The sequence below is a fragment of the Ahaetulla prasina genome, chromosome 7 (genome assembly GCF_028640845.1).
Source record: "Ahaetulla prasina isolate Xishuangbanna chromosome 7, ASM2864084v1, whole genome shotgun sequence".
In the NCBI taxonomy this organism is placed as follows: Eukaryota; Metazoa; Chordata; class Lepidosauria; order Squamata; family Colubridae; genus Ahaetulla; species Ahaetulla prasina.
Genome location: NC_080545.1, coordinates 102,078,046 through 102,182,081, shown reverse-complemented (window position 1 = coordinate 102,182,081; position 104,036 = coordinate 102,078,046). Strand labels below are relative to the sequence as shown.

Genomic DNA, 104,036 nt, shown 5'->3' with positions numbered 1-104,036 from the left:
CCGGGCAGACCCGATTAATTGTATATGATGGTACATTAAATATGTTAATGGATATGTTATTGGACAAGAATATCAAAATAAAACTTTTTTGAACAAAAAAAAAAGAGTTGTAAACCTAATCTTGCGTAGCTTCTTCTCCAGAAACTACACTACTTACCAGAGCTTATAAAACATTTGCTAGACCAATTCTTGAATACAGCTCGCCTGTCTGGAACCCATACCACATTTCAGACATCAATACAATTGAGCATGTCCAGAAACATTTTACAAGAAAAGTTCTCCACTCCTCTGAATACAGCAAAATACCTTATGCCACCAGACTTGAAATCCTAGGTTTAGAAAACTTAGAACTCCGCCGCCTTCGACATGACCTGAGCTTAACTCATAGAATCATCTATTGCAATGTCCTTCCTGTTAAAGACTACTTCAGCTTCAATCACAACAATACAAGAGCAAACAATAGATTTAAACTTAATGTTAACCGCTTCAATCTTGATTGCAGAAAACATGACTTCTGTAACAGAGTTGTTAATGCTTGGAACTCACTACCTGACTCTGTGGTCTCTTCTCAAAATCCCCAAAGCTTTAACCAAAAACTGTCTGCTATTGACCTCACCCCATTCCTAAGACGTCCATAAGGGACGTGCATAAGAGCACAAACATGCCTACCGTTCCTGTCCTATTGTTTTCTTTCATTATATCCAATTAATATAGTTATTACATGCTTATGCTTATATATATATGCTTATATATAGTTACTTTCATGCTTATGCTTATATATACTGTTGTGACAAAATAAATAAATAAATAAATAAATAAATAGGTAGGATTTCCCAATGTCCCAACCTCAGCTGAAATGAGGGGTCTCTGGTGCTCTCGGAGCTGGGTGGTTCTCTTGCAGATGTTTTATTCCCCAAATTAGCACTGATGAGGTTGAGTAATAAAACATCTGTAAGAAAACTCCCAAGCCCAGAGACTCTCTCAGCTATCTGTGGGTGGGCACATCCCATGCAGAGTCTTATCTTCATTATTTTTATTAGCTTATTAAAAGAAGAAATAAAAAACTAAAAGTAAACAGTCAAGGAGACTAGAAGTCAGAATAAATAAAGAAATGACTGGTGCAATAAAATAAAATAAAAAGATACACAAAGAACAATGACTCCCAATTCCCTTTATAGCAGATACAGATAAAACTCAACTCTGCTCTACAATTGCAATGTAAACTCCCATTTGCCTTTATAACTTATAAATATTATACTACGTCATGGTTTCTGTTTCCTGAAAAAGCTTCAAATGGAGCTTTTAATTGGTATTAAATTTGGCCTGTCTCTTTTTTTCTAACCAGAGCTGGAAGTTTTGCCTCTCAGTCAGCTCCCCCATACTTAACAAGTAACAACCACACTTGCATTGTGGGTATTGTCGCATTCTTCCAATAATGAGCTTATAGAAGTCTGGTTGCCTTGCAATTTCCCCAAAGTTTTGCCCATCAACCATAACAAAAAATGTTTATGAAAAAATGGGCAGATGGGAGGAAAGTCATTTTATGCCAGGAAGGAAAGAAGGAAGGAAAGGAAAGGAAGGAAGGAAGGAAACAAAGGAAAGAAGGAAGAGTTTTGCTTCCAAAGACCAACTCTTAAATAACCTACATGGTCAAAAGATCAAAAAGCAAACTTGAACTGCGGTGTTAAAAATTCCTACAAGTTTGTACTCCCCCCCCCCTTGATCTCAGAATAGAAACACACCTTGGGGCCAGGTGAAGACTTTGGTCAGGAGAATGCCTCAGGTGATCCCCCCCCTTTTCATGCCCAAAGAAGAGAACGATTGATTAAGTTGATGGCATCTCCCCGTGGAAGAACTCAAGAAGCCCAGGAGACCTGAGGGCTGTCAGTGTGACAAGAAAGTTAACAACTCCCTTTGCACCTTCTTTAATCCTTCCAGAAAAACAACCTGGTTGGCAAAGGCATCTCCCCAGATGCTAATTCCACCCCATTAACAGCCTCCCCTGGAGGCCCTTTCAAGGTTCAAATAAAGCCTCAGATGAAGGAGCAGAGCTGGAAAACTTCCTGATCCAACTTTGCCAATTAAGTGTTGACACTAACTAGCTCATTAGTAAGATGTATTCCCTGAAGATGACACCAGTTCCATTCAGCTACGAGAACTCAAATCTCCTTGTTTATTAGCAATGTAAGAACTTAAGAGTTGTTAACGCTTGGAACCCACTACCTGACTCCATAGTCTCTACTCAAAACCCCAAAATCTTCAACCAAAAACTGTCTACTATTGACCTCACCCCATTCCTAAGAGGACTATAAGGGGCGTGCATAAGAGCACAAAAGTGCCTCCTGTTCCCGTCCTATTGTTCCCTCCATCATATCAAATTAACATAGTTGTTGCATACTTTTACTTATATATACTTTTTTTCCTCTCATGATGGTTTATTGTTCATGTTGATGATTGTATATACTGTTGTGACAAAATGAAATAATAATAATAAAAAACTTAAGGAAACCCAACTGCAAAGAGCAGGGATGAGCAACTATGGCCCTTTTCTGTCCTGTTGACTTCAATTCCCAGCATTCCTCCTAAGCCATTCAATTCCAGCCTGGCTACGGAATTCTGGGAGTTGAAGTCCACAGGTTATAAAGAGGCCACCCCTGGTTTAGAGGTTGGAGCAGGTAAAACATGGAGGGTAGTTGTACCCTGGAAGTCACTCCCCTTTGTAGGAAGATAGCACCCACCTCTCTCCTAGGAAAATTAGATGTTTTAGGTAATATTAAAAGGGAAGAATATTTTCCCTAAAAGGGAGGCAGAAACTCAGCCCCCCCCTTTTTGTCAATAGGCCATGAAGGCCTGGGCAAGTCTATTCTACCTAACAAATATCTACCTCCTTCAGGCAAAGCCATAGTAGGAATTGGCCAAAGCCCTTTCATTACATCATCACCCAGCAAGGCTTTACCAAGCTTGGGACTCAAAAAGACAACCTACAAAGTTACCCCTGCATGGCCCCATGGGAGCCTGACAACCAATCAGAATACAAGCTCAAATTCAAAACCCCAGAGAGGGCATAAAACCCCCAGGCACTCTCAGCATCTCTTCCCTTTTTTTCTCTTCACCCAAGATCTTCAAGGCGTGTGATCCTGTCCACCATTAAAACCATCTTTCCAAGTAGCCACCGTGTTTCCAGTGTCTTTTCCCCACTTGGAACTCAACCCAGAAGGACATTTCTTCCAACACCTTCAACCCGTAGTTAACATCCACCACGTTTTTGAAGGTCTTAGCTTTATCTTCCACGTGGAGGTAATGTCTCCACCATCAGGGCCAGAGGTGGGTTTCAGCAGGTTCTGACCAGTTCTGGAGAAACAGTAGCGGAAATTTTGAGTAGTTCAGAGAACTGGTAGTAAAAATTCTGACTGGCCCTGCCCCCATCTATTCCCTGCCTCCCAATTCCCAGCTGATTGGGAGGAAATGGGGATTTTGCAGTATCCTTCCCTTGGAGTGGGGTGGGAATGGAGATTTTACAGTATCCTTCCCCTGCCATGCCCACTAAGCCACACCCACCAAGCCACACCCACAGAATGGTGGTAAAATTTTTTGAAACCCACCACTGGTCAGAGGTAAGTATGTGTGTGGGAGGGAGAATTATTTATTTAAGAGGTATGGCTGCTCATCACGAAACACAACTTTGAGTAACTCACAACAACAATGAAAAAGAGAGTAAAACCCAAAACCTGGTTCTTTAACCAACAATCTAACCAAGAAAGTTAGAGATAAATACTATATGAAAATTCCAACATGGTTATCAACAATGGAGGCTTTAATACATCCAACTACTTTTAATCTTAGAAATATTGTTAGGTAATTAACAGAATTGAAGCAGAAACAAGATTTGGAAGAACAGGGGATTGAGTTAGATTGGTATATGTATATGCAAATATAAGCAAGATATCAGAAAGTTGTTAAACTCTTATGTTTTTTATTTAGAAAAGACTGAGCTGGATAGGATTCTCACAGGAACGGAGGACAAATTAATAAAAAAAATATAATTTTATGTTGGGGGTTGAGTTAGAAGAGGAACAAGTGAAGGAAACTATGATACCTTGGGCTAAAAATTTTGGATATTCAATAGACCTAGACAAATGACAACAGCTATGGAAGAGGAATTATAAATTAACAATGTCCACTGCATATAAAGAAAATCAATATAAAATGTTTTATAGATGGCATATGCTACCTGAGAAACTGGCGAAAATGTTTAAAGACAAATCAGCTAAATGTTGGAAATGTCATCAGTTACCAGGATCTTCTTATCATATGTGGTGGACATGTCCAGAAGCCAAAAAATACTGGGAGAAAATAAAGGGTTGGTTAGAAGAAATAACCCAACAATATACTGATTTAAAACCGGAGTTGTTTTTACTGGGGATCCTACCAGAGAAAATTAGTAAAGAAAATATTTATCTGATTATACATGTAATTACAGCAGCAAGAATAGTTTTTGTGCAAAATTGGAAAGCAGAGAAAATACCTCTGGAAGGAGAAATGATTAGAAAAAATTTAGATTGTGCAGAAATGAATAGATTAACTTTGATGATTAAAGAAAGAGAGGATTCAGAATACTTTAAGATATGGGAAAATTTTTACCATTGGTTAGGAGAAAGGTACAGATAAGTAATGGATAATTATGTAAGAAAATGATAATAATGTACTTGTGGAAAAATGGTAATAGTTCGAATTGAAGTGAAGAAAGAAGAAACAACAAAATAATGGAGCCAGGAAGAAAACATCAAGATGTCACACGGAAGGAATTGTTGATGCTTTAAATGTATGTTTGTCTATAAAATAAAAAAACTTTAAAAAAAGAACAATGAAAAACAGAGTAAAACCCAAAACCTGGTTCCTTAACCAACAATCTTCAAGGCATGAAGCCATAAAAGCCATTTTATATATTAGGCTGTTGGGTTGAGCTCTGAGCTTGGCCATTTGGTTGCAAATGTTTTGTCACCATTCAAGGAGACAACCTCAGTACGTTTGAGTTGAATATCTGGAGACCCCCAGATCTGGTGTGTCCAGAATATTGCCACGCAAAAAATATGAGACTCCTGGGAAGATGTTTGTGTGAGGCTCATATTTTAAATCAAAGAATTGCTAAACTTCCCAATGGACAGGGGAAATTTATTTAGCAGTCTTGAATGTAGTGTTAGAAGAAAATTCTGGTCTGAACTGAGCCAGGATCACGTAAGAATTACATTGGACATGCTACTCGAAGAGTTAAAAAAGTTTATTCAAGAGTGTAGAAGCAGCATTTGTGATAACTACAATTTGAGAGACAGAGACTGGTAATATTTATAGGATAGGTAGTGCTTTATAACAATAATAATAATAGCACTTAGACATTCACAAGTGCTAAGTCTAAATAGCACGTAGACATTCACTGCACCCCCTCTAAGCAGTTTACAGAGTCACCATATTGCCCCCAACAATCTGGGTCCTCATTTTACCATCTAATGATCAAAAGGAGGGTCGAAGACAGACAGTATAGGAATAAATGTACAGTAATTGTGATTTAAAATTCCACAATTATTAAAATTCTTCGCATAGTATCATCTATGGAGATACTCAAGAATCTAAGTCATGGTTGACCCAAAGGTAATTTTTCAAAAGGCAACTGAACTTTCTTGGGTGTTTTCTTTGAAAACATTTCTCATCCAAGCTTCTCCTTCTCCTCTTCCTCTTCTTCCACCTCCACCTCTTCTTCCTCTTCTTCTCTGGAAGTGGGTCCCTTGGTAATCTCTCAAGTTTTGAGTGGAGGACAAAAGCAACTGCTGTTTCTTAGCAGCTGACATTTCAAACTGCCTACCATTGACCTCACCCCATTCCTAAGAGGTCCTTAAGGGGCCTGCATAAGAGCACCAGCGTGCCTACCGTTCCTGTCCTATTGTTTCCTTTCATTATATCCAATTAATATAGTTATTACATACTTATGCTCATATAAATGCTTATATATTATATAGCTATTTTCATGCTTATGCTTATACATACTGTTGTGACAAAATAAATAAATAAATAAAAAATAAAATGTCCTTTGCTTTGGCTTCAGGAACCCCCATGTATATTTTTAACTGTTAAGAACATGACCTCTGATAACCCTGATAGCAATGTTCACCCCTTGTACTATGCAAAAAGATATCCTCCTATCAACCCTAAATCTCTCTAAAAGTCACGTCTCCTTAGAGTTGACCTGCATGGAGAGTGGAAGAGGATTCAATTGACAGGGAATGTGAACTGGAACCTTTCCCCAGTCAAGTTCAGGCCCCGTGCTAGAACTAAATATTTCTTGGTAGATAACAGAATAAAAGAATTGGAAGAGACCTTGGAGGTCTTCTAGTCCAACCCTCTGCTCAAGAAGGAGACCCAGTGGTGGGATTCAACCAGTTCTCACCACTTCGGGAGAACCGGTTGTTAACTTTCTGAGCAGTTTGGTGAACTGGTTGTTGGAAGAAATCATTAGGGCAGAGAACTGGTTGTTAAATGACTTGAATCCCACCACTGAGGAGACCTTATACCATGCCAGACAAATGGTTGTCTAATCTCTTCTTAAAATCTCCAGTGATGGAGTACCCATAACTTCTGGAGGGAAGCCATTCCATTGATTGATTGTCCTCACTGTCAAGAAATTTCTCTGTAGCTCTAGGTTGGTTGTCTCCTTGATTAGTGTCCATCCATTGCTTCTTCTGCCTTCAGGTGCTTTGGAGAATAGACTGGCCCCCTCTTCTCTGTGACAGCCCCTCAAATACTGGAAGACTTCTATCATGTCACACCGGTCCTTCTTTTTACTAAACTAGACACACCCAAATCCTGCAAGTCTTCTTTGTATGCTTTAGCCTCCAGCCCACTAATCCTCTTGGTTGCTCTTCTCTGCACTCTTTCTAGATTCTCCACATCTTTTTTTTTTACATCGTGGCAATTAAAACTGGATGCAATATTCCAAGTGTGGCCTTACGAAGGTCTTATAAAGTGGTACTCAAGAAGATCCTGATGCCAGGTCAGGCCAAAAATTTCTGCACCCCACTTATGCTCACCATGGTCAACCAGAGGTCTTAATGGGATGAAGCGGAATGCCAATGCACGCACACATGCAAACACAGAGAAAGATGCACACTCATAAAACAACATAAAGAAATAAAAACATTGTAAAAGGCACATCCTGGTTGGATTTACTATCTTAGAGACTATTAATTCTGAGATGATTATATGGTTTTATTGTTTTATGACATGCTGTTCTTGGTCGTTTGGCCCCAAACCAGGATATTATAAAATAGAATAGAATTCTTTATTAGCCAAGTGTGATCGGACACACAATGAATTTGTCTCCGGTGCATAAGCTCACAGTGTACATATAAAGAGCAAGTAATAGGTCATAGGTCATAATCGTAGCTATCCTGAGAGGTCATATCAAGGTCATATTATGAGGAGTCATATCAAAGGAGGAAATTCTAGGATAAATTCAGTCCAAAACACAACCCATTTGCAATTTTCTTTTTTTAAAAAATTTCATTCCAAAGTTAAAATACAAACTTCAACAGAAAAAAAGAAACAAAAACAAAACAAAACCAGACAAGATTAAAAAAAAATATGCATGAGAAATAAATAATAATTAAAACCTGAACATACATATAAATTGTCTCCCTTAGTTAAATACTGATAAATACATTTGAACAATAATAATTACCCTTCCTTGGAAAAGAGGCCTACAGTTAATAAATTTATACAGCCCTCTTTGGCCAGCAAATTTGACCTATCCTCTATTTACTCTTAAAAAAAACCACAAATAAAACCAACCACAAAATTAAACTTTAAAGCTCCCTGTTTACAATCTGTTCTTGTAATTTACACACACAGTCCACAACGGCTTCTAATCTACCATAAACCAATCATTGTCCCAGATCTGTCCAGGATCAAACATCTTTGATGGATTCTTAATAATAATAAAAGAAATAAATAAGAGGCTGGAGATTTCCCGAGAAAACAGCTGAGTGATAGGTTTCTCTGTCCTTTGCAGGAAGTGGGCGACACCTGCTTTCCAGAAATTTCCACCCTGTTTTGGATCCCCTTATCTTGCCGGGCAGGGTGTGAGCCTGTGAGCTCAGGTATATAAGCTGGAACACAGACCTTGGTGATCTAGAGGATTTCTCCTTCAGATTGGATCCCTCTTTGAAGGTGAGACTGATAGATTACAGAAAGAAGAGTAACATGATGTAACTTGAGAGTGAGAGAGATTATAACATATTTGTACTTATAATTGCTGTGATGAATATCAGAAGCTACTTCTTCCTATCTTTTTTCTTTTCTATTTTTCTTTAGTCTTTCCCCTCCTTTTTGATCTCTTCTTTTTTCTTCCTTACTTTATATTCATTTATATTGGTTTCAGAAGCAACATTTTGAGAATTACAGGCTGTGGTTCCTGGCAGACGGGGGTCTCTACCAATTGCTCAGGGTAGTACTGGGGAGGGGAGGGGGCTGCAATCCAGAGATGAACAGGCGGGTTTCACGGCTGAGACGAGTGCTTGGTTCTTCCTTCTGGGGAGGGGCACATGAAAAGGGGGTGTCCTGGAGGACATTCAAGGTTCTTCTCAACTTCTGTTTCCCTCCTCAGGTCTGGAGATGCTTCTCATCACTTGCTTCATCTTTGGCCTTTTGGGCAGCCTTACCTGGGCAGGTAAGTTGTTGCCAGCACTCCAAAGTTGATATATCCCACCTCCATCCTGTTTCCCCCTGGGTCACCATATATCAGGTCCTCGTCTTATTTTCATGTCTTCTTCTTAATGGGGGAGCCTCTATTTCTAGCTAGGGTCTATTTAGACCAACCCAGAAAGGCCTGGAGTTCCAGAAGGCTCCCCCAGGGTGAGGCTGGCGTCTGTCCACTAAAGAGGACCTGGGCATTTTACATCCCCTGGGTCACATCTGGCCCTTTGGCTCTCTCGGTCTGGTCCATGTGAGGTCAGTCGGAAATCAGAAATCAAATGCAAATAAGTGTACGTCATGCACACAATACAATGCACTGCTTTTATCTTCAGTTTGTGTATGTGTGTGACTGCCTACCTCCAGACCTTCATAGCCCTGTTGGTTTGACCCACAAGAGTCCCAGTTTCTTAATGTGGCCCCATCAATTGTGTTGTAAATGTTGTACCTTGATGAACGTATCTTTTCTTTTATGTACACTGAGAGCATATGCACCAAGACAAATTCCTTGTGTGTCCAATCACACTTGGCCAATAAAAATTCTATTCTATTCTTGGGAAAATTGACTGCCCACTGATCCCAAAAGCCATAATACAAGGAAAATAATACATTTTCAAACCCACTTTACATTTTGACTTTTTCAATCACAAATATCAGACGATAAAAATCCATCCTAATTCCAATTGACTCATTGAGTTGAAGTGACTCCTTCCAGCTTTTCTTCATGGAATAAAACCTTTTTCTTCTCTAGAATGTTTATTAAGTAGCTCTTTTGCTAAAGGATTTCTCAACCTTGTTACTGTCCGTGAAGAAAAATTCCATTTTTATTCTATTTTCCAGCAGGTCCCCGTGGCCGGAGCGTCTGTCCTGCTGGCACCTTTTCCTATAAAGATGGAAGCGAGTGGAATTGCTACAAATTCTATGAAGATCGGTTCACCTTTGAAGAGGCTGAGGTAACTCACCTGAGCGGGAAGAATTCCCTTCATCTGGCCCAGGGTTTCCAAACTTCACAACGCCAAGAGTTCATGTCATTTTTTAAATGAAGAGCACCTGCTCTATGATTTCCCCCCCCCCTTTTAAAAAAAGGATAAAGATAAAACTCTACAAGAAAGAGTAAAATAAAATACTTCAATAATTCTGTAGAATTCTCTTCAGTTTAGTACTTAGATAATACATCTGAACGGGTTTAATGAGCTGGCTTCTCTTCAATATCTGAGTGAAATTTGTTAAAGAAAGTAAAACTTTTTTTTGCAACTTTTTTTTATTTTATAAACAAACATACAATACATAATCATTCAGTGTGTCATCTAGATATGTCTTTTGTGACTTCTCCTTCTTACTCCTCCAATCTTTATCATTTCTTAATGTTTTCAATTCATTTGTTATAACATTCTCCCCATATTTTTTATTATTAATACATTTATCTATTACCCTATATATATCTTTTCTCTAACCAATAGTAAAATTGTCCCCATATCTTAAAATATTCCAATTCCTCTCTTTCTTTAATTATCAAAGTCAATCTATTCATTTCTGCACAATCTAATATTTTTTTAATTACTTCCCCCTCTGAAGGGATTTTCTCTGCTTTCCATCTTTGCGCAAATACTATCCTCGCTGAAGTTATTACATGTATAATCAAATATATATTTTCTTTACTAATTTTCTCTGGTTGGATACCCAATAGAGACAGCTCAGGTTTTAATTCTGTATGCTGTTGTAGCATTTTTTCTAACCATGTTTTAATTTTAGTCCAATAATTTCTCACTTCTGAACAAGTCCACTACATATGATAATATGTACTGGTATCTGATAGCATTTCCAACATTTAGCTGCTTTATTTTAAACATCATCACCATTTTTTCCTGTGGCATATGCCATCTAGAAAACATTTTTATTGGTTCTCTTTATACGCTATGGACATTGTTAATTTGTAATTCCTTTCTCACAGTTGCTGCCATTTATCTAGCTCAATTGAGTACCCAAAATTTTTTGCCCAGGCTATCATTGTTTCTTTTACCTGTTTTTCTTGTAATTCAATACTAATTAAGTAATTATATATTTTTAAAATTATTTTATCATCTGTTCCTGTAAGTATCCTATCCAGATCAGTCACTTCTAAATAAAAACCATATAATTTCACATATTTTTCACATCTTGTTTGTATTTGCATATGTGTATACCAATCCATCTCAATCCCTTGTTCTTCTAGTTCTTGTTTCTCTTTCAATTCCCCCTTATCTGTTAATATATCTAAGAATATTTCTAAAATGAATAATATTTGGGTGTATTAGGGCTTCCATTGTTGATAACCATATTGGTCTTTGCAAATAATATTTATCTCTAACCTTTTCCCATGCCAGTAACAATGCATTTCTTGCATAGTATCTCTGAAAGTACATATGTATCTTGCTTCTGCCATACGGTAAAAATGAATGCCATCCCAATTGTAAGTCATGTCCTTCCAAGGTTAATAGCCTTGTATTTCTTAGTTCAATCTATTCTCTTATCCAAGCCAATGCTGCTGCCTGATAATATAGTTCCCAATTCGGCAGTCCAAATCCTCCATGCAATCTCGCATCTTGCAGCATTTTTATGTTGATTCTTGCTTTCTTTCCTTGCTGTATAACTTTCCTTATTATTTTATTAAGGTGTTCAAAATTTTCCACTTTTATCGGCATTGTCTGAAATAGAAACAATAGTCTCGGTAATATATTGATTGTTGATTGTTGTTATCTTTTCCATTAATGATAATTGCAAATTTTTCCATCTCTCCAGATCTTTCTCAATTTGTCTTTTTAAACTATAATAATTGTCTTCTTTTATCGTTACACATCTTGAAGTTAATTTTATTCCCAAATATTTTACTTTCTTCACAATTTGTATATCTAATTTCTCCTTTAAGTCTCTTTTTTGTTTTTTTGTAATGTTTTTCACCAATATTTTTGTTTTTTCTTTATTTATTTTTAAACCTGCCACCTCTCCATACTCTTCTATTTGTTGTAATAATTTGGAATCTGTTATTTGAGGTTCCTCCAAAATAAATACCAAATCATCTGCAAAGGCTTGTAGCTTATATTCTTCTTTTTTGTTTTCCGTTCCCTTTATTTCTTTATTTCGTCTTATATTTCTATTTAATACTTCTATTTTAACTTTTTCTGTCGTCTCTCCATTCAGCATTATTTTAGCTGATTGTTTATTATAAATTGTAGCTGTTTTATCATAAACTGTCAATTCACGTTGTCAAATGCTTTCTATGCATCTAAAAATAGCATCGCCATTTGTTTTTCTGAGTGTACTTCATGATATTCCAGGGTATTCAAAATTATTTATAATATTGCAGGGTATTCAAAATTATTCTCATATTGTCTCTAATTTGTCTTTTGGGTAAAAAGCCATTTTGAATCCTATGAATAATTTCATTTAGTAAGCTCTTTAATCTATTTGCCATTATTGAAGCAAAAATCTTATAATCTACATTCAACAAATGTAGACCCAGATTGTTGGGGGGGCAATAAGTTGACTTTGTATATAAATATACAAATAGGATGAGACTTTTGCCTTACACAATGTAAGCCGCCCTGAGTCTTCGGAGAAGGGCAGGATATAAATTCAAATTAAAAAAAAACCCCAAAGAAATCGGTCTATAGTTTTTAACTTGTTGCAAGTCTGTATCTTTCTTAGGTATAAGTATAACATACGCCTCCATCTATGAGTTTGGAATTTTTGCTTTCACTAAAAGTTCATTGAATCATTCCAGCATAATATTGCTTTACACATCATGTTTTGTATAATTCTGCTGGTAGTCCATCCGGTCCTGGTGTTTTCCCGTTTTTCTGCTTTTTAATCGCTTCTGTTAACTCTATCATTTCTTCTAATGTTCCTTATATTGTTCAGGTATTTTAGGTAGGTCAGATTTTTCTAAAAATTGTTTTATCTCTCCTCAGATATCTTCTCTTGGTTGTATAGTCTCTCATAATAATTTTGAATTATTTTCTTCTTTTCTTCACTTCTATAACATACATTTCCTTTTTCATCTTGTAAATGGTTTATTAGTTTCTTCTCCTTTTCTTTTTTCATTTTATACGCCAACCATCTACCTGGCTTATTTGCATTTTCAAAAAAGTTCTGTTTAGTTAATCTTACTTTACATGCCAGAAATCCTTGTTCTTTTAAATTTATTTCAAGTTTTTTCAATTCCACTTGTTTTTTAACGTTACTATTTTGTGTGCCTTTTGTAGTTCTTTCTCTAACCTCCTTTACTCCTTATCCAATTTCTTTTGTATTTTCTATTTATTCTTTCCCCCCAAATACGTTATTGCCAAACCTCTAATATATGCTTTCATTGTATCCCATACATTCTGAAGTGATGTATCTTCCTTTTTGTTTATTTTGAAAAAGAGCTGTCTTTTTCCATAAATTGTTGAAATTCTTTTTCATTTAGAATTGTTTGATTCAATGTCCATCTTGTATTTTTTTTTCTCCTTTCCATGTTATTGGGTTATGGTCTGCCCAAATATTTGTTTCAATGTTTACTTCTTGTATACTATCTATTAAAATCTGTTGACATCCATGTCATATCAATCCTAGACCATGACTTGTGTCTATTTGAATAAAAAGTATATTGTTTTTCCTTCAAATGTCTTTTTCTCCATACATCTTGTATGTTTAGTTCTTCTATCATTGTGAAGAAAGATTTTGGAAGTATTTTTCTGGTTTCTTATTTATCTTTGTCATTTTATAGTCCAGATCCACATCTATTACTGCATTAAAATCATCCATTATACATATGTCTTCATATTCCAGTTCTAGTATTTTCCTGTGTAGCTTACCAAACAATTCTTCTTGTTTATTTATTTATTTATTTATTTATTTATTTAATTTGATTTTTATACCGCCCTTCTCCCGAAGGACTCAGGGCGGTGCACAGGCAAAATAAAAACAACAATACAAATATACACAATTTAAATACCCTTAAAAAACTTATTCAAAATTAGCCTGATATTAAAAATCATCATCAATTAAAACCCCATTAAAATTGGTAAAATTCCCTTTTAAAATCCAATTAAGCCAGCCCCGCGCGAATAAAAAGATGGGTCTTCAGTTCGCGACGAAATGTCCGAAGGTCAGGTATTTGACGAAACCAGGGGAAGCCTGCTCCAGAGAGGGGGAGCCCCCACAGAGAAGCCCCTCCCCCTGGGGGCCGCCAGCCGACATTGTTTGGCGGACGGCACCCTGAGAAGTCCCTCTCTATGGGAGCGTACGGGTCGGTGGGAGGCATGTGGTAGCAGCAGGCGGTCCCGTAAGTACCCAGGCCCTAAGCCATGGAGCGCTTTAAAGGTCAGAATCAACATTTAAAGTGCACTCGAAGGCCACAGGCAGCCAGTGCAGTCTGCGAGGAGCGGTGTTACATGGGAGCTACGGGTAGCTCCTCTATCACCAGCGCAGCTGCATTCTGACTAACTGAAGCCTCCGAGTGCACTTCAAGGGAGCCCCATGTAGAGAGCATTACAGTAATCCAAGCGAGAGGTAACGAGGGCATGAGTGACTGTGCATAAGGCATCCCGATCAAGGAAGGGCGAACTGCCGGACCAGGCGAACCTGGTAGAAGGCCCTCCTGGAGACGGCCGTCAAATGATCTTCAAACGACAGCCGATCATCCAGGAGGACACCTAAGTTGCGCACCCTATCCTTTGGGGCCAATAACTGCCTCGACAGCCAGCTGCGGCTGCAGCTGACTGAATCGGGATGCCGGCATCCACAGCCACTCCGCCTTGGAGGATTAAGCTTGAGCCTGTTTCTCCCCATCCAGACCCGTCGGCTTCCAAACACCGGGACAGCACTTCAACAACTTCATTGGGGTGGCCGGGGTGGAAAAATACAGCTGAGTATCATCAGCGTACTGCTGGTATCTCACCCGAAACCACTGATGATCTCACCCAACGGCTTCATGTAGATGTTGAACAACAGGGCGAGAGAATCGACCCCTGCGGGACCCCACAAGTGAGGCCCCTCGCGGTCGACCTCTGCCCCCGTCAACACCGTCTGCGTCCTGTCGGAGAGATAGGAGGAGAACCACCGATATACGGTGCCTCCCACTCTCAATCCCCCAGCCGGGCGCAGCAAGATACCATGGTCGATGGTATCGAACGCCGAGAGGTCTAATAAGACCAGGGCAGAGGAATAACCCCTGTCCCTGGCCCTCCAGAGATCATCCACCAATGCGACCAAAGCTGTCTCCGTGCTGTATCCGCCGGAAGCCGGACTGGAACGGATCTAGATAGACATCTTCATCCAGGTATTGGGGTAGCTGTCGCGCCACGGCACTCTCTACAACCTTCGCAACAAAGCGAAGGTTGGAGACTGGACGATAATTACCCAAAATAGCTGGGTCCAGGGAGGGCTTCTTAAGGAGGGGTCTCACCACCGCCTCTTTCAAGGCGGCAGGGAAAACCCCTTCCAATAAAGAAGCGTTGATAATCCTCTGGAGCCAGCCTCGTGTCACCGCCTGAGTGGCCAGTACCAGCCAGGAAGGGCACGGGTCCAGTAAACATGTCGTGCCGTGCAGCCTCCCCAACAACCTGTCGACGTCCTCGGGAGCCACAGGGTCAAACTCATCCCAAATGGACTCAACAAGACGTGCCTCCTCTCCCTCGCTTGGATCATCCCAATTTCGGTGTTTGGTGCACACAGCGCTACCAAGAGTAATTGTTTAAAATTCATCCTTACTTCCACCATCGGGATCCTCCCTTCTTCATCCACAAATATTAATTTAGGTTCTAATTTTTCTTTAATATATAAAGCTAAACCGCTGACACCACTCTCATAGCTCGCTCATAAGTGTGAGGATCATCTTCCCCAATATATATTTTTCTTTATTTTTCCTTGTTGGGCCAGAAAATCATGCTTGCATTTGTAGCTCCTCTTAGGAGAACTTCTACTGCAGGAACATAATTGAGAAGACCTTGTCTGACCAAACTGCAAGACTCCTGGGTTGCTAGACCTGGATAGTAGCAAGACAACATGGGAGGGACAACATGGTTTGTTGGTGCTAAGATATTTTTGGTTCTTCTCTCTTTGCAGCAAGAGTGTCAGTACCAATGGAAAGGCCATTTAGCATCTTTCAAATCAGACAAGCAGGCAAAATCCATTGCTGCCTATGTCACTAAAGAAAACATAGAGAGTGGTTATGTCTGGATTGGGCTCCAACGAGATAGAGATTCTAATTTGGTGAGTATTTTGCCCTCCTGTCTCTGAGCAATTAGCACCTCTTTCCATAGGGATGTTCCTTGAGTCGTGATTTACAGCCTCCTTGAAAACTCCTTTGGATGAAGCCGCACTTACCGCCTCCCCACCCGCCCTGCTCTTACCTTCCCATTTGTTTGTTATCAGGGAGGCAAGATCAGGTACAGGGGAGCTTCCACCCTCTCCCCTTCCTTCTCCTAAGAAGCGCCTGAGACCGTTTGGCTGCAGCACCTCGCCCAACCCCCAACTCCACCCCTGTGGTCAATCGCACCCTGGCGTCTGGCTGCCAGCATTGGCAGCTAGCCAATTTCCTGGTGGCTAATTGACCCTAGTGGCCAAAATCACTGGACAAACCATGTGGTGTCGAATGGGCTGCGCCAAAGAACGTGGGACGGAGGGGCCGTTGCCCATTTGCCAGGGCAAATAGCTAGGGGCATCTCAGGTGAGGATAAAAGTTAGTGGTGAATGCCCAGAGGCAGAGCCCTGGCGTAGAAACAGGGGAGGCCAAGGATAGGAGGGGAAAAGTCCTCAACCCCTCATGTTCCCTCTCCATTCCCTGATGCTGGTCTTCTCCGATGTTACTGACTTCGACAGGCTGCACTGCATGGGGTTGTATCTAAACACCATCCCATCGCTGCCTATGTCACTAAAGAAAACATAGAGAGTGGTTATGTCTGGATTGGGCTCCAACGAGATAGAGATTCTAATTTGGTGAGTATTTTGCCCTCCTGTCTCTGAGCAATTAGCACCTCTTTCCATAGGGATGTTCCTTGAGTCGTGATTTACAGCCTCCTTGAAAACTCCTTTGGATGAAGCCGCACTTACCGCCTCCCCACCCGCCCTGCTCTTACCTTCCCATTTGTTTGTTATCAGGGAGGCAAGATCAGGTACAGGGGAGCTTCCACCCTCTCCCCTTCCTTCTCCTAAGAAGCGCCTGAGACCGTTTGGCTGCAGCACCTCGCCCAACCCCCAACTCCACCCCTGTGGTCAATCGCACCCTGGCGTCTGGCTGCCAGCATTGGCAGCTAGCCAATTTCCTGGTGGCTAATTGACCCTAGTGGCCAAAATCACTGGACAAACCATGTGGTGTCGAATGGGCTGCGCCAAAGAACGTGGGACGGAGGGGCCGTTGCCCATTTGCCAGGGCAAATAGCTAGGGGCATCTCAGGTGAGGATAAAAGTTAGTGGTGAATGCCCAGAGGCAGAGCCCTGGCGTAGAAACAGGGGAGGCCAAGGATAGGAGGAACCACCGATATCGGTGCCTCCACTCCCAATCCCCCAGCCGGGCGCAGCAAGATACCATGGTCGATGGTATCGAACGCCGAGAGGTCTAATAAGACCAGGGCAGAGGAATAACCCCTGTCCCTGGCCCTCCAGAGATCATCCACCAATGCGACCAAAGCTGTCTCCGTGCTGTATCCGCGTCGGAAGCGGACTGGAGCGGATCTAGATAGACATCTTCATCCAGGTATTGGGGTAGCTGTCGCGCCACGGCACTCTCTACAACCTTCGCAACAAAGCGAAGGTTGGAACTGGGCGATAATTACCCAAAATAGCTGGGTCAGGAGGGCTTCTTAAGGAGGGTCTCACCACCGCCTCTTTCAAGGCGGCAGGAAAACCCTTCCAATAAAGCGTTGATAATCCTCTGAGCCAGCCTCGTGTCACCGCCTGAGTGGCCAGTACCAGCCAGGAAGGCACGGGTCCAGTAAACATGTCGTGCCGTGCAGCCTCCCCAACAACCTGTCGACGTCCTCGGGAGCCACAGGGTCAAACTCATCCCAAATGGACTCAACAAGACGTGCCTCCTCTCCCTCGCTTGGATCATCCCAATTTCGGTGTTTGGTGCACACAGCGCTACCAAGAGTAATTGTTTAAAATTCATCCTTACTTCCACCATCGGGATCCTCCCTTCTTCATCCACAAATATTAATTTAGGTTCTAATTTTTCTTTAATATATAAAGCTAAACCGCTGACACCACTCTCATAGCTCGCTCATAAGTGTGAGGATCATCTTCCCCAATATATATATTTCTTTATTTTTCCTTGTTGGGCAAGAAAATCATGCTTGCATTTGTAGCTCCTCTTAGGAGAACTTCTACTGCAGGAACATAATTGAGAAGACCTTGTCTGACCAAACTGCAAGACTCCTGGGTTGCTAGACCTGGACAGCATGGTTTGTTGTTGCTAAGATATTTTTGGTTCTTCTCTCTTTGCAGCAAGAGTGTCAGTTCCAATGGAAAGGCCATTTAGCATCTTTCAAATCAGACAAGCAGGCAAAATCCATCGCTGCCTATGTCACTAAAGAAAACATAGAGGGTGCTTATGTCTGGATTGGGCTCCAACGAGATAGAGATTCTAATTTGGTGAGTATTTTGCCCTCCTGTCTCTGAGCAATCAGCACCTCTTTCCATAGGGATGTTCCTTGAGTCGTGATTTACAGCCTCCTTGAAAACTCCTTTGGATGAAGCCGCACTTACCGCCTCCCCACCCGCCCTGCTCTTACCTTCCCATTTGTTTGTTATCAGGGAGGCAAGATCAGGTACAGGGGAGCTTCCACCCTCTCCCCTTCCTTCTCCTAAGAAGCGCCTGAGACCGTTTGGCTGCAGCACCTCCCCCAACCCCCAACCCCACCCCTGTGGTCAATCGCACCCTGGCGTCTGGCTGCCAGCATTGGCAGCTAGCCAATTTCCTGGTGGCTAGTTGACCCTAGTGGCCAAAATCACTGGACAAACCATGTGGTGTCGAATGGGCTGCGCCAAAGAATGTGGGACGGAGGGGCCGTTGCCCATTTGCCAGGGCAAATAGCTAGGGGCATCTCAGCTGAGGATAAAAGTTAGTGGTGAATGCCCAGAGGCAGAGCCCTGGCGTAGAAACAGGCGAGGCCAAGGATAGGAGGGGAAAAGACCTCAACCCCTCATGTTCCCTCTCCATTCCCTGATGCTGGTCTTCTCCGATGTTACTGACTTCGACAGGCTGCACTGCATGGGGTTGTATCTAAACACCATCCCATCGCTGCTCCTGACACAAGGGGACACAAGGACAAAGGATCCCAGTCCCAGCAGTTCCCATTCTCCAGAGTTCAAGTTCCCTTCAGATCACAAAGCAGCAGATCTATAGTCAGCAAATGATTTCTTCCTGTAGAATCCATTTTTTAAGTTAATTCTAAGGTTTATTCTAAGTTGATCTAAATTGGCTCTGTGTTTTTCAATAAGAAAACCATGGACTTATATACCGCTTCATGCACCCAAAGAGCCTTGCTGAGTCTCTGTAATAGGCATATAGTGCATGCTTGCAGAAAAAACTATTTAACAGGACTTCCCCCTTTGAATTAATGTAAGCTAAATTCAGAACTGGAAAATCTCTCCTCTCTCTCCCTTCCTTCTCCTAAGAAGCGCCTGAGACCGTTTGGCTGCAGCACCTCCCCCAACCCCCAACCCCACCCCTGTGGTCAATCGCACCCTGGCGTCTGGCTGCCAGCATTGGCAGCTAGCCAATTTCCTGGTGGCTAGTTGACCCTAGTGGCCAAAATCACTGGACAAACAATGGGTTGCGCCAAAGAATGTGGGACGGAGGGGCCGTTGCCCATTTGCCAGGGCAAATAGCTAGGGGCATCTCAGGTGAGGATAAAAGTTAGTGGTGAATGCCCAGAGGCAGAGCCCTGGCGTAGAAACAGGGGAGGCCAAGGATAGGAGGGGAAAAGTCCTCAACCCCTCATGTTCCCTCTCCATTCCCTGATGCTGGTCTTATCCCATGTTACTGACTTCGATAGGCTGCACTGCATGGGGTTGTATCTAAACACCATCCCATCGCTGCTCCTGACACAAGGGGACACAAGGACAAAGGATCCCAGTCCCAGCAGTTCACATCCTCCAGAGTTCAAGTTCCCTTCAGATCACAAAGCAGCAGATCTATAGTCAGCAAATGATTTCTTCCTGTAGAATCCATTTTTAAAGTTAATTCTAAGGTTTATTCTAAGTTGATCTAAATTGGCCATGGACTTATATACCGCTTCATGCACTCAAAGAGCCTGGTTGAGTCTCTGTAATAGGCATATAGTGCATGCTTGCAGAAAAAACTATTTAACAGGACTTCCCCCTTTGAATTAATGTAAGCTAAATTCAGAACTGGAAAATCTCTCCTCTCTCTCCCTTCCTTCTCCTAAGAAGCGCCTGAGACCGTTTGGCTGCAGCACCTCCCCAACCCCACCCCTGTGGTCAATCGCACCCTGGCGTCTGGCTGCCAGCATTGGCAGCTAGCCAATTTCCTGGTGGCTAATTGACCCTAGTGGCCAAAATCACTGGACAAACCATGTGGTGTCGAATGGGCTGCGCCAAAGAACGTGGGACGGAGGGGCCGTTGCCCATTTGCCAGGGCAAATAGCTAGGGGCATCTCAGGTGAGGATAAAAGTTAGTGGTGAATGCCCAGAGGCAGAGCCCTGGCGTAGAAACAGGGGAGGCCAAGGATAGGAGGGGAAAAGTCCTCAACCCCTCATGTTCCCTCTCCATTCCCTGATGCTGGTCTTCTCCGATGTTACTGACTTCGACAGGCTGCACTGCATGGGGTTGTATCTAAACACCATCCCATCGCTGCTCCTGACACAAGGGGACACAAGGACAAAGGATCCCAGTCCCAGCAGTTCTCATCCTCCAGAGTTCAAGTTCCCTTCAGATCACAAACAGCAGATCTATAGTCAGCAAATGATTTCTTCCTGTAGAATGCATTTTTTAAGTTAATTCTAAGGTTTATTCTAAGTTGATCTAAATTGGCTCTGTGTTTTTCAATAAGAAAACCATGGACTTATATACCGCTTCATGCACCCAAAGAGCCTGGCTGAGTCTCTGTAATAGGCATATAGTGCATGCTTGCAGAAAAAACTATTTAACAGGACTTCCCCCTTTGAATTAATGTAAGCTAAATTCAGAACTGGAAAATCTCTCTCCCTCTCTCTCTCCCTTCCCCATGTCTCCCACTCACCCACCTCAACATGGTTTATTCTGCATTGCACAGTATTCTGGATGGCGCTGGGTTGATGGATCACGAGCCCTGTACAGAAAGTGGAACTATAATGAACCCAACAATCTGACTAAGAATGAGTATTGCGTCAGTCTCTATCCTTCAACTGGTCAGTATGAAAAGCCTTCATTCCTTATGGTGGTTGGAGTTTGTATCTATAATTCCAGGAGGGGAGGGGAGGGGAGGGGAGGGAAAGAAGGGAAAGGGAAGGGAAGGGAAAAAGGAAAGGAAAAAAGGAAGGGAAAACTGAGAAGGAAAGGGAAGGAAACGGAAGATGGCAATGGAAGGAAGATAGGGAAGGGAAGGGAGATATCCATACAGATCCTGGGAATAACGCTCCTATTGAAGGATAATTTTTGGGGTGGCTGATTTAAAGTATTAATTGGAGAACCTTAACGTTTGAAAGAAAACCAGGCATTCACAAACCTCTCCAGCTTTGACAGTGGACGTTAGCAATTTCTAGAGTCTCACAAAATGATAGTTCCTGTTCTCAGCATTTGTTGCAGAGGCAACCTAGTCTAATTGCTTCTTTCTGCTACTTCTCATTCAGTGTCAAAGCTGGAGAGGTTTGTGAATGCCTGGTTTTCTTTCAGACATTGATATTTCCATGGCCACCCAGCTCAATCAAGGGGACTCTGAGTGGCACACAGCAACAAAAATAAACATACAACCTAAAAAATCAATTGTATTTCGTCCTTAAGCCAGATGTGCAAAATTGCAATCTAGAATAGAATAGATTAATAAGATGTTTTTCAGGATGAGCCACTTTAAGAAGTGTGGTCCTCAGCTCCCAGAATCCCCCAAGCAGAGACCCAAAGACTTGAGGGAAGACCCGGCTCTTAACTGCCTTTATGAAAGAGTTGACTCTGTAGTTGTAGCTCAGCAGGAAGATTGTTCTAGAGCAGGGAGGCAGCCACCGAAAATGGGCCCTTCCCAGATCCCATCAGATGGCAATGCTTGGATGAGGGGAGCTGCAACATGCCCCCACCCTACCTGAAGCTGGGCTGGAAGGCGGAGTTAAATACATCATCTCTTTAGAGTCTTTGAGTCTCCACAAGAGACCTAAATCCAGACCTCTTGAGGTCTGCTGGCCCTTATCCAGAGCCAATTTACCTTTGACCGTTAGTTGACTAGATTCTTGTGTATTGGACCTATTTGTACTTGACACCATCCATGAGTGGACAGGCAGATGTATTTGAGAAAAGATAGTTTGCAAGTAGCTGAATTCTAAGCCACGTCAGTCTCTAAAGATGATCACCATCCATGTTCCTTCCTTTCAGCGCACTTGACATGGGTTGATATAGACTGTAACAACAGACTTCCGTTTCTCTGCAAATGGAAACCCTCTTAAGCGAAGCCTGCAGATGGAGTTCAAAGGGTCTCCCCATTGATTGGAAACCTGAGCTGAGACCTTCTTCATGTGCCAAACTTCTTTGCCCGAAAGACCAGCTGAATGTCAAGCAGTTGGTTCCTCTAATCTTGCTTCTCTTCCCCTCTTTCTGAAGACCTTGCCGTCCCCTTGATAATAAAGTCTATTGCTCAGCCCTTGTCTTGCGTTTGGCTTTTCTTTCCCAGGGGGTCCAGGGCCCCTCCCTGAATGAGTCCCAGAGGGAAGAGGGTGTTGTGTCTGCAAGTGACTTTCTGGTCACACAAAATAGATTAGAATTTATTACGGTCATTGACCAGCAATAGATATCACTGTTTACAATATATTAAAAAATAATACTGACATTAATAGTGGATAATAACATCCCTGTTAAGAATATACATGTTCTCAGACTGTTTTCGTGAGTGGAGAACCGATAGGTGTGTGAGGAAATATATTTTTTGAAAAATTGTTAGCGATATCTCCATAAAATTGACACAAGTTGACAGCTATAATTCTGTAACCAATTTTTTTCTTGTGGACATGGCAGTGATAGAGAATTTTGCCACTACACGCATGGTAGCTGGGTTTGAGTCCTGGAGGAGGAAGGCTACATAAAAGCTATCTGCCCACCCTTGCAATCTCTCTAGTAAGGAGTGAATATATACTGACCTATAAACTCTATATAACTCACAGTACAATAAAACATGTGGGATATCTTCGACTTCTCCTTTACCGCATATAAGATACCCGTTCTCAGTGGTGAAATCTAAAAATTTCCCCTACCGGTTCTGTGGGCGTGGCTTGGTAGGGGGTTCCTGGGACTGAGTGGGTGTGACCAACTTGATGTCACTCACAGCCACGTCCACTCAGTCACATGACCCCCACCCCTACCAAGCCACCCCCACAGAACCCAGCAGGAAAAGTTTTTAAATTTCTATTTTCTATTCTAAAACTCTATTTTCCCCTGTCGCGAGATGCCTGCAGCCACAGCCTCTTTTTTTCGGTGCTCCTGGAGGCGCCTCTTGTGCCGGAAGATGCAGCGGCTGCAGGCTTCTTGTAGTGAAACTTACTGGAGCTGCACACCCTGGAGAGGGCCAGACCCGGCTGCGCCAACGTGGAGTTTGTGGCGCTTTCCCTTCAGCCTGGGCGGCGGCGCTTACCCAGCTGGGCCACTGTGGGTAGCCCTTCATCTTGCCGAAGACCAGGTCGCAACCCCACCGCCATTCAGTTTCATTTCGTGGCGGGAGAAGGAAGAAAGCGAATGGCGCTGCCGTAGCACATGGAAGACATTCCCCTTCCTAAATGCACACCATTGCCTGCTGCAGCTGATGAAAGCAAACACTGCCGTGGTGGTGCTCTGGGAGGGTAGGCTGGCTGCAGATGTCCCGGGTCTGCTGCACATGCACACTGTCGTGTCCCACTCCTCCGCTGATGGCCGGGTCAGGGAAATCCGAATCAGGCGTGCCTCTGCAGCTCTGCCAAAGTCCTAGCAAAGTTCTCAAGGCAGGCAGGAGACCAGGAAGTGACTTCAGCAATCCAAGGTAGACTTTGCCTGACTCAGAGAATGCCAGAAAGCAGATCCTTTATATAGGCCATGGGGTGTGGCTCCATGACTCAGCACTTATCCAGGCCTGCCCCTCCCTTCCTTCTGTTGACACCGCTTATCAATTCTCCTGAAGCGAGGATCTCTCCAGGCTCCAGCTATTGGTAATTGACCTTCCTCAGGCTCACATGCTGTGGGGGAGGGGGAGGGGTCTAGTTGCTCCGTTTGCCTGGGCATGGAGCCAGGGCTGGGGCCCGGAGGCATGCTAGGACATTCCTCAGCGTTCGGAAGGAGATAAGAGGGGCCCAGCTGCGGGGAAAGCGAGCGAGACACAACACACACTTGTATGTGCCGCGGTGCTGCTGTTCGCTTTCTTCCTTCTCCCGCTGCGAAATGAAAGCTTCGAATGGAGGCAGGGTTGCCCCCCAAGTTCCTTTCATTCCTGTTTGGTTTCTTCTGCCCTTTAGATCCCACCTTCTCTCTCTGCTCCAAGACTCAGGACTGTGTGCAACGATACAAAAACAAAGCACAATTAATACAATTGAGATTCACAACAATTAATGAAACGGTCCAAGGTCTGGCAAGAGATCTGTCCTTTCACTTGCATTAATAGTGAGATGGGCAGCATATACCTTTCTTACATATATGTATTTATTACATAAATGTATTTATTATATAAATAGATTTAAAATAATAAGAGTAGAATGGGGGCTAGGATTCCTGTCCATGGGACCCCACCCACAAGCTTAGATCCTTTCTCATGAGCCCACGAGTGGGATATCTCATCAGAAGGACCATCCATTGATTCTACGATGCTCCCTTGCATGTCCACCTCATTTGGGTTAGAGGGTTGAGAACCCACTTTCCTGCCCCCAAAGTTGATTGCAACTCCTACACCCAGCATGAATGCAGCTGCCTGCTAGACAGGCTATGGGGGTGGGATAATGAGGTTGGTCCCAGGGGGCTGGGGCGGTGCTGGGCTAGTCCTTCAAGGCTGTCAAGATCTGAACCTGTTCTGGATGACACCAGAGTCTCTGTGTGGGAGATCATTTCTCAGATGAAAAGAGAGCAAACCTTCTTTTCTGCTTTCCTCCCAATCAGAAAATAGATAAAATTTGCGTAGAACAATCAGCAACTCCTTGTCTTGAAGGCTTAAATCTATCCACAACATCAACACCATCCCTACTCCAAAGATCCTTGGCTCTTCCTCAGTGGCTCATTGAGGTCCACCTCATGAGGGCCACATCATCTACTTCCACACTGACCATCCATGAGGTTTCCTTGGTCAACTGCAGAAGATGTTTCTCACTGCCTTCTCCTTGCCACACTGGTGTCACTCAAGTGGCCATCTGCTTTCAGCATCTTCCTCCGTCTCTGCGGCCAAAACAAAGTGACCTGCTTGATTTATATGGGCATCCATCTTAGGTGATCCTGCAGGGGATTCATATGCTTCCAGCTCTATTCTGATTGACTGATTGATTGACATGTCAATAAAACATCATAAACATCAAAAAATGTCTTTCTTTACTTATTGATTAGGGCAGCACATTTCAAACATTTTCAAATAGCTTAAGGACTGTCAGTTCTTCCAATACCTGTCCCAGAGAAGAGGGGTTTGTCTTCTTCTTCAAAGCAACTGAGGCTAAGGAGAATAGCCAACACTTTAGAAGAAAGGCTCATAATCCAGAAGGACCTTGAAAGACTTGAACAATGGGCCCTAGCCAACAAAATGCAGCTCAGTGATGAGAAAACGTAGGTTTTACACTTTGGCAGGAAAACACAAATGCACAGGTACAGAATAGTTGGTACCTGGCTCAATAGTAGTAACTGTGAGAGGGATCTAGGAGTCTCCTATGTGGTGCAGCTGCCAAAGTCCCAGGCTGCATCAACAGAAGGATGGAATGAAGATCATGTGAAGTGTTAATACCACTTTATATCATACCATTGAGGCCACACGTGAACCACTGCATCCAATTCTGGTCTCCATGATACTAAAAAAATGTCGAGATCCCTGAAACTGTGCAGAGAAAAGCAACAAAGATGACGAAGGGCCTGGAGGCTAAAGAGTAAGATGAACGGTGGAGGGAACTAGCCTTTCGGAGAGAAGGACAAGGGGTGACACAATAGCAGTCTTCCAGTACTTGAGGGGCTGTCAGAGAAGAGGGGGCTGACTTATTCTCCAAAGCTCCAAAGGAGGGCAGGAGAAGAAATAAGGGGTGGAAGGTTATCAAAGAGAGAGATCCAACCTGGAAGTAGGGAGGAATTTTCTGACAGGGAGAACAATTAACGTCCTCTGAGGTCCATTCCACACTTATGATTCTAGGTTCTATTACATTTTACCGTAATACCTATTTTATACAATGATTGTATTAATTTCATACAGATGCGACTGTATCAGTCCTAGATTGAAGCCGAGGGAGGTTGCTGGTTTTTGTTTGTTTAGAATAGAATAGAATAGAATAGAATAGAATAGAATAGAATAGAATAGAATAGAATAGAGATTTCCTGAAGTGATGTCATGCTGCAGTGGGGCAAATGAGCAGAGCTCCACTCGTTTGTGCCCAAATTTTGGTGTTTTTGAAGCTTTTGGAGGCAGGTTGGATCCTGAAGGGATCGACGAGGTGGAGGATGTCAGGGTTCCAAGGAACACCCCAATGAAATAAAGCTCTGAAACTTGAAGTTCCTCAAAGTTCCAATTTATCAGAGATGTCATGTTGGCACAGCTGGGAAAACCCGAATCTGAAAGCTTCCATGTTTTTCACACCCAGCTGACAGTTCACAGCCCTGACCCACACCCACAAGTTCATCACATTGTGCAATCAACTCTTCACACTCAATTGGATACAATCTTCAGGCAGTCTCCATCAGACGCAGGCAAAAGTCCTTGAATACGAATGTTGTTATGACTAATTTTCTACCGCTCCAACAACAACCCCCTCCCTTCTATTTTGAAATTGCACAAGAAGATATGTTAACAGCCCACCAACACATTGTAATTGGATTGATGAGATTTTTATGTTTGTTTGTTGCATATATATATATATATATATATATATATATACATATATATATATATATATATATATATATATATATATATATATATATATATATATATATATATATATATATTTGTTTTCTGAGGTTTTCACGGGTGTTTGTATATAGGTCTTTGGTTGTTCGGGTTTTCTCCCGTGTAAAATTGGAAGTGTCTTGGCGACGTTTGACGAAGTCTCATTCGTCATCTTCAGGCTTCAGCCGTGCTTCTGGGAGCAATGTGTGATCGCAGCTGTTTCTTCCTTTAACTGCTAGTGGGGTTTGAACTGATTGGGTGGGAGCTTGGCTGTGCTCTGATTGGATGGGGGGTTTTCTGTGCTCTGATTGGCTGGGGGTGTGTCCTGTGTTGGTGGGGGCTTGGTTGTGCTCAGTCTAGTCTGTGCTGCAGGGGGATTTGAGCTACATATATATATGTAGATCTTTGGTTATTCGGGTTTTCTCCCACGTAAAATTGGAAGTGTCTTGGCGACGTTTCGACGAAGTCTCATTCGTCATCTTCAGGCTTCAGCTTCGTGCTTCTGGGAGCTTCTGGGCATGCTCCTGATGAGGTGGCGGATGGTCTCCTGAGGGATCTCCTCCCACACCTGGACTAAAGCATCCCGCAACTCCTGGACAGTCTGTGGTGCAACGTGGCATTGGTGGATGGAGCGAGACATGATGTCCCAGATGTGCTCAATTGGATTCAGGTCTGGGGAACGGGCAGGCCAGTCCATAGCATCAATGCCTTCGTCTTGCAGGAACTGCTGACACACTCCAGCCACATGAGGTCTAGCATTGTCTTGCATTAGGAGGAACCCAGGGCCAACCGCACCAGCATATGGTCTCACAAGGGGTCTGAGGATCTCCTCCCAGTACCTAATGGCAGTCAGGCTACCTCTGGCGAGCACATGGAGGACTGTGCGGCCCCCTAAAGAAATGCCACCCCACACCATTACTGACCCACTGCCAAACCGGTCATGCTGGAAGATGTTGCTGTTTGGATGAGAAGCGAAAGGTATTCAAAAGAAAAAAACAGAAAGTCGAGTTACTTCCTGCAAAAGCACCTTTGGGACAACCATGACCTGGATGACTGAGAGTCTCTAAAGACTTTTAGCTGCACAATTATGGATGAACACCCTTGAAATGGTGTGGGAGTAGGAATGGATTTCCAGAGGAAAAATTTCAGTCTGCGGGAGCCATTTGCACCACTCAGGTGACCCCCAGGACACAGAGAAACCTCCAAGTGGCCTCAACAACCCTCTAAAAAGATGCAAATGACCAACTGTCTGCAAGGAGAATCAATCCTTCCATTTCCCACCATCCAGTCCCACCATCCACCATCCAAGAAGAAGCTTCTTGGATGGGAAGCGAAACATCTTCAAAGTAAAAAAAAAGTCCAACTGCCTCTTGAAAAAAAAGCCCCTTTGGGATACTTGGCTTGTCTGTCTGGGTCATAGGACCTCGCCTTCCTTGTTCTCCTTGACCTTTTGTGCATCTCCCATCTGGACCTGTGATGGTTTAGCCCATATTCTATGTAAATGCCAGCTACCTGGTTGTGTTGTTCACTGTGTGCTATTCCCGCCTGCCATCTTACACTCTGCCGCTCCATGTTGGGCTGCCTTGGAGGCCTCCCTGCGTAGCTGCCCCTTGGGCCCTGGTGGTGGTAGAGCCCTGCTTCTATGGGTCCGGTGGTCAGGGCCTGTTCTTGTGCTGCCGTGAACAGTGCCTCGGCCCTTTCCGGTTATAGGTAGGATTTCCCAATGTCCCAACCTCAGCTGAAATGAGGGGTCTCTGGTGCTCTCGGAGCTGGGTGGTTCTCTTGCAGATGTTTTATTCCCCAAATTAGCACTGATGATATTGAGTAATGAAACATCTGCAAGAAAACCCCCAAGCCCAGAGACCCTCTCAGCTATCTGTGGGTGGGCACATCCCATGCAGAGTCTTATCTTCATTATCTTTATTAGCTTATTAAAAGAAGAAATAAAAAACTAAAAGTAAATAGTCAAGGAGACTAGAAGTCAGAATAAATAAAGAAATGACTGGTGCAATAAAATAAAATAAAAAGATACACAAAGAACAATGACTCCTAATTCCCTTTATAGCAGATACAGATAAAACTCAACTCTGCTCTACAATTGCAATGTAAACTCCCATTTGCCTTTATAACTTATAAATATTACGGGACATTCAATCAGTATCTCATGGTTTGTGTTTCCTGAAAAAGCTTCAAATGGAGCTTCCAATTGGTATTAAATTAAATTAAATTAAATCCTCCTTCGCATGATTCTTGATGAACAAATCTTTTCTTTAATGTACACTGAGAGCCTATGCACCAAGAAATTCCTTGTGTGTCCAATCACACTTGGCCAATAAAAAATTCTATTCTATTCTATTCTATTCTATTCTATTCTGTTCTGTTCTGTTCTGTTCTATTCTATTCTAGTCTAGTCTAGTCTAGTCTAGTCTAGTCTATTCTCATGATCAAAAGAATGGTCGAAGACATATAGGAATAAATCTAATTGTGAGTTAAAATTCCACAATTATTAAAATTCTTCCCATAGTATCATCTATGGAGATATTCAGGAATTCAAGTCATGGTTGACTCAAAGGTGATTTTTCAAAAGGCAACTGAACTTTCTTGGTTTTTTTCTTTGAAAAAAATTCTCATCCATTCTCATCTATTTTTCTTCTTCTTCTTCTTCTTCTTCTTCTTCTTCTTCTTCTTCTTCTTCTTCTTCTTCTTCTTCTTCTTCTTCTTCTTCTTCCTCCTCCTCCTCCTCCTCCTCCTTCTCCTCCTCCTCCTCTCCTCCTCCTCCTCCTCCTCCTCCTCCTCCTCCTCCTCCTCCTCCTCCTCCTCCTCCTCCTCCTCCTCCTTCTCCTTCTCCTTTTCCTCCTTCTCCTTCTCCTCCTCCTCCTCTCCTCCTCCTCTTCCTCCTCCTCCTCCTCCTCCTCTCCCTCTCCACTGCTACTCTTCTTTGTATGTTTCAGCCTCCAGCCCCCTAATCATCTTGGTCACTTTTTTCTACACTCTTTCTAGGTTTCTCAACATCTTTTTTATATCATGGCAATCAAAACTAGATGCAATATTCTAAGTGTGGCCTTACCAAGGCCTTATAAAGTGGTACCCAAAAGGATCTGCAGTCCACTTATACTCACCATGGTCAACCAGAGGTCTTAATGGGTTGCTCAATAAAACATCATAAAGAAATAAAAACACTGTAAAAGGCACGTCCTGCTTGGATTTACTATCTTAGAGACTATTAATACCGAGATGTTTATATGGTTTTATTATTTTATGACATGCTGTTCTTTGTCGTTTGGCCCCAAACCAGGATATTATAAAATAGAATAGAATTTTTTGTTGGCCAAGTGTGATTGGACACACAATGAATTTGTCTCCGGTGCATAAGATCACAGTATACATATAAAGAGCAAGTCATAGGTCATAGGTCATAATCGTAGTTATCCTGAGAGGTCATATCAAGGTCATATTATGAGGAGTCATATCAAAGGAGGAAATTCTAGGATAAATTCAGTCCAAAACACAACCCATTTACAATTTCCTTTTTAAAAAAAATTTCATTCCAAAGTTAAAATACAAACTTCAACAGAAAAAAAGAAACAAAAACAAAACAAAACCAGACAAGATTAAAAAAAAATATGCATGAGAAATAAATAATAATTAAAACCTGAACATACATATAAATTGTCTCCCTTAGTTAAATACTGATAAATACATTTGAACAATAATAATTACCCTTCCTTGGAAAAGAGGCCTACAGTTAATAAATTTATACAGCTCTCTTTGGCCAGCAAATTTGACCTATCCTCTATTTACTCTTTAAAAAAACCATTAATAAGTAAAATCAACCACAAAATTAAACTTTAAAGCTCCCTGTTTACAATCTGTTCTTGTAATTTACACACACAGTCCACAACGGCTTCTACCATAAACCAATCATTATCCCTGATCTGTCCGGGATCAAACATCTTTGATGGATTCTTAATAATAATAAAAGAAATAAATAAGAGGCTGGAGATTTCCCGAGAAAACAGCCGAGTGATAGGTTTCTCTGTCCTTTGCAGGAAGTGAGCGACACCTGCTTTCCAGAAATTTCCACCCTGTTTTGGATCCCCTTATCTTGCCGGGCAGGGTGTGAGCCTGTGAGGTTGGGTATATAAGCTGGAACACGGACCTTGGTGATCTAGAGGATTTCTCCTTCAGATTGGATCCCTCTTTGAAGGTGAGACTGATAGATTACAGAAAGAAGAGTAACATGATGTAACTTGAGAGTGAGAGAGATTATAACATATTTATACTTATAATTGCTGTGATGAATATCAGAAGCTACTTCTTCCTATCTTTTTTCTTTTCTATTTTTCTTTAGTCTTTCCCCTCCTTTTTGATCTCTTCTTTTTTCTTCCTTACTTTATATTCATTTATATTGGTTTCAGAACCAACATTTTGAGAATTACAGGCTGTGGTTCCTGGCAGACGGGGGTCTCTACCAATTGCTCAGGGTAGTACTGGGGAGGGGAGGGGGCTGCAATCCAGAGACGAACAGGCGGGTTTCACGGCTGAGACGAGTGCTCGGTTCTTCCTTCTGGGGAGGGGCACATGAAACGGGGGTGTCCTGACATTGTTGGAGGATATTCAAGGTTCTTCTCAACTTCTGTTTCCCTCCTCAGGTCTGGAGATGCTTCTCATCACTTGCTTCATCTTTGGCCTTTTGGGCAGCCTTACCTGGGCAGGTAAGTTGTTGCCAGCACTCCAAAGTCTCACCTCCATCCTGTTTCCCCCTGGGTCACCATATAGCTGGTCCTCGGCTTATTTTCATGTCTTCTTCTTAATGGGGGAGCCTCTACTTCTAGCTAGGGTCCATTTAGACCAACCCAGAAAGGCCTGGAGTTCCAGAAGGCTCCAGGACACCAGGTATCTACAGGGCGAGGCTGGCATCTGTCCACTAAAGAGGACCTGGGCATTTTACATCCCCTGGGTCACATCTGGCCCTTTGGCTCTCTCGGTCTGGCCCACGTGAGGTCAGTCAGAAATCAGAAATCAAATGCAAATAAGTGTACGTCATGCACACAACACAATGCACTGCTTTTATCTTCAGTTTGTGTATGTGTGTGCTTGTGTGCCTCCAGACATTCATAGCCCTGTTGGTTTGACCCACAAGAGTCCCAGTTTCTTAATGTGGCCCCATCAATTGTGTTGTAAATGTTGTACCTTGATGAAGGTATCTTTTCTTTTATGTACACTGAGAGCATCTGCACCAAGACAAATTCCTTGTGTGTCCAATCACACTTGGCCAATAAAAAATTCTATTCCATTCTTGGGAAGATTGACTGCCCACTGATCCCAAGAGCCACAATACAAGGAAAATAATACATTTTCAAACCCACTTTACATTTGGACTTTTTCAATCACAAATATCAGACGATAAAAATCCATCCTAATTCCAATTGACTCATTGAGTTGAAGTGACTCCTTCCAGCTTTTCTTCATGGAATAAAACCTTTTTCTTCTCTGGAATGTTTATTAAGTAGCTCTTTTGCTAAAGGATTTCTCAACCTTCTTACTGTCCATGAAGAAAAAGTCCATTTTTATTCTGTTTTCCAGCAGGTCCACGTGGCCGGAGCGTCTGTCCTGCTGGCACCTTTTCCTATAAAGATGGAAGCGAGTGGAATTGCTACAAATTCTATGAAGATCGGTTCACCTTTGAAGAGGCTGAGGTAACTCACCTGAGCGGGAAGAATTCCCTTCATCTGGCCCAGGGTTTCCAAACTTCACAACGCCAAAAGTTCATGTCATTTTTTTAAATGAAGAGCACCTGCTCTATGATTCCCCTTAATAAAAAAGATAAAAATCTACAGGAAAGATAAATATTTTAATAATTCTGTTGAATTCCCTTCAGTTTAATGGGATTAATGGCATGGCTTTATTTCAATATCTGAGTGAAATTTGTGAAGGAAAGTAAAACTGGAATGAGACATCTAACTGCTACATTTAAATGGTATTGGATATTGTGTGGTTTAACAAGTTGTGCAACTCGGCTATTGTCTTATCCATGTTGTGGGAACAAGGCCAACAATCATAGGATTAACAGGTGTCCTCACTTATTTTTCTTTATTTTTCCTTGTTGGGCCAGAAAATCATGCTTGCATTTGTAGCTCCTCTTAGGAGAACTTCTACTGCAGGAACATAATTGAGAAGACCTTTTCTGACCAAACTGCAAGACTCCTGGGAGGGACAGCATAGTTTGTTGTTGCTAAGATATTTTTGGTTCTTCTCTCTTTGCAGCAAGAGTGTCAGTACCAATGGAAAGGCCATTTAGCATCTTTCAAATCAGACAAGCAGGCAAAATCCATTGCTGCCTATGTCACTAAAGAAAACATAGAGAGTGGTTATGTCTGGATTGGGCTCCAACGAGATAGAGATTCTAATTTGGTGAGTATTTTGCCCTCCTGTCTCTGAGGAATTAGCACCTCTTTCCATAGGGATGTTCCTTGAGTCGTGATTTATAGCCTCCTTGAAAACTCCTTTGGATGAAGCCGCACTTACCGCCTCCCCACCCACCCTACTCTTACCTTCCCATTTGTTTGTTATCAGGGAGGCAAGATCAGGTACAGGGGAGCTTCCACCCTCTCCCCTTCCTTCTCCTAAGAAGCGCCTGAGACCGTTTGGCTGCAGCACCTCCCCCAACCCCCAACCCCACCCCTGTGGTCAATTGCACCCTGGCGTCTGGCTGCCAGCATTGGCAGCTAGCCAATTTCCTGGTGGCCAAAATCACTGGACAAACAATGGGCTGTGCCAAAGAATGTGGGACGGAGGGGCCGTTGCCCATTTGCCAGGGCAAATAGCTAGGGGCATCTCAGCTGAGGATAACAGTTAGTGGTGAATGCCCAGAGGCAGAACCCTGGCGTAGAAACAGGCGAGGCCAAGGATAGGAGGGGAAAAGTCCTCAACCCCTCATGTTCCCTCTCCATTCCCTGATGCTGGTCTTATCCGATGTTACTGACTTCGACAGGCTGCACTGCATGGTGTTGCATCTAAACACCATCCCATCGCTGGTCCTGACACAAGGGGACACAAGGAGAAAGATCCCAGTCCCAACAGTTCCCATCCTCCAGAGTTCAAGGTCCCTTCAGATCACAAAGCAGCAGATCTATAGTCAGCAAATGATTTCTTCCTGTAGAATCCATTTTTTAAGTTAATTCTAAGGTTTATTCTAAGTTGATCTAAATTGGCCATGGACTTATATACCGCTTCATGCACCCAAAGAGCCTGGCTGAGTCTCTGTAATAGGCATATAGTGCATGCTTGCAGAAAAAACTATTTAACAGGACTTCCCCCTTTGAATTAATGTAAGCTAAATTCAGAACTGGAAAATCTCTCTCCCTCTCTCTCTCCCCCTCCCCATGTCCCCCACTCACCCACCTCAACATGGTTTATTCTGCATTGCACAGTATTCTGGATGGCGCTGGGTTGATGGATCACGAGCCCTGTACAGAAAGTGGAACTATAATGAACCCAACAATCTGACTAAGAATGAGTACTGCGTCAGTCTCTATCCTTCAGCTGGTCAGTATGAAAAGCCTTCATTCCTTACGGTGGTTGGAGTTTGTATCTGTAATTCCAGGAGGGGAGGGGAGGGGAGGGGAGGGAAAGAAGGGAAAGGGAAGGGAAGGGAAAAAGGAAAGGAAAAAAGGAAGGGAAGACTGAGAAGGAAAGGGAAGGAAACGAAAGATGGCAATGGAAGGAAGATAGGGAAGGGAAGGGAGATATCCATACAGATCCTGGGAATAATGCTCCTATTGAAGGATGATTTTTGGGGTGGCTGATTTAAAGTATTTATTGGAGAACCTTAACAGGCAAACGTTAGCAATTTCTAGAGTCTCACAAAATGATAGTTCCTGTTCTCAGCATTTGTTGCAGGGGCAACCTAGTCTAATTGCTTCTTTCTGCGATTTCTCATTCAGTGTCAAAGCTGGAGAGGTTTGTGAATGCCTGGTTTTCTTTCAGACATTCATATCTCCATGGCCCCCAGCTCAATCAAGGGGACTCTGAGTGGCACACAGCAACAAAAATAAACATACAACCTAAAAAATCAATTGTATTTCGTCCTTAAGCCAGATGTGCAAAATTGCAATCAAAATAGAATAGATTAATAAGATGATTTTCAGGATGAGCCACTTTAAGCACTGTGGTCCTCAGCTCCCAGAATCCCCCAAGCAGAGACCCGAAGGCTTGAGGGAAGACCCGGCTCTTAACTGCCTTTATGAAAGAGTCTGTTGTAACTCAGTAGGAAGATTGTTCTAGAGCAGGGAGGCAGCCACCGAAAATGGGCCCTTCCCAGATCCCATCAGATGGCAATGCTTGGATGAGGGGAGCTGCAACATGCCCCCCCCCGTAGCTGGGCTGGAAGGCGGAGTTAAATGCGTCATCTCTTTAGAGTCTTTGAGTCTCCACAAGAGACCTAAATCCAGACCTCTTGAGGTCTGCTGGCCCTTATCCAGAGCCAATTTACCTTTGACCGTTAGTTGACTAGATTCTTGTGTATTGGACCTATTTGTACTTGACACCATCCATGAGTGGACAGGCAGATGTATTTGAGAAAAGATAGTTTGCAAGTAGCTGAATTCTAAGCCACGTCAGTCTCTAAAGATGATCACCATCCATGTTCCTTCCTTTCAGCGCACTTGACATGGGTTGATACAGACTGTAACAACAGACTTCCGTTTCTCTGCAAATGGAAACCCTCTTAAGCCAAGCCTGCAGATGGAGTTCCAAGGGTCTCCCCATTGATTGGAAACCTGAGCTGAGATCTTGCGGTTCCACCTTCTTCATGTGCAAAACTTCTTTGCCTGAAAGACCAGCTGAATGTCAAGCAGTTGGTTCCTCTAATCTTGCTTCTCTTCCCCTCTTTCTGAAGACCTTGCCGTCCCCTTGATAATAAAGTCTATTGCTCAGCTCTTGTCTTGCATTTGGCTTTTCTTTCCCAGGGGGTCCAGGGCCCCTCCCCGAATGAGTCTCAGATGGAAGAGGGTGTTGTGTCTGCAGGTTACTCTCTGGTCACAACACACACAATGCAACCTTATCGGCTCCTCTCCCATCTTTTCTCTCAAGGGAAATGTGAGATTAATGAGAGGAGAAATAGGGATTTGTGGAAATAATTTCCCCCTGGAGAGAAAAGGATCCACACAGGGTGGGTAGCTGGAGAATCCCTGAAGCAAACCAGACCAAAAACATGAACCAGCAAAAGCGGAAGGAAAGAAATGCATTCAGGATGCCCGTCTTCTGGTTCATTGGCACCTCCTGTAGGGTCTGGGGAGCCAGAAGTCGTGTCTCTTCCAGGGTCTTTGAGCTGCAAAGCAAGGAAGCTCCTTTCCCTCTTCCCACTGGGGACAGGTCAGCTCCAAGGGAGATCAGAAGTCGAGGTCCAAAGGAAACCCCCAACTGGCTCCCTCTTCACACTGCAAGGAGCAGTCTAGTGTGAGAAAACAGAGGCCCATTAAGTCTATCTTATGGCTCAGGTCAACGTATGATGGATTTTAAGCTCTGTTGTGGAGAACCTGACGGGTGAAGGCCACCCAGCATGGCTGGTGAATGGTTCCCTGTGAGCTCCAAACACATTGGCTGAGGGCTGGCTTGTCAATCCAGGAGAAAGCTAATTACAGGAGCCCAGGGTTGAACTATTGACTCTTGATACTGTGTGAGCTTGGTTGTCTGTTTGCAGACGTTTCATCACCCAACTAGGTAACATCATCAGTGCATCTGTTTTCTTTTTACAACCCTGTAATCTCTTAATCTAGGGTAGAGTCTGTGTCAGGGCTTCCTCCGACCAATTCCTAATAAACCTTTGGCTCCAGAGGTTCAGAGAAAAGGTATTTTTACTAGGAGAGTACTGAATGCAACAAGTTTCAGGCCAGATCTGAGGCAAAAGCGCAGGAAGCAGCAAATTGAAACAAATCGTAGAGCTCAACCCCCTTGTTAGGTAGGCAACCAGAGGACTAGCATCTGGCTGCTGCATACCAAAGCTAAAAGAAATGACCTTGGGGAGATAAGCAATGTCCAGACTGGAGTTCCAAAGCTGCAAAGAAAAATTCTCCACTGAGCCCTCCCTGCATTTCCATGGCAGCCAGCAGCAGGCTGACTGAATAGAACTGAGCATTTACTGGCCGGATGCCCTTCCTGTCACCTACATGGAGTTTGCAGCAGATATTTTCTCTTTGGGTCCTGAGAGAGAAACATCCGTCCGAGGAGGAGGTGAGCATCTTGACCACTAGGCCACCACCACGCTCCAACATCATCAATACTGCATCAACCCAGCGGTGGGATGCTCCCGGTTTGCCCCAGTTCGAGAGAACCGGTAGCAGCAGTGGCAGGTGGGCGGAGCCAGATGTCAGCCAAAACGCTCTGCGCATGTGGAGAAGTGCTGTGTGCTCATGAAGCAAGTGTGCGCGCCTGCGCGCTACCAATAGCGAACTGGTAGTTCTGGGATTTGAAACCCACCACTGCATCAAACCACTAAACTCAGAGAGCACCAAGAACTCTACAGACAGATAATTGTGCAAAGAAGATGCCTGGGAAAGGGGAAGGGAAGGGAAAGTGCTACTCAAACCCCCAAAAAGTAGAATAGAAACAACCACATGAACTGAAATTCACAGGCTGAAATTTCACTCTCTGCATATCTTTGGTTTCCTGGACTTCCTCTGACATTGGGCATGGATTGGGGTATCTCCTACATGGAGTTCAATACTCCAATCAGAATAGAGCTGGAAGGGACCTGGGAGGTCTTCTAATCCAACCCCCTGCTCAAGCAGGAGACCCTGTGCAGTTTGAGACAAGTGGCTGTCCGATCATCTTCCCAGTTTCTGCAATGGGCTTAGGGTGACCTTGGACTCTTCTTCCTACATTCCTCTGCTGGACTCCCCGAGTCTGACTTCACACAACTTCTGACTTTCTCAACAAATTGTCTGCGGTCTGACCTCCTTGAGCAGACCCGTCCTGGGTCCTCTGGGTCTGAATCTGGCTCCGTTCAGGGTGGACCAGAGATGGTTGGAGAGGTGATACGATAGCAGTGTTCCAATATCTCAGGGGCTGCCACGAAGAAGACGAGGTCCACCTCTTCTCCAAAGCACCAACTTCTCACCCAGGAAGCTTCTTCAGTTCTGAGTGGATGGTGGCGAGCGAGCTTTCAGAACTGAAGAAGCTTCTTGGATGAGAAGTGAAACATCTTCAAGGAAAAACAAAGTCTAGTTGACTTTTGAAAAAGCACCTTTGTCTCCATAGACATCCTTTTATTGGCAATAAAATGAATACAAGTTCTGAATACAAATTGAGCTTTTCATTGAGTATTTGAATTACTGAATTATTACACTGAATTATTATTATTATTATTATCGGTCCCATGAATAACTGAAAAAAGGGCTCTTGGAAGAATTAATTCCTACCATTGCTATAGAATTGATTGTTGAAACCAAGGACAGCATAAACAAGGAGACTAAGATATACGGACTGCCATCGCATTTCTTCTACTTCAGCGTTCCCTCTTCGCCCTCTTCCCCCCCTGGAAGGACGCTCAATTTTCTCAATAAACACAGAGCACAAACAAAGTACATTATGCCTGGACACTCCATAAATCGCCAAGGGAAGGTATGACTTGCTCTTGACTTCAACAGAGAACAAGCCTGCTCCCTTTCTCTTGACAGCCCTAAAGGTCTTGGAAGGATGCTATCCTGCCTCTGAATGCAGGTCTATATAAATTTGGAATCAGGTCAATCAATCAATCAATCAATCAGAATAGAGCTGGAAGGGACTGGGAGGACTTCTGCTTAATCAGGAGACCCTAAGAGGCTGCCCAGTCTCTTATTAAAAACCTCCAGTGATGGAGCAACCACAGCTTCTGAAGGCAACTTCTGTCCCACTGGTTAATTGTCCTCCACTGTCAGGAAGTTTCTCCTTAATTCCAGGTTGCTTCTCTCCTTGATTAATTTGCTTCTTGTCTTGCCAAGATCTCTTCCAGCTCTATTCTGATTGATTGAGTTCCTCAAGGAAAAAACATCGTCCAGTTGAACTTTTGAAAAAGCGTATTTAAGACTTCTGAAAGGACACTTTGGTCAAAGCTGTTTCCAATCCAAGCTCCAGGAAGGATAAAAAAAAAGCTGGATTGTTGGTGGCTCAACCTGTGGCCCCCTTAGGGAGAAGTAGGTCTTTGACATGTCTGAGACCCCCCTAAGTGGAGATTCCTAGGTGGGCTCAGATATCTAGGAATTCTTGGCTCCTCACCACCTCCCTGCCAATGCCCCTCCACAATGATTAGGAAGGTCTTTGAAGACCACAAACTGACTCACCTCAGCTGCTTATCTCACCTGTTGAAGACCAGCTGTGGTTAAAGGAGAATCATGCTGTCCCAAAGTTCTGTCACAGATGGGGTTTCAGTGCGATGAGAATGAGGGTGCCTCATCCGAACGTCTGCCCACGGAGCAAAAAGGGAGATGTTTGGAAGCTTATTCTCACAACAGAAGCAATCTTCATAGTTTGTGGATTATCCCTGACAAGTGGTGTCCATGGGGAAAAATCTGCCTTGGTTAGTTAGGAGGGCAGGGAGAAGGGACCCTCTGGGGCAAAACTCACATCTGGGGCTTGTTAGCTGGCTCAGGGTTCATTAAGTTGTACCAGGGCTGGGGGATGCAGGGGAAGGAAGAGAGCTAAACTGACTAGCTTCGTTCTACCTTGAAACGTAGCTAGTCAGGAAGAGAAATCAGAATTCAGAGCTCACTGTACTTTGTAGCTGGTGTTCCAGAAATGAATCCAAGGGCATTTTATATAATGCAAAATATTTAAATCCCTCCCTTCCTTCCTCCCCTCCCGAATATATGATTTTTGGACTATTAAATAAGGGTGAACTTTATCAAAACACGACAAGATGTTCAACATGGGGAAAATGAATGGACGCTCAAAAGAAATTATGTTGATGTTCCAAAGCATTAAGGATACTATGATAAAGAACTTTAAGGATATAAACAACTTAATGCAAAGCATAGATGGGAAAATAGGAAATATTTTACAAGGGTCAATGAATAAAGATCAAGACATTCAGGAAAAGGAGGAGACAATGGAAAGAATGGCGGAAAAGACAGAACAGACAAATCAACAAACAATACAAGAAGAGAAGAAGGAGAAGAAAATAAGAATTATAACGATTAATTAAACAAATCAAGGGAAAACATTTTAAGAGATTTAAAATGGAATGGGAAGATACCTTTGAAAGAGAGATAGGGGTTTGGACAGGTACTCTGGAGGCTTGGCAGCAGAAGATAATAGAGATGGGAGGAGTATCCAAACTAAATAGTGAAAATGTACATACAGATAGAGACAAAAATCCAAGAGAGGAATATGGGAGGCATGCCAAAAAACAAACAAGAATTGAAATATTGAAATGGGTGAGATATGATGGTTAGAAAGGAAATTTCTTTTTTTCTTTTATTGTAACAGGGACATGATTAAAAGTTAGAATAAAAGTGGAAACAAGGGTACACATTTCTAAACAACAGAATAAAAGTAATAATTAGTAATAATTAAATGGAAGATTAGAGGTTGAAAGTTGAGTTTAATATGTATGTTTAAATAATATGGTGGTTGATGTTGGGATGAATTATATTGTGTATATAATTCATCCTAATTCATAATTCATACATCATGTGTATTATATTAGGATCAGTAAAGAAGGCCTGACTAGATAGAATAAATGAAATAATTAAGTGGAAAGATTAGAGTGGAAAGATGGTACTATTATTTAGGCTTAAATAATATTGTAATTGGCATTAGAATGGTATATTGAAATATTAAATGACTAAATAATGAAGAATTATATCTTAATAAAAATATTAATATTAATATTAGGAGTATATAAACTTAACCAATGTAACAAATATTATTTGATATAAATATTATTAATTGTATCAAAATAAATGATACCCAGATGCCACACTCTTCATGTATTGATGTTGATGTATGTATAAAAACAAAATAAAAAAAAACAAAAAAAAAGATCTATTGTCTATTCATGTTAGCTTAGTGTTATGTGCAAATTTTATGAAGTTGTTTTTAGCTATGGCTAAGATTTAGGGGTTTCCAAATTCTATTTTTTTAAAAATGTTACTTCTCTATTTGTATCCTGTAGAGCTGGAAGAAAGAAACACACACACACACACACACACACACACACACACACACAGAACAGTGTGGTTCAGAAAGACAAAACCCAAAAGCATATATAGACATATTTGGATAAAGCTCATTCCCACCCAACCCCCTGAAAACCAGAACTCTCCTTGTTGATTTCTTATTTCTTAGGGAAGAAAAAAAGAGAAGAAAACAGGGGAAGAGAATTTCTCCTCGCCCCGGTTTTGCTGGCCAGGCAAAACTAGTGGGATCACTCAACAGAGCTATTTCTGTAGATTTTTCAGAGTTTAAAGAGTTTTTCAGTTCAGGCAGTTGTTTTGTCCACATCCAGGAGTCCCTTTACTACCTGTACTGAGGCGGGCAGATACCAGACCCTCCAGAGAAATGGCCCAATGCTGGCTTGGGTGAAGAAATCCAGGCAAGATCTATCAGTCAGGTTAACCTCAGGGTCCCTTTGTGGTTGCCAATTGTTAGAACAAAATTCTGTTCCATTCCGCAACTGGATAAATGAGCACACAAACCCTGAGGCAGAGTTTATTCGAAAGCAAAACAAGCACACAAAAGCCAGATGAATTGGGCATGTCTAGTTTAATGAAAAGAAGGACTAGGGGGAACAATATCTAAGGGGCTGCCCCAAAGAAGAGGGGGTCAACCTCTTCTCCAAAGCATCTAAAGATAGGACGAGTAGCAACAGATGGAAACTCATCAAGGAGAGAAGCAACCTGGAACTAAGGAGAAACTTCCTGACAGTGAGGATTATTAACCAGCAGAACAGCTTGCCACCAGAAGTTGTGGGTGCTCCATCACTGGAGGTTTTAACAAGAGATTGGACAATCATTTGTCTGAAATGGCATAGGGTCTCCTGCCTGAGAAGGGGGTTGGACTAGAACACCTCCAAGGTCCCTTCCAACTCTGTTATTTTGTTATTCTGTTAGGTGGAAAGAATCCCTCAGCAGTGGGCTCTCTTTTCCCCAGATGTGGAAGCAACACGGGCAGAGGGAGAGCTGAGTGGGTTCCCACTAAGACCTTGGACTGCTAGAGGGCTACAGCCTCATGGCCTCTTTGGTGCCATCCAGTGGACATTCAGATCTTTGCAGCCCTGACAGAGCAGCTAGTGAAGACACAACCTTCAGGGATCCACTCCACCATCCCTTTCCCAGGCCCTTTCCAGCAGGATTCTCCACACAGAGTGGGAATTGCAAACAAATCAATTTCGGGGGCAGGAAAATGGTGCTGAGGCCAAGCAAATTCCCAACGTGCCAATTAAAATGAGACGGACATGCAAGGAAGCATCAAAGCATCAGAAGATGGTCCTTCTTAAGAGACATCCTCCCCCTCCCCCCTTTAATGCCAAGTCTTGTCATGCAGAAGATTTGGGGATCTTGAGCTTTGGATTTCAACAGTCTCCTGGCTCGGCAAAATAAAGGAGGCCGGTCATGCTAGAGAGAATTTATTTGACCTTCTGGCTTATGAGAACAAGCAAAGTCAGATCCAAGCTAGAGAAAGCATCCAAGAAGCGAAGGGGTGCAGAGCTGAGATTTTGATAGGCGGGGGGCTTCCTTGCTTCTCCAGGCTTCACCAGGGCTTCACTCCCTCTGGAGCAGGAGAAACGTCCACTACACTATGCACTGGCAGAAGAACGGACGCAAGGATGCACATTTCTCATTGTTCCATTTCTTGTAACCTGGACAGCAAAAGATAAAGTTCGGTTACTCTTTTGCGGTGACCCCACGAGAGTCCCAGAAAATCTCTTCAGTGGCTCCTCCCTCATTTGCAGGGGGACATGAAGACACCACACTGTTCTGACCTTGGCTTCCCCAAAAAGCACGAAGCAGAATTCTGGTCCCGACAAAGCCCCTTTTATTAAACAAAACAGTTGAATTCCTCTCATTCACCTTCAGCAAAGTCTTTCAAGAGAGAATTTACAGTCACAGGCCTTATCTGGCTTGGGGAGCTGCCAGGCCGATATCTTCAAAACTTGGCAAGGAGTCTTGGTGAGTCACAAGCCAATTAGGCAAACTAATTGTCTCCCACAAACTCTACTCCCCTTTCGCTCCTCTTTTATTCCCTATGGGAGGGGCCATTCATTGTCCACCTGTGGCCTTACTCCCAAGTCGACCCTTGTTCTTTAGCTGTTCCCTTCATCTGGCAACTCTGTGCATGCGCACACTGGGAACAGGCTCCAGCTGTTCATCTGCCTCACTGATGTCTGCCTCTGAAGGCAGCTGATAACTGGCATCTGGCTCTGGCCTCCTCTCTGCCTCTGACGCAGAGCTTCATCAGAGCCTTCCCCAGACTCCAGGACCGGCCCGTATTCCTCCCCAACCTCCTCATTGACCAAATCTGCTGCCAGCTCCACTGGCCACTGGCAGGCCACAACACACAGGTGAGAACCACATCTGCTAAAATGGGCTGAGGGTTCACAGGTTGCTGTAAGCAAGATAACTTACCTAGCCAAGAAATCAGGATACAGCAACCAGGCTTTGCCTGTCAAGCTCTGTTTAGCCACAAGAGGGCAGCAAAGGATCTGAGATTTTGGTCCACCTCTTTATAAGGTCAAAACTGGGTACAGCATTGATTTACCAGTCATAACAACCCTCCCCCCCATGTACTAAGGGCGTCCCTGGATGATGGATGTGGGAACCAGTATACTTGGCTTGCATAGAGGCCTTCAATTATACATCGTAGCTTGCACAGAAGAGCTTGAGAATGCTGTGGTTGCTCTTGTGATATGCTGGCCAAAATGTACCATTTCATAAATAGCCATTGTGGCCCTTATATGAGAATAGCTACAACATGCTGCCTTCTGTTATGTTTCCTCTCCTCTCCTCTCCTCTCCTGTCCTCTCTTCTCCTCTCCTCTCCTCTCCTCTCCTCTCCCCTTCCCTTCCATCCCATCCCATCCTATCCCAGATTAAGATGTATATTTTGTTGTAAGATGATGGTCCTATAATCATTGGTACATAAATGTTGAGCTTTTGAAGGAATGATGGCTTTCGTTTCTGTTTGCCAAAGGCCACCAGTTGCCAACCGGTGAGCATTCCAAGATGCGTGAAATAATCCTCATCCTCAACCCTCCCCCTCCCCCCCAACTTGGCTTACCTGACTCAGCCCAGAGCTCAACGCAGTTCTCGTTTGTCTGCTTGTTGTTGGGATTTCCTGATTTCCAGGATGTGTAGCTGACTTTGGAACCATCACTCCACTTCCACTGTTCTTTCTGTAATGATAGGGAAGCCACATTAGCCAATTGAGGAAGGGGGCTCTGGCTCAGCGGAGCCCAGGGGCAGAGAGGGAAAAGTTGGCAGGTTTCAAGCATCAGAGCAAAGAGACAACTAAGCCTCTTTTTCTTCGTCTGTCTAGTCAATTTCAGTTGATCTAGAACAGCTAAATAGGATTAAACTTCATGAATTCTTGGATAAGTGGATCAAATCTTAGAAAAGTGGTGCCACAGTGGTTAGAATGCAGTATTGCATGCTGAATCTGCCGACTGCCAGCAGTTCGATCCTGACTGGCTCAAGGCTGACTCAACCTTCCATCCTTCTGAGGTGGGTAAAATGAGGACCCCGATTATTGGGGCCAAGAGTCTGGCTTTGTAAACCGCTTAGAGAGGGCTGTAAAACATTATGAAGAGGTATATGTCTAAGTGCTATTGTTATTGCTATAAAGGACCACTTTTCCTATAAATATTACCAATCTCTCTATTTCAAATTGTAGTTACCACAAGTGCTATTTCTATGCTCTTGAATAAACATGAAGCGGGGGGCTTCCAGTGACGTCACCCTCCTGTTGGGTGCTCTAACAGAGCACTCCGTGTTAGAAGATTGTAAAAGTCAGTGAAACAGAAAATAAATCACTGTTCACTGAGCTTAGCATAATCTCTGGGTGAAAGAGGTTATCAGAATTGTGGAAGAGTGGCAGGTCTGACAGGGGGTTTGCTCTCAAGAGCGAATTTTCCTGGATTTATGACCCCACCGAATTCCACTCCTTCCAACTTCAGCACGCCTGTTTTTATCAGGAAAAGGAGAGGAATGTCGCTTCTGCTCTAGAAGGACTTATTAAATTGATTGATATTCCAAGCAGGCGGAATTTCACAAGTGTTCGAACTTTGATGCAGAATCAACACGGCAAGTACCGACTCCTTTTGAAACTTGAAACCTTTCTTTGTCTTTGATTAATTGACTTTTAAAATGGCGTCTAAAAGTGAAAGTAAAATTTTTAGTACGATGAAGCAGCGTTACTTGTGGATTGTTACAAACGGAGTTTTTATACTGAAAGGAGGAAGGAGAGTTATTAAGTTTGAATTCCTGATTCTTTTGAAGACAGAATGGCAGCTAAACCTTTAAAGCCTTCTGGAAGAAGGGATCTGAACCAAGTCTTGAGGAAATATTGAAAGAACAATTAAAACTTTCTGAAGATAGGCAAAAGAGATGATGGAGAATTTTAATGCAAAAATAAGAGAAGATATTCTTATGGCAGTTCAAGGACTGAGTAAAAAAATTGAAGGATTGGAAGTGGAAATGCAACAGATCTCTCAGTCAAATAAGCATTTAGAAGACGAAATGAAAGGTGTTCAGAAAAAAGTGGATCAAAATGAAGATCAGGTTGTGATATTACAATATAAACTTATGGAAGGAGCTCTTAGAATTCGTGGTATGCGAGAAGAGCGTGAGAAGATTTAAGAAAAATTATATCAGAAGCATTGGCTGAATTTATTGAAGCGGACCCCAAGAGGTAGCTTACCAAATTGATAAAATATATAGAGTTAATTCTTGGATTGCAAGACAGAGAAAGCTTCCTCGGGACATTGTGGTTTATTTTGTGAAAAGGACTATGAGAAATCAAATTCTGCAAGTTTCATATCAGACAACTTTAAAAATTGGAGAACAGGAGTTGAAGGTGTTGAAAGAGATTCCTTCAAAGATGTTAAGAGACAGGAAGGAATTTGCTTTTTTTACACAAGAACTTAAAAAACATCAGATTCAATTCAGATGGGAGGTGCCAGTTGGACTGACACTATTCTATCAAGGAAGGAGATATAGAATTGACACTGTTTTAAAGGCAAAGGATTTTCTTTCTACAGTTTTGAAAGTCGAAATAGAAGTGATAGAAAACTTCAAGAGACTCAAGAAGGCGTGGTGACCCAAGAGCCTTTATTGCTGCCAGTATTAGAGGAACCACAAGAGCAAAGGGTGACAAGAGGAGCCCTTAAGCGTAAAGAAGAGCAACAGTCTCAAAGTAAAAGTCAGGATCCCATTATGGAAGCTGTGGGAGGAGCTAGACGGAAGATACCGGAGGAGGAGCTTCCGTTGTCTGCTTCAAAGCTTCAGGAGGCCAGTAATGGCAAATAGAATCTTGTCATGGAATGTTAATGGCTTGAATTCAGCTCAGAAAAGAAGGAAAATATTTCACTACTTGAAACAATTTAAAAATGATGTGATTTGTTTGCAAGAGACACATATAAAATTATCAGACCAAAAATATTTAATTAATTCAAAATTGGGTAACCATTTTGTTGCATCAGCTTTGGAAAAGAAGCATGGAATTGTTGTATATATCAGGAAGGATATACCAGCTAAGCTAATTGAGGCAGATATTCAAGGAAGATTTATTGCTATTGAACTGGTGATAGATGCAAAAAAGACTTTGTTGATAGGTATTTATGCACCTAATCAGCAACAAGAAAAGTTTTACAAAATGTTACATGAGAGGTTGACCCTCTGGGATTATAGTTCGTTTATTTTATTAGGAGACTGGAATGGAGTAATTGATACAAGAAGGATAAGAGAACCTCCTCCAAGAAGATACCTATACATGCAAAATTACCAAAATCCTTTTTGAAATGATGGAAGACTTTGAGTTTAGAGATATATGGAGGTTACGGAATCCAGATGAGAGAGATTTTACTTTTTTCTGATAGGCATCAATCTTTTTCACGCATTGATTTTATTTTAATTTCTAATGACTTGCTTTCTAGGGTGAAGAAAACGAAGATATTTCCGAGGTGTTTAACTGACCATAGCCCAGTATGGATGGAATTATTACAAGGGAAAAAAGGTGGTAGAACATGGAGGTTGAATGAAAATCTGTTTAGATATGAGGATAATGTAACTTATTGTAAGAAACAGTTAAAAGAATTTTTTGATTTTAATATGTACAAAGGGACACCTATAGGAACTGTGTGGGAAGCGAGCAAAGCGTTTATTAGAGGATATTGATTTACTTGGACAACAGGCAAAGGAATAATAAACAAAGGCAGCGAGATATTTGGAAGAAGAAATACAAAGGAAGCAACAGTTATTAATTCAAAACCCACAAGATCATAAACTTAAAGAGGCTATAAAAATATTACAGAGTCAATTTAATATGTTAATGGCAGACCAGGTGGCAACGAATATACAATATGCTAAACATAATACCTTTTGTAATGCAAATAAACCTGGGAGATGGTTGGCATATAATTTAAGGAAGAAACAGAAAGCACGTGTCATACAAAAAATAGAATATAAAGGTAAAGAGATATACCAACAGGATAAAATTAAAAGGCATTCTCAGAATTTTATACTGCACTATATGCAAAAGACAAAATATTGGATAGGGACATTTATGATTATTTGAAAGATTATAAGGTGAATATTCTAACATTAGAACAGAGGAGGAGCTGAACCGGCCGATAGCTACTGGAGAAATAGTGGAGGCAATTAAACAATTAAAATGGGAAAACCCTGGTACAGATGGTCTTACAGCAACTTATTATAAAAACACAGGATGAAATATTAGGCCCACTTAAAGAATTATTTAATCAGATACAATTAGGGTGGGAATACCCCGTCATGGAAAACATCTTTTATTTCACTGATACCGAAGAGGAGCAAGATTGCTCTAAACCTGGTAACTATAGGCCGATTTCACTTTTAAATAATGATTATAAGATTTTTGTAAAAATAATAGCAAATAGATTAATGTTAGTTTTACAACAAAGAATTCATACTGATCAATCTGGTTTTATAAAAGGGAGGCAGATGAGGAATAATGTTAGACAGATTATTAATATATTGGAATATTTGGAAAAGAAGAATACTTCAGCGGCACTTATTTTTGGATGCAGAGAAAGCCTTTGATCGATTGCATTGGGATTTTTTATTTAAATTAATAGAGAAAATGCAATTTGGAGACTGTTTTATTAGAATAATTAAAGCGATTTATGGAGAGCAAACAGCACAGATTATAGTAAATGGTAGTTTGACAGAAGTTATTAAGATTGCGAAAGGAACAAGACAGGGATGTCCCTTATCACCATTATTGTTTGTTTTGACTCTGGAACCATTATTAGATAAAATACGAGAATTAATGAAAATAGAGGGAATTAAGATTAGACAAAATGAGTACAAAGTTAGAGCTTTTGCAGATGATGTAGTGGTTACGTTAATGAATCCTATAAATTCAAGTAGATTTTTGTTGGAAGTAATTGATAAATATGGAAAGGTATCAGGATTTAAAATAAATCAGAATAAAACAAAAGTGATAGTTAAAAATATGTCTATACAACAGAAACAAAAACTAGAGGAAATAACAGGATTTGAGGTAGTAAAAAAGGTTAAATATTTAGGGGTCTATATTAGCTCATCGAACAAGAAACTTTATAAGAATAATTATGACTTGCTATGGCAAAAAGTTCAGAATGATATGAGTGGCTGGAAGAAATTGCAGTTATCCCTATTGGGAAGGATTGCGGCTATTAAAATGAATGTGTTACCTAGATTTTTGTTTCTGTTCCAGATGATACCTATAATTAAAAAGGATAAAAATTTGGAAGATTGGCAGAGTGGGATTAATAAATTTATATGGCAGGGTAAAAGGCGAGGGTTAAAATGAAAATAATACAGGATTCACGGGAAAGAGGTGGTTTAAGAATGCCTAACTTTAAACTATATTATGAAGCAGTAACCCTTTCAGTAATAAGTGACTGGTTTAACTTAACAGAGGAAAGAATTTTGAATATAGAAGGTTATGACTTGTTATATGGATGGCATGCGTACTTATTTTATGGGAAAAAAGTGGATAGGGCTTTTAAGAATCATGTGTTGAGAAGTGCTCTTTATGGTCTGGAATAAATATTCCTATAAATTAGATTACAAGATTCCTATATGGGCGAGCCCTAGACATGCAATAGAGAATATAAATATAGAACAGAAACAGGAAATGATTACATATAAAGAACTTTTGTATGTTGAAGGAGGTAGATTGCAATTAAAATCATTACAGGTATTAAATGAAGAAGGGAGGAATTATACTTGGTTTCAATATGGGCAAATAAGTGCTAGATGGAAAGAAGATCAAAAAATTGGTATAATGCAAAGGGAGGAAAATTTAATAAAGCAAATTAGAAATCAGAATAAACATGAAGCGGTATACAAGTCTAAATGCTATTGTTAAGTGCTATTAGTGACAATCAGCAAATCTAGAGAAAAAACACCCCAGAAGAAAACTATCTGGAGCTGTTTGTGAAATCACCGGCTCAGCTTGGGAGCCATTTCGCCTGATTCCCCAACATTGTGGTAGCCCTGGAAGACAATGACAGATCTCAAAAAGATCAGCAAGGTCAACATTTATGAGCTGTTGGATCGGAGTCCACCAGCAAAATTCCAGGGCTCTGGATCACTCTTGGAAACTGAAACGCATCCGGGAGATTGGGAGGGAGGGGCAGCTTTGGGGGTTTATAGCAGAAAATAACCTTTGTATTCATAAAGTCACCAGGAGCTGAGCTCAGTTCCGGTGAAACTTCCTTTCTTTGTACAGTAGTCCTCGACTTACAACAGTTCATTTAGTGACCGTTCAAAGTTACAAAGGCACTGACAAAAGTGACTTATGGCCATTTTTCACACCTACAACGGTTGCAGCCTCCCCATGGTCACGTGATCAAAATCCCAACACTTGTCAACTGACTCATATTTATGACGGCCGCCGTGTCCTGGGGTCACATGATCCGGTTTTGTCACCTTCTGACAAAACGGTTGTAAATGTCGTACCTTGATGAAGGTATCTTTTCTTTTATGCACACTGAGAGCTTATGCACCAAAGACAAATTCCTTGTGTGTCCAATCACACTTGGCCAATAAAAAATTCTATTCTATTCTATTCTATTCTATTCTATTCTATTCTATTCTATTCTATTCTATTATGTCGTACCTTATGATTCTTGATGAAGGTATCTTTTCTTTTATGTACACTGAGAGCTTATGCACCAAAGACAAATTCCTTGTGTGTCCAATCACACTTGGCCAATAAAGAATTCTATTCTATTCTATTCTATTCTATTCTATTCTATTCTATTCTATTCTATTCTATTCTATTCTATTATGTCGTACCTTATGATTCTTGATGAAGGTATCTTTTCTTTTATGTACACTGAGAGCTTATGCACCAAAGACAAATTCCTTGTGTGTTCAATCACACGTGGTCAATAAAGAATTCTATTCTATTCTATTCTATTCTATTCTATTCTATTCTATTCTATTCTATGTCGTACCTTATGATTCTTGATGAAGGTATCTTTTCTTTTATGTACACTGAGAGCTTATGCACCAAAGACAAATTCCTTGTGTGTCCAATCACACTTGGCCAATAAAAATTCTATTCTATTCTATTCTATTCTATTCCTTATGATTCTTGATGAACGTATCTTTTCTTTTATGTACACTTAGAGCTTATGCACCAAAGACAAATTCCTTGTGTGTCCAATCACACTTGGCCAATAAAAATTCTATTCTATTCTATTCTATTCTATTCTATTCTATTCTATTCTATTCTATTCTATTCTATTATGTCGTACCTTATGATTCTTGATGAAGGTATCTTTTCTTTTATGTACACTGAGAGCTTATGCACCAAAGACAAATTCCTTGTGTGTTCAATCACACGTGGTCAATAAAGAATTCTATTCTATTCTATTCTATTCTATTCTATTCTATTCTATTCTATTCTATGTCGTACCTTATGATTCTTGATGAAGGTATCTTTTCTTTTATGTACACTGAGAGCTTATGCACCAAAGACAAATTCCTTGTGTGTTCAATCACACTTGGCCAATAAAGAATTCTATTCTATTCTATTCTATTCTATTCTATTCTATTCTATTCTATGTCGTACCTTATGATTCTTGATGAAGGTATCTTTTCTTTTATGTACACTGAGGGTTTATGCACCGGAGACAAATTCCTTCTGTGTGTCCAATCACACCTGGCCAATAAAGAATTCTATTCTATTCATTCTATTCTATGTCGACCTTATGATTCTTGATGAAGGTATCTTTCTTTTAGGTACACTGAGAGCTTATGCACCAAAGACAAATTCCTTGTGTGTCCAATCACACTTGGCCAATAAAAATTCTATTCTATTCTATTCTATTCTATTCTATTCTATTCTATTCTATTCTATTCTATTCTATTCTATTATGTCGTACCTTATGATTCTTGATGAAGGTATCTTTTCTTTTATGTACACTGAGAGCTTATGCACCAAAGACAAATTCCTGTGTGTTCAATCACACGTGGTCAATAAAGAATTCTATTCTATTCTATCTATTCTATTCTATTCTATTCTATTCTATTCTATGTACCTTATGATTCTTGATGAAGGTATCTTTTCTTTTATGTACACTGAGAGCTTATGCACCAAAGACAAATTCCTTGTGTTCAATCACACTTGGCCAATAAAAAATCTATTCTATTCTATTCTATTCTATTCTATTCTATTCTATTCTATTCTATGTCGCACTTATGATTCTTGATGAAGGTATCTTTTCTTTTATGTACACTGAGAGCTTATGCACCAAAGACAAATTCCTTGTGTTCAATCACACTTGGCCAATAAAAAATCTATTCTATTCTATTCTATTCTATTCTATTCTATTCTATTCTATTCTATTCTATTCTATTCTATTCTATGTCGTACCTTATGATTCTTGATGAAGGTATCTTTCTTTTATGTACACTGAGAGCTTATGCACCAAAGACAAATTCCTTGTGTGTTCAATCACACGTGGTCAATAAAGAATTCTATTCTATTCTATTCTATTCTATTCTATTCTATTCTATTCTATGTACCTTATGATTCTTGATGAACGTATCTTTTCTTTTATGTACACTGAGAGCTTATGCATCAAAGACAAATTCCTTGTGTGTTCAATCACACTTGGCCAATAAAAATTCTATTCTATTCTATTCTATTCTATTCTATTCTATTCTATTCTATGTCGTACCTTATGATTCTTGATGAAGGTATCTTTTCTTTTATGTACACTGAGAGCTTATGCACCAAAGACAAATTCCTTGTGTGTCCAATCACACTTGGCCAATAAAGAATTCTATTCTATTCTATTCTATTCTATTCTATTCTATTCTATTCTATGTCGTACCTTATGATTCTTGATGAAGGTATCTTTTCTTTTATGTACACTGAGAGCTTATGCACCAAAGACAAATTCCTTGTGTCCAATCACACTTGGCCAATAAAGAATTCTATTCTATTCTATTCTATTCTATTCTATTCTATTCTATTCTATGTCGTACCTTATGATTCTTGATGAAGGTATCTTTTCTTTTATGTACACTGAGAGCTTATGCACCAAAGACAAATTCCTTGTGTGTTCAATCACACTTGGCCAATAAAGAATTCTATTCTATTCTATTCTATTCAAAGTCAAGGGGGAAGCCGGATTCATTTAACAACCATGTTACAAGCTGAACAACTCCAATGATTCACTTAACAACTCTGGGAAGAAAGGTCGTAAAATAGGGTAAACGTAAAACACTTAACCAAGGTCTCTACATAACTTTTGGGCTCAGTCACGGCCATAAATTGAGGACTACCGATATACGAGCAGGCATTTTTCAAGTGCTGCAAACGCAACAGAGCAAAAGGTGGAAGTGTGCCAGTAACCAACGTGAACAATACCTGCCCAAAATAAAAGAAGGAGAACCACCCTCCCAGGCCGGGCTCTGCGGTCCCTAAGTTAAGGGCCCACCAGAGTTTGAACGAGGACTCCCTGAAGGACGTGAGCCACAGAGAAGGACCTACATGCGATGGACGACTCAGTCCAATCCAGATGTTGACCTTGAATTTCTGGGAGATGTGCACAGCCATGTCCTCTAACTCTTCCTTGTCATCTAGGGAGGCCAGATGGCAGCCATGCTTGTACTTCCTGCAGTACTCCTGCAAGAGAGCGACAACAGAGAAAGGCCCTTGGTCAGCAGAAAAGAAACACGTGTTTGTGCTTACGTGCAGGTGGGTTTTTTCTTGTGCACGTGAGGGGAAAAAAGGAAATCTTTCTCCATGGTCCTAGATACCATCTTGACTTTGCTGAACATCGCAAATGCCCTTGCTAGAGTCTGCAGCTCCCCAACAATTCCTGAATTAGATTCATGAGTTAAACTCAATCAATCAATCAATCAATCAATCAATCAATCAAAATATAGCTGGAGGGGATCTTGGAGGTCTTCTAGTCCAGCCCACTGCTCAAACAGGAGACCCTATACCATTTCAGACAAGTGACAATCGAGTCTCTTTTTAAAAACCTCCAGTGATGAAGAACCGAAACTTCTGGTGGCAAGCTGTTCCACTGGTTAATTGTCTTCACTGTAAGGAAGCTTCTCCTTAATTCCCAGTTGCTTCTCTCCTTGATTAGTTTCCATCCATGGTTTCTTGTCTTGCCTTCTGGTGCTTTGGCAAATAAGTTGACCCCCCTCTTCTTTGGGGCAGCCCCTTAGATATTGGAAGACTGCTATCATGTCCCCCCTAGTCCTTCTTTTCTCCAGGCTGGCCAAAGCCAAAGCCAAATCCTGCAACCTGCAACCGTTCTTCAAATGTTTTAGTCTCCAGGCCTAGAATCATCTTGGCTACTCTTCTCTGCGTTTTCCTCCCATCACTTTACAGGCAAGCTGGTCTGTAGATGCCAGTGAGAGATCAGGAAATCTATGGTCTTGAAGATGGTCGCTCAACCCTGAAGCTCCAGAGTGACAACCAACAGTTACTGCCCATGAAAGCTTACACCAGAACACACCCACAGAATATTTGCATTTCAGACTATCCTAAAAATCATGAGCTTCGCTACCTGATCATGCACACAGCCTAGTGGCTCCCCACTTCAGCCCAACCAGAGAACTGCCTGGATTTAAATTTAGGCTCTGCCTAGACTTCTCCTCTGCCTGGACTAGGAGATTCACAGAGACACAACAAGCACTTCTAACCTCTGCCTCTTCCCAGGTCTTTGCTTCTTCGAAGACCTTGTAGCAAAAGCTGCTCCTGGAGAACCATTCATGGGGACAACAGCCTTTGACTCCTGTGTGGGAAGAGAGGAACCCCAATGAGAAGATGGCCAGCAGAAGGAGGAGGAGACAGCTTGGTCTGCAGAGCGTGCTTAACCTGATGAATTGCAAACTTTTTGGATGACTGTAAATTGAAACTGACTTGGGTTCTGGGCACAGAGCCTGCATTTTTGGGTTAGCTTTGGTTAATTTCCTGGAAATTAGCAACAGCACCTAGACTTACGTAACGCTTCACAGTGCTTGACAGCCCTTTCTAAGTGGTTTATAAAGTCAGCCTCTTGCCCCCAACAATCTGGGTCCTCATTTTACTGACCTCAGAAGGATGGAAGGCTGAGTCAACCTTGAGCCGGTCAGGATCAAACTGCTGACAGTGGGCAGTCAGCCTGCAATACTGCACTCTAACCACTGTGCCACCACGGCTCTTTTTGCATGTTTTGTGTTAATTTGTCACATACATTTATTTATTTATTTTATTTTATTTTATTTTATTTTATTTTATTTGTCACAACAGTATATATAAGCATAAGCATGAAATAACTATACGATGTATAAGCATATATATAGGCGTAAGTATGTGATCTATCATTTATTGAAGCATGCCAAGCCAGAAAAAGAACCCGATTAAGCCTGTTTAACCTTTGCACAATTGGAACTCTGGTGCCAACTCTGAAGCTTCCTGAGCCAGTCGGACCGAGCAACAATTAGCCGCACTTTAGCTCCAGCCTATCTAGACCACTGCAACCTGGTTGATGTGGGGCGACCTTTGAAAGTCTCCTGAAATTGCAACTGCTGCAGAAGGCATCAGCCAAGCTACCAGAAGGATCTCCACTCTACTCCTGGATGCCCCCAAACTGCTAAACCCCTAAATGGCTTATCAGCTGACTATTTGTGGGACTGCTACCCCACCCCCGCCCAGCAGATGCCGCTCTTCAGGTGCCCCTCTGGATGCTCAACTCTTAGACCGTGAGAGAAGGGAAGGCCAACTTTTATGTGGCTGCCATAGAGCCTGATCCGCAGGGTAAACATGGAGAGGGCCCTGCATTTTTAATGATAAATGGATGTATCTTTTGCAAGGTTTAAACTTTTAATTAATTGCGTATTTTGATTGTATTATTTTTGTTTTTGCACTGTTGCAAACAGCCCTGAGTCTTGGAGCAGAGAAATAAAGACGGGATCTAAATTGCACAATAAGCCAAACAGGAATAAAAACAACTGGGCCTCTGGTGGCTCAGACTGCTAAGACAGTCTGTCATTAACAGCAGCTGCTTGCAATTATTGCAGGTTCGAGTCCCACCAGGCCCAAGGTTGACTCAGCCTTCCATCCTTTATAAGGTAGGTAAAATGAGGATCCAGATTGTTGGGGGCAATAAAAGTTGACTTTGTATATAATATACAAATGGATGAAGACTATTGCTTAACACATTGCAAGCCGCCCTGAGTCTTTGGAGAAGGGCGGGATATAAATGCAAAATAAAAAAAAAACCTTCAGGGAGAGGATGTTGGGGAACGAAATCAGGAAGGGGTTCATATGCAAGAGACCTTCCAAGCAGGAGAGACCCCACTCGAACTCACCACTCAGGGAGAGGACCACGACCAGCAAGCCAAGGCTCAGAAAGGAGAATCGCCCCATGGTCTTCCTTCCTTCCCTGCAGAGAGAAGCAAAGAGGGGAGAAGGGGAAGGGAGGATGAGATGGGTGGGGAGCCCCCCAGGAAGGGCCCCTCCACATCCAACCTGGGACCAAGCTGCCCCCCCCCTCCCAGTTTCTTTGGCAGTTTTGGGCTCGCCCGACTAGATCCTGTTTCTGCCTCCTTGGCCATGCAACATCCTTGGTGGGTCACAGTGGAACCTGCGTTGCTGTGTAATGGGGCTTCCTTAGAAAGGTCCTCTCTTTCTATATCCCCAATAGATCCCTTCCTCCCTGCCTGAGGGACCCTCCCGCAGATCCCCTGTTGCAACCTGGCTATCACCTGCAGCCCACTGCAAGAGGTCCCTTCAGATGGAGAGAGAAATAGAGAGACAGGCAGGAGGGATCTCCTGCAGGGGCCTCACCTGTCAGGTGTCCACAGGTGGGAGAGCCTCACTCACTTGCCCCTTTGCCTCCACAGGTAGCAAGTCTGCTCAGCGGCAACTCCAGGCTTTTCCTCCAGCGAAGGGAAGGGAGGCATTTATAGGCAAGGAAAGGCAGAGGTGGGGGGTGGAAATTTTTGCCTATCAACCAGGATGTAGCTTTTTTGCAAGAACTTTCAGCGACAGACTAAGCACACCTAAGTTGTATCCCTGGGGGTTTCATCAGATATATTTTATTTATTTATTTAAAATATTTACATAGCTGCTCATCTTGTACTTTCCTCTGGGTGTCTACCAATCAATGATTAAACCAACATCAGCAATAAAGCAACGTAACACACAGGTATCTATTAGGAGCAAAAACCTGGCACCAACCTGTAGCTTTTTTCTGCCTGCTGTCCCTCGTTCAGTCCTCTCGTCCATCTCATCCTGTCCTGGCGCTTGTGGGAAAAACTTAACTGATTTTTGGAAGACCAGGAGAGCAGAGATCTGCAGAAATCCCAGGGGAAAGGAACTTCCACAGGACAGGGGCTGCCACCAAAAAGCCAGACTTTCTAGAGCCCATAATATGTAATGTTTAAGGGAAAGGATTAGAAATTTGCCCTCCTGACTGATAGGATGGGTTGAGGTCTATAGGAAGTGTTAGATTCGGGCAATAACGAGGCAGGAGACCAGGATAGTGACAACAGCTCTTTACTCTATGGTGAACCCAGCAGCCAGTGCTGGGAAAAACCTCTCTTTATATACAGTTTAGCCGGAGGCTTCAACCAATCAGCAACGTGCTATTTTCCCGCCAAAACTTTTAAAGATACATTACACTCCTTCCCTCCCAGAAAACACTTTACCAATATTTGCATAAAATTAGCATCTTATTTTTCTACGTAATCACGCAGGTAGACTGGGCGTCTCCTGACTCTTTCGGACCTGCGCAATTCATTCTCTGGGAGTGAGTCGAGCTGACCGGAGGGACTGTTTGTTCCTCTCAGCTCCTCCTCTAGGCCATCCGGCCCTGGATTAATTTTAGAGTTGTCCCCGCTGTCTTCAGGATGGGCCGGTTGGTGTCGCTGGACCTTCTGGAACTCAGATAAGTCTCGCGTTTGCCCCGGGTTTGAGTCAGTTGTGGATTCATTCGTTGGGTAGTCAGGGCCTGTTTCTGATTTACCGGTTATGCGTTTCCTTATCTGGTCTATGTGGCGCTTCCATACCCGGCCATCCTCTATCTCTACTAGATATGATTTTGGTCCTGTTATCTCTAGGATTTTTCCTGTTACCCAGGTCGGACCCTCGCTGTAGTTGTGTGCCCACACTAGGTCGCCTACTGCCATCCCTCTTGTTTTACCCTGTACCTCTTTGTAACCGTCTGGTGTGTAGTTTGGGTTTAAACGGTCTAGTGGGCACCTGAGCTTCCGACCCATTAATAGCTCTGCCGGGCTTCTGCCAGTTGTGACACAGGGGGTTCTGTGTTGGACGGCCAGGAAGGTATCGATTTTTGTTTGCCAATCGCCTGGCCTGATTCTGGACAATGCTTCTTTTGCGCTTCGAACGGAACGTTCTGCAAGGCCATTCGTCGCAGGGTGGAAAGGCGCCGAGAGGACATGCCGGATGCCCTCTTCTGCCAAATATCCTTCGAACTGGGTTGCCGTGAATTGTGGGCCATTATCAGAGACTAACGTGTCGGGCAGCCCGTGCGTTACGAATAGGTGCCATAGGACTGAAATCACGGCCTCGGCTGTCATGGATCTCATGAGAATGATTTCCAGCCATTTGGAGTAGGCATCGACTACTACCAGAAAGGTTTGGCCGTGAAAGGGGCCGGCAAAATCGATATGGATCCTAGACCAAGGGCCCTGGGGTCTCTCCCACTCCCGAATCGGGGCCGTTGGGGGTAGTGGTCTGGATTCCTGGCAGGCCTGGCATTTCCCTACCCTTTCAGCAATTTCCGTGTCCATTAAGGGCCACCACACATAGCTTCTCGCTAAACCCTTCATTCTGACGATCCCTGGGTGGCCTTCGTGAAGGAGTTCCAATACCTTTTCCCTCAATTTCTCCGGGATCACCACTTGATCCCCCCATAGCAGGCACCCCCCTTGGGCTGAGAGTTCCCCACGTTTTTTTACAAATTCCTTGAACCGTTCGCCCGGCGCAGCGGGCCAACCCCGTTGTACCCAACCAATTACAGTCCTTATTGTGTCCTTGTACGAAGCCCGAGCCACCTCCTTGGATGTGACTGGGCCAGAGTCCAAAGAGTCAATTAGCAGAACTGGTATCCCCGGGGTGGGGTCTTCGATAGTCTCTGGTAACGGGCATCTGCTCAGGGCGTCTGCATGCCCTAATTCCTTTCCCGGCCGGTGTAGTAATTTGTAGGAATATGCCGCTAGGAAGATAGTCCATCGGGTCAGTCTGGGCGAGAGTGCCACGGGCGTTGGGCGGTCGCCTGCCAACAACCTAGCAAGGTCTATGGTCCGTGATGATTTCAAAATCACGACCAAATACATATTCATGGAATTTCTTTACTCCGGAGACTATAGCCAAGGCTTCCTATCAAGCTGGCTATAATTCCTTTCAGTTGATGACATGGTTCGGGAGTAGTATGCAATAGGGGCTTCTGTGCCATTTGGCAACCTGTGGCTGAGCACAGCCCCACCCCATAGGGAGATGCATCGCAGCTTAACACTAATGGCAGCGTGCCATTGTACTGAATAAGGAGGCTGTCGCTAGATAGGAGATTCTTTACCCCTTCGAATGCCCTAGCTTCCGCCTTTCCCCAAGACCACGTAGCTGTCTTTGCTAGTAGTTTGTGCAGCGGTTCGGCAATTGTTGCCTTATTTTTTAAAAATGCCGCGTAGAAATTGACCAACCCTAAGAATGCTTGTAACTCCGTTTTGTTCTTTGGGGCGGGGGCCTTCCTGATGGCCCGTACCTTGCTCTCAGTGGGGTGAATCCCTTCCCTGTCTATCCGGTAGCCCAGGAATTCCACTGATTCAACCCCGATGTGGCATTTGTTCAGTTTAACTTTTAGACCGGCAGACCGGAAAATGCCCAAAACTTTTCGCAGCCTTACCCCTAATTCCTCTAGGTTCTCAGCGGATACCAATACATCGTCGAAGTATGGTACCACCCCTGGTAGTCCTTGCAATAGCCGCTCCATAAGGTTTTGAAATAACCCTGGAGCCACACTAACCCCAAACTGTAACCGGGTGCACTTAAAAGCCCCTCTGTGAGTCACAATTGTCTGTGCTTCGGCTGTGTTGCTATCTACGGGTAGTTGTTGATAGGCTTGGGCCAAGTCCAGCTTGGCGAAAACTTGCCCTTGCCCCAATGAGTGCAGTAAGTGCTGTACCACCGGAACGGGGTAAGCACTCTTTTGCAATGCTTTGTTAAGCGTTGCCTTGTAGTCAGCGCAAATCCGGACCGACCCGTCCGGTTTGACTGGGGTGACTATAGGGGTTTCCCACTTAGCATGGTCAACTGGCACTAGAATTCCCTGGTTTACTAGCTTGTCCAGCTCCCGGTCAATTCTGGGCTTTAGGGCGAACGGGACCCTCCTAGCCTTTAGACGAATAGGGGCAACTTGTGGGTCTAAGTTAAAAGAGATAGGGGTCCCCTTGTACTTGCCCAGGCAGTCTTTGAAAACGTCCCCAAACTCCTTCAGGAGTGCGTCTTTCAGGTCGACTTCATTTCTGAAGATTCCAGTCACTCCCATGCCCAATGCTCGGAACCAGTCCAGACCCAGTAAGCTTGGCAGGGTCCCATTGACGATGGTGATGGGCAGAGTTTTCTTGTATTGTCCATACTCGGCGTGGACGGACGTTACCCTCGAACAGGGATGCGATTCCCTTGGTAGTCTTGTACCTTTAATTTCTGTGGTTGCAGCTTGCGCTGCGATGGCGGGTAAGGCTCTCACGAGATTGTCCCAGGACATGATCGTGATCGATGAGCCGTGTCCACCTCCAATCGGCACGGCACCCCTCAATCTTTGCCTTTGTAAAGATTTTTTCTAGGCGTGTTGATGCGTGACCCACTCTCACGACAGTCTGATTCAACCGCGCCTTTTTAAACTGACCAATCACGGGCCGCGTTCCAGCGCTCTGATTGGCCGGTTTGAATTTTTGGCGGGAAGGTTGGGGTGCTCGACAGGCCTGTGCTATGTGCCCTTCCTTCGCACCGCCGACACCGCATCCTTAAATTTGCATTGTTGTCGTTGGTGTTGCCCTCCGCAACTCGCAGTCACCCGGTCTTCTTTCTCCGGCCTCCCGGTGTGGAAGACTCCTTCCTCTTCCTCACCGTCCGACTCAGCCTGGATCTCCTCGTTGTGGACCGGGGTTGATTTCGCACCAGCCGTTGGTGCGACCTGCTTTTGTAGGGTTTCCACCGCTTGGGTAGACATCTCGTGAGCCCTGGCTTTGTCCAAGGCGTTTGCCAGCGTTAGGTTGCTTTTAGACAGCAGCCGCCTCCGCAAACGGATGTCCCTGACCCCGCGGATGAGTTGCTCCAGCAATGCCTCATCCAAGTCTCGGTACTCGCAATGTTTTGAGGCTTTCCTCAGGGCGGCCATGTATGCGCTGATGGATTCGCCCTCCTGCTGTCTGCGCTCCCCGAATTCGAACCGTTGCACATACTTGGACGGCGTTGGTGCATAATGGGTCTTCAATAAAGTCTGCAGAGTTTGCCACTGTACCGACTGTACCGGCGTTGGCTCCGCCAGGGATTCTGCGGTGTCGAAAACTTCTGGACCACAGTGGCTCAGGAAATACGCTCGTTTCCTGTTGTCTGAAACTCCTTGAAGTTCGTTCGCCTCGAGGAAACACTCGAAACGAGCCATGTATGACCCCCATTTTTCCTTAGCTGGGTCGAATGGCGCTGGCAGTGTGTAGCCGGACATCGCTGCTTTCCGCCCCTTGTTTGCTGGGTTCGCGTCTTCCTGGTGAGTTCAGCTCTTTTCCTGGCGCTCTTAGCCTCGAGATCCCATCCTCGTCGCCAGTGTTAGATTCGGGCAATAACGAGGCAGGAGACCAGGATAGTGACAACAGCTCTTTACTCTATGGTGAACCCAGCAGCCAGTGCTGGGAAAAACCTCTCTTTATATACAGTTTAGCCGGAGGCTTCAACCAATCAGCAACGTGCTATTTTCCCGCCAAAACTTTTAAAGATACATTACAGGAAGAGATAGACGTAAACTTGAACACTGGGCCCAAACAAAATGAAATTCAGTGTAGAGAAAAGTAAAGTCTTATACTTAGGCAAGAATAACCAAAAGTACACATGTAGACTGGGTGAAACCAGGTTTAATAGCAGTGACTGTGAGAGAGATCTTGGAGTCTTAGTGGACAACCAGCTAAATATGAGCCAGCAGTGGGCAGTGGCAGCCAAAAAAGCCAATGCAATCCTAAACTGCATTAACAGAGGGATACAATCAAGATCAAGGGAGATACTAATACCACTTTATAAAGCCCTAGTAAGACCACACCTAGAGTCCTGCATCCAGTTTTGGTCACCACACTATAAAAAGATGTTGAGATTCTAGAAAAAACGCAGAGGAGAGCAACCAGGATGATGAGGGGACTGGAGGCTACAGGAGGTGGCCATGGTTAGTGTAGAGAAGAGACGGACCAGGGGAGGCATGAGAGCAGCCTTCCAGTATTTGAGGGGCTGCCCCAGAGATGAGGAAGGGGGTCAAGCTGTTCTCCAAAGCACCCGAAGGCCAGACAAGGAATAATGGATGGAAGCTGAACAAGGAGCGATTCAGCTTGGAAATAAGGAGGAATTTTCTGACAGTGAGAGCAATCAGATGGAACAGAAGTTGCCTTCGGAAGTTGTGGGAGCTTCATCACTGGAAGCTTTCAAGAAGAGACTGGACTGCCATCTGTCAGAAATGGTGTTGAGTCTCCTGCTTGGGCAGGGAGTTGGACTAGATGACCTACAAGGTCCCTTCCAACTCTATCAATCTGTTAATCTAGATAACCTTGCTCGGTGCCATAGAAGGCTTTAAAGGTAACAACCACACCTTGAGTTGCACCTGAAAGGAAACCAGGAGGCCTTGCAACTCTTTCCAACATGGGGTTACATGGCCCAACCTAGGAGAAGCTATCATTGTGGATGTTGCTGCATTCTGGATCAGTTGTACCTTCTGGATAGTCTTCAAGGGCAGCCCTATGGATAGCATATTGCAGTCATCCAAACAAGAGGCGACCAAGGACTGAATGAGCATGAGCAGAGCCTCCAGGTGCAGGAAGGGGAGCAATTGGTGCACCAGACAAATGTGTGCAACGTTCTCTCTATTCACGGCTAAAAGCTGGCCCAGAAGGATGCTATGGTTGACTGTATTAGAAGCCACTGAGAAGTCTTGGAGGTGGAAAATAGCTGTAGCACCTCCCATCCCAAGCTCTCCAAAGGCCACTGGGAAATTTGACCAATGCCATTTCAGACTGTGTCCAGGCCAGAATCTCAAGGGCTTCGCCAGAAGTGGAAAAGTTGGTTCCAACCCACAGATCAGGGCTGGGTTCTACTTAACTTTACTGCTGGTTTGCAATGGGAGCGTGTGCACTTCTGCGCATGCGCAGATCTATTTTTTTTTATTTATTTAATTTTGTCATAACGATATATGTAGGTATCATACAAAAAGACTATATAATATATAATCACATATATGAGTAAATATAAGGAGGTATAAGCATCTATATAGGAAGAAGAAAAGAAAAAAAGCAATAGGACAGGAACGGTAGGCACGTTTGTGCGCTTATGCACGCCCCTTATGGTCCTCTTAGGAATGGGGTGAGGTCAATAGTAGAAAGTTTTAGGATAAAGTTTTTAGGATTATGGGAAGAGACCACAGAGTCAGGTAAAGTATTCCAAGCACTGATGATTCTGTTACAGAAGATCGTCCATTATGACGTCCGGGCGGGTGGGCGGAGTCTCCTGCCGCTTTTACTACCGGTTTGCAAGAACCGGACAGAACCGGGAGCAACCCACCACTGCCACAGATGCTATGCGGACCTTCACCAAAGGAGAAGACAAGGTTGGTCCTGGCAGAAGTTGATATGGAAAGAAAACTTTTATCACAGACTTCCACTGAGGCACTGTTCCAACAAAATTAACAAGTAAAAACCAACAGAGATGGAAACTGTAGGAAAACAATGCAATCATCAGCCAAAATACACCTTTCACAGGAACAATAAAACCGCATAAACACAAACTGGTCACTGTGTTTGCTCTTTGATAGAGAGTATTTTGCTTCTGGGGCAATAAAAATGTGATTATCAAACATTTACAAGCCACACGTCTTGCCTGCACAGTCAAAAACCTTGTTTTCTTGATTATCAGCACTTATTGAAGATCATTGTATTTGCTTGTAGGTTCCATGAGCTCGTATGTATCTATATGGAGGGAGGGGAGGGAGAGGGAGAGAGAGAGAGAAGATTAGGGAGGGGAGGACAACAAAGAAAATTTAAAAATTGACACAAAAATAACAAAGTACTCTCTTGAATATGGATATAATTATAAGGTACAATATTTTCTTATTTTGAATGATGAAGTAGCCTAGAGGTGGAGCTCTCACCTTGAAATCAGGAGGCTGTGAGTTTGATCCTAGGTAGCAGTAGATATTTCTCTCTCTGGCTGCAATGAGTAATTGTCTGCTGTGAACTCAGCGTAGGCATCAGGAAGGGCATCCGGCCAGTAAATGCTCAAGCTCTATTCAGTCGCTCCAACTCCTCACCAATGTAACAGATTATAGATTTGTTAAAAGAAAAACAAATATGGTCTTATTTTAGTTTAACAAAAGAATAGATGCAAAGTTAAAATCTAAAAGATATTGTGGCCCCAAAGCAAATAATTGAGACTTCCTGCAGTGTTTATTAGACAGAATGTGCCAGTGGGGCTCTGTCCCCCTCACCTTAATGAGTGGTCACTTCCCTTTCAATGGCAAAGGAGTTTTCAATGCCCATCTTCCACGTGCCAGTTTAAACACCAGAAAGATCTTTCTGTCGCTGCAGTAGATCATCCAGATTTTTTTTGGCCAAATCCTATACTTGGTGGATCAGTGTGGGATTCAAATAATTCCACTGAAAATGTGAGCACACGTTTGCATGCGTGCCCGGCTTCCATGCACAAGCCTCCACACAGCTTCTGTGCACAAGCATCTGCATGTATGCAAGCATGGCTTCTGCGCATGCATGGCTTCTGCCACACAGTGAGGCTCGACTGAGCAGCCTTTTGGGACCTGCTTCCCTCCATCTCTGCTCAGTGGCTGCTCTTCTCTCCACACTGCTGGGAGAGCATCTTGTGCAATTTAGCAGCTGTCAGCCGCCGCTTTCCTCTAAGTCCCATTTGGAAAGCGCTGTGGCTGAGAGAAACAGCATTCAACATGGCTGCTGCTTCTCTCTGCTGCAGCCCTTTCCAAATGGGACTTAGAGGAAAGCGGCAGCTGACAGCTGCTAAATTGCACAAGATGCTCTCCCAGCAGGAGCAGCAGCGGAGAGAAGCAGCTGCTGATCCAGAGAGCACAATGAGCATCTCTGCGAGCGACCGAGACTCAGCAAGGGATGGAAGAAGCGGCTGCAAGATCTCCGCTGCGGTGCTTTCCAGATGGGAACTTCTTACAAACCGCTTTGGCTCTCCTGCCCCCCCCCCGCTGCCCCCCTGTGGCCCTTTGGCCTAGTGCGGCAGGTTGCAGGCCGAATAAATTGCTTTGGCCTGGGGGGGTGTAGTTTGAGGCTGGGGGGGGTGGCATGTGGACGGAGGCCCGAGACAAGGTCGGAGTGGGGGAATGGCGCGTACCCTGACCATTGGCCGAGGCGAATGGTGAGCGGGTGGAGGCTCCGTGGCAAGACCGAAGCTGGGGAATGGCACATCCCTGGGCCCTGACCCAAGGTGAAGGGGTGAGTGGGCAACATGCTTACCTTTGGTGACCAGAGCAGGTGAGGTGCAGAGGTGAGGCACGGAGATTAGCTGGGCCACATGACGAAGGCAAGATATATAGGGTGGGGTGGGTGGGGCAGGGCAGGAGGGTTGGCAAGCAGGTGGGTGGGGGCGGGGCCAGCCTGAGGTGGTATTTGCTGGTTCTCCAAAGTACTCAAAATTTCCACTACTGGTTCGCCCAAACTGGTTGAACACCATCTCTGTTGGTGGTGCCTTTTCCTTGCAATGCTTGGTGGTGCCCTTTCCCTTTTGTTTCTCCAGTTTGGATCTCAAGATGTCAGAATCCCATAGTCGAAAAACCCCTCATGTGGCCAAGTTAGATTGCCAGCTACGTCCCTGATTTTTGTCCATTTTCTCTCTACAAAGCCACCACGTCATTCCGTTCCAACAGCTTTGTCCAACAACAACGACAACACCTAGAGCCCCTCCTTGAGGTAGATGGGTGGTATAGAAACATGAAACCTAAATAAATCATGTTGTATCTCCCAATTTTTTCCCACCTCCTCTCCCTGGTGATCGCAACTTAAAGTATGAAACATGGAAGGGACAGGCACGGAGGAGGGGGCTTTGAACCTACGTAAAGCTAAAGTAAATGGGAAGAAATAATTCTAGCTTTTTAAAGGGACAGTTGTATAATTTCCATGCTTTTTCTCCGTAACTCAATAGGTTCTCAGTCTGAAAGTTTGTTTTCCGCCCAGACATTCTCAAATTTCACAGACAAATCCTTACCAAAGAAAAAAGAAAAAAAGAAAAACTTGGGTCTTAAGATTGATACCTCCCTGTGGGGTCCTTGGTGCTCTCTGAGCTTGCTTGTCTGTCTGTCTGTCTGTCTGTCTGTCTGTCTGTCTGTCTGTCTGTCTGTCTGTCTGTCTATCTATCTATCTATCTATCTATCTATCTATCTATCTATCTATCTATCTATCTATCTATCTATCTATCTATCCAAACATCACTGCCAGTTTCTGTTGGGGGGAAAAACCTGGCTTGTTCCAAATTGAACGGAGAGCATGCTGGCCTTGATAGCTTGATTGCTCAAGAATATAAAACGACGAGGAACATAAAATAATGAAATAGGGGAAGTCCCCTTTAAATCCTGGGGGAAGCCACAGCAAAGCGCCCTCTAGGAATCCCAGAAAGGGAAGGTCAGGGACAGTTCAGGGAGGGCGCCCCCTGCTGGTCTGTGGTTTTGTGGTTTTCCTCTCAGCTAGCAAAAAAAGGAGGAAGGAAAAGACTAAAAATATGCTCTACACCCAGTCAGCCAGGAAATAATCAAACCATGTAGAAACAGGCCTCCTCCTCCTCCTCCTCCTCCTCCTCCTCCTCCTCCTCCTCCTCCTCCTCCTCCTCCTCCTCCTCCTCCTCCTTTCAAACTCCCCTTCCTTCTAGCATGGATGTTAATGAATGAATGAATTAATTCTTGAATACAGCTCGCCTGCCTGGAACCCTCACCACATTTCAGACATTAATACAATTGAGCGTGTCCAGAAATATTTTACAAGAAGAGTTCTCCACTCCTCTGAATACAACAAAATTACCTTATGCCACCAGGCTTGAAATCCTGGGTTTAGAAAATTTAGAACTCCGCCGCCTTCGACATGACCTGACCTTAACTCATAGAATCATCTATTACATGTCCTTCCTGTCGAAGACTACTTCAGCTTCAATTGCAACAATACACGAGCACGCAACAGATTTAAGCTTAATTGTTAAGTTCGGGCAATGACGAGGCAGGAGACGATACAAGTGACAACAGCTCTGTAGTTTATTGTGATCCCAGCAAAAGCCAACAGGCAAAACCCCCTCTTTAAATAGTATTTTGGCTGAGGCATCAGCCAATCAGCAACGTGCATTTTCCCGCCCAAATTTCCCTCCTAAAATTCAAATACATTACACTCCTCCCCTCCCAGAACACATTGTACCATATTTACATAGTTTTTTGCATAAAATTTGCATGTTATTTCTCCATGTAGTCACGCAGGTAGACAGGGCGTCTCCTAACTCTTTCTGACCTGCCCAATTCATTCCCTGGGAGTGAGTCGAGCTGGTCGGAGGGACTGTTTGTTCCTCCCAGCTCCTCCTCTGAGCCATCCGGCCCTGGATTATTGGCAGAGTCGTCCCTGCTGTCCTCTGGAGGAACCGGTTGGCGTCGCTGGACTTCTTCAAACTCAGCTAAGTCCTCCGATCGCCTCAGGGTTGAGTTAGCTGTTGGTTCAAATATTGGGTAGTCAGGGTCTGGCTGTTTGGTTTCTGGATTGTTTTGTATTCTTTTTCGTAATTGATCTATGTGGTGTCTCCAGACTCGGCCATCCCCCATGTCCACTATGCATGACTTTGGGCACGTCACTCCTGCAATTGTTCCCTTTAGCCACGCTGGGCCATCACTATAGTTATGTGCCCATACTGGGTCACCTGTTGTCATTGTTCTGGTTTTTTCCTTTGTGCTTTGGTACCCATCAGGGGAGTATGTTGGGTTTAACCGATCTAGGGGGCACCGGAGTCTTCTACCCATTAATAACTCCGATGGGCTGCGGCCGGTGGTCACACAGGGAGTTCTATGTTGGACTGCCAGGAAGGTATCAATTTTGGATTGCCAATCTCCTGGGCTAATTCTAGATAGCGCTTCCTTGGCACTGTGTACGAAATGTTCTGCAAGTCCGTTCGTCGCCGGGTGGAAAGGCGCCGAGAGGACATGTTGGATGCCCTCTTCTGCCAAGTACCCCTCAAACTGGGTGGCCGTAAATTGTGGGCCATTATCGGATACTAGAGTGTCGGGCAACCCGTGTGTCACAAATAGATGTCTCAATACTGTGATTACAGCTTCCGCTGTTGTGGTTTTCATAAGTAAAATTTCTAACCACTTCGAGTAGGCGTCTACCACAATTAAGAAGGTCTGCCCATGGAACGGCCCGGCAAGATCTATATGAATCCTGGACCAAGGACCCTGGGGTTTCTCCCAATCCCTTATGGGGGCTGTTGGGGGTAGTGGCCTTGATTCTTGACATGCTTGGCATTTCCCTACCCGGTCGCTAATGTCTTTATCCATTTGTGGCCACCACACGTAACTTCTCGCTAGGCTTTTCATCCTTACAATCCCCGGGTGGCCCACATGCAATAGTTCCAACACATGCCCTCGTAATTTCTCCGGAATAACCACTCTATCCCCCCATAACAGACAACCCCCTTGTACCGACAGTTCCGAACGCTTTTTTGTAAATTCTTTGAAACGATCCCCCGGTGCAGTGGGCCATCCCCTCTGCACCCAACCGATCACAGTTCTTACGACAATGTCTTTGTAAGATGCCCTAGTCACTTCCGTAGATGTGACTGGGCCAGAGTCCAAAGAGTCAATTAACAAGACGGGCGTCCCTGGGGTCGGGTCTTCAATAGTCTCTGGCAATGGGCATCTACTTAAAGCGTCCGCATGTCCCAAATCCTTGCCCGGTCGGTGAGACAGTTTGTACGAATATGCTGCCAGGAAAATAGTCCAACGGGTCAGCCTGGGAGATAATGCAACCACTGTTGGACGGTCCCCCACCAATAGTCCCAATAAAGGTCTGTGGTCTGTGACTATTTCAAATTGCCGCCCAAACAGGTACTCGTGGAATTTTTTAACCCCAGAAACTATAGCCAGGGCTTCCTGGTCTAGTTGGCTATAGTTCCTTTCCGCTGCGGACATCGTGCGAGAAAAATATGCGATAGGGGCTTCTGAACCGTTTGGTAACCTGTGGCTGAGGACAACCCCTACCCCGTAGGGTGATGCATCACAAACTAGTACTAGTGGCAACGTCCCATTGTACTGAATTAGAAGGCTATCGCTGGACAAGAGATTCTTAACGCCTTCAAATGCCTTAGCCTCAACCCTGCCCCAAGTCCAAACAGATTTTTTCGCTAGCAGTTTATGTAGCGGTTCGGCTACCGTTGCCTTATTTTTTAAAAATACCGCATAGAAGTTTACCAGCCCCCAAAATGCTTGTAATTCTGTTTTGTTTTTTGGGGTTGGAGCCTTTCTAATGGCTCGCACTTTGCTCTCCGTTGGGTGGATGCCTTCCTTATCTATCCGGTAACCCAAGAATTCTACAGATTCAACTCCTATCTGGCATTTGTTGAGTTTAACCTTAAGCCCCGCAGACCTGAAAATGCCCAAACCAGAGTTGTTAATGCTTGGAATACACTACCTGACTCTGTGGTCTCTTCCCAAAATCCCCAAAGCTTCAACCAAAAACTGTCTACTATTGACTTCACCCCATTCCTAAGAGGTCTGTAAGGGGCGTGCATAAGAGCACAAGCGTGCCTATCATTCCTGTCCTATTGTTTCCTTTCGTTATATCAATTAATATAGTTATTACATACTCATATATATGCTTATATATTGTATAGCTATTTCATGCTTATGCTTATATATACTGTATGACAAAATAAATAAATAAATAAATAAAATAAAATAAATAAATAAATAAATAAATAATAAAAAAAGATGATGTTTCCTAGTTGGGTCATGAAATATCTGCAAGAAAACAACCAAACTCAGAGAACACCAAGGACCCCCACAGTCCTCCTCCCCCTCCTCCTCTTCCTCCTCCTCCTCCTCCTCCTCCTCTCTCCAAATCCTCCTCCCTTCTAACCCTGATAATGTTACCTAGTTGGGTCATGGACTATTTTTTTATCTTTTAATGACCTTGTAATCCCTGTGGGGTGGAATCAGTGCAACTGAATGGAGGTCAGTGTTTACTGGCCAGATGCCCTTCCTGTTGCCAATGCAGAGTTCGCAGCTGATATTTACTCACTGTGCCCAGAGAGAAAAATATCTGCTGCTACCTAGGATTGAACTCACAGCCTCCTGATTATGAGGTTAGAGCTCCACCTCTAGGCCACTACACCATTCTAGTTGGGTCATGAAATGTCTGAACAAAGCTCAGAGAGCACTAGGACCCCAAAGTCCTCCTCCTCCTCTTCTCTGCAAACTCCCCTTCCTTCTAGCACTGATGATGTTTCCTAGTTGGGTCATATCTACAGCTGAGAAAGTGAAGGCCTCCAACGCCTTCAAAGGCCAGGTGAAAAGAACCCCTCAGAAGTGGGGCTCTTCTCCCCAGATATGGAAGCAACCCAGGCTGCTGCCAGAGGGAGGGCTGAGGGGGTTCCCACTAAGGCCTTGGACTGCCAGAGAGGACGCTGAGGGCTAGAGGCATCACAGGCTCTTTGACGCCATCCAGAGGGGGTTCAGATCTTTGCAACCCTGACAGAGTAGTCCAGCACAGCCCAGGCCTTCAGGGACCTGCACCACCATCCCACCCCTATGCCTTTTCCAGAAGAGTGGGGATCACGTGTCAGTCAAAATGGTGCTGAGGGCCAACAGATTCTCAACCCTCCAATGAAAAGGAGGTGGACGTTCAAGAAAGCATCAAAGCATCAATGGATGGTCCTTTTTAAAAGATATTGAGAATCTCTACAGACTTTTAGCCATACAATTTGGGATGAAGACCCTTTGAATGGTGTGGGAGGAGGAATGGGCTTCCAGAGGAAAAATTGCAGACTACAGGAACCATTTGCTGGTGACCCTGAGGACACAGATAAACCTCCAAGCGACCTCAGTGACCCTCTAAAAGGATGCAAATGACCAGCTGTCTACACCGAATATCAATTCTTCCATTCCCTACCATCCAGTCAGAGCTGAAGAAGCTTCTTGGATGAGAAGCGAAACCTCTTCAAAAGAAAAAAACAAAAAAGTCCAGTTGCCTCCTGAAAAAGCACCGTTGGGACAGCCCTGACCTGGATGACTGAGAATCTCTACGGATTCTTTAGAGATGCCCTCCCCCCCCTTAAAGCTGAGCCTCTCCCTGAAGAAAATTCAAAGGTCTTAAAGCTTTGGACCTCAACCGTCTCCTGGGTCTCCAAAATAAACAGGGCCAGTCATGCTAAAGCAGAATTTATTCGACTTTCTGGCCCATCAGGATGAGCAAGGTCAGATCCAAGCTACAGAAAACATCCATTAAGGAAAGGGATGCAGAGCCGAGATTTTTGGCAGAGCTTCGTTGCTTCTCCAGACTTCACCAGCTGCTTCGCTCACTCTGGAGCAAGGAAAGGAGCGATTTGCACTAGAATCTGCACTGGCAGAGGGAAGGTTGCAAGGATTCACAGGTCCTATCGTTCCATTTGAGATATCCTGGATGGCAAAACAGAAAGTTTCATTTTCAGTTTGGACCAACCTTCCAATTTGTTTGCCCCACAAACCCAACAGATCCTCACAATGGCAAGTATGTTGGGAGAGACCTCTTACGCTTTGTTCCCCAGTTTTTAAGGCAAAGAGGATTGGCCCCTGGGCTACCCAGGGGTTTCCTTTAGCAAGGGTCTTTTTGAGAGTCTTCTTCGAAAGGAAGAAGAAAGTTCTTAGTTGAGAAGAAGACTTCCTGCCCAGGAAAAGAGGAAGGTAAGATGGAGGGAAGGTTCCTATCTGTTACAATAATGACCTTCAAGAAGTAGCTTAAGATGGAGACGGTTGGTTTAATTATGGTGCCGTAATAATTAAGTTTGGGGTTTTGAAGAAATGGTGAATTCCATGTTTGTTTATCCCGTGGGTGTTTTGTGGTCCCTTGGCTGTATAGAGGGTCAGGCTGTGAGAGCTTAGAATCTAAGGAGGTGAACAAAGGTCATCATTGGCCAACCGGTGAGTGTCCCAAGATGGATGAAATAAGTCCTGATTGTTGAAAATGCATCTTCAACACCCTCCCCTTCCACCTTGGCTTACCTGTCTTGGCTATGAGCTCAACGCAGTTCTCTTTGTTCTGTTGGTTGTTGGGCTCTCCTGAATTCCAGGAGTAGTAGTCAGTGCAGGATCGGTCTGACCACACCCAGTTGTGTTTCTGGAATGACAGGAAAGCCACATTAGCCAATGGAGAAGGTGGATCTTTCTCTGTATGACTCAGAAGATGAAAAGTTGGCAATGGCGAAATAGATCTCTCTCTCTCCCCCTCCCTCCCTCTCTCCCTCCCTCTCTCTCTCTCCTCAGTTGAGCTGGAACAGCTAACCAGGGTTAAATTTGGTGAATGTTTTTTTAAAAAATATTTTTAATTGGTTTTCTCTTTACATTCCATATGTGCTCAATATTTTACATGTCTGCTAAATGTTGGAAATGCAATCAGATACTGGGTTCTTATCATATGTGGTGGACATGTCCAATGGCAAAAAAAAATCTGGATGAAAATACATACATACACTAGTTAGAAAAAATGATAAAGCAACATATAGACTTAAAGCCAGAAATATTCCTGTTAGGTATAATACCTGAAACTTATAATAAAGGGAACACATATCTAATACTACATGTGCTGACAGCAGCGAGAAGTGTATTTGCACAATATTGGAAACATGAAGATACCCCTGCAGATGAAAATATAATTAGAAAAATATTAGATTGTGTGGAGATGGATAGATTGACATTCAAAATAAAAGACAAGGAAGAAACAGAATATTTTACAACATGGGACTCATTTTATCAGCGGTTAGATAAAAGAGGTTGAAATCAGAAGATAAAAGATTATTGTTATGTCAAAGAAAATGATGAAAGACTATTATTATATAAAAGCAAGCATTATTATTATTACTGTTATTATTACTATTATTACTAACATGATTATTATTATTTTGTAAAAGTAAATTGACTCAGATAATACAGTGTTGACTAAGCATGTGTGTATATTAAAGGAAAAAACATTTTATACGTGGCACTTACCACCGACAAGACTATCAGAAATGTTTAAAAATATCAGCACCAAATGTTGGAAATGTAATCAGAAACCAGGCATAGACTGTCCCCTGTGGTGGACATGCCCAAAAGCAAAAAAAAGTTTGGGCGAAAATGCATTATGTGGTTAGAAAAAATGTTAAAACAGCATATAGATTTTAAGCTAGAACTATTTTTGTTAGGCTTAATACCAGAAAAATAGGATAAAGGAAATGTAGATTTGATATTTCATGTTTTAACAGCAGCAAGAATTGTATTTGCACAACATTGGAAAAGCAAGGAAACACCTACGGAAGAAGATATAATTAGGAGAATATTGGGCTGTGCAAAAATGGACAGATTAACACTGAAGTTAAAAGAAAAAGAAGAGATGGAATATTTTCGGACTTGGGACTTTTTTTATCAATGGTTGGGCAACAGGGGTAGAAATTAGGAATGTAAGAAGTATTGCTATGTAAACGAATGGACTCAGACACTATTCATTAAGCACAAATGTGAATGTATGGATGGGTGGCAATCAGGAGATCCAGAGAAAAGATATACCAGAGGAAAACTACCTGGAGGTGTCCAGACAGTCGACACCGATTGATCTCAGGAAGATCAATAGGGTCAAAGTCAATGAGTCCTTGGGTGGGAGACCACTAAGAGAACCCCGGAGCTATAGGGAAGACTGAAAAGCACCCTGGGAATTTGTGGGAGGGAACCTACTTCTGTGTTATTGCCATAAATTAACATTTCTATTCTTAAAGCCACCAGGAACTGAGCTCAATTCCAGGAAAACTTCCCTTTTTATACATCATGGAGCATTTTTCAGGAATTGCAAATGCAACAGAGCACAAGATGGAAGCCTGCCGGTAACAGAAATGAGCCATTTCTGCATAAAATAAAATAAAAAAAAAGCGGGGTGGGGTGGGGTGGGGGGAGGAAAGAACAGCCCTCCCAGGCCAGGCCATGCAGTCCCTGAGTTCCTGGCCCCTCAGAGTTTCAACAAGGAGCAGAGGCCATTCAGTGCTCTAAAGAGGGGAAGGCAGAGACGGAAGGAGGCTCTGAGTGCATGAGAACTCCTGAATCCCGAGATGAATTTGGGATAAAATCCGTCCCTTTGGGACTTTAAAGGCAGCAGTCAGTTCTTCAACTGGGCAGGAAAGGTTGGTGGGGGGGGAGGGGCAGGAGAAAAAGCCTTGGAGTTTCTCAGTGGCTTTTGTCCAAGGCAAGAGCTTTTAGCAGAGAGACCAGAGGTGGGTTTCAGCAGGTTCTGACCAGTTCTGGAGAACCAGCAGCGGAAATTCTGAGTAGTTCGGAGAACCGGTAAGCACCACCTCTGACTGGCCCCGCCCCCTTCTATTCGCTGTCTCCCGAGATCCAGCTGATGGGGAGGGAATGGAGATTTTGCAGTAACCTTCCCCTGCCACGCCCACCAAGCCACGCCCACAGAACAGAATAATAAAAAAAATTTAAATCCCACCACTGAGAGAGATCCTTCAAAAATCCCCTTAGGAACAATAACAAATGAATTGAAGCAATGGAAAGGGACCTACTTTCTGTGGGTCGTTCAGTCCAATCCAGACATTTCCATCACCGTTCAGGTAGTCTGTGATGTATTCGGCCAAGTCAGCTGACTCTGCCATGCTATGGATGGAGGCGAGGTGGCAGCCTGGCTTAAATTTCCTGCACAACATCTGGGAGAGAACGACAACAGAAAAAGTCATTTGTTCAGCAGAGAAGAAACATTTGTGTGTGTGTGTGTGTCCATTTGAGAAAGCCGCAAGGTTCTGTTTGCTACCAGATGGTTCTAGCCACCCTCTTCACTCTGTTGAACACGACGGATGTCTTTGTTGGCGTTTTGTTACTGTTTGCTAACCCTAACCCTAACCTTTGCTTAAATTCAAGATTCATTTCTTTATAATCCGTGATCACCATCACTTAAGAGGCAAGGAGATCTGAAGATGCCATCCATGTTGCCAGGGAAACGTCAGGAAATCTGTTGTCTACAAGATGGTTGCTCAACCTTGAAGCTCAACACTGCTCAACAGGTATGGGTCATGAAAGCCTAAACCAGCATATAGTCCATAGAATATCTGCATTTCAGACTATCCTAAAATCATGACCTTTGCTATTTTTTCATGCACCTGGCTTAGTGACCCTCCACTTCATCCCAGCCAGAGTGGACTTGGGGACAATGCAAGGCTCCCCCTAGACCTCTCCTGTTCCTGGGCTAGGGGATTCACAGACACACAACGCTTCTAACCTCGGCATCGTTCCAGGTCTTGAACTGATCATTGACCTTGTAGCAAAACCCATTCCTGGACAGCCAATCATTAGGACAACAACAGCCTTTCACTCCTATGTGGGAAGAGAGAAAGTCCAATGAGAAGATGGCCAGGAGAAAAGGTGGAGAAGGAGGATGAATGCAGAACATTCTTAACCTGTTGGGTTGCAAATATCTTTGAGGACAATAAATTGAAACTGAAAATTTCAAACAGAGCAGCTGTATTTGCGGAATGGTTAACTTTGGTTTAGTTCCTTGAAGCTTCATGTCTTGTGTGAACCTGTCCCTTTTCATTGATTTATCATTCGGTAAAATCTGCTATATCAGAAAATGGATTCTTTCAAGAACCAGGTTGCTGAGTGGGACAAAATATATGGATTCCTTGGGTCAGTTCTGGAGGATCTACAGTTGCCTCTTGGTTGACCCATAACCACTCAATGGGCTTCAGGGATGATTATTTGTGGGCTGCCCCCTGCAAGGAGTGGGAGGCACTCAGTTTCATGATCAAAGCAAGGATCTTTTGCTAAGCTTTCAACTATGGTATTAATTTTGCTTTATATCCTTGCAATCATCCCTGAATCTTGAAGCAGAGAGATAGGATGAGATCTAAATTGCACAGTAAGCCAAACAGCAGATAAAAGCAACTTCAGGGAGAGGATTCTAGAGGGAGGGGGTTGAGATGCAAGAGCTTTGGTCTCTCTGGACATGAGAGACCCTGCTGGAACTCACCACTCAGGGAAAGGGCCACAACCAGCAAGCTGAGGCTCACAAAGATGAATCTCCCCATGGTCTTCCTTCCTTCGCTGCACAGAAGAACAAAGAGGGAAGAGGTGGGAGGGGGACTAGGCACATGGTAAGGCCCCATCAGGAAGGGGGACCCAACATCCAACCCAGGACGAAGCTGGGAGTCCCACAATTTGTCTCACAATTTTGCATTAGCTCAACTGGGCCCAATTTCTTCTTCCTTGGTCATGTAACAACCTTGGTGGGTCACAGTGGATTCTGCAGTGCTGTTTAATGGTCGTGGGATTCCCTTAGAAAGGGTCTCCTCTATGTCTGTGTTTCTCTCCCACAGAGATCCCCAATAGATCTGTTCCGCACTGCCTAAGGGACCCTCCAGCAGATCCCTTGCTGGAACCTGGATGTAGCCTGCAGCCACCTGGAAGAAGTCCCTTCAGATGGAGAGAGACTCCCAGGAGTGATCTGATGCAAGGACCTCACCTGCCATGTCCCCACAGGTGGGAGAGCAGCACTCACCTTTCCCTTAGGATGGTTCAGTCTAACTCTGGGTCCTTGTCTGGGGTGTTGAAGCCCAGCTAAACACCCCGAGGTGGAGACTGAAGCAGGATGATGTTACTCTGCAAAAGGAGGACGTGGGGAGGTTCCCCTCAGCCAGGTCTTTTATACCCACAGATCACAAAACCCACAAATGTGAACATCAGGGTATCACGTGTGGCCCCCTTTTCCCGTTACTGGCTTAAACCCCCACAGCACTTGGAATACACGCAGACAGACGTGTACGTAGGTTGTTCAGAAGCTTTCATAATGTAGCTGTCATTTTAGCAAGTTGGCAGATCCTCCATGCTTCGTTTAGTAATATTTGAGCAATGTTTATGAGCCTGTGGTTTTGCTCCGTCCCGCAGGCGTTGTGCCTAGAGCACAGTGGGAGTTACACAAAGCAAGCAATGCCTCTGGCCTTGTGTTTTTATGAGGATACTCCTCTGCTTAGCCCAACTATTTCATCCGTGCATTCCCATGCAAAGCTATTTAATTTATACGTTCAGCAAAGCTGATTAATGCTTTTGGTTGCAGGCTTAGTTTTCCCTGATCACATTTGGCTCCTTGGATAGCAAGTTTTCTGCAGAAGCGAGTGGAGGAATTTATAGTCTAGGCAAAGGCAAGGCAACGGGGTGGATTTCTTTTTTGGGGGCGGGCAGGGCGGTTGGTGAAGGGAGAGAGAACGTCTTGTTTTTCAGAGGGAGTTTTGGTCTAAAAACCAGGAAGTAGCTTATTTGCACAAAATACCTATCAAGAGGCCAAAGACACATAACTTGACTCCCTGGAGTTGAATTAGATTCTGTTCCCTTAAAACATTTATATAGCTGCCCATTTTATATTGAACTCCAGGCAGGGCCGTCTTAACACCATTATGGGCCCCGGGCAAAGCAGTGTACTGGGGCTCCTATGACAACTATTCACAGGAATAAAAATGTAAATGGTCGATAAAATTAAACATATATTTATTTTATTGGCACTTCCAACAAAATCGGTGTTGAAACACTAAAAACATGCTGTGCAGCAACAACTAATCAACATAATCAACATTTGAACAATACACGAGGCTTGAAAAACACAGCAATACTCAGTAAGCCATCCAGTTGCTGTATTTACTGTATATGATTCAAGGTGCATTGAAGGGTTAACTTACACAGATGAGTATGGGGCCTCTATGCTCGTGGGGCCCACAGGCAAGCGCCCATCAGGCTCATGCATTAAAATAGCCCAATCAACTATTAAATCAGGGTGCTGTCCGCCAAACAATGTCGGCTGGCGGCCCCCAGGGGCAGGGCCTTCTCTGTGGGAGCTCCCACGCTCTGGAACGAGCTTCCCCCGGTTTACGTCAAGTGCCTGATCTTCGGACCTTTCGCCATGAGCTGAAAACGCACCTATTTATTCAAGCGGGACTGGCCTAAAATTTTATTGGGGTTATTTATATTTTAATATTTTAAATAGTTTTAAATTTGCCCACCTTATAATATGTTTGTTTTAATTTCTTTTAATATTTATACTGTGATTTTTTACTTGGCTGTACACCACCCTGAGTCCTTCGGGAGAAGGGCGGTATAAAAATTGAATAAAATAAATAAATAAAATAAAATAAATAAATAAGTTCAATAACCAAGAACAGGTGCTTAATATCCAAGCAGGTAAAATCCGGGTGAAGCTCTTTCCTTTGCTCCTTCCAAGCTTTATACAGATAAATACTTACAAACAATCAAATAAACACAACAAAAACTCATTCATGGCTTAATATTGACAATAGGACAAAAACACCTCTTGTGTTTGCATGGAATAGAATAGAATAGATTTTTTTTTTAGGGAAAAAAAAGAATCTATCACAGCCTTGTAAGGACATAGGAATTCATCCTCTTTACTTTTCAGCTTAGAGAAAGAAATGGCTCATGTGGAATTCAGAAAAAATATATGGATATTCTGTTACTTATAAGGGCGTGGATTTCTGTTGGGGGTGGGTGAAGGGAAAGAGAAATCTGTTTATTTCAGAAAGTCGTTTTAGTTTAAAAACCAGGAAGTAACTTTTTTGGCACATCAACAGGTCAAAGACACTCCTTGAAGGTGAATCAGGTTCTGTTTATTTATTCATTCAGTTAAAACATTTATATAGCTGCCCATAGGATATTAAACTTTGGGGGGGGTGTCTCCCAAACAATATTTCAACCTAGAAATAAGGATAAATTTTCTGATAGTGAGAACAATCAACCCATGGAACAGAAGTTGCCTTCAGAAGTTGTGGGAGGTTCATCCCTGGAAGCCTTCAAGAAGAGACTGGACTGCCTTTAGTCAGAAATGGTGCAGGGTCTCCTGCTTGGGTGGGTGGGTGGGTTGGACTACATGACCCACAAGATCCATTTCAACTCTGTTTATTCTATTCTATTCTATTCTATTCTATTCTATTCTATTCTATTCTATTCTATTCTATTCTATTCTATTCTATTCTATTCTATTCCTTATTCCATTCTGCATCCCATCTCCTCTTCTTTTCTCTTCTTTTCTCTTCTTTTCTCTTCTCTTCTCTTCTCTTCTCTTCTCTTCTCTTCTCTTCTCTGTTTAAACCAACCATAAAACCATAAACCATAAACCATCCCAAGATGTACATCTATTAAAACAGCAAACATTAAACACCTGGCATGGAAGTGAAGCTTCTGCATGCAGTCCCCTCCTTAATTGAATTAGAGTAGAATTCTTTGAAGGAATTCCACAAATCCTAGAGGAGTCACAGTATTGCAGCTTTGCGTGCTCATAGATGCCCATTTGGGAGATTTGCGGCAGGAACAGGTTCAATTGTGCAAGCCCAGCCCTGGATCACGAGACTTACACCCTTCACAGCTACCGCAACTGATCTGGGGACGGAGAGCTGACGCAACTGGGAGCAGCCAGAGGAACAGCAGCTGATGAGGAAAGGCGAAGATGATGGGATTTAGTGCTTTGCTTGATCTCTGGCAAGCTGGGGCATATGGTTCGAGTTTGCTCCAGGGAAAGAATACAGGGATGACCAGCGGGGCATCAAAGGAGCATCACCCCACTTCCTATTCACAGATTCAGGGAAACAACAACGGGCCCTTTCTCAAGTGCTCACAGTGGGGAAGGGAGTATTCAGCTGGGTCAGGGTCAGTGGTGGGTTCCAAATTTTTTTACTACTGATTCTGTGGGCGTGGCTTGGTGGACATGTCATGGCTTGGTGGGCGTTGCTTGGTGGGCATGGCAGGGGAAGGATACTGTAAGATTTCTATTCCCACCCCACTCCAGGGAAAGGATACTGCAAAATCCCCATTTCCTCCCAATCAGCTGGGACTTGGGAGGCAGAATGAATAATGAATGAATAATGAATAATTTAATTTCTATACCGCCCTTCTCCCGAGGGACTCAGGGTGGTTTACAGCCAGATAAAAACACAATAAAAACATACAATATACAGCTAAAAACCGATTTTAAAAAACCTATTCAATTTGGCCCATTAATTAAAAACACATTAAGACCATAAAAAACCCCATTAAAATTACTAATAATTTCTAATTTTTATGCCAGTCCTGCACGGAAGAATAAGTACGTCATTCAGCTCGTGGCGGAAGGTCTGGAGGTCAGGGAGCTGTCAAAGTCCTGGGGGAAGCTCATTCCAGAAGGTAGGTGCTCCACAGAGAAGGCTCTCCCCCTAGGGGTCGCCAGCCGACATTGAGAATAGATGGGGGCGGGGCCAGCCAGAATTTTTACTACTGGTTCTGTGGGTGTGGCTTGGTGGGTGTGGCATGGCTTGGTGGGTGTGGCTTGGTGGGTGTGGTATGGCTTGGTGGGTGTGGCAAGGGAAGGATACTGCAAAATCCCCATTTCCTCCTGATCAGCTGGGACTCGGGAGGCAGAGAATAGATGAGGGTGAGGCCAGCCAGAATTTTTACTACTGGTTCTGTGGGCGTGGCTTGGTGGGCATGGCATGGCTTGGTGGGCGTGGCTTGGTGGTGTGGCTTGGTGGGCATGGCAGGGGAAGGATACTGCAAAATCCCCATTTCCTCCTGATTAGCTGGGACTTGGGAGGCAGGGAATAGATGGGGGTGGGGCCAGTCAGAATTTTTACTACCGGTTCTCTGAACTACTCAAAAGTTTTGCTACCGGTTCTCCAGAACTGGTCAGAACCTATTGAAACCCACCTCTTCGTCAGGGTACATTCTTAGTGGCTTCTGTCTGGTTGGGACAGAAGGGACAGGTTCTGATTTGCACAGTCCACAATTACGAGGCCCCCAAAACAAGGTCACCATAAGGGATCATTACTCACCACCTCTAAGATAAGATTTGATGGACTGATTACAGATGGCTTACATATTTTCCAAGCTGGATCTCAGGAACGCTTATGACCTCATTAGAGTGAAAGAAAGACATGAATATTCGACAGCTTTTGATATCCGGGATAGTGAGTTTGAATATCCAATTATGCTTTTTGGATTGGCAAATTGGTAATTGTGAAAGCAGCATTTTCCAGATTTATGAATGATTTTTTTCAGATACAATTACCAAATTTCTGGTGATTTATCTAGATGACATCTTGATTTACTCTGAGGATGCAGAGGCTCAGGTGCAGCAGGTGGTGTTGCAAAGGCTATGGAAGAAGAAAATGTTTGCCAAGTTGGAGAAGTTTGATTTTGACACCTTTGGCAATTGGGCTATTTGGGCTACTTCCCCACTTCCAAGTCCTTATTGTGGTGCTGGTGTTCCCGGGACACATGAGCTAAGGATGGTGAGAGTGAACCCATTTATACTGTACAAAGGAAACAAGCTAAACAAACCAGGTGCCTTTTTGGGGCAGCAGTGACAGAAGAAGATGCTGGAGGGAGATGATAACTTTAGTGACAACAGCGAGGCAAGAATTCATAGCTATGGGAGGAGGCAGCGCTAAGCAGTGGTGCGATTCCCCTCCCCCCTGTTTTAACAACTGGTTTGGGGATTGCATGCTTCATGCGTGCTTTGTGTGCATGCACACCTGACGTATGCTGTGCACGTGTTCACAGTTTGAAGAAATCTTCACTTCCGTGTTTCTTCAGATGAGAAGCACAGCCGAGACATGGCAATTTGCTCTGCCGCGCGAATCAGCTGAGAAGATAAAGGTAGGAAAATAGCGCAGGTGGGCAGGTGGGCCCATCTGATCGTCGGGGCGAACCGGTTCAATCCCAGATGATAACTGGAGCTACCGGTTCACCCAAACTGGTCCTAACCAGTAGAATCTAAGATCTAGAATCTTAGAATCTAAGAAGGAGAATCTAAGCCTCCTCTGTATTTGATCAAGGAAATCACATGGATAATACGGCTGTCTCTGGAAGATCATTTGACGGCCGTCTCCAGGAGAGCGTTCTACCAGGTTCGCCTGGTGCGCCAGTTGCCCCCCTTTCTAGACCGGGATGCCCTATGCACGGTCACTCACGCCCTCGTGACGTCTCGCCTGGATTACTGCAACGCTCTCTACATGGGGCTCCCCTTGAAGGGCATCCGGAGGCTGCAGTTAGTCCAGAATGCGGCTGCGCGGGTGATAGAGGGAGCCCCTTGTGGCTCCCGTATGACACCTATCCTGCGCAGACTGCACTGGCTGCCTGTGGCCTTCCGGGTGCGCTTCAAGGTTTTGGTAACCACCTTCAAAGCGCTCCATGGCATAGGGTTATTTACGGGACCGCCTACTGCTACCGAATACCTCTCACCGACCCGTGCGCTCTCACAGAGAGGGACTCCTCAGGGTGCCGTCAGCGAGGCAGTGTCGTCTGGCGACACCCAGGGGAAGGGCCTTCTCTGTGGGGGCTCCCACCCTCTGGAACGAACTACCCCCAGGACTTCGTCAACTTCCGGACCTCTGAACCTTCCGTCGCGAGCTTAAAACACACTTATTCATCTGCGCAGGACTGGATTAGATTTTAAATTTATTGGTTTTAAATGGGGTTTTATTTTTTTTTTATATTGTTTTTAAACATTCGGCCTTTTAGAATAAGTTTTTTAATTGTTATTTTAATCTGTATTTATGTGTTTTTATTTGCCTGTGAACCGCCCTGAGTCCTTTGGGAGATAGGGCGGTATATAAATACGATAAATAAATAAATAAATAAATAAATAATCAATGTAAAACATTATAGGTGCAGGAAAGTGGGTTCCCAACTCGCCAATTAAAATGAGATGGAGTTGCAAGAGAGCAAAGTAGCATCACGGATGGTCCTTCTGAAGAAGCACCCCTCCCTGTTAAGGCCAAGCCTTGCCATGCAGAAGATTGTGGGGTCTTGAGCTTTGGACCACCACTGTCTCCTGGCTCTGCAGAATAAATGAGGCCAGTCAAACGAGACAGAGTTTATTTGATCTTCTAGTCCATCAGGATGAGCAAAATCAGATCCAAGCTAAGCAAAGGGGTGCAAAACGGAGATTTTGGCAGGCAGGGGGGCTTCCTTGTTTCTCCAGGTTTCATCATTTATTTTATTTTATTTATTTATTTTATTTATTTAATTTTGTCATAAGAATATACACAAGCATCACACAAAAAGATTAGAAACAAGGAAGTATAAGCATATATATATATATGGAAAGAAACAATAGGACAGGAACGGTAGGCACGTTTGTGCTCTTATGCACGCTCCTTATGGTCCTCTTAGGAATGGGGTGAGGTCAACAGTGGATAGATTTTGGTTAAAGCTTTTGGGGTTATGAGAAGAGACCACGGAGTCGGGTAATGCATTCCAAGCACAGACAATTCTGTTACAGAAATCATATTTTCTGCAATCCAAATTGGAACGGTTGACATTAAGTTTAAATCTATTGGTAGCTCTTGTATTATTGCAGTTGAAACTGAAGTAGTCATTAACAGGAAGGACATTACAATGGATGATTCTATGAGCTAAACCCAGGTCCTGTCGAAGGCGACGGAGTTCCAAGTTTTCTAAATCCGGGATTTCAAGTCTGGTGGGATTACGGAGCACGACACTGGCAGAGAAATGGATACAACTCCTCGCAGTTCGAATCACTCCATTGGAAATATTCTGGGCAGGAAAAAGAAAGATTTGATTCCCCCTTTGAAGTGACTCCCTCACAGTCCCAAAAGATCATTTCAGTGGCTTTTCCTTCATTCTAAGGAGATCATGAGGACACCACAGGTGGAGAACCTCATCTGTCTTAGGGCTCAGCACATTGTGGCAACCCGGATAACGAAGCTAGCCATCAAGTTAATTTAGTCTGGGGTTTTTAGGCTGTTCTTGTATTTGGTTTTGAAGTATACGGGGCATCTGTCAACTTTTCTCTTCTCTAGTCTTTTAGTGGCCGAGATTTGTCTGATTATGATGATAGACAGGGGTCCTCAACACCTGGGGAGTGGCCCACTACTGGGCAAAGAGAGGTTCAGACCCGGGCAGTGGAAGTGGGAGACAAGCACAGGCACACATCCAAACTTCCATAAGCAGCAGTCAAACATGAGCAGCAGTCACACTCCATTCGCCAGCAGGGAACCAGCACCTAACCATCCCCTCCCCCCTCTTGCTGGTCCACAGAGCCAGAAAGATTGGGGAACTCTGGGTAAGAAGACTGATGGATATTTAAGCAGGAAAGAACATAAACCGGGTCTCCTGTGAGAGTGACAGCTTTTCAGAAGCAGGTTAAGATGGAGCTTGTTTGTTTTATGATGAGCTGATGGTCCTAGAATGATTTTCATAAACATCTGCAATTCATGAAGGAATGATGGCTTCCATGTTTAATGGTGTGTCCCATGGACATTTTGTGTTCCCTTGACTGTACAGAATGTAGACTGCGACAGCTCAGTGATCCAAGAGATAAACCATGGTTCACCAAGCAGCTCAGAAGGATGAAGCGACATAAGAGTCGGCTGAAGCAGAACTGGAGGAAGGCAAAGAGTGAGGCTGGCCAGACACATGTAAGAGCCCATATGTGGTTCTATGTTGTGATGACAAGCAGCAACACTAATTATTTGTCCACCCTTCTGCATCTTCAGGGAAGCAGAAAGCAGGGGATCCCTTTCAAAGTCCCTATGAGGAACATTCTTGACCCCTGTGAGATAAAATCACTTGACTTCCCTTGGAGTTGAACTCTGACTGGCAGGCCCTTCGGAGGTGAGGGAGACCTGTTTGAGCCTTGTACCTGGGAGGAGTTCAGACCACTTGTGTTTCAAGAAGTGGGGAGGATCCTTGTGGCTGTGAGCTCAGCAACCTCTGTGCTGGACTCTTGTCCCTATTGGTTTGTTAAGGCCTCCTGGGAGATGGCATGTGGTTGGGTACAAGGGGTGATTAATGTCTTTTTGTGAGAGTTGGTGGCACTGCCTTTGTGAGAGGGGTAATTCCTCTTTTTTTAAAACTTGCATAACTGTTGTCCACACTACAACTCTGGACTTACTTCAGGGATTGTAGATGGGTCACCTCCTACCTCGTGGCTGGTTCCAGACAGTTAGGCTTCAGCCTCTGTAGTGTGGGGTGGGAGTTGGGTTTGAGTCTTTCACCACTCCTCCAACATCGACATGAAACAACTAGGACCGGTCATTTGTAGGTTTGCGGTTCGGTATCTCCAGTATGCTGGCAATACCCAATTATATATCTCCACTCCTAGCCAGACAGGTGATGCAATGGAGGTGCTGGCTGAGTGTATGGAGGATATAAGGGTCTGGATGGAGGGAGGGAACCAGCTTCAACTCAGCCCTACAAAGATAAAGTGGTCCTGGATTTCTGCCTCTCCCCCAAAACCTGGTTGATACTTTATCTTTGACATTGCGCAGGGTGACACAATGAGCTAGTGCATGATTTGGGGGTCATGGCTCCCGCTTGAGGAGTAAGGGGTCAGCTAGGGCTTGGGCTAGGGGATCCTTTTAACAAATTCATTTAATGCACTAATTGCTCACTTGAGGCCTTGCCCACAGTACCTCGTGCCTTGGTTGCTGCAATGGGCTATAGATGGGGCTGCCTTTGAGGTCCACCTGCAAACATTCTTTGGACCAGGATGAAGCTGTGCGTATGGCAATGGTGGCCTCTAGATTTGCCCCCGTAAGATCTCTGTTGTGCAAGCTGCAATGGCTTCACATTTCTTTCCGAGCGCAATTCAAAGTTCTGGCCCTTAGCCTGAAAAACCTGCATGGATTATCTCCCTAAGTGAATCTACCCATCCTACGAGGTCAGGTAAGATGGGTGGGTGTTCTCCTGGTGCCTTCCTTTCAGCATTACCAACTTATGAGAGCTAAGAAGTGGGCCTTCCTTGCTGCAACCCCCCTGCCCAATGGAGCCCCCTTCCCAGACCTCCACCCTTTTAGCCTTTGAGGATGTAGCTTTTTTCCTGAGCGCTGGGAGAATATTGGCTGATTTCAGATCAGAAATCTGATTCGGTGCCAGGTTTTTGTTTTTGTTTGATTTATACCATTTTATCTTTTGGTTGGGAGTAGGTTATAAGATAGGGTTTGCTGTATAAGTGTTTTAAATAAATAAATAAATAAATAAATAAGGTAAGGCAATGGTGAAATTCAAAAAAATTCCCTGCTGGTTCTGTGGTGGGCGTGGCTTGATGGTCATGTGATCAGGTGGTCATAGCTTGCTGGTCATATGACTGGGCGGGTGTGGCTTGGTGGCCATGTGACCAGGTGGGTGTGGCTGAACAACTGACTCACACAAAATGGCCCCTGCAACAAGCAGGAACCTCACAGAGACCTTGGAACAGCTGATTTTCTCACAGCTGATTGGTAGTAAAAAAATGCTAAAAAAAAAGTTAAAAAAAAAGTTCTGACATTGCCCGGCACAGCTGATTGTCTGATAGGTGATCTTCAGAACTTTTTTTTTTACTTTTTAAAGCAGTAGTTTTACTACGGTTTGGGCGAATAGGAGGTAAAAAAATGCTTTAAAAAGTTTTAAAAAGTTCCAACAATCATGCGGCACAGCTGATTGTCGAACTTTTTAAAGCATTTTTTTACTACTGGTTCGGGCGAACAGTAGCAATTATTACTACTGGTTCAGGCGAACAGGCCCCAACTAGTAGCATTTCATCCCTGACATCAGGCCATCAGTTGCCAGGGCTCCAAGATCCTCATCCTTGCTGGAATTGCACCAGAGTTGCTTCCCCAACACCTTGGCTTACTTGTTTCTTTCTCCAGCTTAGCACAGAATTTGTTGCTGTTCGAGCGATCGGGTTTATCATCAGCCCAGGCTAGGTAGTAGAATGACTTTTCGTTTATCCACTCCCATTCACTTTTCTGTAATGACAGGGAAGCAACGTTAGCCAAAGGAAGAAGGGGCTCTGGCTCTTCAGGGTCCAGATCAGAAAGGAAAGTTGTCAGGTTTCAAGAGTCTTTTTCTCTCTCCATCTGCTCCCTCAATCTCAGTTGATCTGGAGCAGCTGAGAAGAGTTACACATGGTGACTGTTCAGATTCTTGTAGAGGGCTAGCATGGATTAAACTTGCACTCATTTGAGCAACCTTGGTTCCTGATTTCTTGTCCTGACAACTATGTTGTTCACACACACACACACACACACACACACACACGTATTCACAAAGTCACCGAGAACTGAGCTCAATTCCATGAAAAATGTTCCTTCTTTCTCTACAATCAAAGGTCTTTCATGAAATGAAAATGCAACAGAGCACAAGATGTTCTGTTGGTAGAAGAAATGAGCAATTTCTGCGCAAAATAAATGAAGGGGAAGAAAGAACAATCCGCCCAGGTTGGGACTCGCAGTCCCCAAATTAATGACCCACCAGAGTTTCAAGAAGCTTCAGAGGCCATTCAATGGGCCATAAAGAGGAAGCCAGAACTGAAGGAGGAGCTCAGTGTGAGAGAAGGCCTTGACCCTGAGATGGGGGTTGGGGGGTGGAGAAAGATCTGATCTTTGGGGGTTTAAAGACAGCAGTCAATTCTTCAAGTGGACCTGAATGATTGGTGAGGGGCAGGAGAGGCAGCCTTGCGATAAATAACATTCTTCAGAGGTTTCGTCCAAGGCAAGAGATTTTATCAAAGAGATCCCTACCTCCCATTGGATGGTTCTTCAAAAAGCCCCATAGAAATAGTAAATATGGCTTTGTGAACATTAGCAACAGAAAGAGACCTACTTTACGTGGATCATGCAGTCCAATCCAGACACTTTGTTTACTTTTGAGATTCTCTGCGACATAATCGGCCATGTCATCTCTCTGTATTTTGCTTTGTATGGAGGCGAGGTGGCAGCCTTGTTTCTTGCAGAATGCCTGAGACAAAGAGACAAGGGAGAAAGGCAAATGTGCTTGCGTGTGTTAGTTTGTGAAAGGGAGAAAAGAGACGGGAAATCTGATTGCATGGTCCAAGCCACTGTCTTGACTATGCTGACTCCTCTCTTAATGGAATAACAGAGTCAGTAGGTCATCTAGTCCAGTGGTGAGATTCAAATATTTTTAATACTGGTTCTGTGGGTGTGGCTTGGTGGGCATGGCAGGGGAAAGATACCATAAAATATCCATTCCCACCCCACTCCAGGGGAAGGATATTGCAAAATCCCCTCAGCTGGGACTCGGGAGGCAGAAAATAGATGGGGGCGGGGCCAGTCAGAAGTGGTATTTACCGGTTCTCCAAACTACTCAAAATTTCTGCTACCTGTTCTCCAAAACTGGTCAGAACCTGCTGAAACCCACCTCTGATCTAGTCCAATCCCTACCCAAGCAGGAGACCCTACACCATTTCTGACAAATTGCAGTCCAGTCTCTTCTTGAAAGCTTCCAGGGATGAAGCTCCCACAACTTCTGAAGGCAACTTCTGTTCCATTTATTTATTTATTTGATTTTTATACCGCCCTTCTCCCGAAGGACTCAGGGCGGTATACAGGCAAAAATAAAACAGATAATACAATGTACAATTTAAAATGTAATTAAAAAACTTATTTTAAAATTAGCCTGAGAAGTAAAAATATACAATAAACTAAAAACCCCATTTAAAATTAATTAATAAAAATTTAAAATTAATAAAATTCAATTCAAGCCAGCCCCGTGCGAATGAAAAGATGTGTCTTCAGTTCGCGACGGAATGTCCGAAGGTCAGGTATTTGGTGTAAACCCAGGGGAAGCTCGTTCCAGAGTGTGGGAGCCCCCACAGAGAAGGACCTTCCCCTGGGGGCCGCCAGCCGACATTGCTTGGCGGACGGCACCCTGAGAAGTCCCTCTCTGTGAGAGCGTACGGGTCGGTGGGAGGCATGTGGTAACAGCAGGCGGTCCCGTAAGTACCCAGGCCCTAAGCCATGGAGCGCTTTAAAGGTAGTAACCAAAACCTTAAAGTGCACTCGAAAGGCCACAGGTAGCCAGTGCAGTCTGCGCAGGAGCGGTGTTATATGGGAGCTACGCGTAGCTCCCTCTATCACCCGCGCAGCTGCATTCTGGACTAACTGAAGCCTCCGAGTGCACCTCAAGGGGAGCCCCATGTAGAGAGCATTACAATAATCCAAGCGAGAGGTAACGAGCGCATGAGTGACTGTGCACAAGGCATCCCGATCAAGGAAGGGGCGCAACTGCCGAACCAGGCGAACCTGGTGGAATCAGGTCAAATGATCTTCAAACGACAGCCGATCATCCAGGAGGACACCTAAGTTGCGCACCCTATCCTTTGGGACCAGTAACTTGCCTCCAACAGTCAGCCGCGGCTGCGGCTGCAGCTGACTGAATCGGGATGCCGGCATCCACAGCCATTCCGTCTTGGAGGGATTAAGCTTGAGCCTGTCTCTCCCCATCCAGACCCGTACGGCTTCCACACACCGGGACAGAACTTCAACAGCTTCATTGGGGTGGCCTGGGGTGGAGAAGTACAGCTGGGTGTCATCAGCGTACAGCTGGTATCTCACCCCAAAGCCACTGATGATCTCACCCAACGGCTTCATGTAGATGTTGAACAGAAGGGGCGAGAGGATCGACCCCTGCGGCACCCCACGTGAGGTCCCTCACGGTCGACCTCTGCCCCCCTGTCAACACTGTCTGCGACCGGTCAGAGAGATAGGAGGAGAACCACCGATACACGGTGCCTCCCACTCCCAATCCCCCCAACCGGCGCAGCAAGATACCATGGTCGATGGTATCAAAAGCCGCTGAGAGGTCTAATAGGACCAGGGCAGAGGAATAACCCCTGTCCCTGGCCCTCCAGAGATCATCCACCAATGCGACCAAAGCTGTCTCCGTGCTGTACCCGGAGTTGATTGTTCTCGCTGTCAGAAAATTTCTCCTTATTTCCAGGTTGAATCAGTTTCCTTGATCATTTTCCATCCATTATTCCTTGTGTGGCCTTCAGGTGCCTTGGAAAATAGCTTGACTCCCTCCTCTCTGTAGCAGTCCCTCAAACACTGAAAGGCTGCTATCATGTCACCCCTAGTCCTTCTTTTCATTATACTAGCCATACCCAATTCCTACATCCATTCTTCATATGTTTTAGTCTACAGTCCCCTAATCATCCTGGTTGCTCTTCTCTGCAGTCTTTCTAGAGTCTCAACATGCAGTACTCTAGGTGTGGTCTTACTAAGGCTTTACAGAGTGGTATTAGTACCTCCCTTGATCTTGATTGACTCCCTCTGTTAATGTAATTTAATATTGCGTTGGCATTTTTGGCTGCCCTGGTACACTGTTGGCACATATTTAATTGGCTGTCACTAAGGTTCCAAGATCCCTCTCACAGTTCCTGCTTTTAAGTCTGGTTTCACCCGGTCTATATGTGTCCTTTTGGTAGATTCTGCAGCTCTTGAGCAATTGAGCAACTGAGTGCCTATCGCCCCAGTCCTACTGTCCCTACTGTTATTCATATCAATTTCCTGTATTCATAATCATATTTATATTTATATCTGTTATTGTATACATGTTTGACAAATAAATAAAATAAATAAATAATAAATAAATTCCTGATCTAGACTCAGGGGATAAACTCTTGGATTCCCATCACTTCAGAGGCAAGAAGGTCTGAAGATGCCACCAGAGTTGCCAGGGAAACATCAGAAAATCTGTTGTCTAGACTATGGTCACTCAACCCTGAGGCTCAGCACTGCCCAAAAGATACTGGCCAAGAAAACCCACACCAGTATATAGTCCAGAGAATACTTGCATTTCAGACTGTCCTAAAATGATGGTCTTTGCTACCTTTTCATGCACAGAGCCTAGTTGGCCCTGCACTTCAGCCCAGCCAGCGGGACTTGGGGGCTGTTCAAGGCTTTTCCTAGACTTCTCCTCTGCCTAAGCTAGGAGATTCACCAGAACACAAGCACTTCTAACCTCTGCATCGCTCCAGCTCTTTTTTTCCTTGAAGAGCTTGTTGCAACGATTATTTCTGAGGTACCATCCTTGGAGACAGGATTCTTTGGCTCCTGTGTGGGAAGAGAGGAAGCCCAATGAAATGATGGCCAGGGGAGCAGGAGGTAGTGGTGGAGGAGGAAGATGCAAGAGCTTTGGCCTCTCTAGACAGGAGAGACCCAGTTGGAACTCACCAGTTAGGGAGAAGGCCACAACCAGCAAGCCCAGGCTCATAAAGATGAATCGCCCCATGGTTTTCCTTCCTGCAGAGAACAGCAAAGAATAGAGTAGAAGAAAGGGGAGCAAGGACCTTGGGAGGGGCTCTTCAGGAAGGGTGATCCAAATCCAACCTGTGAACCCCACACGTTGATTTCCACTTTTCCACTTGCCCAGCTGGACATAAATTCTCCCTCCTTGGTCATCCAGCAGCCTTGGTGGGTCACAGTGGATCCACAGTGGATCCTGCATTGCTCCGTAAAGGGCAGAAGGGCCTCCCCTTGGAAAGTCTCTCCCGTGCATCTCCGTCTCTTCCCCGGAGATCCCCCTACAGAGATCCCCCTCTTCCCCCTTGCTCCCTGCCTCCCACAGATCCCCTGCGGGAACCTGGACATTACATGCAGCCCCCTGGAAGAGGTCCCTTCAGATGGAGAAAGAGGCGCAGAGAGATGTCCTGCAGGGGCCTCACCTGTTAGGTGTCCACAGGTGGGAGAGCCCCACTCACCTGTCCCTTTGCCTCCACAGGTAGCAAGTCTGCTCAGTGGCAACTCCAGGCTTTTCCTCCAGCAACGGGAAGGGAGGCCTTTATAGACAAGGACGGGGGTGGATTTCTGTTGAGGGAAGGGCAGAGGGAGGGAGAATTCGCTTTGCTTCAGGATTTCTGGTCCTGATTAACAATCTGGAAGAAGCTTGTTTGCACCACTAAATCTGGGACACGATAAGGGCACAGAACATTTTACTCCTGGAGGTTAATCGGATTGATCGATTGATAACAGTGTTCCCCAATCTTTCTCGCTCGGTGGACTGGAGGTGGCGGTGGTGGCTGCAGAGGTGGGAGCAGAGGGGATGATTTTACATCGCTCTCATAATTATCGCTTTGTGTGCATGCTCGCTCATCTGCCACTTTCATGGCCCGGTTCTGAATGGGTTGCGGCCCATTTCAAACTTTCTTGTAAAGTTCTGAGGAAGCACATTCAGTTCCTGTCAAGGATGAACTGCTTTGAAACTAGAAGGTGTTTCTTGCTTGGGTGACCATTTCTCCCTTGGCCAAATATGCTGTGACCATTGAGTCTTTGGCCCAGTGGGATCTCTCAGACAGATGCTGCTCTGTCCCCTGCATGGATCTCTCCACTGGGATCAACTTGGTGATGAAATGTTAATAACAACAACAACAACAACAACAACAATAACAGAGTTGGAAGGAATCTTGGAGGCCTTCTAGTCCAACCCCCTGCCCAGGCAGGAAACCCTACACCATATCAGACAAATGGTTATCCAACATTTTCTTAAAAAGTTCCAGTGTTGGAGCATTCACAACTTCTGCAGGCAAGTTGTTCCACTGATTAATTGTTCTCACTGTCAGGAAATTTCTCCTTAGTTCTAGGTTGCTTCTCTCCTTGATTAGTTTCCACCCATTGCTTCTTGTTCTACCCTCAGGTGCTTTGGAGAACAGCCCGACTCCCTCTTCTTTGTGGCAGCCCCTGAGATATTGGAAGACTGCTATCATGTCTCCCCTAGTCCTTCTTTTCATTAAACTAGACATACCGAGTTCCTGCAACCGTTCTTCATATGTTTTAGTCTCCAGTCCCCTAATCATCTTTGTTGCTCTTCTCTGCACTCTTTCTAGGGTCTCAACATCTTTTTTACATGTTACATGTTGAAGAGATGAAGGGAGAGGAGCAACTATAACCCAGCATGTTGTATCACTTCCTTTCAGAGGGATTTTGCACAGTAATTGGCTCACAACCAAATAGATAACCAAAAGCGAAACAAACTTAGGACCAAACCAAAACAGTCTTGAAGATAAAGGCTTTGCCTGGATAGGTTCCAAAAACAAACAGCTCAAAATCCCCTCTGAGGTCAGTGGCCTCCCATGAGGTTTGTCACCAAGTCCGGTGGTCCGAGTTTCGGGGCTTGCAAGGAGAAGCCACATGAATAGTCCAAGCCAGGAGTTCAGAGGGTTGTTTTCAGCAAAGCCAGCCACAAACAAGCTCCAGATGAACCTTCCAGGCAATGGCCAATTAGTCCAACCGACAGATAACCGGTTGCTCCAAACACAAACACAAACACTCTCCGCAACTGAATTAAATCCCCAAGCTGCAGAGTCCCAGAAACACAAACAACCATCTGGCCACGACCCACCCACCTTCCTTCCAGCAACGTGCTAAATAGCCCCACCTACCCGGTGCAGCTCATGAAGATGGGCAGAGCCTTTCCCCCATCAATATGGCAGATCTGCGGCTCTCTGCCCTGGGTCGACAAAGGCCGGTAGCTCCTCCCCCTCTTCCTCCTTGGCCTGTGAGCTCTCCCCAACAGAGGCATGTTCAGCCAGCAGTTCAGAGTCAGCAATACTGGATGTGCCAGGAATGCTTTCATTCTTCGCTGAGACCTCTGAGGAAGATGTGGAGGAGCTGTTGTCCACAGGAGGCATCACAACTTGGGGAAAAATCCAGGCCTTCAAAGCCCTATGGAAGGCTAAAAGGGTGGAAGTCTGCCACTCCTCAGAAGGTGTTCCATAGGGCAGGGGGATGCCACCGTGAAGGCTAGATTCCTAGATCCCATAAAATGGCAATGTTGGAAGGAAGGGACTAGGAGATGTCCACCAGAGGTGGTGTTCTGACCAGTTCTGGAGAACCAGTAGCGGAAATTTTGAGTAGTTTGGAGAACTGGTAAATACCACCTCTGACTAGCATTTCACCCCTGGTTATGGTCTCTTGCTTGGATGGAGGGGGTTGGACTAGATGACCTATAAGGTCCCTTCCTACTCTGTTGATCTAATCTAAAAAACCTAGGAGGGATCTAGTCAACTTTTATCTGTGTCCGGCTGGCTTCACTCTTTGTCTTTCTCCAGTTCTGCTCCAGGCATCTATCATGTCATTTCATAGCTCTGAGCTCTGAGCTGCTTGGGGAATCATGGTTTATTCATAACATAACATAACATAACATAACATAACATAACATAACATAACATAACATAACATAACATAACATAACATAACATAACATAACATAACATAACATAACATAACATAACATAACATAACATAACATAACATAACATCAGAGTTGGAAGGGACCTTGGAGGCCTTCTAGTCCAACCCCCTGCCCAGGCAGGAAACCCTACACCATCTCAGTCAGATGGTTATCCAACATTTTCTTAAAAATTTCCAGTGTTGGAGCATTCACAACTTCTGAAGGCAAGTCGTTCCACTTATTGATTGTTCTAACTGTCAGGAAATTTCTCCTTAGTTCTAAGTTGCTTCTTTCTTTGACCAGTTTCCACCCATTGCTTCTTGTTCTACCCTCTATTCCTTGTCTTACAGAGCTAGTGGCACAGTTGTACACTCTGTACAGTCAAGGGAACACAAAGGGTCCATGGGACACACCATTTAAAAGTGGAAGCCATCATTCCTTCAGAAACTGGAGCTGTGTATGAAGATTGTTACAGGACCATCAGCTCATCATAAAACAAACAGGCTCCACCTTAACTCGCTTCACTGTCACAGGATATCTCGTTCTTGTGCTTTTTTTGGCTGAAATGTTTATCTCTGTATATCAGTACATATTGGTCTTCTACCTGACACCAGTCGGGGGAATCTCAGCCACTCACAGAGAGTATAGGAAAATTGAGATCTGTCCTGCCCATTTAAAAATGAACCACAGGAACAGCTTAAAAGCCCCAAACAAAATAAACACAACTGATGGCTAGATAGTTGTTTGTGTTGTGACGTCATGCTGGACCCCACGCCTGCTTTAGCAGTGGAAGTTGCGTAGCTGTGTCTAGAGCAGGGCTGTCAAACACCCGGCCCACCAGCTGGATATGTCACAAGGGGGAAAAAGTCCCGATACGTCATGTAACACTGCTGTGATGATGCGAGTTTGACACCCCTGGTCTAGAGAGATTCTCAGTCAACCAGGTCATGGTGTTTGAAAACAAAGGTGTTTTTTCAAAAAGGCATATATCGTCTTCTTTCCTTGAAGATGTTTCGCTTCTCATTGAAAAAGCTTCATCGGTGCTGAACGTCTTCCTGAAGGAAAAAACACCACCGCCATAGTCCAGCTGCCTTTTGAAGAACCACCTTTGAGTCAACCATGACCTGCATGACTGAGAATCTCCATAGACATTTCTGACAGCTTAAGAGCAGCCTTCAGAGTGCTGAGCGGCAGGTGACTGCAAGCAATAGGAATCCTTCCATTCCACAACTTTTCTCTTTTGCTGCACAGGTGATCTCCCGTGGAACTATCAGAGGTGTGACAAAATGTCTGCTTTTATCTGCCAGTGCAGGTACTAGTGCAAATTCCTTCTGCTCCGGAGTGAGAGAAGCACCTGATGAAGTCTGGAGAACAACCAAGCCCTTCCCTTCCGTAGTCTCTGCTCTACACTCCTTTGTTTAACCCTGGGGTCTCCAACCCCGACTCTGTGGTCTCTTCCCAAAATCCCCAAAGCTTCAAACAACAACTGTCTACTGTTGACCTCACCTCATTCCTAAGAGGTCCGTAAGGGGCGTGCATAAGAGCACCAACGTGCCTACCATTCCTGTCCTATTGTTTCCTTTCGTTATATCCAATTAATATAGTTATTACATACTCATACTTATATATATGCTTATATATTGTATAATTATTTCATGCTTATGCTTATATATACACTGTGTGACAAAATAAATAAATAAATAAATAAACAAACAAACAAACAAACAAACAAACAAACAAACAAACAAACCCTGGCAATTTTATGACTTGTGGACTTCAATTCCTAGAATTCCTCAGCCAGCGTATATGTGGTAAAGTTGCTAGGTTGCCAAGGCTGGAGACCCCTGGTTTAATGGATGCTTGGATCTGATTTTGCTCCTTTTGATGGGCCAGAAGCTCAAATAAAATCTGACCAGCATGACGAGTCTCATTTATTCTGCAAAGCCAGAAGATTGTTGAGGTTTGAAGCTCAAGAACATCCGTTGATGCTATGATACTTTCTTGCATGTTCATTTCAGTTGGAGCGTTGGGAATCTGCTGGATCTCAGCACCACCTTCCTGTCCCCAGAACTGATTTCGTTGGGTAGGTGGGCTGCATACACTCCCAGCATCCTTTGCTCCTCCTTCCCAGGAACCCCCTACCACTCTCAGGAGCAGCGCAATGCGACATCCCATCGAAAGGACAGAAGTCAGAGTCAAGTGAAATTCATTGTGTCCTTCAGGGTTGAGGTATTCCTGGGGGTTGATGATGAGCCCATCAGTGGGATGGGGAAATGGCCACTGGGATTCTGGGATGACTAACAGTGGACTCTTGGATGACCACCTCAGAAGTTACCCGTGTAAAACAGATCGTTGTGTTTTGGGAACAGAGACAAGAGAGAAGCAACGGGTTGGGTCATCGTTGTCCTCAAATGTTGAACCTCTCAAGTCTGACTCCGGTGGGTGAACATAGGGGGGTCATCTTTGGCCCAAGAATGGAGGGTTATGCTGGTTTCCCTGATCAGATAAAAGTTGTGAGAATTTCACGTGCAGCAACGTCTCTCCCTGGCTTCTTTCTTTTCTTTTCTTTTTATGGAGTCAGATGTTGTCTTTTATGCTGCTTGGTTAATATAATATATAACGCTAATCAAAATTATACATTCAGGCACTGAACTGTGAGCCTTAGCAAGAAGGCAATGGCCCTTGCTGGTTTTGCTGTGGAGGGAGGCAGGGAGGATTTAAACATTACATTTTATAAAATGCCCTTGGATTCATTTCTGGAACACCAGCTACAAAGTACAGTGAGCGCTGAATTCTGATTTCTCTTCCTGACTAGCTATGTTTCAAGATAGAATGAAGCTAGTCAGTTTTGCTCTCTTCCTTCTGCTGCATCTCCCAGCCCTGGTACAACTTAATGAACCCTGAGCCAGCTAACAAGTCCCAGAGGGTCGTTGTTGAGTCTCCTCTCAGCTCTACTCCCTGCAGGAATATGCTCAAGGCTTGCACACCAAGGCACATTTCCCCCCATGAGTTACCACCTGTCACAGATAATGCAGGAACCAGGAGTGTTGCTTCTGCTGGGAGAAGGACCTTATGAACATCTCCCTTCCTTCTCTGTGGGCAGAGTTTGGGCTGAGCCACCTCTCAACTCTTTGTGTCCAAAGCCAACTGTGGGAGAACCTGGGGAGAAGGTGACTCTTCTTCTGCCACAGCTGAGGTCTTCTGAGGGTGGGCTGACCAGCACAGGTGAGTCACTTCGTGGTCCATCCAGCATCCTCAATTTCAACTTGGAAGGGAACATATGTCGTGTCCTACCAAGACTTTTAGGACTTTAAAGATCAAGAAAGGGTAGCCTTCTTCTGTGTTGAAGCTGAGGGAATAAGACAAGCATTCATCTCCCATGGAGATTACAACATGTCCAAGGGCATAATTTGGGATGGGCTGAGCCCCACATTTATTCAGAGAATTTAAAGAACATCCTAAGATTAGGAGGGAGAAGGAACCCTGAAATGGAGAAAATGTGACCACAGCTGAATGGGCCTTACCCTTCAATCAATCAGTTTAGAGCTGGAAGGGACCTTTGAGGTCTTCTAGACCAAGCAGGAGATTCTAGCTTATCCCAAATAAATGGCTGTACTCCCTGTCTCTTCTTAAAAATCTATAATAATAATAACAGAGTTGGAAGGGACCTTGGAGATCTTCTAGTCCAACCCCCTGCCCAGGCAGGAAACTCTACACCATCTCAGACAAATCTCCAGGTCTGGAGCATCCACAACTTCTGTTCCGCTGGTTAATTGTCCTCACTGTTAGGAAGTTTCTCCTTAATTCCAGGTTGCTTCTCTCCTTGATTAGTTTCCAGCCATTGTTTCTCGTCCTGCCTTCAGGTGCTCTGTAAAATAAGTGGAACCTCGCTCCCCATTCTTTGTGGCAGCTCCTCAAATACTGGAATACTGCTATCATCTCCCACCTAGTCCTTCTTTTTTTTTAGACTGGCCATACCCAACTCTTGCAACTGTTCTTAATCTGTTTTTCCCTCTAGGCTTTTAATTGTCTTAGTTGCTCTTCTTTGCACTTTTTTCAAAGTTTCAGTATCTTTTTTATAATGTGACCAAAACTGGATGCAAATATTCCAGATGTCATCTTACTAAGGCTTTATATAGTGGTACTACGCCTTCATGTCATTTGATTGTATGATTCTGTTTATACGAGCAAGGATTGTATTAGCTTTTTTGTCTGTTGCCGCACACGGCTGTCTCATGTTTAAGTGATTGTCCATTAAGACTGCAAGGCCCCCTCTCACAGTTCTTGAGCTAGATTTTGCTTAATCTGGTTTTTCACATTGGTGTAAATCCTTGCTTTTCTCCACATTAAATTTCATGTTGTTGGACAGAGCCCATCATTCAAGTCTATGAAGAACTTTAGCTTGTCTTCTGGGGTTTTGGCTATTCCTGCCAACGTAGTGTCATCTGCAAACTTGATGAGTTCCCCTTTTATTCCCTCATCTAAGTCATTTATTAAGATAATGAAAAGTACTTAGCCTAAGACGGAACCTTGTGGTACCCCACTGCTTCCTTCCTTCCATGTAGATATAGTATCATTAAGGATGACTCACTGAGTATGGTTTGTCAGCCAGTTACAGACACATCTGGTGGTGATGCTGTCTATCCCACATTTTTCTAGTTTACCAAGAAGTAGGTTGTGGTCTACTTTGTCAAATGCCTTGCTGAAGTCTAAGTATACTATGTCCACAGCATTTTCTTGGTCTGCTAATTTATCACTCTCTACAAGAATGAAATAAGTTTGGTTTGGCATGAACTGTTTTTATAACTACTAGTTATAGCTTCATTTGTTTCTAGATGTATACGGATCTGTTTTTTGATTATTTTTTTCCAGTATCTTCCCATGTATTAATGTTAGGCTGATTGGTCTGTAGTTTCCTGGATCTGTTCCCCCCCCCTCTTTTTTTTTTTTTTTGAAGATGGGAACCCCATCAGCTCTTTTCCAGTCCTCCGGTAGTTCCCTGGTGCTCCAGGATTTTTGAAAGATGTGGTGCAGTGGTTCTGAGATCTCGTCTGCCAGCTCCTTTAGAACCCTGGGATGTAATCTGTCAGGTCCTAGTGATTTATATTCATCAAGATCTGACAGGTGTTCTCTTACCATTTTCTTACTTTTTATTTCTACTCTGTATTTTACAACTATGGGGTATAGTTTCTTTTTGTCTGAAGACATTTGCAAAGAATGAGTTGAGCAGCTCTGCTTTCTCTCTGCTGCCTGTCACTTCCTTGCCGTCTTCTTTCTTTAGTGGACTGACTGTTTCCTTGACATCTGCCTTGTGCTAATCTCACCCTGGTGCTAATTCGAATTCAAGATAATAGAATAATAGAGTTGGAAAGGATGTTGGCTGTGCAAAATGGTTCTGACGCCTAGCTTGGAAGGTATGTTCCTTGGAGTTTCTCAGCATGAGAAAAAAATCAAGAATCAAGAGGAAAGGAAAGGGCAGGGAGGCAGGAAAGGAAGGAAGGAAGGAAGGAAGGAAGGAAGGAAGGAAGGAAGGAAGGAAGGAAGGAAGGAAGGAAGGACCCAAAATATCCACCTGTATATATTTGACCCTTAATAAAGGTTATCTTCAGGTATAAGAGATTCCTCAAATTTCATTCTGCATAGATTGAAAGCTCAACTCACCACTTTCTCATTGTGCTTCTTCCGTGTGTTCCTCTCTCTTCCCAGCTGTCCCCTTTCTTCCTCATGGCTTCACAGAACAAAACTGAAGGGACAGAATTCATCCTCCTTGGCTTCTCCAGCCTTTTGAGCCAGCAGGTCCAACTTTTCTTGGTGTTCCTGGCTGCCTATTTGGCCACGTTGATGGGCAACCTCATGATCATATTTCTGGTTCTCCAGGATTCCCGTCTCCACACCCCCATGTACTTCTTCCTCAGCCAGCTCTCCTGCCTGGATATCTGCCTTTCTTCTGTGGTGGTTCCAAAGATCCTGGTGAACCTCCTACGCCACCAGTACACCATCTCCTACAACCAGTGCCTGGCACAAGCCTTCTTCCTGATGAGCTTTGCAGGATGTGAGCCGCCACTGCTGGCCGTCATGGCCTATGACCGCTATGCTGCCATCTGCCAGCCTTTGCACTATGCCCACCTGATGAGGGGCAAGTTGTGCATCCAGCTGTTTGTGGCCATTTTGCTCTGGGGCTTCCTGGACTCAGCCATCCATGCTACTATGGCCTCCAAGTTGGACTTTTGTGGAAACAACAATGTTCCTCACATCTTTTGTGATGTCCCCCCATTATTGAAAATTGCCTGCAGTGACACTTCAGTTCACAAGTTGGTCAGTTACATCAACAGCACCTTGGTGGGCCTTGTCCCTGTTCTCCTCATCATCCTGTCCTATTTCTACATTTTGTCCTCCATTCTGCAGATCCGCTCCAAGATCGGCAGGCGCAAAGCCTTCTCCACCTGCGCTTCACACCTTGCTGTAGTAACACTCTTTGTTGGAAACGCTTTTGTGAACTACAACCAGCCCAGTGCTGGCTACTCTCTAGAAGTGGACACTTTGATCTCCACCATGTTCTGCATCGTCACCCCTATGCTGAACCCTTTGATCTACAGCCTTCGCAACAAGGAAGTGAAGGGGGCCCTGAAGAAGGTTCTCAGCTGCTGGAGAATAGCATAGTTTTCATTCATTTATTGACAATAAACATTTCTTGTGCTGTCTGGGAAGAGCCCATGTGGAAAAAGAATTACCCATTGCTGTTGGAATATTTTGCTACGCGGATATGAAGAGGGTTTGTTAAGAAATGCTTCTCTTCTCTGGAAATTCTTTTAGCTTCTTTTCTGTTTTTTCTCATCCAAAATAGTTTTCTCTTGATTCTTCTTTTTGAATTCACTATTATATTGTATAAAATAAGTTCCTGTGTTGGTGAGATGGTGAACGAATGAACGAACAAACAAACAAATGAATGAACGAATGAATGAATGAATGAATAAACAAACGAATGAATGAATGAACAAACGAATGAATGAACGAACGAACGAATGAATGACAGGTTTACTTGCACCCCAAACTATTCTGAAATCAATACCTTTTTGTACATTATTATTTTTTTTTTAAAAAAAACACTTTTGATTTCTTTTTGCTGTTCTGTAGCAACATTCCACACAATCTCCCTCTATAGCACAAGGGTGGGGAACCACGGCCCTTTTATGACATGCGGACATGACCATCAGCACAGTGGTAAAATCTATTTTTTAAAAACTACCGGTTCTGTGGGCGTGGCTTGGGGGGGCGTGGTGTGGCTTGGGGGGGGCATGGCAGGGGAAGGTTCTGCAAAATCTCCATTTCTATCCCATTCCAGGGGAAGGGTACTGCAAAATCCTCATTCCCACCCCACTCTGGAGCCAGCCAGAGGTGGCATTTGCTGGTCTTCCAAACTGCTCAAAATTTCTGCTGAATCAGTGCAGAGATTCCACCACAGAAGCTGGCAGCCTTCAGCCTCTGGTTGCAGCAGTAGGATCAAATTGGAATAAAATCAGGAAACGTTGATGCAGATTTAAGGGGTGTCTGGGGAAGACACCCAGGTTAGGGTCAGCATGGACAAAAAGGGTATTCCTGACAAGCAATGGGGCAGATATTAAGCAAGGCCCTTAATTTGTGGTAGTGTGGATCTCATCCAAACCACAAAAACTTTGGCAATTACGATGGTTCAAGCACATTCAGGAAATGAATTAGCAATGGAGCAGCTCAGCAGACTCCAAAGATTGCATTTGCTATTCTGCATGAAACTTGCAGATGCAATCTGGCTGCAGGAGGATGCAGCGTAAGAGGAAAAAGATGAGTGGAAAAAACACAAGCTGCAAACGATAAAATTTGGAGTCCAAAAGGGAAAGTCATTATTCCAAGTAAAGCCAAATTAGGCAGGTGAAAGAATTGAAACAGAGATAACTGGCCATCGTGCAGTTTGAGAACAGGGACCGTTAGAGAGAAGCAGTAGGTCAGTAACCCAAGTCACTTACCATTTATTATCATCCCAATGTTTGCAAAGCAGCAAGGTAAACAAGCTCTCCGGACCCTGTTGTCCCCTCCTCCTCCTGCTCTCCTGGTTGTCTTCTCCTTGACCTTTCTTCCCACCTAGACACCAAAGGCACTTGTCCCCATGGCTGGACGAAGACTGATGTGTTATGCTACAAGGTCTTCACAGAAAAAAAGACCTAGGACAGGGGTCTCCAACCTTGGCAACTTTAAGCCTGGAGGACTTCAACTCCCAGAAAGCAAAGCTGGCTGGGGGATTCTGGGAGTTGAAGTCCTCCAGGCTTAAAGTTGCCAAGGTTGGAGACCCCTGACCTAGGAGACTTCAGAAGTTAGTAGTATTGTGATCCTGAGAATATCCTAGATCAAGCAGAGGTGAACTCTATGCAGAGCCCCCAAATCCCTTCTGGATGGCTGAGTAAGAGGTTTAACCTTGTGTGCAAAGTTAAGAATGAACTTCCTGTGAAAATTAGCAAAGCCCAGGAAACTCTGAAAATCTCTCATGTTAGGGCCGGGGTATAGAATAGAATAGAATAGAATTTTATTGGCCAAGTGTGATTGGACACACAAGGAATTTGTCTTGGTGCATATGCTCTCAGTGTACATAAAAGAAAAGATACGTTCATCAAGGTACAACATTTACAACACAATTGATGATCAATATATCAATATAAATCATAAGGATTGCCAGCAACAAGTTATAGTTATAAACAGTTATAACTATAACTGTTATAAACAGCAATTATAATTTGTATATAATTTGTATATAATTGTATATAACTTGTATATAATTATACAAGTTATAAACAGCAATTAGTATACCACGGTACCACTGCTCACACCTTGGTAGGATCCATCTGGAGACCATCCGTTGAAATCCTGCAGCCCAAATGGATCCATTGTCAAAGGTGTCAACACCAAACTTCTCCAGCTTGGCAAACAGCTTATTGTGCCATAGCCTTTGCAACACCTCCTGTTGTACGTCAGCCACTGTTGCTGCCTCAGAGTAAACCAGGATCTCAACCAAATAAATAAATCACCACAAATTTGTCCATTATATCTGAAAAAAAAATCAGTCATAAATCTGGAAAATAAATCTTTTGTTCTTGAAGTTCTGAGGCTTCGAACTTCATAGCCTCCCAAAAAGCATTTAAGACCCCCCACCCAAAATGCTGGAATGGGAGGAGATGGACAAGAGGATTTAAGGAAGGATACGATGTGCTAAGTTAACTTTGGTGCCAGGTTTTTAATTTTTATGTTTTAATAGATGTATGTATTGCATTGTTTGATAATTGATGTAGTTTTAATTGTGGATGGGGAGCCACCCAGAATTCAATATACAGTTTTATGACTATATAAATGTTTTAAACAAATAGAATCCGACTCATCTCCAGGGATTCAAGTTATCTGTCTTTAGTCTGTTACTAGATGTTTTATGCAAAATAAGCTACTTCCTGGTTTTCAGATATAAAATTCCTTCTGATAGAAAGCAATTTGTCTCTCCCTTCAACAACCCTCCCCCCCAAGAAATCCACCCCCTTGCCTTGCCTTTGACTAGACTATAAATTCCTCCACTCGCTTCTGCAGAAGACTTGCTATCCAAGGAGCCAAATGTGATCAGGGAAAACTAAGCCTGCAACCAAAAGCACTAATCAGCTTTGCTGAACATATAAATTAAATAGCTTTGCATGGGAATGCACGGATGAGATAGTTGGGCTAAGCCAGTGGTGGGATTCAGCCAGTTCGCACCACTTCAGAAGAACCGGTTGTTAACTTTCTGAGCAGTTTGCCAAACTGGTTGTTGGAAGAAATCATTAGGGCAGAGAACTGGTTGTTAAATTACTTGAATCCCACCACTGGGCTAAG

General features: G+C 43.9%; 4 protein-coding genes across 4 annotated transcripts; 3 read left to right on the top strand and 1 right to left on the bottom strand.

Moving 5' to 3' along the window:
- Nucleotides 1–8,197: 8,197 nt before the first annotated feature.
- Nucleotides 8,198–22,450, top strand: LOC131202377 (C-type lectin-like). The gene is made up of 6 exons (XM_058191305.1): nucleotides 8,198–8,217; nucleotides 8,654–8,716; nucleotides 9,580–9,692; nucleotides 18,202–18,348; nucleotides 20,994–21,108; nucleotides 22,280–22,450. Exons 2-6 carry the CDS (start codon nucleotides 8,662–8,664, stop codon nucleotides 22,348–22,350), a joined length of 501 nt encoding a protein of 166 aa, XP_058047288.1. The 5' UTR covers nucleotides 8,198–8,217; nucleotides 8,654–8,661; the 3' UTR covers nucleotides 22,351–22,450.
- Nucleotides 22,451–31,136: 8,686 nt separating this feature from the next.
- On the top strand, nucleotides 31,137–35,774 carry LOC131201702 (C-type lectin-like). The gene is made up of 6 exons (XM_058189801.1): nucleotides 31,137–31,191; nucleotides 31,637–31,699; nucleotides 32,571–32,683; nucleotides 33,252–33,398; nucleotides 34,418–34,532; nucleotides 35,646–35,774. Exons 2-6 carry the CDS (start codon nucleotides 31,645–31,647, stop codon nucleotides 35,714–35,716), a joined length of 501 nt encoding a protein of 166 aa, XP_058045784.1. The 5' UTR covers nucleotides 31,137–31,191; nucleotides 31,637–31,644; the 3' UTR covers nucleotides 35,717–35,774.
- A 6,892-nt stretch (nucleotides 35,775–42,666) lies between these two features.
- Nucleotides 42,667–76,808, bottom strand: LOC131202387 (low affinity immunoglobulin epsilon Fc receptor-like). The gene is made up of 11 exons (XM_058191319.1): nucleotides 76,708–76,808; nucleotides 76,180–76,253; nucleotides 75,430–75,524; nucleotides 74,720–74,860; nucleotides 72,186–72,300; nucleotides 67,453–67,645; nucleotides 56,032–56,105; nucleotides 54,382–54,473; nucleotides 53,213–53,347; nucleotides 44,240–44,354; nucleotides 42,667–42,822 (listed from the first exon to the last, which is right to left on the bottom strand). The coding sequence occupies exons 2-11, from the start codon at nucleotides 76,235–76,237 to the stop codon at nucleotides 42,755–42,757; spliced, it is 1,086 nt and encodes a 361-aa protein (XP_058047302.1). The 5' UTR covers nucleotides 76,238–76,253; nucleotides 76,708–76,808; the 3' UTR covers nucleotides 42,667–42,754.
- A 23,061-nt stretch (nucleotides 76,809–99,869) lies between these two features.
- Nucleotides 99,870–100,817, top strand: LOC131202623 (olfactory receptor 5V1-like). Its single transcript, XM_058191728.1, has one exon. The coding sequence runs from the start codon at nucleotides 99,882–99,884 to the stop codon at nucleotides 100,815–100,817; it is 936 nt and encodes a 311-aa protein (XP_058047711.1). The 5' UTR covers nucleotides 99,870–99,881.
- The last annotated feature ends 3,219 nt before the right edge of the window (nucleotides 100,818–104,036 follow it).

Bases quoted from the DNA above. Each gene is read 5' to 3' on its own strand.
- LOC131202387 (XM_058191319.1), bottom strand. From the start codon at position 76,237: ATGGGGAGATTCATCTTTGTGAGCCTCAGCTTGCTGGTTGTGGCCCTT. The intron at 67,646-72,185 runs GTAAGCCAAGGT...TTGAACCAACAG, and splicing joins TGAGCTCATAGCCAAGACAG to CTAACTCAACCCTGAGGCGA. The intron at 42,823-44,239 runs GTAAGCCAAGTT...TTTGCTGTCCAG, and splicing joins TGAGCTCTGGGCTGAGTCAG to GTTACAAGAAATGGAACAAT.
- LOC131201702 (XM_058189801.1), top strand. From the start codon at position 31,645: ATGCTTCTCATCACTTGCTTCATCTTTGGCCTTTTGGGCAGCCTTACC. The intron at 31,700-32,570 runs GTAAGTTGTTGC...TCTGTTTTCCAG, and splicing joins GGGCAGCCTTACCTGGGCAG to CAGGTCCACGTGGCCGGAGC. The intron at 33,399-34,417 runs GTGAGTATTTTG...TGCATTGCACAG, and splicing joins GAGATAGAGATTCTAATTTG to TATTCTGGATGGCGCTGGGT.
- LOC131202623 (XM_058191728.1), top strand. From the start codon at position 99,882: ATGGCTTCACAGAACAAAACTGAAGGGACAGAATTCATCCTCCTTGGC.
- LOC131202377 (XM_058191305.1), top strand. From the start codon at position 8,662: ATGCTTCTCATCACTTGCTTCATCTTTGGCCTTTTGGGCAGCCTTACC. The intron at 18,349-20,993 runs GTGAGTATTTTG...TGCATTGCACAG, and splicing joins GAGATAGAGATTCTAATTTG to TATTCTGGATGGCGCTGGGT. The intron at 21,109-22,279 runs GTCAGTATGAAA...CCTTCCTTTCAG, and splicing joins CAGTCTCTATCCTTCAACTG to CGCACTTGACATGGGTTGAT.